This window comes from Ceratotherium simum, chromosome 1 (genome assembly GCF_057802395.1).
Source record: "Ceratotherium simum simum isolate JZ-2026a chromosome 1, ASM5780239v1, whole genome shotgun sequence".
NCBI classification, from domain to species: Eukaryota; Metazoa; Chordata; class Mammalia; order Perissodactyla; family Rhinocerotidae; genus Ceratotherium; species Ceratotherium simum.
Window position 1 is genome coordinate 96,679,912 of NC_141900.1, and position 126,042 is coordinate 96,805,953.

Below are 126,042 nucleotides of genomic sequence, written 5' to 3' on the forward strand. Positions count from 1 at the left end.
CAAAGTGTCATCTAAAAGGGCTTTGTCAGCCATCTCAACCCCCTATCTTTCTTTCTCCTGTACTCCATTCCACTCCTCTCTGTCTCCCTCTGATTCTTTATGTCTGATATATTTTTTCTTGGACAATATCAACCCCTCTGCAGACAAAAAAAGGCAAGAGCCCTAGAGGTGTTGGATGCACAGTTTAGGGTTAATTGGAGACACTGTGATGAGAAGAAACTAATAGTCTCTGCATTATGTGAAGAGAAACGCTGATAATCAAGTCATCTTGAAAAGGGGTTTACATGCTAATCATGATGCCTATCCTTTTGGATTAATGGGGCTTTGTGGTTTGCTTTAATCTCATTATCTGTGTCCATCTAGATGGCGAGTAAGTGTACTGTATTGGAAGTCATTCTGATCATCTTCATCATAATAATATTGGCCTTCGATATCCTCTTGCTGATTCTCATCTTGCAGAACCCTTCAGGTAAGGGAGATGCTTGTGGCTGCTGGGTTGGAAGGATTGGTAAAGGAAGTCCCCTCTAGACGCCAAAGAGATAATTTTATTCCTTCAAACTTCAACATCCCACCACATTGCGTTATTCAAAATGCACATCTATAACTAATTTAAGGCCATCTCCAAAAGATGTGTTCTTTTTCTGCAACTAAACCTTGAATGCTCATGATATTCAAAGTCTTCTAGGTGCCATTTGATGCAATTTTAACAAGATGCAAAATTAGGCTCACTAGATGCCTATCCTTCAATTCAGAGTCATGAAAGTAATAGAGCCTTCAAGGAGAAAGAACAGTTGAGGTAACAGTGCCCAATCCCATTACATTATGGAAAAGGAAATTAGGTTACAGGGAGTTGAGGGCTGATTGCCTTGGCCTAAATATGTCAATTACAGTTAGCCTCCAGCCGGTATTCTGATTGAAATATCTATGATTTCTTCATAGATAACTTTGAAACTGTTCTCTCTCTCATAGAAGCATCAAACAGAATGCCTTCTCCTCCATGCACACATTATACTCTAAATAATATGTGTAATACAAAAATCTATTCTTAATTAGAACGAATTTGAGGTTTATTCTGCTTGATAAAGCTCATTTTATAAGTCTATAAATGCTTTGTAGGTTAAGCATGTGGTGAAAAGAAATCATACTGACATCAGAGCCCTACCTACTCAATCTCTTTTCACCACTCTCCACAGCAAACATTAAGGCACTTTCTAGAAACAATTATGACTTTGAAAGATGATTTGAAAACCAGTGGTATAAGCTGTGTTTAGTCTATTACTACTTTTCCCCTATAAAAACTTTTTTGGGTAATAAGTCGCATGAGATTACTATCCAGTGTATATGAATAAGTAGTTTCTTTTATTAGCATAAAACTAGATCTTCACACCTGCATTCATCCTAAAACATACTCTAGTTAATGCAGAGTAGTTTCATTTTTAACTGTTTAACATATGGGACTTTTCTCGAGATGTTTTTTGAAGATGTGTTTCCATGAATTGTAAAGGAATTTTTTTATTTAAATTTTTTATTGTACTAGGAACACTTAACACAGGACCCACCCTCTTAACAGATTTTTGAGTGTACCACACAGTGTTGTTATCTATAGGCACAATGTTGTATGTCAGATATATAGAATTTATTCATCTTGCATAATTGAAATTTTATATGTGTTCATTAGCAACACACCAGTTCCCCCTCCCCCCAGCCCCTGGCAATCATCATTCTATTCTCTGCTTCTATGAGATTGACTGTATTAGATACCTCATATAAGTGCAATCATGCAGTATTTGTCCGTGACTGGCTTATTTCCCTTAGGATAATGTCCTCAACGTTCATTCATGTTGTTGCAAATTTTCTTCTTTTTAAGGCTGCATAATATTCCATCATATGTATATACCACATTTTCGTTATCCATTCATCTGTCAAGGGATACTTGGATTGTTTTCACATCTTAGCTATTGTGAATAGTGCTGCAATGAACATGGGAATACTAATATCTCTTTGAGATCTTGATTTCAATTCTTTTGGATAAATACCCAAAAGTGGGATTGCTGGATCATAGAGTAGTTTTATTTTTAATTTTTTGAGGAACTTCCATACTGTTTTCCATAGTGGCTGCACCAATTTGTATCATTCCCACCCCTAGTATACAACAAATCCAACTTTTCCACATACTCACCAATACTTGTTCTCTTTTGTTTCCTTTATAACAGCCATCATAACAGATGTGAGGTGATATCTCATTGCAGTTTTGATGTGCATTTCCCTGATAATTAGTGATATTGAGCATCTTTTCTTATACCTGTTTTGGCCATTTGTATGTCTTCTTTGGAAAAACGTGTATTTATTTTTTAATCAGGTTATTTGTTTTTTGTTTGTTTTTGCTATTGAGTTGTAGGAGTTCCTTATATATTTTAGAAATTAGTCACTTTTCAGGTATACGATTTGCAAATATTTTCTCCAATTCCTTAGGTTGCCTTTTCATTGTATTGATTGTTAGCTTCGGTGTGCAGAAGCTTTTTAGTTTGATGTAGTCCCACTTGTTTATTTTGACTTTTGTTACCTGTGCTTTTGGTGTCACATCTATGAAATCATTGCCAAGACCAATCTCTTGAAGCATTTCCCCTATATTTTCTTGTAGAAGTTTCACAGTTTCAGGAGTCTTATGTTTAAGTCTTTAACCCAATTTTAAAACAAAATTTCATTTATGTATACACAAATAAGTATAGAGACATAAAGATAGTGGAGATATTTTGAGGTATTTTTTGGATAGAAACAAAGACAGTGAAGGGCACCTATTATACACACAGTAACTGTTGCCTCAAGCTTCAGAGAGAATTCTGGGTTTTGGGTGGCTCATGGAGCCCCCTGAACCAGATCCTACTTCTGATGTTGTTATATTGGGGGGACGTGGTGTCACAAAGGTGATAAAAACTAAAGTAAGAATAGTCAATGTTGAGTGATGGTCTTTATTTCAAATGGGGACAATAATATCTTTCCAGTTTACCTCATAGTTTGTTGAAAGCGAGTGGAAAAAGAGCAAGAAATAAACAAACAAACAAAAACAAATGTGCGGGACAGCTGGATATCTGCATGTAAAAGAATGATGCTGGATCCCTACTTGACATCGTATATGAAAATGAACTCAAAATAGATAAATGATCAAAATATAAGAGCCAAAACTGTAAAACTCTAAGAAGAAAACATAGGCATAAATATTTGTGACCTTAGATTAAACAACAATTTCTTGCATATGACACTCAAAAGGTAGCAAGCAAAGGAAAAATAGGCAAATTGGACTTCAAAATTGAAAAACTTTGGGGGCCAGCCCAGTGGCGCAAGCGATTAGGTGCGCGCGCTCCGCTGCCGCTGCCCGGGGTTCTCCGGTTCGGATCCCAGGCACGCACCGACGCACCGCTTGCTAGGCCAAGCTGTGGTGGCATCCCATGTAGGGTGGAGGAAGATGGGCAAGGATGTTAGCCCAGGACCAGTCTTCCTCAGCAAAAAAGAGGAGGATTGGCATCAGATGTTAGCTCAGGGCTGGTGCTCCTCACAAAAAAAAAAAAAGAAAAATTTTGTGCTTCAAAGGACACTATTAATGAAGTCAAAAGACAGCCCACTGAGTGGAAGAACATATTTGCAAATAACACATCTGATAATGGTCTAGTATCCAGAATACACAATGAAATCTTACAATTCAAAAAGAAAAAGAAAAAGAATCTAATTTTTAAAATGAGCAAAGGGTTTGAACGGACATTTCTTCATTGAAGAGGTACAAATAGCCAATAAGCCATGAAAAGACATTCAATACCATCAGTGATTTGGGAGATGACAATCAAAATGAAATACCCTTCACATACACTAAAATGTCTATAATAAAATACAGACAATCACAAGTGTTGTCAAGGAGGTGGAGAAACTGGAACCCTCATACATTGCTAGTGGGAATGTAAAATGGTACAGCCACTTTGGAAAAGAGTTTGGCAGTTCCTCAAAAAGTTGAAGATAGGAGTTAACCATATTAGTTAGCAATTCCACTTCTAGGTATATAACCAAGAGAATTAAAACATGTTCACACAAAAACTTGTATGTGAACGTTCATAGCAGAATTCTGTATAATAGTCACAAAATGGAAACAACCCGAATGTACATCAACTGATGAATAGATTTAAAAAAGTGTTATATCCATACAATGGAATATGATTCAGCCATAAAGAGGAATGAAGTACTGTTACAAGCTGCAATGCGGATGAACCTTGAAACCATTATGCCAAGTGAAAGAAACCAGACACCAAAGGTCGCATATTTTATGATTTCTGTTATGTGAAACGTTTAGAATAGGCAAATCCATAGAGACAGAAAGTAGATTAGTGTTTACCAGGGACTGGGAGAAGAGGGGAATGGGAAGTGACCACCAACGGGTGTGTGATTTCTTTTTGATGTGATGAAAACGTTCTGAAATTTGATAGTGGTGATTAGTTGTGTAAATTCGTAAAATACGAAAAACCATTGGATGGTACAGTTTACAAGGGTGAATTTTATGGTATATGAAGTATATCTCAATAAAAGCCAACCAAACAAAAAGCAAATGTGTTTAACACTTGGAGAAGTGTTAAACGTCGGTGCAAATGTAGATGCCAACTATTGGTGATGATTGACTGGAGATTGGCTGGAAGTCTCTACCTTTGCCTTCTTCTTTCCTGGAACTGTGATTACACTACAGATTTTCAACTTTGTCCTTTAATTCCTACGCAGATACTTCATTTACTCCAGAGTGCCCGGAGATCCCTGAATCAGAAAGGATAGACTGCGCGCCTGGCCAGGTGGTGACAGAGGTCAGAGAAATGGGCTCCCTGCTGTTGGCCTGCTGGGTTTTATTTAAAATAAATGAGTGTGTGAAGTGGGAAGAGTGTGGTGGTGGAGTGGATTATGGGCCTCCGATTTGTTTGGAGTTATTTCTTCCATGGCTTATTGAAATAAACAGCAACACCAAGGAAGTGAGGGAAGCAGGGGAGGGTAAAGGGAAGAGGAGGAGGAACTAACAAGAGTGTTGGCTCATGGGGTCCAAAGTCCAGAGTGCAGGGAGAGGTCCCAGTGCTGCTAAATGTGTCATGAGTCTGATTCCAAGGATAGCCATGGAAAGGTTAAATGTGGGCTTTTCCTTGAGGATAGAAACCATTAAGCACATAGTGATGACTGAGCCACTTGTAGAGCTCAAGTGACTTGTTATAACAAGGCCTTCTGGAATCATGTTACTGGCAAGAGATCCCAATGAAGATTGGCTAAAGAACATAGACTTTCTCCTTGAGTAGCTTCCATGAGAATATCAACTATTTGAACCCTGCTTAGTTGTGACTTATGACTTTATCTTAAAGGTTGTATATATTTAGATTTTATTATTTTATGCCACGTTCTATATTCTATATCCCTTAATACCCTTTTGGGATATTAATTAGGACTGCATTAAATTTTAGGTTGAATTTAGGCAATACTGACATTTCAATAATTTTGAATCTTCCATTTTAAAAACATAGAATGTCTCATTTCAACTCTTTAAAAAAATTTTTTTATTATTATTTTTTTTTTTTGGTGAGGAAGATTAGTCCTGAGCTAACATCTGTTGCAAATCTTCCTCTTTTTGCTTGAGGAGGATTGTCCCTGAGCTAACATCTGTGCCCATCTTCCTCTATTTTGTATACGAGACACTGCCATAGCATGGCTTGATGAGTGGTGTGTAGGTCCACACCTGGGATCTTGAACCTGCAAACTGCAGGCCGCTGGAGTGGAGCATGCGAACTTAACCACTATGCCACTGGGCTGGCCCCTCAGCTCTTTTTTTGTATATGTATATTTCCCAACTGAGTTTTATGTTTCTCTTAACATACATTTTATTACATATGCATTATGAAGTTTTGTTCTAGATATTTCGTATACGTAGTTTCTATTGTAGATATAATCTATTATATTTTCTAGCAAGTGCTTTTTTTACACAATGCTTCTTTTATTACTAGTGAACATTTTATATTTATTATATTTATATATATTATATTATATTAATTATTCAACTTAAATTTCCTATTGTTTCTAAAATGGTTTTTATAGTTCTTTTCCTTGAGTTATTAAGTATATAATTATATCCTAGGAAAATAATGATACATAAGAATGGAATTTCCAAATCAAAGAATATGTAAATGTTTGTCTTTAGCCGGTATTGCAAAATAGTTTTTCAAAGTATTTGTACCAATTACACTCCCCCTAGCAGTATACAAGAGTTCAGTTGTTCTACACCCTAACCTACTCTTGGTGTTTTCTCCTTTTTAAATATAACTATTTTGTGGTTTTAATTTGTATGTCCCTCATGACAAATAAAGTTAAACACCTTTTCATATACTTATTGGTTAGATGGATAATCATATTTGTGAAGTGTCTTTTCAAAGTTTTTTTTGCCCAGTTTTTTCTATTGGGCTGTTGATATTTTATAGCTTTGTAGCAATTGATTATATATTCTGGATACAAATCTCTTGTTACATATATAAATTTTAAGTATCTTCTTTTTCGGTGGTTTGACTTATAACTCTCTTAATCGTGACTTTTGATGAAAAATGGTTCTTAATTTTAATAAAATCCACTTTATCAATTTTTAATGGTGCATTTTGTATTCTATTTAAAAATTCTTGCCTACTCCAAGGCTAGAAAAATATATTCCTATATTTTCTTCTAAAAGCATTGTTGTTTTATCTTTCAAATTTAGATCTTTAATCAATCTAGAATTGGTTTCTGTGTATGGTATCAGGCAGGAGTCCAAACATTTTTTTCTTGAATTTCTAATAGACCCATCACCACTAACTGAAATAACCATCTTTTTACCTCTGCATTGTAGTGACACCTTTACTGTAAATCATACATCTTTATCTGTGTGGGTCTGTTGCTGGAATCTCTATTTTGTTCCATTGTTAGTATGTCTGTACTTTTGCCAATATCACACTGCCTTAATTACTACAGCTTTACAATAGGTCTTGATATGTGGTTATGTAAGTCCTCCAAATCATTCCTATTTTTCTTCAAGATTGCCTAACCTGTTCTGATCCTTTAGATTTCTGAATAAATTTTAGAATCAGCCTATCAGTTTCCTCACAAAACCTACAGGAAATTTGGTTGTGATCACATAAAATTTACAGATTAATTTTTGGAGACATCATCTTTACAAGAGTGAATATTCTAATCCAAGAACATGATATATCGCCCTATTTTTTGAGATTTTTATTTTTGAAGTTTTAGGTATAGAGATCTTGAAAATATTTTCCAAATTTTTTCTATTTGATGTTTGATTTTACTTAAGTATTATTTTTAAATTTTAATTTTTCATTTGGCTGCTATTGGCATATACATTTAAAATTTTTTTTTTTTAAATATTGATCTTGTGACCAGAAATCTTTTGATATTTGCTAATTAATTCTCCCAGTTTGTCTATAAACTCTTTTGGATTTTTCTTATGCAATAATGTTACCTGCTAACATGAACCATTAAAATTTTTTTCCAATATGCTTTCTTTTTTTTCCCTGTCTTGTAACACTCAGAATCCTTTTTCTTTCTAATTTCTAAATATAGTTTGGCATATTTTCTCTAAAAGGCAATATGCAACTATAGTAGTAGTTCTTACTATATAGTAGGAACTTTCTGGAGACTGAATTCAACTAAACATAAAAAATAACTTTGCAGTAAGAATTATGAAAGTGGAATTTCTGATTTTGGAAGAAGTTGGCTACACATTATTCACAGAATTTAAGCATCTATCAGAGACTCTGCTGAAAAGTTGGCTACACAATATTCACAGAATTTAAGCATCTATCAGAGACTTTGCTGAAAAAGTCCTTGCATCAAACGGAAGTTGGATTAGATAATTTCCAAGTCAATTTTCAATTCTCAAGTTCTATTAGTTAATAATTTCTGAGTGGGAAATGACATAAAAATCTATTTGGAAGATAACTGGAGAATATTCTTTAGAAAAATTTGATGTTAAGGAAAGAATAGAGATAAGTAGACTTGTTATGAGTCAACTGCTATAATCCAGGCATGAGTTTATGAGGGTCTATGTTACTATGATGACAGTGGAAACGGAAAAGAAGAAGGAGATATATATGTCTCAAAGGTTTAACCTTTGATGTCTTGGATGCTGGTAATGACTTAAAACTGCAATGGGGATGTTAGGGCAAACTGCATGCAAAAATATTGTGTTTATCTGAATGTACTGGATTTCTTGTCCTACCGCTTTTTATAGAGGTCTATAGACTTTGGAACAATTTATGACAATGAAACTGACCTTTTGGACTTTACAGACCTCAGTTTCAGAGGTAGCAGAGGTACTTAATGTTTGCTTCAGATTTAGGAAAATCAGTCATCCAGAGGTTACCTAGAACCCCCAACTCTTTCTCCACTCATCCCCTCCAGCCTTTTCTGTCATCCGAAGAGGATGAGGCGGGAATATTAACTATATATTTTGAGAACTAATGAGCGCATTTAAGAAGATTTTATTGTTATAATGTGATTGCTTTGTTTATAATAGGCATGAAACATTGATTTAAGTTATATCCATATTGTGGTTTTTCAGAGCGATTACATCAGATGTTAACATCTAAAATATTTCTCAGTACTATAGTACCTTTTCCAAATGGGTAGTTTTGTGACGTGTTATTTCTTTTTAGTAACAAAATCTATACTGAGTACATTCGTTTAATAAGAGTGATTCAGACATTATAGTTATGTACAGAATAAAGTGGGAAAGTCCCTATTCATAATGCTTCCTCTCTATTTCCAAATCCGCTTCCCAGAGTCAAGTCAATAGCTTTATGCGTATCCTTCTCTTAATCTTTCTATTCTTTTGTATATATTTGTATATATTGCACATATTTATATATTTTTTGCTTTGTTTTAATGCAAATTTGATTATACTATTTATTATTTTATATCTTGATTTTTAAATTTAAGGCATTTAAATTTACCACATTATTACATTTTAAAAATACTTTGTTTATGTTGAGATGATCATAAGACTTTCTTTTGTCAATGTTGTGAATTATATTAAAAGATTTCTTAATTTTGAACTATTTTACCTTTTGCTTGATAACCCTTACTTGGCTATTATGCATTAATTCTTTTAATACACTAATGAATTTAAATTGCTAACATTTTACTAAAATTTTACACATCTATTTTTTTTCTTGGTGAGGAAGATTAGCCCTGAGCTAACATCCATTGCCAATCCTCCCCCTTTTGCTGAGGAAGATGGGCTCTGGGCTAACATCCATGCCCATCTTGCTCTACTTTATATGTGGGACACCTGCCACAGCATGTCTTGATGAGCCATGCATAGGTCCACGCCCAGGATCTGAACCCATGGACCCCAGGCCACCGAAGTGGAGCGTGTGAACTTAGCTACTATGCCACTAGGCCGGCCCCACACATCTATGTTTTTTAAGTGAAATTGGCTTATATATTTTTGTTTGGTTGTTTTCTGGACTTTCCTTGTCCAGTTTTTTGCCAGAATTATTCCAGTTTAATAAAATGAATCAGAAAACTTTCCATCTTTTTCTATGTTCTGAAAAAAAAATATATATGAAATGAGAATATTCTATTCTCCAAATCATCTGGGAAAGGTATAATTTTTTTAGGGAAAAGTCTTTGACTACTTCTTATAATTTCCCATGGCCACTGGTCATTTCAGGTTTTCTCTCTCTTCTTATCTAATTTTGATTATTTAATATTTTACTATTTAAAGATTCAAATTACAGTTTCACATTCATTGGCAAATATTTGTATAGTTTTCTCATAATTCTTATTTATGTCAAAAAATCCTATATATCTGTTGTCATTCTCCATTTTTGTTTCTAATCTTGTTTCCCTCCTTTTCTGTCAAAATAGGACTTATAAGGTATTCATATTTCTTTGATCTTTTCAAAGAGTCTCCTTTAGATTTCATGATCTGCCAAACTAATAACAAAACATATCCTCCCACTATAGTAATTATCAGCGTGGAATCATAGCAGCAATTGATACACACGCCATTGGAATTTAATGGGAAGTCCCAAAACATGTGTTCATATTCTCAGATGTGCACTTAAATTTAGTTTAAAATAAAAATGGCATTTCAAATCAGTAGTGGAAACAAGGTCTGTTTAATTACTGGTGGTGTCTGCCTCACTTGCTGACAGCACTATGTCAATGTGGACTTAGGTGAATACATGGAACACAGTAGGCACTCATTTCACATTTTGAATTGATGACTGTAGATATTTGCTTCTTTTCTCTTTCATTAATTGTTGCTTTTACTCTTCCTAAATTTTCATGTAGTTTTTGTGGGTTTATTTTGTCCTTTTGTAGTTTCTTGGGTTGTACATTGAGTTTTTCATTATAGATAACATCACTTTCTCTCTTTCTTGATCTCCCCTTCCCTCACCCATGTTCTCTTTCACTCCTGTTGGAATCTTCTACTTGAGTGTTGTTGTCTGAGTCCATTGGTCACTTTACTTACTCTTCCTCTCATATTTTCCCTTGCTTTATCTTTGTGCATCATGTTCTGGGATAATCCTAAACTTGATTTAAAAGCAATTTTTTTTGTCTTGACACTTTTCTCTTTCACTGTTTCCTTTTTGTTATTTGGTCCAAATATTAAGGAGTTTTAAATCTTGTTGTTCAATACCTTAACTTTCCCATTGTTTTTTAAATGGAAGCAACATCTGTGTACCTCTCTCTAAAGATAATAATTATATTTATTTTGAAGACTTGTAGTATTTTTCCTATTAATTTTTCCCTCTAATTCGTTTCTTCCGTTTATTAAGTTTGATGCATTTCTATCATGGTGTTGGTTTCTCTCAAATGTTTGGTGGTTCTTGATTGTAATTATCTATGACTGCTGGTCCTATTTACCTTGGTTCACACTGAGTATTTAGGAGGGGAGGGAAGGACTGATGGAGAGAATATGGGGACTGTTTGGGGGTGGTGGGTGGTTTATCAGCTGGTGCATTGCATGCCTTCTGGCTCCCAGCATCTCTCCTCACCCCCTTAGTCCATGAACATATACTTTGGGATGCCTACCAGTTAGCAAGAGCTTACCGACAGCTGTAAGGAATGTCAGATTGGGCAGCTTAATGTTTATACTAAAGCTTCCCAATTAATCATCCAAAACTATGCCCCAGGTTCCCTTCCACTTCTCAGCACTGACTCGGCTTGGAGCAATTTTTTCCCTCCTCTTGTGTCTTACACTATGAACATATTTTTCCCTAGTGTTTGATAAAGTCAATTTTCTATGTTTCAGGAATTTCATAACATTTCTGGTCTGCCATATTGCATTATATTTAGCTGTTTTATCATGGATTTGTAATTTTTTCCTTAGTGACGCTTCTGTCACTTCATGTAAATTTAGTTGGGTAGAAAGGTGGAAGCCTGTGTTTATTTCAACATTTTGATTCAATTTGCCACCTATTTTATTCATTATAACAAAATAATTTTTTTATATCAGTTAATCTGAAAATTGTAGGACCTTTAGAAAACACATCTCAACAAATAAAAATAATTTTGTAAATCTATAATCAAACCACTCTGAGAAAACACCTGTGGTTTATTTTAAAAACCTTGTGGACACTGTGAATTTTTTTATGTCACTGTCTGTCTTAGTTCTATCTTAATTTTATCTATTTTCCTTTGCTTTACTTTCCTTACTTTTTAGAAATGCATTTCTTCATGCTGTATTGGTAGCCATTTCCATGACTCTTCCTTATGAGAAAGTCACAACTGCTTGGTCTGGCACCCAGCTCACTCATAGTGTGGATATTGTGTGCCTCCAGCCTCATTTCTTTTACTCAGTGTTCTTGGCACAAGGAACTTGTGATTTTTCTGAGTCTATCATGCTTGCTGCTTTCTCAGCTTGAAATACTGCTCTGCTGTTCACCTGTCTAACCCCTCCTGGTGCTTTAGGACTGGGCTTACCTTTCACCTACCTGGAAGCCCTCCCTACGCCACTTGCAGCCTTCTAGGCTGGGGATGTGTGTTCCCTTTGCCCCTGGGCACACTCTATTGGAGAACTCATTTCATCATACTGTAATTGTCTGTATTTGCTACTAGACTATAAGTTTGCTGAAGGCAACAACTGTGTCTTATTTATCTGTATTATTAGTTACTTGTCTGGTAAGTAATAAATGCATATTGGATGGCTGGACAAATGTATAAATAAAAGAAGAATAAATAAATGAGTGAATGTACTTATGACGTATCTTAAATTCTTCTTGGGATAAAATTGTTTATAGATAAATAGACAAATAATACTTTCCTTCCTTCATTTCCTATAATGCTAACTCCGCCATTGTTACAGGCTGTCTGCAAGTGGCAACATAAATGCTGTTGGAATCCTGGGCCAGATACTGATGTCCCTTCATGCTTCTTCCCCAGGAACTGGGGCTATGAAGTCAACAATGGCTATAAAAATACAACCACAGGTGAGCACTGGCCTAATGTTGCCCCAGGGAACAATTCTTTATGGCTCAGATAAGTTAACTGCAAAATAAAGGCTGTAAGCTTTTTTCTCTCTCTCTTTCTCCTCCACCCACCCCTAGGGTTTACTGCCCAGTTGAAAAGGTTGTCATCCCCATCTCTGTTTGGATATGATGTCGACGACACCCTCTTCACAGCTGAATATCAGACATCCAATCGTTTTCATTTTAAGGTTGGTTTCGTAGTTATCATTGAATATATCTCTGAAGAAATCAGTGCCCCTACACTGGGTTCGGATCATTCTCCTGTATGCACTGCATAGAGATGTGGAGGCAGAGATGCCGCTGTTCCTCTCTGCAGGAATCTTCTGATGGGATGGGAAGGCTAATTTTTATTTGATGGGGGATACATGATTGGATGATTTCTTCTCACAAATCAGGAAACACAGGGTCAAGACATAGAAGATACTCTCATTGGGGGCTGTTTGAGAGTGAAAACCTTTTGTTGCTCTACAAGAAAGTGTCTTATCTGCAGTTGTCCCTTCTGTTTTTCTTCTGACAGATCACTGATTTCAATAACATACGCTATGAAGTCCCGCATGAAAATATTAAGCTGTTTAATGGGACTGCTAGCACCTCCAATTTGAGCTATCGCATAGAGGTCATTGATAAACCCTTCAGCATCAAAATAATGAGGACGAGCAATGGAAGAGTCTTGTGAGCTTTTCAATACTATTTGTATTTCTGAATATACAGTGCCAATGACATTTATTCTGACTTACTGTGGGTGGGCGATGAGATAAGTATGACTTGGGAAAACGTTTGAACCTCAGAAAAATGTCAAAGCTATTACTGTAAATCATTAACAACATTAATCTGTCGTGATTGCAGAGCAAAGAATACTAAAATGTCATGTGCTAGTTTGCTAAGTTATATAAATACACTTATTGTTCATGGATATTACGAAATACAGAATTTTGTTATTTTGAATTATCATTCACACAGAACTCAACTTCACTGTTTGTCATTCCAAATTATTGTTTCCTGAGAAATCTATTATCAAGCACCTAACAACCACTGGAGCTTAAACCATAAATTGTACTGGAGAAAATAAAGGGATTAATGTCAGTAAAACCCGTATTCAGATCCTGGCACCAGCAAATCACCAGGCAGCTGTGTCATATTGGGCACAGTACCTCGCCTCATCAGCCTCAGAGACCTTGCCCATAGGAAGGGAATCAAAATATCCACTGTTGCTACATGTACTGAGATGACATTTATAAAGTACCCAGAGTAGTGCTCGGCATGAAGTAGACGCACAGCAAATGCAAGGCTGCATTACTCTCTTCCCCCAGTCATCCAACGCAAGTTTCTGGTATCACATCTCCAGTGCTATGCTCCTCTAGAAATAAAGAACCAGGGACACCCTAGGAAGGCCTTCAAAGGTAGCATGAAAGTGGATGATAACACCTGAAACGACTCTTCTCAAAGTGTACAGGGAAAGGAGCAGTTTCCTGGCAGAGGGAGCTGTTGGATGACTCTCGCTCTTCCTCCATGCCCAGGTTGGACACTAGCATCGGGCCCCTCCAGTTCGCCCAGCAGTACCTGCAGCTGTCTCTCCGACTGCCCAGCGCCAACGTGTATGGGCTCGGGGAACACGTGCACCAGCAGTACCGCCACAACATGACCTGGAAGACCTGGCCCATCTTCACCCGGGACGCCACCCCCACTGAGGTGAGGTGCCCTTCCTCCTGCGTATTGCTCACAGTGGGGAATATCTTCCCTCCTTTCCAGAAAGTAACCTACAGAGTTATATCTATATATTATTTTGCCCAATGTAGATCTGTTTGAGTTGGAGAATATGTACTTGTTCTTGAGGTTTATAAACTTACAATTAGTAATATATTGATCTTTAAAAACATCTCCCTTTTAAAAGAAATTTAAATTTATAATTTAATGACTATATTTTAGCCTAATATATATTATAAAATACTTCTGCAAAATAACTATATCTGTCTTTAATAACTGAGTAGTTATCTAGGGGAGAGCTTCACCAGGAGCCGTTCTCAGTAGAACTTTGTAGATAAAAAAATGCCTCTTTTCGCAGCTTCAATATTGTTCTAGGTCTCTGCTAATTGAAGTACCTTCCAGAAAGAGCAGAGTTGGCATCACCTGGGAGGTTGTTAGAAATGCAGAATTTCAGGCCGTGGCACAGGCCTACTGAATCAGAGTCTGCATTTTAACAAGATCCACAAATGAATCACCTGCATGTTAAAGTGGGAGAAGAGTTTATCTGTAGTAAAAGATTAGTTTCTTTTTCTTTCTTTCTCTTTGCTTGTTTCTTTCTTTCTCTCTGCTTGTTTCTTTCTTTCTCTCTCTCTCTCACCCCCCCTTCTTTCTCTTTCTTTCAGTCCAGCATGGGCAGTAATTTTGTAAAATATAATTAAAATATATTACTGAGAAAATGAAAGAAAAATACTCAAAGACATACAAAATACAAGTCTGAATTTTAGATTGAACAGGCATAAAATTACTCTTTTAAATTACTATAAAAGAGTTTCTAAACTCTTTCTCTTGATTTTTGTACTTACCTTGTTGCTAACTTAAAGCAAAAAGTTTGGGGGAGGTACCAGTCCATGGACAACACGTAGCATGGCTTTGTAGAGCATGTCCTGAAGCCTCCCTCATGCTGATGATGTTTCTTAGATCTGTGCCAGAGTTGCAGGTTGACGTACGTTGCAAAGGAACTGAAATTTTGCATTCATATTCCACAGGAGAAGAAAAAAGCAAGTAGCACATTAACTGGCTCACCCATCAGTATCTGATGCAGTGAAGGGAGCACACTTATTGAACCAAACAAAACAAAGAACAATGGCCAGCACAATCTCTAAAATGCTTCGTCAAGGACCCTGGCAAACGTGGAATGCTAAGCATCATACTAAGCTTAGCTTTCCACAGCTGAAATTCTTGAGTTATATAGTTACAGATTAGATTCAAGTTTTTTCTTTTCTTTTCTTTTCCTTTCTTTCTTTTCTTTCTCTCCCTACCTCCACTTTCTTCTTTCTTTTCAATATTTTTAATTTAGTCTGTATTCTATCCAAGTGTTGATGCCATGAGTCTTCCTGGCTATAATTTTAAATCTAGCTTATTTTGCATAGGCCTGCTTGTCTTCTCTAATTTATATCATGCTGCAAAGTAACATATCTCTTTTTGCTCCTTTCCTGGAGTTTATCATTATCAGTACTTTTGCCCTACGCTAGGGTCTAAGTTTGCAACATCACTCAGGGAGCTTTACTGGAAATTTCATATAAATGTAATCATGCAATATATATATATATATATATATCTTTTTTGTGCCTATTTCTTTCACTTAGCATAACATTTATGAGGTTTAGTCATGTTACAGCGTGTTTCAATATCCCATTTCTTATTACTACTAATAGTATTCCGTTGTATGGATGTACAATATTTTGTTGATCCATTTACCAGTTGATGTTACCATTTCAATACCTTTTTGGTACAATACTAAACTATGTCAAGTGTTGACCAAGTACATGTTGTGCATGGTTTTTGATTTTGTTTTAGGGTGAATAAAAACATGTTCAACATAAACGGCAATTATTTCTTTTCGTTTTTTTGGCAGGGCATGATTAATCTATATGGAGCTCATACATTCTTCTTGTGCCTTGAAGACACCAGCGGCTCCTCTTTCGGGGTTTTTCTGTTGAACAGTAATGCTATGGGTAGGAAGCATCTTTTTATCTTTTCAGGAATAAGTTTTGGGACGCTGCTTCTATAAAAATGACTTTCATGGTGAGATCACTGTTTAACAGAAGGCATATTGGACCTAGAATGCTTCTGTAGAAACTGGAACCCGAAAATAGGTTAACCTGTCTACAAATCCAGTTCATACTGAAAGCTATTTTCATTGAAAACTGCTTCAGCGTTCTCTTTTGATGTAATGTTTCCCACAATATTCTGTAGATAGAATCAATTGATAGACACGTTTCAAAGATAGCTGTAGATTTCAACATGTAAACCATGCTGTCCATCTCTAGACAACAAGCTGTGTTTTGTAGACTGTTGGTCATAGCCCATCCCTTCCCATCCCTCTAGAATCTTCCTTCTCCAGCTTCTGGACTAATGATGCTCTAATGAGAGTTTATTTTTATTCTTTGTTGTCATTAAACTCATCTATTAAGGTTTTAAAAACTTTTACTTTAGGTTAAATCACTTGCAAATCCCAGATGTTTGTATTTTTATATGGCCAGATTAAAGTAGAATTTTTTCTTGCTCTTAAAAAAATCAATTCTTCATTGGTGTTTTGCTCATTTAATATTTTGATTAACTTCAGCAATTATCTGAAAAAAGGACATGTGTGATTTTCATCTCTTTCAAATGAGCCTGAGGCTGTTTTGGATACCTCAGAAGAGTATATTTCAGCTATAAAATTCTAACTCTAGTTTTAATCCTTTCAGAGGTCACCCTTCAGCCCGCTCCTGCAATCACTTACCGCACCATCGGGGGCATTCTTGACTTTTATGTGTTCCTGGGAGACACTCCAGAACAAGTGGTTCAGGAATACCTGGAGGTATGGCTTTGCGTTTAGGTAGTTATTATTTATAGCTATTATCTCATACACTCATTATAAATTAACAAGAGAAAAATAAAACTTATGCGTAAACTATGGATTATAAATGCTGGGGTTGAGGGTCTTTCATTCATGTTTATTCATGTATGTTTATTTTGATGCACATTTATTGGGTGCCTTCTGCATGCTAAAGAGGCACAAGGCTTGAGAAATGCAAAAATAAGTCAGTTACCTGCTGGTACTCATAGTCCATCCATGTGTGATCACTCATTCCAAAGATCCAAGGCCACAAATCAGCAAAGTTTATTCGTTTATTCAATAAGTAGAAATTTAGTGAAAAGAAACCATGTAAAAGGAATTGTGCTATTTATTTTTGATTCAAACTGTAGGACAGGAAGGAACTTAAGACATCATTTAGCCTAAACTTCCTACTTTACAGATGAAAAAACTCAGGTACAGAAAGATGAAGTGATTCATTCAAGATGAACATAAAGACATATGAACTATAATCCCAGATGCCAGTGGATTTATAATCAATCAGGAGAAATATGACACAGCCTGAAATAATTGTATTAGGAAACGCCATATAATAAATGTCATTAATGAGGTGCAAATAAACTGTATGGGGATTCAGAGGCATGAGAGAAGGCACCGTGCTGAGGGGACTCACATATTGGAGAGCAGGTGCTCTTAGGGAACAATGTGAGGCAGGGCTCTCTCTGGGTAATCTTCTCAGAATGTTGGCTTGAGCAATTGTAGACTTGGGTTTTAAACACAGTCCAGTATTTTTTCACCCATCCCACTCTTAATCTTATTGGTCCTTATTCCTTAATCCTTAACACATACCACTATCTGAGGTTATATTAGACATTTTTTTATTGTCTTTATGCTCTATAAGAGGAAAAACTTCTGTTTGCTTTATGCCACTATATCCCAAGTGGCCACATCAGCCCTTGCCACAACATAAACACTCAGAAAATATTTATTGACTGAAGGAATGTTACTTCTTTCCCCCTCAAATGACATTATTCAAGAATTTTCTGCAAATCATTCTTTTCTGATGTTGCAGTTGTCTAGAATACATTTAGGTACTTAGTAAAGAAAGATGTGAGTTGTAGAATTTTGCAAATTACCCTGGGAGATTACTCCTGGCTCTGACATTTTTAGATCTGGGGACTTTATGGAAAATGAAACGGAGACAGTGTTTTCTGTGTCAGACATAGTGCTACAAACAATGTTTATTTTAAATTCTTAGACACTTCTTTATTTTTTCAGCTTGTTGGACGACCATTCTTGCCTTCCTACTGGAGTCTTGGGTTCCAGCTGAGTCGCAGGAATTATGGCGGCATCGAGGGATTGGTAGAGGTTGTAGATCGAAATCGTGCAGCTGGGATCCCATACGTAAGCTGGAACTTCTCTTATCACCCATAAGGCACCATTTCCTATCTTTTATTTTTTGCATTTAATTCAATTCATTAGGAAAAAATAAAGATATATTGATAGGTGGATGGCTACATAGATAGATATACCTACTGTCAGAAATTTACATGCTAAATTACCTATCTCATGAGGGAAAGAGCACAGTTTATGATCAGATGGATATGGTTTTGAATTTTAGATTTACCTCTTCCTAGCTCTATCAATGTTGGGCTGCTTAATTAATATCTCTGTGTCTTAGTTTCCTCCTTTATAAAATGAGAATGTAAAACTAAGTCTGGTGGGCTGGTAGTGAGGAATGCCTTATATTATGCATTTAAAGCATGTAGCACAGAGGATGAATGCTGTCAAAGTTAGCTGTTATTTTATAAAAGAAAGCAGCACCTGGGATGACTTGGTTAATGAGGGCTGATGATTATAATTATGACTTACAGGAAGCGACTTTCTCGTAGTGACCTTGTATACTCCTTCCAGAACTAGCGGACTAATTTTGAAAGCTCTGTGGTTACAAAGTATTTATGATGTTCAATATCCACTAGTAAATAAAAAGATAATTATTAACTGTACAATGTTTGATAAGTCCTTCCAGAGATGCATAACTTGTGGTTAATGAAGTTATAAAAACTGTGTATTTTGGGATAGATCTTTGGAACTGAGGTACAAGCACGTATTTGGTGAGCACTGGAAGGAAGATTGTGCAGATGGAAATGACTTTGGCTTGATCTCAGGATTTTTCAACCCCTCTTGGAGTAGCAATGAGGACAGGCAGGGAGGTGAACTCTTCCTGTGAGAAAACATGCCCACTGTGTTGTTTTGGTGTCATGGGGAATCAATTACGTGTTTCATTTTACTTCTCCCTTATCTGCCATCTGCAGACATCCAATTCTAGGAGGAATCAGGCCAAATCTTGCCATACCTTTATTGTTTTACAAAGTGCTTTTACATTCATGGTTAACTCACACTTATTGGTATTTTGTAAGTGAGGAAATGGAGACACTGCACAGTTAATAACTTTTCTAAAGTCACTGCAGCTAGCTAAGTAGCTGGACCAGGTTTCAAAAGTAGCTCTTTTGACTTCATGTGGTTTTGGTTTCAGTCTATCCCCACGCCTCTGATGGGAAGGGCTTTTTTGAGGTGTTGCTGATTCAGCAACAAATGAGCTTTTCTTCCATTGATGGGATCTTTCTCGCCATGTGGCTGTGGAGGACATGTGGGTCCTAAATGACTGCCCAGTGTTAGAACAGATGATGTTGCATTGGCAACAGGCCACAAGTCGCATTATCCTTCAGGTCTGTAAGCTGAGTCTTCTAATGCATGGCTACATGGGGAACACTTACGTAGAAGATTTTCATTTATCTTTGAGCTATGTGGCATGTTGGGAAAAAAAGAGCATCTGGAGTCAAAGGGCCTATCACCAAAGCCCCAGTCAAGGCCCACTCGCCCATGCACATGACCTAGGGATTTGTCACAACCCCTTCACGTTTCAATCTTCTCACTAAGAACAACACCTGCTCCTCACAGGTTGGTGTGCAAACACAAAAATAATGTATGTATGAGAGTTTGGTTAACTAAAGCTCTATCCCTTTCTCATTTATCTTTGTTAATTATTACTCCAGCAGTTTTATAGGGCAAGAAGACCGTTTTCTTCTCTTATGATATATTCTAGCTTGAAGTTTAGAGTCCAAGTTAGTTCATGATTATAACATTATTAATATACTCATTCAAATAAATATTTAAAGAGCACATGTTTTATATCAAGTGTCCAAGCTCTCAAGTTAACAGGGATGAACAAGACACAGTCCCTATCCTCAAGCTCCTCCTGATACCTTGTGACATGCAACTGTCAGGATGAAGAGATAAAACTGCATCCTAAGAGCACTGCATCTTTCAGAAAGGGCTTATTTACTCCTAGGAGATAGCCAAGTCCTGGAAGTTCCAGGATCATTAAGAAACATAGCTTCAGCTTTAATGATTAAGAACTAGAGCTATAATACTTTCCATCAGCATGGTGATATTTCCTAGGTTCTAACTGGCCAGCACTATCTTTCAGGATGTCCAGTATTCTGACATAGACTACATGGATGGAAATAAGGATTTCACTGTTGATGAAGAGGCTTTCCCTGGTCTCTCAAATTTTACCAAGGAGTTACATAGCTATGGAATGAAATATGTAATTATTATGGTACGTTCAAACACTTAATTCTCTTGCCTAGTTTTTCCTTTCAAAGTGCAAAAGAAATTTATAAAATTCGTATTTATTATTGTGTTTATTTATTAGAATCCTGGCATCTCAAATGATTCTGACTACCAGCCCTATGTGAATGGAAGAAAAAAGAGAGTATGGATCTTGGGGAACAATGGCGCTGTCATTGGGCAGGTAATTTCTCAAGAAAATCAGAGTAAATTACATTTTGGGAAGTTTATACTTCTGGTATGAAGATGAGCAGAAGGCAAATTATAGTATCATTACTGTTTTCATGGCTTTAGAGGTTTCTTTTATTATTATTTTCAAACCAGTAGATGTAATAGCAGAAAGATTAAAATTCTGAAGGATTTATTTCTTAATTGAAATATATTTGACATATAACATTGTGTAAATTTAAGATGTGCAACATGCTGATTTGATATATTTATATGTTGCAATATGATTGCCATTGTAGCAATAGTTATCACCTCTATCATGTCACATAATTATCATTTTTTTTTGTGATGGGAATAATTAAGATCTAGTCTCTAAAATGCTGTCCCCGTCCCTTTAATACTACGCATAATTGAGAAGCAATATATTCATAGAAGAAAATTCATTTATTCTTAAAGTCCTATCGCCTCCCAATTTCTTTCTCTTTCTCAAGACAATAAATTCAACTATGATAATACAGCAAGATGCTCATAGGCTACTTTTAAACCTATCTCAGCTAATATATGTTTAATTTACATGAGACTTATAGATAGAGCCTAGTCTTTATTCTAAGGTAGCAATTTCAGGCATTGGAGTAGGCTGCTCAGAAACCTATTTTTAGGGCAGCTGAGCGTTTTAGAGTATTTTCAGTCAAATCACCAAGTCAACCTTCTATTCCAGTTATGCATAGAGTCAGCCCTACATGATTGGATTATGTGAAATTTACTGAAACCAGTACTTAATCTGAAAGTTCCTATGGCTGCAATTCTTGTTGTTCTTGGGCAGTTTACTCTGTAAAACTGTCTTTTCAGTGTTATCAATGCCCCCTTACCTAAGTGCTCACTTAATTCCTGTCATTGACTTTATTTATGATACTTAATTCTATTTACTTTCTTTTTCATTGAGTCTAACTTTTCATGAAACAGTTGAGAAGTTTCCTTCTTTCTACAAACAAATTCTTTGCTTTTACTGTTTTGTTTGAAGTGAACTTCTAAAATATCAGATAGACTGATATTCATATATAAGTACAAAATTAGAGACCATGGTCACATAAAAATTATTTTGGTTATATAAAAGTAGATTATCTAAACCTGTGACTCATTTCCGTAGCACTCATATTTGAGTGGCATAGAACTAGGAATTTGCATATAATTACAAGAATTTAATTAAATGGTTCCCTTCATTGACCAATAAATAACATGAGTGATTTGATTTAAGATGTTGGCAGAGGTAGTAGTAGTGGAGGCAGGTGAGGGTTTATTGTAAAGGTATTTGGTTACAATGAAGTTTGCTGGGCTTATTCTAGGTAGAATGTTGCTGTAGGTGACTCCTTTGCCACATTGCCTGTTTCTTCAGGTCCCAAATTACCTTTAATTGTTCTTTGGTGCGCTATCACCTAATTCAAAGGACCAAGAGTTCAATCCCCTTAAAGTGGGAATTTCAAGCTCCCATCTTCAGTTTTAAGAAGTCTCTGCATTTTTAAATATATATATATATATATATATATATATATATATATATTCATTATATTACTTGAGCTTAAATTTGTCCCTAAATGACAACATATAAATTTGTTAGGAAAATTAGCAAGAATGTATGCACAAAAGCTTATACCTATCAAGTCAAAATTTTCAATAATTTGGCTATGGCTATATCTTTGTGCTATTTTCGGAAAACTTTAAAAGCTACTTTTTGGTAAGAATAGATAGGAAGAGGAGATAGGACAAGAAATATTTGACCTGAGTAATATACACAAAATTTATTTAACCATTTAAAAATGGTTATTTATATGCAAAAAACCAATGTATTATTTATAAACGTCATGATTCAAAGCAGGTTTTAGATGACCTTTGGTTAACAACACATTAAATGAATTCAATCATTCTCTTCTAAAATATTATCTTGTTAGACTTCCCAGTATATTAAATAGTTCTTCTCCCAATTGGCCTGACATAATGGAATTTTACTATCGTCTTTTTTTAATAGAAAAAAGACATTTGATGGCTTCTTATCTATTTAATCAGTTGTTTTCCTTTTCTTTTTTCTTCCTTTGATTCCTTGCATCTATTTTACTATTTAATTTTTGGGGTAGAGTCACAAATTTTGATTCAAAAATGATGAGATGCATGAGGCTTCTAGTCGAAGAAATAGTAGCCAGCAATAAATGCATAAGTGAACCATCAAACGAATTCACAGCCTTCTCTTTTGTTCTCCAGGGATATCCCGGATGGACAGTCTTTCCCGATTATAGTAATCCAGCTTGTACTCAGTGGTGGATAGAGCAGTTCAGTGAATTTCATGAAACTCTGGAGTTTGATGGAGTGTGGATTGTAAGTTGTTATTCCAGGATCAAACTTCTTTTGGAAAGAAATATTCCAAGTTTTGAGATGAACTTTGACCCTGATCTGTAATAAAATGATTTGCTTGACATCGTGGTATTTAAAACCTTTTTACCTAATGCTGAGCTTATATGGAGTAAATTAGACCCCTCAAAACTCTGGATTTTAATTCTGGATCTACCACCAACTGGTTATTTCTTTTTGAGTAAGTTCTTTACTTTCTCATGGCCTCAGCTTTTTCCTCCATTGACTTTCAACTTAAAAATACTGTTTTATTAAATGCTATAATTGCTACTATTTCTTGCACTGATTCATTAAAATTTAAAGTTAATCATTAGAGATTAATTTACTAAGCCTCTATTATTTTTTAGGTGGTGATAGTTCTTTGAAATTTGAAAGATTCTCTCTGTTTGTTAGCAGGATTAGGCATCACCTATTTTTAATCCATTTGGAAGAAGTAGATTTGATCTCAATTATACCTTCTTCTTGGCCTGCACTGAATGGAATCAAGGACAGGGAAATTATAAAATAGAAATATTACCCTGTCTTAGATTCTTTAAAACAATACTGAAATAATAACAACAACAATAAAAATCACAATATTTACATAGGTAAGACAGCCTCTGGAACGGTATTTCTTAGTTAACTGATTGAAATCAATGTATAAAATGTAAAATGTACCTGATATCATTTTGGAGTTGGAAGCCACCTTAGATACAATCTAATCCAAAAGATGAAACAGAGGTCAAGAACATTTAGGAAGATTACTCAAGATGCCAAAATCAGTTAATAAGAGACCCCAGATATGGGGCTTCTTGTTCAGTAAACATTCCTCAACAACTAACTATAGATCAGTGACATTTTCCATTTTGTGTATTTTGTGTCTTTGAAGGAAATGGATGAAGTATCTAGTTTTCTCCAAAGTTCTGATCAGGGGTGTGAATCAAACAACTTGAACCTTCCTCCTTTCACTCCTCGTAAGTTTTCTCCTGTTTGCTAATGATATAGGCAATGGACGTGTCTAAAACAACCTCAGTAGTACTCAATGTGTCCAAGAACAATTTCACTTTGCAGTTCAAGGGACGTCCCCCCCTCAAACACCCTGACCACTCCTCTACTGGAGACCTTGCTGCATTGTTTGGTCTCTGATACCTTTTGCTGCCATAATCCGAGAGCAAGCATGTGGTGAAAGTGTGCCTCCTGTGACTGTGCCACCTCTGTAGACTTCTGCATTCTTCCGTCCTGTTCACTACTTCCAAATCCCTCCTACAAGTGGTTCAGTTTTAAACTTTATGAGAATATAGGTATACTTTAAGATACAAACTACCTTCCATTGAAATAAATCTATAAATTTGTTAACTTTTTTTTTTTTTTTTTTAGCTCATTGGCAACAGTTTAAAGCATCAATGGTTCCTTTTAGGTCCTTTCTGTTTTTAAGCCTCATTTCTACACAAAGTCAATTCTCCAATTCCTGATCTTGAAAGAATGTGTGTGTGTGTGTCTGTACGCGCGCGCGAGCAACAGTATAGAATAGATTATATTGTGGAAAGAAATGAGCCCCAACATCTCAGTAAATTAACATAATAAAAGTTTATTTTTTTGTGCATATAGTACTCTGGTGTGGGATGTATGGCTCTCAACCAAACAGTGACTCAGGGATCTAGTTACTTCCATTGCCTGGTTCTCCCACTGCAGAGTCTTGTTTCCAGTTTCCTAAGCACAGGAGAGAGGATAGAGGGAGTTTTAGGGACAGGTCTGGAAGTGGGGTGTATTCGATTTGCTCACATTCCTTTGGCCAGAATCTAATCACATTGTCTCAGGTTAACTTCATGTGAAAATGTGGAATATAATCTTATACTCCCAGGAAGAGAACACAGGTTTGGTAAGCATCCGGCCAGTCTTGGCTGGCCAGTTTATTTTGGTTTGTCCACTTCACTTGCACCCTTGGACCAAGGTTTAGCTGTTTCTTTAGCCCCTTTTGGTCATTGAAGGAGCGGGGAATGTTTTTAGGAGGAATCTTGACTTCAAGCCATTTAACTTCTTGCAAAATCTGCTATTTGCTTCCCCTGTTTATTCTTCACTCTTCTCTGCTCAGTCTATATTCTCCTAATTTTTTTCACTATGGATCAATTTATCATGTTTCCCTTTTAATCTCTTAATCTTCTTCTTAGCCAAAACCAAGTTTTTTTTGTTTTTCTTCCTGACAGAAAACTGCAATCCAATCGCCTTCTGCCCACTTCTGGCAAGCATCCTGCTCCCTACCTCCCAGAATTATGTCTACCTGCTTATGACTAGCTGCTGTGCCTCATAGCTGGTCTGCTTCTCACCTCTACAGGACTGGACAGTACATGTTAGCGTGATAAAGATTTACATAAATTACCCTTGACCCAGGGAAAATGTTAGTGTCCTTTCTTATAATTGAAGTGGCTGTGAATCTCATGCCACAAACTGAGCTGTGCCAGAAATCTAATTTTCTTTATGTTTTATAATTCAACTTAATTTCTGACACCAAACCCTGATTCTGTTGGGCTGGTTTTTCCCACCAGCCCAACCTCAGTGTTTCCTGGTTTCACCACTCTCTGGAATTGTGCCTCATACTGAGGTCCTATGTACAGGCAAGACTTCATGGAGGAGGGCAGATATAGCCCCCAGTTGTTGCTTTACAAGGAGAAGACGGTAAAGAAGGAGATTGCAGGCCAAGGTGGAAAATATGTTGAGCATTTCAGGCATGAGAAAGGGAAAATAAGGTAACTATAGTGATTTCTAGAAGCAGGATCTGAGTTCTTATTCATGAAACCATCCAAATATCATATCTCATTTTTTTTTAAAAGTGTGACTGGGGTGTGAATTCCTGTAATATAAGAGTGAAAGTGTTCCCCTTTCACTGTCCTCATATCTTTTCCTTATATACTCAATTCCTCTTGATTAAATATATGTAGGTAAATGTGTGTGCTTGATTTATATTTCATCTCAGATCAACTTCTCATTGCTCTGAGCTTGTTTCTCAGTTGCCTTCACTCAGCCCCATTCTTCCTGAGCTCAAGGGAATGCAAATTAATTTTAATGATCTATCTCAGTGAGATGCTTAGTGTAGGCCCCAGGTAGGAAGTAGCATTTAGGATAGAATTTAAAATCTGGAAAGGATTTTGTCAGGTGGAGACTGGTAGGGAAGGTACAATAACCAGGAAGCGAATGATGGATGGTTATTTTCTTAGAGTTGGTGGATAGGAAACTGCCCCACTGATGGGTTTTTTCCCTGCAGGAGTTCTGGACCGTTTGCTCTTTGAAGGAACCCTCTGCATGGATGTGGAGTTTTACTGGGGGCTTCACTATGATGTCCACAGCTTGTATGGCTACTCCATGGCAAGAGCTACAGCCTCGTAAGCACTTGGTTTTCCTCCTAATTCTAGATTTGGGGAGATGGGAGGTGGGCGGCTTCTCTTGTCTTCCATAAGTATATTTTTCAAATATTTTCTGTGGTTATAGGGATATAGAAACTCAGATCTTACAGGCTATTTAAGAGACCTTCTCATATAACCTTTTGGTTTCTGTGCAGAATTATTTTTTATTGGCTTGTGACTAGGGACTTCATTATTTCAAGGATGCTAGTAGGCAATAATGCGTAAGGTATTTAGAGCCCCCAGTTGGAAGTCAGACCTTACTTTGCTCCTATTACTGAACGTATTATGGTCATGCTAGGGTTGCCTGATTTAGCAAATAAAAATACAGGACACCCAGTTAAATTTGCACTGGACACACTTACTTATACTAAAAATTATCCATTGTTTATATGAAATTCAATTTTCCCTGAGTGTCCTGTATTTATCTGGCAATGCTACACCACACCTTCCTGGCTTTCCTCCCCACTGCCTGCCCCAGTCTCCCTTTCGGTTCTCCCCCTTGCCCTAAGACACACACACACCACCATCACCACCACTCATTATGAAAATCTGACAAAGGGAATGCAAAGCATTCAATCTTTTTCATAACTTGTCATGTGGATTTTTGCTGATGACTTCATAAATTGAGGGATAGCTCTCTGCAAACTCCCCTTGCCAAGTTCCTTCATTGGAAGGTGGCAAAATACAATCACTAAACCTAAGAGAGCAAGAAATTTGGGGCTAAGCTTAAGAAGATTTTAGTTTTAGATTTGCAAGACAGATGGGGAAACTAAAGTATTCAAAGAGTTGTTGGGGATCTTCCAGTGGCTTAGGAAAGAATGTTTTAGTCTTTCTCTGTGTAGTTACTTTTGTTTTGGTTTTTCTACAACTCCATGGTGGTGATCAGGGGCAGGGAGACTTTGATGTGCTTATGGGACGTTTCTCAGTCCTACTCTTACCTGACTTCTCTATGTACTTGACATCATCACCCACTCCTTTGAAACTTGGCCCTTTTAGTTCTCGAGATACCACTCTGTCCTGCTCTGCCCAACTGTCGCTTCTCAACCTCTGTATCTAGATCTTTTTCATCTACTCTCTTGCTAGTGATACATCATAGGGGGTCAACCCTCAGGCTCCTTCTCTTTTCATTCTATGCCAACACATAGGGAATTTATTCTCTCTCATTGTTTTAACAATTTTAAAATCTAGCTTAGATCTTGATATCTTATAGCATATCCAATTTCACTCACCTTGCTCTGTTAACGTGTCTCTGCCCAGGCTCCACACCCTGGCTAATCATCTTTGGAACTGTTCAATTTCCTATCTTGGTTGGTAGCAGCCCCATCCCTATCTCCCAGACTCCCAAGTGAGAAACTTGGTATCATCCTTGAGTTCTTTCTTTTTATCACACCCTCACACGCAGTCAGTCTTTGATCCTTTTGATTTTAAACATTTCTATAAGTATTTCCTTATTTTCTTCACTGACAGTTCTTAATTAAGGTCATCATCATTGCTCACTTAAAGCATTATGCTAGTCCCACGACTAGTCTCCCTGAGTTTAGCTTTATCTCCCACTAATCTATCCTGTACCCTTGCTACTCAAAGTGTGGTCCAAAGACCCACAACATTAGCTTCACTCAGAAACATATCAAAAATGCAGCATCTTGGGCCTCACCTCAGATCTTGGGGATCAGAATCTGCATTTTAACAAGATCTCCAGGTGTACTGAATGTATGTTAAATTTTAAAAAGCACTGCTTTACATTGTTGTCAAAGTGATCTTTCTGAATCACAAGTCTGCTCATTTCTCTCCAGTGTAAAATTATTTATTGCTTGGTATTTTATATACAATAAAATCCAATCACCTTAGCAAAACCTACAAGATACTTCGTAACCTAACCCTTTCTTAGTATTTTTCTTTTATCTTTGCCGCTCTTCATATTTTATGCTCTGGTAATGCATAACTGCTCGTTGTTCCCAAATCAAAATACCATTCATTCTTCCATGTCTTTGCATGTGCTGTTCTGCCTGCATTAAGTGGCCTTCCCTGCCCCGTCCATGTTGCAAACATAAACTTATCTTTAAAACCTCACCTCAGATGTTGATTCTGGAAAACTTCCTGGCAGTTCTAGGAAAAGATTATTTCCCCCCCCTTTTTTGTGCTACCTTTCTTCATATTGCAATATTCTTAATATGTAGGCATTTTGTGTTGTAATTTCTAAATAGTAATTTTTTTTTCTTGCTGGACTGTAAGTTCCTTGAGGGTAAAGTCACCCCTGTATCCTTAGCCTGAGGAATAGCTTTAGTGTTTACTAAAGACGTGTTTGTTGAATAAATGCCTGGCCTGAGAAAGAGAAGGGCAGGGTGGGCCCACAGAGGACCTGGTGAATCAGAGGCAGAGACTGTGCCAACTTTGTTCTCCAGCACCATTTTGCTCTCACGACTTTGTATTGTGCTGGATTGTCCAGGTGAGAGAGAGTCCTTGTCCAATAAGTGCCAAAGTTTTTATTTCAATAAAAGAAAAGCTTTAAGAAGAAGGAAGTATATATATTTATGATTTTATCTTCCCTTTTCTGACTTCTTTCTCACTCTGCTTTCCTAGGAAATAAACAAGATGAATAAGAGTCAGTTTCCTCATCTTTGAAATAAGAGAAGTGGGTAGATGTTTCAGGTTCCTTCCTGTTCTGATCTATTTAGACTCATAGATTCTTCAAGCTGAGAATGGAAGGTGGGAGGGAGAGTGGATAAATGACCAGGATGAGAATGAAGGAGTATGGAAAGGCAGGGGGAGGGAAAGAGAGTTTTAAATTGCTTTACTGCTAGTGTCTCCATGTGATAAAGGCACTATAAAACCAAGATGGGGTTAGTTAATATATTCTAATAGCTATGGTTAATAGTTAAAAGGTAACTGCGACTGAGAAAGTAGGTGCCCTTCTAACCTCCCTGGGTCAGGCAGAATGGCCTATGTTCCCAGAGAACAGTGGACATAGCTGGAACTTGGCCTTTGGGCATGAGGCAGCATTGGTTAAAAAAACAGATAAGATTTTCATGCAATGGGATTTGGGCATCAGGGGAACTTAAGTCATAGATCCAATGAATGTTTGTTTCAACCTTAGCTGGAAGTATAGTTTGGGGTCAGTGGTTACTGGTCTACTCAGAGAATTAAATTCACCTCCCTCTAGGCTGAAAGCAGGAGACTAGATCCTCTCAGAGATCAGGACCTGACCGTAGATAGGACAAACCTGAGAGATGGAGAAACTTAAGGATCTCTGAATAAGATTTTACCACTAAGCTGGAAAAAAAACAGACTGTTATCTAATCTATGTTACCAAAATGGCCTGACTCTGGATAAACTGTAACCCCAGATAGCTTGATCCCTGTTTCAGTTTCACTCTGTATAACCTGAATGTGTTTCTTTCGTGACTGGTGATTGCAGACTGCGATAAAACCTCTAGCCAGTGATAATAAAGGCAAGGTATTCACTAGTCTATATCAAAGGAGAAATGAAGATAGAAGTTGCAGAGTGAGTCCTCTCCTCCAACCTATCCCCATTTTTTGGTCATTATATTGTGAGAATGGAGCAATTCATTTCCTTAAACCAGTCTTCTATTTCAGAATTTTCTCCCTTTTGCCATTATAAGTCATTCTGCATTTATAGACTCCCCATACATCCTTAGGCCTATGAAGTGGGGAAGCAGTGGTGGTTGTGATAGTATGTGTGAGGAATTGCCTGGTGCCTGGTGATACACATGCCTCAGACCATATATTGAAAGGAAAGACAGGAGAGCTTGCCTGCAAAGAGCTAGCAGCAATTGTGGCTCAGGTATTACCAACCTGTAGTTGTTTTATTGTTCAATGTTGCAACACTAAAGGAAGACGTGAACTGTTCAGCATGGAAAGAGAAGGGAGGAAGAGGCATTTCAGTAAAGTGCTTATGGAAAAGAATGCTCAGAATGAAAGCTAGAAATAGCCTACGTCTAACTATATGTTATCCCACCCCATGTCCCCCTGTTCCTGAAGTAGTTATCATTCTGAATTCTGTGTTTTTAATTCCTTTGCTTTCCTTTCTATATAGTTTTATTTGATATGTAATATTTTATGTATAATACAATGAAAATAATATTTTAGTTGTTTTTAACTTTATAAAAAGTATCATATGTCATCTTTTGAGACTTACTCATTTCAATTAATATTATTTTGCATAGAATAAGATTTCCTAACATTGGGAATTGCTGCTAATAAATTCTGAAGCCTCAGAGGAACCCAGGTGCCTGGAGCCCAGCTGGTGTACAAAGTCTCTTCTTAGGCAGGCAGCAGGCACAGGGCTCCAACCTGAGTTAATGTTGTGCTAAATGAGATAATGAATAGACAGCAAGGCATGGAACCAAGGGACACTGGAAAAGCTTTGTGTAGACAAGAAGATGGGGCCAAGAACCCCAAGCATGATTCCAATGTATTGTCCACCCAAAGGGCCAGAGCACAACCAGATCCAATAAGATGGAGAAAACATAATCAAGAGGACAGGGGCCTAGAGAAATTCCTTGGGGGACTGGACTGTAGAGGTTTGTACTGTCTTATGTGAGGTCTGAAACTTTATCCAGAAGTGAGAAAGAAGCTCTTAAAAATGCTAAACCTCAGAGCTGGTCTTCCTCAGCAAAAAGAGGAGGATTCAGCATGGATGTTAGCTCAGGGCTGATCTTCCTCACACACACAAAAAAAAAAACGAAAAAAAAAATACTGGGGCCGCCGGGTGGCGCAAGGGGTTAAGTGCGCGTGCTCCGCTGTGGCGGCCCGGGGTTCACCGGTTCGGATCCCGGGCGCGCACCTATGCACCGCTTGTCAGGCCATTCTGTGGCAGCGTCCCACATAAAGTGGAGGAAGATGGGCATGGATGTTAGCCCAGGGCCAGTCTTCCTCAGCAAAAAAGAGGAGGATTGGCAGATGTTAGCTCAGGGCTGATCTTCCTCACACACACACAAAAAAAACAGTTTAAAAAAAATGCTGAACTAATTTGCTCCCCTGATTCATGATACCTTCATGTTTTTTCTGAGTTTGGTTGGAAAGCCCATTGCTGCCCTTGGTATAGTGAGTCCTAGACATTCACAGCTCACTTCGCATTCAATTGACTGTATTCCTTTTCAGGGCCATGGAGAATGTCTTCCCCAATAAAAGGAACTTCATCTTATCCAGGTCTACTTTTGCTGGATCTGGCAAATTTGTTGCTCATTGGTTGGGGGACAATGCGGCCACATGGGATGATCTCCGATGGTCCATCCCTAGTATCCTTGAGTTTAACCTGTTTGGCATCCCCCTGGTGAGTTTCACTCTCAACCAAGGAACTTTTACCCTTTGTCCTTTGACATTCTTTCTATCACCAGACTTTGAGGGTGCCTGAAAACCAAGGAGCATATGTCTCACTGTGACGGGTATTGGAAAAACCAATTTTTATGTGTAACAGGAGCTGCCTTCTGAAGATAGGATGGTAAAACTTTATCATTGGATTGTCATCTATGGAATCTCTGAAGTTAGGAAGGAGATACAATGAGTAAAATGTATTAGTATCACAGAAAAATTCCCTCAACAGAACATCAGTGAATAGCGAGGTATAAAATTGGGAACTGAATATTGAGGAAGAACCCTTGATACAACAATCACTTTTCCTCTCATCAGTTGATGCATGATGCACACTTGCTTCCTTCTTCTATTTGACTAGGGGCTTGCCCTGAAAGCCTGGGACCTCTTTAAGCATGGGATAATGGGAATAAGAGATTCTCTTTTCCCTTATCATATAGGTACACAGTCAGTGCTTTCTCCTCTCTCACTGACCACTGTGCTTATATGTGTGCTGGTTCTCCAGGTAGGTGCCAACATCTGTGGTTATAGAGAAGATGTCACAGAAGAACTCTGCAGAAGGTGGATGCAGCTTGGAGCATTTTATCCACTATCAAGGAATCATAATGGGCCTGGGTTCAGGGTAAGGTCCCCAAGAGACGTGATGGAAACTTTTTGGCTTACCTAATATACTTAGTCTCAAAGAGGGGTTGAAGAAAATCCCACAGGTTGGCCCTAAGTGCAGGAGCAGAATAGATAAATCTTGGGTGATAGGCCTAAAATGCAGGGTGTTGGGGTGAGGGTTTGTGGGAAGGAGTAAGTATATTATTGAATGGTGTTATTGTTGGAAACTCACCAACAAAGAGGAGAAGGATTGTTAAAGTGTCTATGGTGCTGCTATCACTTCTGTTTCCACCTTTTATTAAATGGGACAATTGGAGTCCACTGGTATTTTGCTTCAATTAATACAAGGGAAACCACTCCTAGATATGGGAGAGCAAGGAGGAAGGATTTAGGGAGGTGTATGTCAGCGATCTGAACATTTTTTCCCCTTGTTACAACATTCTAGCATTCTATGAATGGTTTAGGAGAACACCCCACTACTTCTCATGACTCATCCTGCCTTTATCCTCTTTTGTGCAAAATCACATTTTTAATGGACAAGTATATAGAAGTGGGTTCCAAGTCCCTCTTAAGGGGATATTTGGTGATGGCAGGAGTACATAGCATAGGATGCCTTTTTTTTGATGAAGTTATCTGTGAGTAAATGTTTCAAATCAAGTGGTTTAGCTCCTAATAGGCTCATTAAAGTAACTTACTGATGATCATTTTAGCTCCAGCTCTTGACTTTGACCAATGACATGTCTCTAACTTGGGAAAGATTCACAGCCAAATCTTCAAAGTATTTTTTCCCTGTGCTCTCCTAGCCATTTGTGATCTAAAGAGAGATGAACTATTTCTGAACCTTTAAGCAGGTGGCTGGGAGGAGGTAGGGCGGGTGCTCTTCCAGAAGAGATGGCCTGGAAGGGCTTCTACAGATGACAGCATTCACATCGCTCAGGCTGCTAGGATACAGTGCTTGTTTTCCTTTCCTCTCAACCAGTGCCATCAACAGAATGAGAATGAGAGCCACACATGTAAGCTTAAATGAATTTAAAAAGTGAAAAGAAAGAAGAGCGATTATTTAATATATTTTATGTAACTCAGAATATCCATGACATTATCATTTCAACCTGTGTTTAACACAAAATATTATTAATGAGATATTTTATGTTCTTCTCTTTCTACTAAGTCTTCAAAATTCAGTGTGCATTTTACACTCACAGTATATTTTAATTTGGATGCTAGATTTTCAGCAGTTGAAGTGAAGTGTAATCCTACCAAAACAGTAAAGTTATGTTTAAGGGAAAAAATGTTTTACATTGATTCAGTTTTTAGGTTTATAATTAAATTAACTAAAATCAAATAAAATGAAAAATTCAGTTCCTCAGTCTTCCTAACCACGTCTCAAGTGTTTAATAGCCCCCTGTGAAGCGTGGCCACCATAGTGGATAGTGTAACTCTAGACTTTCTCAGTTGGAGACCAGAGTGATGGAGGTTGTGGAGTGTTATTTTCTTTGGTATTTGGCCTCAGGGTTTTCATGAGCCCTACGTTGAACGCATGGAGTGGTCTCTTGGAGTAGTTCTATTTAGAGGAGGGGAATGGGCATCTTAGGGAACAAAAGAAAGGAATAAATTCAGATAATTTTCTCTAAAATTCAGTCCAGTAATACAAGTCTAAATACGGCATGTGTATCTTCGATATCTTTCAAATTACAAGGAAAATGAACAAAATGAGTGCCCATCGTTGACGGAAAATTTTGTTTCTGAGTCCTAAGAAAATTAGATTTCCCTTGAAAAGGGTTTTTTTCTTTGCTCTTGGATAAAATCTGCTAAAAATTGTTTTCATGATTTCTTTGCACATTGTATATTGAAGAACAACTAGAGGCCACTGTCTTTGGGGTAGAGAAAATAAAGCAAATTTTGATGGTGAAAACATTGAAGACAAAACTAGACATAAATTTTAAAATTATGAATCCATAAAAGTGCATGGAAAGGAAATGATGGATTGCAGATCATGGTGGTAGGCAATGTGGCTTAAGGCAACAGGTTTCAAATTCTTTTTTAGTAGTAGTACGACTTATTATTATGACTATTTTCCGAATGAAGTATTATGAGAAACCTCTCTATATAAAACAAATTGGAGCAGCTCTGGAGGGAGCAAGGCCCACTATAGCCCCTTTATCTCCATAGTAACCTCTGTGGGCTTCTTTATCACCCCGAGGCTGCCATAGACTGGGCTTCAGAAGACATGCCAAATTTAAACTCTGCCACTTGCTTGCAATTTTGCATTGGGAAAGTCAGGTAATCTGTAATTTGATATTGCTTTCTCATCTATAAAATGAAGGAGCAAGACCAAGATCCTTTCAGTTCTGGAAATGCTTTGACATCTTCCAAGTTGCAGAACATGGCTACTTTCATCTGAGAAAGCTTCTTATCATAAGGAAACTTTAAAAATATGATGGAAATATTTAGTGATTTCCTTCTAGGACCAGGATCCTGCTGCCTTTGGTGAAAACTCTCAGCTGTTGAATTCCTCCAGACATTATCTGAACATCCGCTACACCCTCCTGCCTTATCTCTACAGTCTTTTCTACCGCGCTCATACCATGGGGGAGACTGTAGCAAGGCCCCTCGTCCATGAGTGAGTTTCCTGACCCTCAAAGACTCCCTTTCAGATTGTAATTTCATTTACCTTGTTAGTACTAACAAGGTTAGTTAGGACCTTGTTGCCACATAAGGTGCTGTTGTCCTATATTGGAGGCTTTACCTGCCGTCTCTGTTTTCCAGGTTTTACCAGGACCCAGCTACATGGGAGGTGTACGAGCAGTTCTTATGGGGGCCTGGACTTCTCATCACGCCTGTTTTATACGAAGTGGGTTTATAATCTGAACAATGGGGTGGAATATCACACTTGACCTCATGGCTCTGTGGCTGAATAAGCTGGATCCTGAGTGTCTTTGGCTGCATTTAAATATAAATATGAATACAAATGAGAAAGAGGTCATGAAAGTTTGGAAATTAGAAAAATAGTAATTCTTGGTCCCACTGCCCCACCAAGCAAACCAATTTCCATTTTGCCAAATTACCTTAAATCCTGTGTCCTTAGGCATATGGCCATGGCATTGACAGTGGCTTTAAATGTCTTGGTGAGTTTGGGCTGGCCATCTGTCTGTGTTTCCCTTTGACCAGAGGGTATGTGCTCTTGGGGTTGGGTTGGGAAAAGAGAAGAGGTGGGGAGGAGTACAAGGAGAGAGAGAGGAATGCTGGGCAGGGGGAGGGTGTTTCTCTGGAGGTCATGTATGAAGGACCACACATACTCTACCTAAGTGTGATTTGGAGCAGGGGTGAATGGAGAAGTGTGGGGGAGAAATCAGGATTATGCTGATCAGTGTGTAAACATGAAAGATGGCAAATGTACTCATGTCAAAGGGACTTGAAGCTGGTGTTTTAGCTACACCATCTCATGGCAAGTCCTGCTAACCAGCAAGTGGTCCTCCTGGACGGCTCTCCTGAGGTCCTGGCTGGCCGGATCTCCTCGCACCTGTCAGATTACATGAGTAACTCAGTGAATGACTTTTCTCTGCTTCTCTTAGGAAGTTCAGGAGCCTTGAAGCAAAACAAGTAATTTCTAGGTACAGCTCTGCTTGGGTAAACTTCCCAGCCTTTCTGAGTATTGTATTTGTATTTTACTTGCAGAATGGGATGATCCCAATTATCTCTCAGGAGTGTTCAGACAAGCTCATGCAACCACACATTAGGTGTTTTGTAAACTGTAAAGGGATATGCTAATATTGCTCATTTTTGTTATTTCCCTAGGGTGTGACCCAAGTGCAGGCATACATACCTGATGCCATCTGGTATGACTATGAGACAGTAAGTGAGGCAGCCCCGCTTGGCTCAGAGACCTGCCTCTAGCAGAGGGCAATTCTAAGGCAGCAGCCTTGGGAACTTGGGGTAGGATGATAGTACAAGGTTTTTTACATTTAGTTGATTGCGGGTGCTTTTCTGTGAGGAAGGCCTTTACAAATGTACAATGAAGTAATTTGAATAACTGGGGTAGGGTTATGGGAATTTTCATTATATCAACCTGGCTGCTATGCAGCTGTCAGGACTAGTAATTAGCCTTAGGCTGTGATAACTTAGAGAACTAAAGTCTAGCTGTGGAATCACAGCATGGTGTAAGATAAAGAAATAGGGCGGGTTGGGGTCTCAGTTCTGCTGTCTACTACCTATATGCCTTGGGCAAGTCGCTTCACTTCTGGAGGGCTCTAGTTCTCTTGTCTTTAAAATGAGGCAACTGAACTAGATGATCTCCGAGATCCCTCCCATCCCAAACAGCCTATTATCTGATCTGTTTTCCTTTGTTGGTTAGGGAGTAGCCATCCAATGGAGGAAACAATTGGTGGAGATGCTCCTCCCAGATGAAAAGATAGGACTTCACCTTCGAGGGGGCTACATATTTCCTACCCAGCAGCCAAACACAACCACAGAGACCAGGTAAGCTCCTCACTCTTCAAGGTTTGACTGCTTTGGTCCTCTAAAGGGCAGGGCATTATGGGAGAGGCAAATAGGGACTAAAAGTAGATAAGCAAAGGGAAAACATCTCCAGTCAGTAATCTTCCTCCCCTCCTTTCAAGGTCAGCCCTAAATTGGCATTTTAGCCCTCATTCAGCTGGGGGTAAGTGAATTCATTTCCATTTCCATAGTCTTGCACTTTGAATTGAATCAGATTATAAAAATAGTCAAACTAATCACTCCTGAGAATTTCCTTATGGCCAGAAGTTGTCCTTAAGTAGATTCCCTTAGGCATGAGAGAATTCAAGTTAAATTGGAGATAAGGATTATCACGTGAAAGTCAACATAGCTTCAAGGTCAAGAGCCAGAAAGTTTAGGTTGAAGCCCTAAACTTGATGTGTTACCAGATGTGTACCATGGGCAATTTACAATCTGTCTTTCTGCTAATCATTTGTAAACTGGGGATGATGGTAGTTCGACTTTTTAGAGTTATTATGAGGGTAAAAGGAAATAATATAAGTGATTTAATGTATATAGAGCCCTGAGAAGAATGCCTGGTACATAGTACCAGGGCTAATTATTAGTATTATCACAAACCCACTTTTCAACAGGAACTGCTTCCTTGACTATTCCTCTATGCTCATTCACTACTAACCTCTGCTGTCGTCCCGCAGCCAGCTTCCATGGTTCCATGCAAGGTCAATATCTACACAGTTTCTTGGATAGACTCTGAGATGATCTGTCCCTGGGGCATGCAAGGGGCCGGTTTAACATAGTTCTATCTCTTCCCCATTCTCTGAAACTGAGAATTGCTCTTTTACAGTCGGAAGAATTCCCTGGGACTCATTATTGCCTTGGACTATAAGAGAGAAGCAACGGGGGAACTGTACTGGGATGATGGGGTATCTAAAGGTAGGCTTCCTTATGGTACCTTCCCTGCGATATTCTGTAAAAATTAGTCATTGCATGTTGCCCGATATGGCACTAACCATATTATTACTGAGGCTTAGAATCAGTTTATTCTTAAAGTTTGGTTAGCCAAGCACAATGCATTAAAATAGACTTCAAATGAGCAACTTCATGTTATTGACTGTATCACAGCAACAGACGTTATTGGATTTAGTTTATTCTCTTCTCTGGGTATCATTATTCATACGAAACAATACATTTTATTACTAGATTTGTGAAATACTGCTTTGATTACTATTGAGGGAGAGGTATCAGATTTGTGTAGTGTGTTTTTCCACTGTAAGATTTGCATATAAGTACCTCACGTCAGCTTGTGATCTGTTAATTATATAAAAATCCTGCCCTGCCTAGAATTAGCATTTATTAATATTTATTGGCTATTTATTATTGCACTGTATGCAGGGGATATAAAGGTGAATGAGACATAGACATTGCCTTTGAGGAACTCCTGGTCCAGCAAGATAGATGCAGTGTGCATGTGGATAACTACAAATGCAAGTCAAAATGTTTCAGATGCCCGCAAAATGGTACCACAAAGTGCCATGGGAATTCAGAGGAGGAAGCAGTTACTGTGGGTTGAAGTGGTCCAGGAAACTTCTGTGGAGGTTTGACAAAAATGGGGGTTAGAACTTGGGAGAGCAGATTTAGGTGGCAGAGGCATTCCAAAGGAAGAGAAGGCATGACTGCACGGCTCCTCTGCTTCCTATAGTAATGGGCGCTCCTCTATCTTTCTCTTTTAGATGCTGTAACTAAAAAGAATTATATTCTGTATGACTTTTCTGTCACCTCTGTAAGTATTGTTTTTGAGCAACACACAGTGTACGTTCTTTTCTGTGATTGCATTTCGAGTTTCTTGTTTTCTATAGATGCTCAGTCGTATGGAATCGGGACAGTGCCTGACTATGATGGTCTCAGAAAGAATTAAAGTTAAAATGAAAGTTTTTAATCTGTGTTAGATACATAAGCATATAAAAAATCAGTATGAGATCAGTGAAGAATTTCTTTTTTTCTGGAAAGAAAATTACCGCCTTTAAGTTTTATGTAATGAGTCCTGGCTTCTAAGATGCGTCCTCATTTGAGGGGACGCAGGTGTGTGTGGCATGTGGGGTGTGGTGTGTGGGGGTGATGAGTAGTATGGTGCCTTTTTGAGGTTCTTCCATAATGGCCTTCCTTTCCAGCACCTAAAACTTGGCCTAGGGCACAGGTATTGAGTGGCAGTTTTGAGAGATTGGAAGATACAGAACATCACTTGCCTTATCTCTATTTCCCAAGGGGAATAAGAGGAAGAAAGGCAGAGGCTTGTAGAGGATGGGAAAAGTCTAATTTGGTTTTCTTAGAAGTCTGGTTGTGCATGGGCAGAAATTTCTTTTGTGGGGATTTCTCTCCTTTATTTGAAATTCATATTGATTTTTAAATTATACTTTTTATTTTGAGATAATTACGAAGCCCCATGCAGTTGTAATAAATAATACAGAGAATTTCCTTATACTCTTTACTCAGTTTCCCCTGGTGCAAAATCTTATAAAACTATAGCTCAATTTTACAATGTGGATATTGACATTGATACTACCAAGATATAGAACATTTCCATCACCACAACCATCCCCCGTGCTGCCCTTTTATAGCCGCACCTTCTTGCTTCCTCCCCTGACCCCTGCCTTAGCCCCCGGCAAACACTAATCTGTTGTCCATTTCCATAATAGTGTCCTTTTAAGAATGTTATGTAAATGGAACCATGTAGTGTGTCTCCTTGGGGACTGGCTTTTTGCACTCAGCATAATTCCCTCAAAATTCATTCAAGTTATTGTGTAAAAACTAATGTTCCTTTTTATCACTGAGTAGCATTCCAAGATATAGATGTCCACATTTTATTTAACCATTCACTTGATGAAGAGCATTTAGGCTATTTCCAGTCTTGGGCTATTATAAATGAAGCTGCTATGAACATTCATGTGAGTTACCCAGTTTCTCTGCATCATAACCATCATTTGACGTTGTCACTATTTTTTTATTTGAGACATTCTGTTAAGGGTGTAGTGATATCTCACTGTGGTTATAATTTGTATTTCTTTGATGTGTAATGATGTTGACCTTCTTTGCATGTGCTTATCTGCCATCTGTGTATTCTCTTATTCTCTGGGGTGGAATGTCTATCCAGTTCTTTTGCCCATTTTTCTAATTGGATTTTTTGACTTGTTTTTATGCTCAGTTTTGAGAGTTCTTTAGATATTCGAGAAACCAGTCTTTTGTTAGATATACGGTTTGTAACTATTTCCTTTTGGTCTGTAAGTGTCTCTTTTTATCCTCTTAATAGTCTTTCACAGGGCAAAAGTTTTTAATTTTTTTTGCTAAAGAAGATTTGCCCTGAGCTAATTTCTGTGCCAGTCTTCCTCTATTTTGTATGTGGGTTGCTGCCACAGCATGGCCACCAACAAGTAGTGTAGGTCCGCTCCCGGGAACCGAACCCAGGCCACCGAAGCATAGCCTGCCAAACTTAACCACTAGACCACAGGGCTAGCCCAGAAATTTTTAATTTTGATGGATCTAATTTACCTTTTTTTCTTTTTTGGATGATGTTTTTGGGTGTCTGGTGTAAGAACTCTTTCTAGCCCTAGATCTTGAATATTTTCTCCTGAAACTTTTATATTTTGCCTTTTACATTTAAGTCTATAATCTATTTTGAGTTAATTTTTATATAAGATGTGAGATTTAGGTTGAGCTTCAACTTTTTGCCTAAGTATGTCCAATTGCTCCAGCGCCATTTGTTGAAAAGGCTACTCTTTCTCCATTCCATCGCTTTGGCACCTTTGCAAAAAATTAGTTGGGCATGTTTATGGGACATCTAGTCTTTTTAAACATCAAAGTGTCCTTTTTCTCTTCAGTCTTCAGTTCCACCTTCTTTGTCATAGCTCAATTTTGTCACTTTTGAACTGTGGTTCCCTGAATAAGTTGTTTAATTTCTCTAAACCTCAGACTCCTCATCTGAAGAATGGGGATTATTATAGCTTCAACTTCATAGTTTGCTGTGAGAATCGAATGAGATAATACATGTAAAATACTTTGTGCCTGGCACATAGTAAGCATTCATAAATTTTAGCTCTTGTCATCATCATTGAAATAAAAAGAAAAGATTATTTGGGCACGATTTTGTGTGTTTGTGTATGTCCATACCTTGGTGTGCCAATGGGCCTCTGTGCTTGTGTCCTTTTGCTTTCTTTTTGAGTACCCATCTTGTCCTCTTAACAATGCCATGATGTCAGGAACATATTTTCTGAGTGATAGAATCAATACATAACCAGTGAACCAAAGAGAGCAGGAATTATTACTAAAATATTGAGGACTGTTAAGAGTGTGAGTTAAAAAATACCCTAGGGATGGTCACCTGACAGCATTTAGAACCCCAGAGATAAAGGACGTGCCTTAGATCTCAGAGAGAAAGATGTTAAGTGGAATTTGGGCACAATTAGAGTGTGATGTACCAGGTCTCTGAATTGACTTTCTTTTTTTCCAGAACCGTCTACAGGCAAAAATTACAAACAATAATTATACGGACCCTGACAACCTCATGTTTACAGATATCACAATCTTGGGAATGGACAAGGAACCTACTAATTTTACTGTCTTATTTAATAATGCTGCCACCTCCATTTCAAACATTGTCTACAGTGCTTCAACAAAGGTGGGAGATTGTTCCATCCTGCAGGGCCCTTGCTGAAAGCCCTGGCCTGAGATTCTGACAGCCAGCTCTCCCTTGATCTTTTGACTTTGGGCAGTCACAAAGACAACTGGATTGTGGGAAATCTACCATTTCACAGGGGTGATGAAGAGGGAGAAACATGTGCGTGCTCAATGTGGACCCCTGGGCTTTGTTTGTGTTGGAACTCCAAAGAAGACAGTGGGAGTTGGGACCTTGAAAGAAGGAAGTTCTTTTCTGGGCAAATTTAAAACTAGACATGCCGATCCCAGATGTGATATAGTGAAAATATTATTCAATACATTGGCCTAATTCTGGAGAGTATTTACACAATTGTCCTTTCATTTAAGTTAAAGACTCTCTTTGAGACACAGTTGATATTTTGCCTTAGTGTTTTAAACTATTTTTATACCATTACAGAACATGCGAGTTGGATAAAACACAAGGGATAATCTGGTTTTAGTTTTATTGGATAGATTTCCTTACGTGATAATCTCTGATGAAAGATTCCATTTGTTAGTTGACTATTTCAAGTGCTGGGAAATTCACTATTTCTTAGAGCAGCAGCCCATTCCATTTTGACAACTCATATAGCAGAGAATAAAAGCTTGATTTCCAGAGTTAGGCAGAATGAATGAGGTTCCAGTCCTGGCTTTACCATCCCCTAGCTGAGAGATCATGGGCAAAGCATTAAACCTCTCTGAACCTCAGTTTTCTATCTCGTAAAATGGAGATAGCCATACTATTCACAGCATAGGATTATGCTATTGATATTACTGCCACCATTATTAAAATGCGTGAGCATCCCACTTAGAGGACAATAATCTGAAAATGACAGCCCTGCCTGTGATCTCTACTCCTTACCATGATCAAAGCCCTTCCCATTCAATATTCCACAGTCACTCCTTGAGGTGAGAAAGGTCAGGAATAAGCCAAGTTCATTTTCCTGACAGGAAAGTCAAAAGCCCCAGAGGAGAAAAAATAATATTCCAATAACCCATGGCAAGGTAGTATTGGACGAAGGTCTAGCTTCCCTAGTCCTGACTTCCAGACTATCAGGAAAGAACGTTATCCAGGTGCCTCTACTTCACCTCGTTTGTCACCAGGGCCTCCTTTTTCTTTCAGGTGGTGAGCATCACTGATCTCGAGGGACTGGTACTAGGACAAGAATTCTCCATCGAGTGGAATCTTCCAGTCAGTGACCTGGAGAAGTTCAACTGCTACCCTGAGGATCCCACTGCCTCCGAGGAGAGCTGCAGTCAGCGGGGGTGCCTTTGGGAGGTAACAATTGGAAGCAGATTACCACAGTGAGCAGGAAGTTGTAAAAACTGTCCTGTGAGTAATTAGGCACCCAGAAAACACTTTCCAAGTGTTGATGGGTTGAATCCATCAACAATTCTTCAGAGAGTAATCATTCTTCAGGAAAAAAATGATACTGTGCCAACGGAGGAATTTTATTTTGTCAACTCCGTGTGATAGGTGATCAGTGTTTTCCTCAGATATCCTGATTCAGAAGAAACTCATTGCCACTCTGGCTCTCTCTTTCCTCCAACCACAGCATTTAAACTCCCATTTTTTCTTTAGCGTAGCAATAATGCATTGGGTATGCATTGTGCATTGAGTACTCTAATTTTTTTTTTTTTTCATCTGTTGGAGAGTCCAAGCAGGAAGGTAAGATACAGCGGTTTCTCTCCACTTGAAAAATAGAGAGAAAGAAAGCCAGAGAAAATAAGTGACTTCCTCCAGATTACAATGGGGGCAATAAGCACCCTGGGAGCAGAGCCCTGCCTCAGGGTCCCCGTCTCCAGATGAGGCTTCCTGCTGGCCGTTCACCACTCACCCATTACAGGAGGCCAATGTGTGTGTGTGTTTTAAATGAATATATTCATTTGCCAGGGCTGCCAGAGCAAAGTACCACAGATTGGGTGACTTAAAACAACATAAATTTATTATCTCAGAATTCTGGGTGCTAGAAGTCTGAGATCAGCATGTCAACAGGGTTGGTTCCTTCTGAGGGCTGTGAGGGAGAATCTGTTCCATTTCTCTCTCATAGCTTCTGGTGGTTTTCTGGCAATCTTTGGTGTTTCTTGGTTTGCAGAAATATCACCCTGATCTCTGCCTCCATTTTCACTTAGCATTCTCCCAGGTGCATATCTGTCTCTGTGTCCAAATTTCCCCTTTTAGTAAGGACACCAGTCATACTGGATTAGGCCCACCCTAATGACCTCATTTAACTTGATCATTTGCAAAATCTTTGTTTTCAAATAAGGTCACATTCATAGGTATGAGGCGTTAGGACTTAGCACCCTTTTTGGGGAACATATAATTTAACCTATAATAATGGGCATGGCATCAGAGACTTAGTCTGTGTTAACCAACATCAGTAATTAGAGCCTCAGAATGTGGTGTCAGAGGCTGACTGAATTCCTCCTCTTCTTCCAGCACACAACTGTTCCTGGCGTGCCCACCTGTTACTATGACACTATCCCTAATTATGCTGCTAGCAATATTCAGTACCTGCCCACGGGCATCAGCACAGACCTTGCCCTCCTGACAGCCCCTGAGTCAGCACGAGCAACGGCACCACCATCACCATCATCACGGGGTGTGCCATCCCAACCCGCAGCAGCAGCAGCCGCCGCCTCTGAATCTCTCTCTGCAAAGATCAGCTTCCTCCAACTGAGTGTCATCTACCACACAGAAAACATGCTGCAGTTCAAGGTAATCCCGTGTTGCAGATTCTGCTCCTCAACACGGAGTTCCTAATTTACAGCTCCGTGCAGATGGAAGTCATCGAAACATCCATTTTGCAGATGAGAGTGCTGAGGTCCAGAGATGTAGAAGTCAGAAAGTTAGGAAATATTAGAGCCAGGATGCGACCTTAGATCCATCAGGATTGTGAATTTCCTATAATGATGAGTTCTCTTAAGTCATAAACATCCTCAAAGAATCATCCATTAGCCCTGAGAAAAATGTGTCTGCTCTGTGGTAATCTCATATGAGTGGCATTAACTCACTTCCAACATTAGAGTTATTTCTCTAGCGGTGGTTCTCAAACTGGAGCATGCATCAGAATCACCTGCAGATCTTGTTAAAACTCAGATTGCTGGACCTCACCCCCAGGGTTTTCAGCCCAAGACTTTGCATTGCTAACAAGTTTCCAGATGATGCTGATGCTGCAAGGTAAGGGGCCACACTTTGATACCTACTGCTCTGTTCTAATAGAAATACAATGTGAACTACATGTTTTCTAATAGCCATATTTTAAAAAATGTATTTGAAAAAATCAAGCAAAATTAATTTTAATTTTATTTAGCATTTTATTACTGTTTTATTTAACCAATGTGCTAAAATAATATCATTTCACCCTGTAATCCAAAAACAATTTTTGAGATACTTTAGAATCTTTTAATCATGCTAAGTCTTCAAAATCTGGAGTGTAGGGGCCGGCCCTGTGGCTTAGCGGTTAAGTGCGCGTGCTCCGCTACTGGGAGTCCGGGTTGGAATCCCGGACGCGCACGGACGCACTGCTTGTCCGGCCATGCTGTGGCGGTGTCCCACATACAGCAACTAGCAGGATGTGCAACTATAACATACAACTATCTACTGGGGCTTTGGGGGAAAAAAAAAAGGAGGATTGGCAATAGATGTTAGCTCAGGGCCTATCTTCCTCACACACACAAAAAAATCTGGGGTGTATTTTGCACTTATAGTGAGTCTCAGTTCAGGCTAGTACATTTGAAGTACTTAATGGCCACATGTGGCTAGTGGATACTGCCTTGGACAGCTCAGAGCTAGACATTGCTTTTCACAATTTAGTGTTGGATGAATCACCATATGGATCTTGTAAAAACGAAGACTCAGATTCAGAAGGTCTGGGGTGGGGCCTGAGATTCTGCATTTCTAACAAGCTCCCAGGTAATACTGCTACTTTTGGTCTGAGAAACACTATTTTGAGAAGTGAGGCTTTAGACAAAACTTGTCCTAATCGTAATATGTGGGCTAATAATATTACAAAGAAGAGGAAGATTGCTCGTAGTGTAATACTCCCTGATCTTGCATGGCACAGATCACTTCTCTCGCTCTTCCCCACACATCAGTCCTGTTAGGTCAGTAGGAACAAGTGGTCGGTACCACAGAGCAATCTTAGGAATGGCAAAGCTGTGCGACATCTGGAAGCTCAACCAGGAAGAAGACCTCAGAGTCCATATGAAAACTCAGTTCTCTAATTTCCAACACACATGCACATGCTCACGCATAATCTTACACAGTTACATGCACATACATGTTCACATACCACCCACTCATAAACACACCCACACATTCTATCCACAAGATTCTATACTCTTAAATCACAAATTCTTTAGAGGAAGTTCCCTCCCTGGCTTTGAATGGGTATTACTGAGGCATTTTTGGAGTTCGGGATCTGTATCAGGCACCGTGGGTGGGTAGACCTCACAGTTATTTGCTTTCGGGTATTTGATGCCTCCTGATGTGATTCAAACTGGCCAGAAAACATGGGAACTGAATTATATGAGCTGGCATGGGGGGTTTTAGGTCTGAGATTCCATCAGAAAGTTTCCTTCTCTCTCCTTATCAGATCTATGATCCCACTAATAAAAGGTATGAGGTCCCAGTGCCTCTGAACACCCCTCCCTCTCCAGTTGGCTCCCCTGAAAACTGCCTGTACGATGTCAGAATTCAGAGCAATCCTTTCGGGATCCAGATTAGACGAAAAAGCTCCAACACTGTGATGTAAGCACTATTTGTTTGGTTCTAATTAGAGTGGTTCTAGATCTAGTTACAGTGGTTCTAATTAATGCGAGTGAAATATTAATCTTAGAGACTCTAGGTAAATATGTGTGTGTGTGTTTGTTCAACAGACAGTATATCTATTTCCCTACTTCAATGGGGATTTCGTTTTCTATTAGTCATTAACTCAACAAGAAAAATTAATCAATCAGAGGTTTAAAAAAACTAAGTGTTTGATTTCAGAGAAAGAAAAATACATGTTATACTTATTGTTCTTGTTAGGTGGAACAATAAACTCTATTTAATAAGTACAACAGATAACCTAAGATAAAAATCAGTTCTATATACACTTCATTAAAAACAATGACAGAAGAGTCAGGAGAGAGGGGCAAAGTTTACTAACAAGAGCAAAATGACATCTTACGGTCTGTGCTTCTGTTGACACCATAGACTTAAAGCCTTTTCACAATGTTAAGCGTGAAAGGAGCTGTCATTTCTTATCCCTTGTCCTGCTGCTGAATGGAATGAAGTAAAGGTCTGGATTTTGCCTGTGGCTTACGTGCCCCATACTAGTAGAAACTGTCACCTGTGTGTGCACATGTGGACAGCCTTCAGCTCTCTTTGACTGTGTGTCTGATTTTCTGTCTATTGCCCTCTTTGATGAGAAGTTCTTTGGCCAATCCAGAAAAGTAGTTATAAGAGTTTCACACTTTTCTGCCAGAAAATTTGGTTAGACCTTATTCATTTATTCAGACATTTATTCATGCTGATATGCCAGGCAATGAGCACTAGAATAAAGAGATGAATGAGACATGGTCCCTGCCCTCCAGGAGCTCATGACCCAGAAAAGGAGTCTCAGTCTTCCATACTACAGAATAGAAATGCAAACACAGAACCATGGTAGTGAGTCACGGCCGTTGTTGCGACCTGGGTCATCTCACAGTATCTGAACCTGGAGCCAGATGTGCAGTCATTCAGGAGGCTTCTGAAGCAACTAGGCATCCTAATGTATCTCTTGTTTGGTCTGGTTTGTGCCTTTGTGCTGTAGCTGGGATTCTCAGCTCCCTGGCTTCACCTTCAACGACATGTTCCTTTCCATTTCTACCCGCCTCCCCTCTGAGTACATCTACGGCTTTGGGGAAACTGAGCACACAGCTTTCAAAAGAAACATGAGCTGGCACACGTGGGGAATGTTTGCTCGAGATGAGCCACCAGCGGTAAGGGCAGAAGAATAAGATTATCAATCACTTTCTCTCTACATGAATTTATTTCACTCCATATGCCCATGTATAGTACCCTACTAATAAGCTTCACCTTATATTGATAAATTGTGCTTTCAGGTGAAATAAGCCAAATGTTATGCAAACATATATATATATATTTCCTGTGGACTATGGATTTTATTTATTTCATAAACTTTAATATATTCTATGTGTCAGACACACATAGAATAAGACACTGTCTAATTTAATAAAACATTGTCTTTGTTCTCCAGAAGCTTATAGGCTAGTAAGAGAGAGAGAGATGCAGAAATAATGGTAACAGTGTAAACAGTACTATAGTAGAATTACGTAATGATAAACAAAGAGGGTATGGAGCAGGGAGGGCACTTAGCTCTTTACTTGGGATGGAAGGGAGGGTTAAGGAAGGCTTTACAAAAGACATGCCGTTGTGCTGAATCTTCAGCGTCGAGTAGGAGTTTGCTGTCTGGGTTATGAGGTGGAGACAATTTCTTGGATTTTCTCTTTTTGATTACCCACCTGCTCTCCCCCATGACTCTCCTAGTACAAGAAGAATTCCTATGGCATCCACCCCTACTATATGGCACTGGAGGAGGACGGCAGTGCCCATGGAGTGCTCCTGCTAAACAGCAATGCCATGGGTAAGACAGAGGCACATTCCCCATATACCACCATAAATAGCTGTGACCACTTTATCAGGATCTGGAATATCAATAGAAGTAAAGAAGTTCAAGGGCAAAGGAAATGGGACAAATAAACTGACCTTCCATTCATTCATTTAAGATTTCTTAAGAGCTCTAGGCCAGGTATTAGGGGTAAAATTTTGACTAAACATGGTCCCTAGTCTTGTATGACCGTATTTTACTGTGACAATTTAGCTCCCTTTCACAGAAAGATTTAAGATGTTGACATTAAGATTATGTTTGGAGTACCTACAAATTCATCTCTGATTCCACTGCATGAGAGAAGACTTTCTAGAGGAGGTGGGCATTAAAGAAAGAGTGAAAACAGCAAACTTTAGGACAGATTCCCGGATAGGGTGATTTATAGTTCCAAGGATGGTCCTCCTCTTCTATCTTTTTTTTTAACAGATGTGACATTCCAGCCTACTCCTGCCCTGACATACCGCACCACAGGAGGGATTTTGGACTTTTATATGGTTTTGGGACCAACCCCCGAGCTTGTAACTCAGCAATACACTGAGGTCGGAAGTCATTCTATCCATTGATAAACTACCAAATGTTTATTGGGTATTACCATGTTCTTAGCACTGGGAAAAGCCAATTATTTTTCTTAAGGCTCTTGGGTGTCCTGACTACATTATTGCTGTCTTTTCTGAAAGTGAGGTTTTAGTGTAAAGGGGCTATCAAGGCATATTGATATCCCATATGTCTCTTATTATTTGCTAAATAGCCTTTATAAGAATCTCTAATCAGTAATAACAACTGAGTTCTCAGGGTTCCTAGGGTGGAAAGCTCTAGAATATAGGGAGATTTTCTATCAATCTACGTCCCCATGGTTGTTCCACATTTCTTTGACTTTCTTATTTTTCTTGAGTAAGGCCTCTGAGATCAGACAGTACTCAGTAGAAGTGCTCAAGTTTCTTCAAGTATAAGTCACCCATCTTTTATTTCCTGAGAAGTCTACTTGGATCCATTTTTTTTTTTTTTTCCTAGTTGATCGGTCGGCCAGCAATGACTCCCTACTGGGCCTTGGGATTCCAGCTGAGTCGCTATGGATACCAGAATGATACTGAAATCTCCGACTTGTATGATGCAATGATGGCAGCCCAGATTCCCTATGTATGACACCCTCACTCAGCCTGAGGTTTAATTAGTTATGGGAATTTGTGGCTAATTACAGATTGAAATATCTTCATAGAAATTATGGATGACTACTTCAGTATAAAGAAACAGTAGCTGTGGAACTAGTCCTGTGTGGAAACATTGCTTTTTAAATTTATTTCATGCCACTCTTTTAAATCAAGGGTTCGAAATTGAAAGTTGCATAAATCCTTCAGCAGTTAGCCGTGTGACTGGAGGATATTGTTACTCACTGCCTCTTGCCAGGAATATCCTACAGTAGCCATGGCTGGGTTTAAACCATGACTATGGAGACTTCTAAGTAAGAATCATGTCAAGATTATGTCAATTTTAGGAGAATCATATTGTGACTATTTTTGGAGAGGATGAATATAAAGTGACAATATGAAAAAAATCAGTTAAAATCAAGCCTTTGTTTTCTCTTAAATACATGCATATCCTACATTGACAACCTATCCCCTAGATAAGTCCATAGAAGTGCAGTCAGTTGCAGTCAACAAGCAGAATTCCACAAATAGTGTGTTCTTTGTCCTCTTATAATGATCAGTTTCTCATCACACATTCTTTTTCTCTGCTTTCAAATCACCTCCTGAGATTTTGGAGGGTAATTAATGATTGGAAGATGAGAATAAAATAAAATGTTATGATGTTCTTATCAAAGATAATTTGAAACATTCATCCAGGCTTAATTTTTTTTTATATACCACTATACTGGATACTTATTAAACATAAATTAGAAAAGATTGGAAAGTTAAAAGATGAAAAAGTCCATAAATATACTTCACCAAGACAATCAGTGTTAATAATATGTTGGTTCATTCTTTTCCAAGCTTTGGCTTATGCACAAGTCTCTGCTCCTGTAAACAAGTTTTTCCTAGAGTCTTACGGCAATATACATGATTATCACCTTCCGACTAAAACGAAGCATCTCTTTTTTCAACCTAATATTAACCACTTTGGCCATCATTCAACATTGATTGAATGACTTTCATGTGCAGAGAAAAGGGAAGATAAGGTTCTCATCTTGAGGACCATCCAGTCAAATGGAGATGGTGGAAATATATACATTCTAGAAAGCTATAAAATAATGTAGTTCTAAATGTGAATAAATTCAGTCAGGTTTACTGGAGGACTAAAAAGAAACAGATACACAATCTTTTCTGTTTCTCGGGGGAAGTCCTGCTTTTACCCTTGAAAATTCACCTAGCACTTTGATAAGCGCACCGAATTTGAGATAGAAGAGTGGAAAAGACATGAATTGGAGGAAAGAAAGGGGAGAGAATTCCACTTGGGGGAACAGAAGCAGAAGGAGTGGGGACAGGTGAGCTGGATGCAGGGATCAGAAAGCAATTTTAATTAGAGAATTGAAAAGTCAGTCTAGGGGAGTACTGAGACAAGAAATTATGAGGGACCGGGTTGGGGTCAGTAAGCACAGGACCTGGGGCCTGCAGAACAGCTTGTGTGCCCTGAGGAGTACCTGCTGCCAGATCCCAAGCATCTTGCATGTTCCTCCCCGTAGGATGTCCAGCATGTAGACATCGATTACATGGACCGGAAGCTGGACTTCACCCTCAGCCCTAGCTTTCAAAACCTTGGTCTCCTGATTGAGCAGATGAAGAGTGATGGCATGAGATTTATTCTCATTCTGGTAGGTACTTAGAAAGATTAGATCCCGTTTTCTGTTTCTATGTTCATGGTTCAAAAATAGTACCATTGAGGGAAACTGTATAAAGAGTGTAGGAGACCTCCCTGAACCTTTTTTGCAGCTTTCTGTGAATCTGTAATCTTGGGAAAAAGTATGAAAATGCAAATAAACAGTGGAGGAAAAAACAAATGAAAAAATGGCTTTTAAAAATTGATACGCTGCAATGTTTATTTTTCATAACTGAGTGTCACTGGGATATAATTTATTATTACTGTTCTCTTGGTAGAGTTAGAAGAACTGTGGGCTGAAACATTGAATATAGAAAAAAAGAGTCTCAGTATTTCTGGCTATGCCTCAGAGGGTATAGCTCTATCTTAGTCTCATCTTTACCTTGGGGGGTTCAAAAACCTCTTTAAGTTACAATTATTGTTACCATTACTCAGCAAAGGTGAGGCTTAGGGGACTTATTTCTTGTTAATTAAACTCACAAATGACTGTGTTAAGATCCAGGATACCAATTTAATTATTTTACATTGGAACCTATATCCTGTTAAACACAGAAGTAGTTACCCGGAAATGGTCCTCCCTCATAGCTTTCAAAAATTAAAACATTATTTGCTGACTGTTTTATGTTCTGTTTCTTATAGGGATTTTATTCTATTGGAGGAAAACAGCAAATAAACAAACATTATAAAAATATAATTTCAGATAGTGATGATTTATATGACCATTGTGAAATAGGGTACTATTATAGAGAGTAATTGGGGCAGGTATGGGATGGGGTGAACGGGAAGGCCACTTTAGGCAGACAAATTGGGCCACAGAACAGAAGAAAGAAGTTTCATGTTCTTAAAGAATATTGCTATTACCCGGTGGAAACACAATAAATTGGTTTTGTCCACTTGAGGGTAATGTCTTATTAACCTGGTTTGTCTCCTGGAATTGTTTTCATACGTTAGCATGCTTTTTTCCTCAAGAATTTTATAGAGAAACATCAATATATTCTTTTACTTCTCATTTACCCAGTAGACATACAACAAATTATCCATGAGTTGTGCTTTTTTGTTTTTGTTTTTGTTTGGTATTGAGGTTCACTATTTCTTTCTGCACTGTGAATTGTTAAAACTTTGGAGAGGAATTTTCTTGGATACGTTTTTCTCGTGTTTGAGTTTTAAACCCTCTCATTGCAGGACCCAGCCATTTCTGGCAATGAGACCCAGTATCTCACATTCACCAGAGGGCAGGAAAACAACGTATTCATCAAATGGCCTGACAACAGTGATATTGTCTGGGGAAAGGTATGGCTTTGGAGAAGATGTCTATAACTAATGAGCATCACAATGTCTTGATTAAAATAGGCTCTTAATAAATCTTGGCAAAATATATAAATAATATATTTATATTGGGTAATTTATAAATTATGGATGAGTAGAAATTGTTCTGATACTGATTAGCTCAATAAACATTAAGACCAAATTTACATATCTAATCCTCTAAAATATCTGTGAGCTTTGTTTTATTGTCTGGAAATATTCTGATGCCCCACGCCTTATGTATATCAGCTGGTCATTTAGCAAACATAAAGCATCCCTTTGAGAATGGCTCTGAAATGTATGTCTCCCAGTCACTCACACTCAAAACTTGTACTCATCTTGGACCTATGATGCTGACTCAGCCTCCATATCTAAATAAATCATTAAATACTATACATTATCCTTCTTCTCTTATCCTCTTTAATTCCTTCTTGTGCCCTCATCCTCATTGTTTGGTTTATAGGAACAGGATATTAAGTGAACTTCCTGACTCCAGATGACAGTAGCTCTGAGCCAAGATTCAAACTCTGATCTCTAATTATACTATGCTGCTTCCTATTGCTCTGGGTACAGCTATGCTCACTGTGCCTTTGAATGTTGCCTTCTCAGCTTACCCAAATAATATCTGCACTTCAAGACCAACTCAAATATTCCCTCTTATGAAGCATTCAATGACTAGTTTATCTCTCCCTATTTCTCCATTTTCTATATATATATATATATTCTAGATATATATATATATATATATATCTATATATTTCTCCATTTCTATATATTCAGAGAGTATAACATACAACTGAGCACTTCTGTTCCATCTGTGAACTCTTAGAAAACAAGGACTATTTCTTGCTTAAATCTCAGTAGATATAGATTGTAAAAGAGTGTCCAGCATATAGTAAGTGCTCAATAAGTGTTTGCTGAATGAATGAATTAATCAGTGTACGGTGTATAGTTAATGTTCTCCTAATTATTGATGAAGTTGGTTGACATTATGGATTTTTTAATGCTTCCTATACTTGGGGTCCCCAATATATCATGATGCTGCTTAAAGTATGGAGGCTAAGTTTATGGGTTGTGGGTGGAAATCAATCTTATTTCTTTAGAGTCACATTTCACATTTGCTATTTATAAAGGGAATTTTGTTATAGGTCTGTGATAGGTGTCTCACAGAGCTGAGTAATTATTTGAAAGGTGGTTGTTCAGAGGATATGTTTAAAACAGATTTAGTTAATCATTATGTTCAAAAATGAAATTTTGAAAATTTATAGAATGAGTAAAGAGACCCCATCCTATTTTCACCTAACAGAATTTCATATATTCAGACTTTACAATTTAATTAGTGGCAAAGATCCCCAAGAATTTTATGGAGATGCATGTCATTAGAGTCTAACATGTGAAACATCTCATGGTCTGTATGCAATACCTTTTAAAGGTTTTAATTTTTTTTCTTTTTCTCTAGGTTTGGCCAGATCTGCCCAATGTGATTGTGGATGGATCCCTTGACGATGAAACTCAGGTTGAGGTATAGTTACACACATATTTTTGTCTACATTGCCCTAAACTTCTGGATTCTTATGAGTTTTATCCTGATGTTTGGTTAAGTAGCTGTAAGTTGAGAGTGCTTGTCAACTGGTAATTTCTTGGCAGAAAAAGACCCTCAAATGGAAAACTCAACATACGACTAAACAGGAAATGTGTAGAAGGAAATAACGAATGACATATCTTCACATGTGTGCCTTTAATGTGTTGTGTTTTGTTTGAATATACTGTTGTTTGAAAAATAATGAAACAAAGTGTAGAATATTTTCACTGGGGAGGTTACAAACAGACTGGGCTTTAATGAATTGTCTGCATATAAAAGAAAATGTAAGCCAGTTAAAAGAGGTAATGTCCTGAGCCAGCCCTGATGGCCTAGTGGTTAAATTTTAGCTCTCTCACTGCGTTGGTGGCCTGAGGTCAGTTCCCAGTTGCAGAACCACACTGTGCATCTGTCAGTAGCCATGCTGTGGCGGCAGCTCACATAGAGGAACTGGAAGGACTTACAATAGGAATATACACTATGTACTGGGGCTTTGGGGAGGGAAATAAAAAAAGAGGAAGATTGGCAACAGATGTTAGCTCAGGCAAATCTTTCCCAGAGGGAAAAAAAAAAAAGAATCATAAAATCCTTGCACTTTGAAAGTGTCTTAAAAAAAAAAAAAAAGTAATGTCCTTGATCTCAGCAGTTGATGTCACATCAGCCTGGGCATCTGGCATCCCGTTCCTGGATGACTGGTCTACAATGGCTTTTCCCTGGGTGACTGGTCTACAATGGCTTTTCCCTGGATGACTGGTCTCCTTCATTTGGCCAGTGTAGGAAAAGCATTTGTATCTCTAAAGTTTGAATGTTTAGATATTGACAGTTAATTTTCCAGTTCATATGATTAACACCCAGTCATAAAACAAATCCCATGTTTAAAAGGGACTTAAGACTATCCAACCTTCCAGGAAAATAAAAACAAAATCAAACAACCCTGGTTTCTTGTGTCCTCAGTAAACTTTGCACAGAGCAGCAGCAGACCTGAGGTTAGGTCACACACTGAGTGGGGCAGTGCCTTGCACAAGTACCTGCTCATCTCCCCTTCCTGATCCCCAGACTCCCCTTCCTGGGCAGGCTGACACCCAACATGAGAGTATGTGTTAATCTTACAGCTGTACAGAGCCTACGTTGCTTTTCCTGACTTCTTGCGTAATAACACAGCCATATGGTGGAAGAAGGAAATAGAAGAACTCTATACAAACCCTCGAGAACCAGAGAAGAGCTTGAAGTTTGATGGACTGTGGATTGTAAGTGCACCCTTAGTGGGTTTTCTTTGGAAATGTTAGCAGAACATGGGGAGACCATTCGGAGACTAGCAACGCGGGGAGCTGGGGCTGGAGGAATGAAAGGGAGAGATGCTGTTACAGAATTGAGATGCTGGGACCACCAGGAGAAGCAGAGATAATTGCAGGTCTACCCAGGGGCATATTGTCTGGTGGAAGTTGGAGGCCATGGAAAAGGTGCCACCACTGGTGATGCTGTCAGAGAAAGAGGGACAAATACCTTGGCTTCTCTTATCTCCCACCCTCTATTCTCTTGCCAGTGCCTCCCACTCGCCAAACCTACCCAGGAGCCAACGCTAAGGGAACCTGAGAGCCCATCCTGTGATACAGGGCAGAACTCGGGGTGGGCAAGGCATGAATATGAGAGAAAATAGATGTTCACTGAAGTGCTGGTGCAAAGTCCTCAGAGAGAATGGCTTCAAAGGCCTGTTCAGATGTTTGTTACTCGTGTCAGTTGGGCTTAAGAGCAGGGCTTCCTGAGATGTCTCTGGGACATGTGTCCAAAGGCTCTTTTATTTGTGTTTTTCTAGGGATGAGAAGCACATCAGTGTCCTAATTTCTTTCCCTACTGTCCAGTGGCCTGAAATCCTGAGCATATTCATAGCCAGCTCTGAAGAGCTTCTCATGTCTGGGCCAGGCTGAAAGAAGCCTGTGATCCACCCAGAGACAAACGTCTAAGCCCACTGGCAGCCTTGGGGCTTCCCTGGCCACTCACACCTTGAGGATAGATGGGCACAGAGCAGACATGTGAAAGGGCACAGATTCACTCAAGCCATGAAGAGACGTGGGTCACTCTGAGGAATAGAGATCCTGATATCTTTGGGACATTTGTTCCACTGGAGGCAAATAGTCAGTAGTTCCCAAAATGCTTACCTTTGGCTTTCTATGTCCTATTTAAGACAGTCCGATATACAAAATTTTAACACCATTGGTAAAATAGGCAGTGAATATTTACCTCAGGAATTGCTATTTTTTGCATTTAAGTAATAAATCCCTGAAAGTATTATTTGATTTCCAGATTTGTTTCTGAGTTAACCTACAACTTTTCAGGACTGCATCTACTGCAGAAAGTGAGATGCTCCTCCTTGTGCTTGGTCTATGCTGACGTCAGAATTAGTCTAAGCTATGGGACTAAGAAAGAGTAGGGAAAGATAACAGTAAGCATTGGCCACAGAAAAAAGTGAGTAATCCACGCATAGAAGATGAAGGGCCAGCCTGGTGGTGTAGTGGTTAGGTTTGAGGGCTCTGCTTTGGCGGCCCAGGGTTTGCAGGTTCAGATCCCAGGTGCAGACCTGTGCATCGCTCATCAAGCCATGCTGTGGCAGGTGTCCCACATATAAAGTAGAGGAAGATGGGCACGGATGTTAGCTCAGGGCCAATCTTCCTTAGCAAAAAGAGGAGGATTGGCGACAGATGTTAGCTCAGGGTTAATCTTCCTCACAAAAAGAACCAAAAAAACAAAAAAACAAGATAAGCTTCTCGTATGGGGGAGATGAATCAAGAGGACATTTCCTTAGTCCATGAGGCTAGCATAATCTCAATATTTTTGCCAAACGAAACAATCCTCATGAGTTTAAAAATGCCAAGTAAACTAGGACTTGAACAGTCTCCTTAAACGAACATGAATTCTTAGAGTCCATTCAAGTCGATGCCTGAGATTAAACAATGAAGTGACCAGCTGATGCGAGGGCTTCCATAAGATACATGCATCTCCGTGAGGTCAGTGTCCTCCATAGCAAGGGCCATACTGCCTCTGACATCACGGAATCTTTTTTGCTAACTCATTGCAGGATATGAATGAACCATCAAACTTTGTGGATGGATCTGTCTGGGGCTGCAGAGATGAAACTCTTAATAATCCACCGTATATGCCATGTATGTAAAATGATCATTTCATCAAATTACTTCCCTGCTCAAAAACTCTGAAGGTTTTCCTTGTATTGTCAAAGTGAAGCCTAATTTTGGAGAGAGAAAATACTCTTAAATATGACATAAAGTCCCAGATAGAATGACCTTGAATAGTGCAAATAAATAAATTACTGATCAAGCATAGAAATAACTACATGATATGGTATGAAAAAACAAAACAAGGAACGCATGGTGCATCTGATTACACTGATAACTATGAGCTAATTGCTAAAATTTTAAATAACCCCCTACACACCACACACACACCACACACACATGCTCTTTTGATTAGAGAATGAAAATCTAGTCCCCGCACTCTTACTGCCCACGGTCACAGACACTTCATGGACACTCCCTGGTTGTCCTGTGATGCAAACAGAAATAGAGAATCATAGGACCTTGGGTTCAAAGGCATCTCAGATAGTTTAACTCTCTCATTTTACAGAAACTTTACAGAAACTCTCTCACCTTCTTAAAAGCACTATACCAGTAATTTGTGGGATGAAGGTGGAATCCAAGTTTCTTTGTGTCTAGGTCACTGCTATCCTTCTTATTGCTCACTAAATCCCTTCCTTCCTCCCTTCCTCCCTTCCTCCCTTCCTCCCTTCCTTCCTTCCTTCCTCTCCTTCCTCCCTTAATTTAATATTTGTGTATCAGGCAAGTGCTGACAAATCAGAAAAATTTAGCAACATTAACACAAAGTTGAGTGAAACAAGAACGATTCCCTTGAGAACGTTACCATCTAGTGGAAGAAACAGTCATGACAACAATGGCGTTATGTTCACAGATGGGCTATGATAGCTCTCTATAAATGTTAGAGTGGGTGCAAAAAGAAGGGTGCCTTTCTCAGCTCCATACCCTGTCCTTACTCTCCACTAGATATAAAGTCACAGGACATTGATTTTGTAAACAAAAAAAATTCTTGCAATTGGAGCTGTTACTGGTAAGAAGGTTGTTGATTGAAATAGAGAAATGCCAAGATGAGGGGCAATTCTAGTGAATGTGCAAATCACGTTGTTCGAGAAATAACTCAGCATTTCCTCTCAGATCTGGAGTCCAGGGACAGCGGTCTGAGCAACAAGACCCTGTGCATGGAGAGTGAGCAGGTCCTGCCAGATGGCTCTGTAGTGCGGCACTACGACGTGCACAGCCTGTACGGGTGGTCGCAGACCAGACCCACATACGAGTGAGTGTGTTTTTGTCCCCGGCGGCAAGGACCATTTTCCACATTGTTGCTTTTGTCTTGTCATATATGTATTGTGCTTGTATCTACATGATGCAAGCTAAGTGGATGAATGTCAAAATATCAGGCATGGTTGCCCAAGCAGCAACAACCCCTGTGAGTGTATTAATCAAGTTGGTTGCTAAATTCCCCTGTTTGAAGCAAGCAGGTGCTAATTATTCCTACAATGGCACTCGTAGTACAATATATAAACATTGTATATTAACATGTTGAACACCTTGTGTAAATTTACACAATGTTATATATCAAATATACTTCAATAAAAAAATAAAGTGAGCAGTTAGGTTGTGTTTACTATATTCATAGAGTTGTACAGCAATCACTACAAATTATAGGACATTTTCATTGTCCCAAAAGACAACCTTATACCCATTGGCAATCATTCCTTACCCCTGTCCCCACCTCCTGAGCCCCAGCAACTGCTCATTTACTTTCTGTCTATATGGATTGCCTAATCTGGACATTTTATATAAATGACATCATACAATATGTGGTATTTTGTGTTCTTCTTTTTCAAGATTGTTTTGGCTATTCTGGGTCCCTTGAATTTGATAAGAATTTTAGGATCATCTTGTCAATTTCTGCAACAACGTAACAGGGATTTTGATAGAGATTGCATTAAATCTGTAGAGCAGTTTGGGGAGTATTGCCATTTTAACAATGTTAAGTCTTTTGATCCATGAACATGGGATGTCCTTCCATTTCTTTGGATCTCCTTTAATTTCTTTCAGCAATGTTTTATAGTTGTCAGTGTATAAGTTTTTAGTAATTAATTTTTCAAACATTTTTATGCCCCTTTCCCTTTGTTTTCTCCTTTTGAGATTCTACTTACATGTATATTGGCACATTTGATGGTGTCCTACAGATCTCTGAGGTTCTGATCACTTTTCTTCATTATTTTTCCTTTCTGCTATTCAGACTGGATCATATCTATTGACCTATCTTCAAATTTGCTGACTCTTTCATCTGCTAGCTCAAGTCTGATTTTGAGCCTGGTCCCTCTAGTGAATTTTTAATTTCAGTTATTGTATTTTGCAACTCCAGAATTTCTATTTGATTCTTTTTTTTAAGTTCTGTCTCTTTATTGATATTCTCTATTTAGTAAGACATCATTGTCATACCTTCCATTAATTATTTAGATATGCTTTCCTTTAGTTCTTTGAACATATTTATAGTAGTTAATTTAAAGTGCTTGTCTACTAAGTCCTCTCAGCAACATTTTCTGTTGGATGTGTTTTTTCCTGTGCATATGGCATACTTTCCTATTTCTTTGCATGACAATTTTTTGTTGGAAACTGGGCATTTCAGATAATAAATTGTAACGACTTTGGCATAAAATCCCTCCCCCACCCCCTGTAGGGTTTGTTGTTGTTGCTGGGTTTTTATTGTTGCTGTTTTTGTTGTTTTACTTGTGGTTGTTTTATTTGTTTAGCAACTTTTCTGTTTCAGTCTGTAGATTCTATGTTCTCTTGCAGTGTGTGGCCATTGAGTTCTTTGATACCCCTGCCCCTTTGTAAGTTCTTTTTTCATTTTTAAGCCTGACTTCCTTGAGGATATTCCTGGATCAGTCCATTTCAGTGGTCAGCCAATGGTTGGTCAGAATATTTCCGTTGTTGAGGCAAAATTTATGCTGGACACAAGTTAGCCAGACAAGAAAGACTTTATTCAAGGCTATTGCAATAAGAGAGAGAGACCAGAACTCAATTTGAAGTCAACTCCATTGAAAGAAAGGTCTGGAGAGATTTTGAGAGCTGGAGTGGGGTGTTCATAGGCCTCAAGTGTGTTTGCTAATTGGCCTCAGTCAAAGAAAAAGTAAATTTTCATATCTTTGTGATGGGAGGTAGTGTTACAACTTGGAGCAGAGGCCCTGCTGAAGTTAGGCTCCTAGCCTCCTACAGACGCTTCAGACAAGAGCATTGTCTTCCTTGCTGATTACATTTCAAAGGATGGCTACCAGGTCCATGACAAAGACATTTCTGGGTATAAATGGCAAGAGGCTTTTAAAAAGATTTCTATCTCAAGGGGGCAGAGAAAGAATTTATAGTTAAAATGTTTCTAAAGTAAATGCTCTAAGAAATGGGAGGTCAGGGTCCTAGAGTCAAGAAGAAGCTAGCTTAAAGTTTAGTCAAACTGAGGGGAACATTAGACCACCCAGGGCATAGTAAACGCCTTGCCTCCATGTCTTTTTCCCATTACCAAGGGGATCAGTAAGAGAAGGCACACCTTCAAACTTTAGGCAGCTTGTAAGACAGCCCTCCCTTTCACTTCCTGCTTGCTCAGGACCTCAAGTTCAGCCAGAGGTGAATCATGGGAACCTTCTCCTTTCATAGTTCTTTCCTGGGCATGCAAGAGTCTTGTGCATGCATGTGCAGTCTGTAAATCTCCAGCAGTATGTAGGAGCCTACAAAGTTCTCTATGGTTCTAATTCTCCAGGATTTACTTTTAAATTCCCAGCTACGCTTTTGTTTGCCTCAACGGAGACCACAGCCTGAGCACCTGTGATGTTGCCGGAAAATTGTTATGGTTTTGGTAATTCCCTGGGGGGATCTTTTTCTCCCTCTTGAGTTAACTCTGAGTCCAATCAAATGGCCACAACACCCTGGGAATAGAGGTTTTTCAGGGGACTGGAAGTTAGAAAAAAATATTTATTGCTCTCTGGGAATGATGATTTTAACAGATCTCCAGAAGAAGTCAAACCTCTCAGTCTGCTGCAAGGCTGCTGGCTTTTGGTGCCAATGAGCTAGGAATGTGGTGGGCTGAGACTAGCCCCAAGTTGAGGTCCCAGAGACTTCACTATCTTGCTAGGATTAGTAGTTTTTCTTGGATAGACAGTTTTCATTTTCTCTATGGCTGGTGAATTTCTAGAGTTCTGAAATGGTCAGTGACAAAGTTCTTTGCTTCACTTACATGCACCCTTACTCTTCATATCCCTGCCTTATATCAGGCCTTCATTATCTGTCACTCAGACTAGCGTGTGTGTGTGTGTGTGTGTGTGTGTGCGTACGTGCGCACACACACATCTCCATCCATTTTCGGATTTATTTTGATGTGAAATATTGGAAGTGACCTAAATAAGTTAGTTTCCATTACAGTAGCTATCTTCTTTTTCTGACATCATTTATTGAATAATTCATCTGTGTCTATTGATTTGTGACGCTTTCCTTAGCAAATATTTGGATTGCATTATATACTAACATCTGTTAACAGACTTGCTCTTTTGCTCCATTGATTTTTCTTTAACACAATTGTTTTTATTTTCTGTCTGAGGCTGAGTGCAGAAGAATCACCTTCCGTGGAGAGTTATTCAAACATCTTTTATATACATTTGCCCCTGTGTGCAAAACTTATCCTGCTTTTTTGAGCAGGAGCACTGTAGAGTGAATATTATCAAAAAGCTGTAGTCACATATGCTTTTATTTGAATCCCAGGTCTGCCTTCTTGCTCTTTAAATGGGCTTTAACAAATTATCTAACTTCTTTGAGAGTCAGTTTCCTAAAGGAGGCCAAGGAAACCTTCCACGCGGAGTTGTGAGACAGTACACATGAAAGTGATCAGTATAATTCCTGGGATTGAGTAATTGTTTCATAAATATCTGTCCTACACCTCAACCCACCCCCTCCTCCTATCTCTGTATAGACAGCTAGTTAATTAGATTTTTTTAAAATAAGGGAAATCCACACTTTAGGTGATGCTATATCTCCAGTTGTCCTGCTGTGACGGTCATTGGGGCCCTTAGCATCACTTCTAAATAGCAGATGCTTTCAGGGAAGAAGCTCTCTGGCTCAAAATGGAGCACCACTGCCACCTCATGCTCCAGGCTGAAGCTACTGTCTGTGATGAAGTTCCATGGCTGTCCACTCTCAAATTCACCTTCAGTTCACCTCCTTGTTCCCCTCCAACCAGAGCTGTGCAGGAGGTGACAGGACAGCGAGGGATCATCATCACCCGCTCTACTTTCCCCTCTTCTGGCCGCTGGGGAGGACACTGGTTGGGAGACAACACGGCCGAGTGGGACCAGCTGAAGAAGTCTATCATTGGTGTGTGGGATTATTCCCAGAGGCCTCTACTGGTGGGGAGGGGACTGGAGTGTGTGCTTTTTAGCTGCATTGGTTATGTCTAATCATCATCCATGTGGTTGGTGAAATCAACAGGAGCTGAGTTCTCCATGGGTGTGAGTTTAAATTCACACCCATTTTTTGATATTTTCATCATGAGTGGCTCAGGGCTTAATGGGGTAGGTTTGACCCTCCCAGAGGGCTGCTTTGTCCAACACAGCTGTATCTTCTCATTGCAGGCATGATGGAGTTCAGTCTCTTTGGGATATCTTATGTAAGTCATATTGGGGCCATTACAAATAACCCAGTCAGATTTCAGTGTGTCTGCAACCCACAGAAGTCTCACCTCATGCTCTGATTTTACATCTTCTCAGACAGGAGCAGATATTTGTGGGTTCTTTGGAGATGCTGAATATGAGATGTGTGTTCGCTGGATGCAACTGGGGGCCTTTTATCCATTTTCCAGGAACCACAACACATTCGGGACAAGGGTGAGTGGCTGTTCATGTTGCAGTGTTTGTGTCCTCACATCACAACTTCCTTTGAATCCTCAAAATAATCATATTTATTTCTTGAGAAAAATCATAGAAATCACCAGAACCTCCCTTTCTTGGAAAACACAGAGTTCAAAATCCTAGAATTACCAACAATTTTAAAGAATATACTTTTTCTCATCTCTTGGGGGATTAGTGCCTATGAGGAGAGAAGTGTTTATGGCTTCCTATGGGGCTAAGATAAAAGGAACTCCCTTTGCTTTTAAGAATAGTGAATTTGTATTTTACTCAAATCCGTCCAAATATGTCAGTGCTGCATAGAAACCCATCTCTCCACACAGGTGCAGGGCCAAGGCTAGACTTGTGTAGGGACTTATGAATCTACGATAAAGAGGTGGAAGAAAGAAGCTCTAGTTTAGTAAGATGGCAGGGGTGTGGGAGAGAGTAGGCTAGAAATGAAGGTAGAAGAGATGTGTAACCTACATACAGGATATGTGCCTGCTGGTCCTTTTCTGATACCACTAGGAGAAATAAAGAGGAGCAATCTGTCATATGCTCTTTTATCCATTTAGAGACAAGATCCTGTGGCCTGGAATTCAACCTTTGAGATGATCTCAAGAAAAGTCCTCCAGACCAGATACACCCTGCTGCCTTACCTCTATTCTCTGATGCATAAAGCTCATGTTGAGGGCAGCACTGTTGTCCGACCCCTTCTCCATGAGTGAGTAGAGGCTGTTTCCCAAGCAGCAGGTCTCTGCATGTCTTGTGAATAACCCTCTGCAACAGTCATAACAGGGTGGATTTTTCTTGCTTATTTTTTAAGGTTTACAGCTGACAACGAAACGTGGGAAATAGACGGTCAGTTCATGTTGGGCCCCGCCATCTTAATCAGCCCCGTGCTGGAAAGTGTGAGTTTTCCATCATAAACCTGAAACTCTCCAATTGCTTAAAGTACAGGAAGAGCATTTTAAAGGTTGACTTGTCCAACTCACTATTTTCAGACAAATACATTTCCAGAACATCTAAGGGGGATCTTTTTCTTTTTTCAAGGTCTCCATTAATGAAAACTTTACAACTTCAGTTGATAGCTCATTTTAGTGTCTTGTCGCCTTGCATCCTTATAAAATTTTTGTTGTTGGTGCTGTCAAGTTGATTCTGACTCCTAGCGACCCTGTGTGCAGCAGAATGGAACCCAGCCTGGTCTTTTTGTGCCATCCTCTCATCTTCCGGTGCTCTATCAGACAATGCTCCACTGCTATTCATAGGGTTTTCATGGCCAAGGTTTTTGGAAATGAGTGGGCAGGTCCTTCTTCCTAGTCTGTCTTAGTCTGGAAGCTCTGCTGAAACCTGTCCACCATGGGTGACTCTGCTGGTATTTGAAATACCAGTGACATAGCTCTCAGCATCACAGCAACGTGCAGCCATCACAGTGTAACAACAGATAGATGGGTGGTGTGGTTCCCTGACCAGGAAACGAACCCACTAGACCAGCAGGCCTGGCTTTATATAATTTACCTTTTTTAAAAAATTTATTTTTCTGTGTGCTTGAAGAAGAATTTCCCAGGATCTTTCTCAATAAAACCTCTGAAACTCTTAAAATCATTAATAAAATTCCCATTTTTATCTTAATTCTATAGAAAGAATTTTAAAAATTAAAATTAAATTATTGGAATATTTATAATTATATGTGGATTTTATGTTTCAGAGCACTTTTGAGATCCGTGCTTATTTTCCCAGAGCCCGTTGGTACGACTATAGCACGGTAAGAACCAACATACTTTGTGAGGAACCAGACTGGTCCATGCAGGTTAGCCAGGTGACTGGAGCTTTCTCTTGACTTCCAGGCACTTATTTTCTAAGGCAATAATTTTCAACGTTTTGGCCACAGAAGGTTTGCTTAAATAAAAGTATTCATAAAAGCATAAATAGGTAAAATCTTAGACCCATGTCATGTTGACTCCTCTGCCACCCCCACTTTCTCTAGGGAATACGGAGAAAAGACTAGATTTTCAGAGTTTTTAGCAAAGCTGAAAATTAAAGATTTTCTCCTCAGATTTGTAATATTTTGCTGACTTTCAGACACACTTCCTTGGAAAGGAAGGACTTGTAATAAAGTATGCGTTCATTTCATCTATTTTTTGGTCATCATTTCTTGCCTATATTCTCCTTTCAAGGAATCTGGCAATGCATCGACAGGTGAATGGAAAACCCTGCAGGCTCCGCTTGACCACATCAACCTTCACGTCAGAGGAGGCTACATCCTGCCTTGGCAAGAGCCTGCAATGAACACTTATTACAGGTAGGACGAGAGGTGGAAATTGAAGGCCACTTTGCCATAAAGAGGCAGCCTTACAGGTCGCTGCCCGCCTCGACCAGGGCTCTGTGGATAAATAAACCAAATTACAGACAGTTTCATTGATTTGATTCTGTGAGTGCTTTCTGAGTGGGATCTGGGGGAGGATGAGTTTATGAAGTCAGTCTTGGGGGTATCTTCTATCTGTAGCTCTGTGTCAAAGATCCGGGGCAAAAATTTCCCTGAGGGCAGCAGCGTGTACCTCTTACACTACTAAAAAAAATTGGGGGACCCAGCCCATGGCTGAGTGGGTAAAGTTCCACGTGCTCTGCTTCGGCGCCCTGGGTTTGTAGGCTCGGATCCCAGGTGCGGACTTACACCACGCACCAGCATGCTGTGGAGGTGTCCCACATAGAAAAAAGTAGTGGGGGATTGGCAATGGATGTTGGCTCAGGGTGAATCTGCCTCAGAAAAAGAAAATTAGGAATATTAATGAACTCTTTGATTGGTGATGGCTACCCAAGGATTTAGTGCTCATTCCCAGGTCTACTTTGGGCAATCCAAGGAGAGATTCTTTATATGTGTATATACACATACATAAACATTACATTAAGAAGAACATGCTATATCAAGAGAGACACACGTAAAAAGAACAATAACAACTCAAAAGGAGAGACGTTAACTTTCAGCCTTGTGGTGTAGAGCATGGTTTCATATGAAAGACAGCTTTGAGTTGAGTCTTGAATAATAAATAGAATTTGAATATGTGAAGACAAGGGAAAGAGAAATTCTGGGAGAATTAAAGAACTAAAGGTGAAAAATGAGTTGGATTTGGGGAATAGTAAACCGTTCAGTTTAACTGGAGAGGGAGACAATAAATAATTATAAAATTCAGGCAGGTTAGGATCAGGTCATGGAGGGCTGTGAATGCCAGGATAAGTATGTTGCATTTTATTCTGTATCAATCTGGAAACTACTAAAGAGTGTTGTTGCTGTTTTTTAAATTGGATCTTCTTCCTAAAGAAGGAGCTTCTTATACTACTTATAATAATATGTATATAAGTACCGTATGTGTATTTGATTTTTGAAGGTTGAAGTTATACCAAATGTTTCATTCAATTTTAAATGCTTTATTCTATTAGCTTTTAAGTATCTCACATTTTGTCTCATTTTACCTGTTCTAAAACCTTATGTGCATTTTTAATGCATTACCTTTTTTTTTTTCTGGATGAGTAATATTTTCAACAGAAGCTGTCCTTCATTCTTACAACCTACAATCTAGAGAAAAATAACTCTTTTTTTTTCATAGTCGACAAAATTTTATGGGATTGATTGTTGCTTTGGATGACAATGGGAAAGCCGAAGGTGAGATGTTCTGGGATGATGGACAAAGCATTGGTGAGTATGAACTTTCCAAGGTCCCCACACAGATTCAGAAAAACTATCCCGTAGAGGTTCAGGATATAATTGGCATGAACTGAAAACCTATCTCTATTTCTGCTACTATTAATAAAGCAATGATGTTGGGAGAATTTTTGTGACTTTTGCCTGTTCATTTATATTACACTGTAATTGTTATAGAACAGTATATGGTCCCCAGCACGGTAGTTTCAGCAACTTGATGTTGTGGATTCAGCCAGCAGTGATTTATTTCTATGTAACTGTCTCGCTCTGATAAGAGTGTGGGTGCAAATATCAGGCCAACCATTCATTCTCAGTGGTTCATAGACCTGGCTCTATTATTTGGGCCAGCCATCTCTAAGCATGCACCCTTTCCCTCCTAAGTAGACCCACTCAGGAGACAAATTAGAGCTTAAAAAATTTCTTGGTGTCTCAGAAATTGGGAATTAAATATTGTCAAAAGGATACTTATGTCAATGAAATATTACTCCATATGCTTTCTTTCCCCATCTAGGGATATAATCTTGCTAGATAATTGGTGTTTGTTACTTTAATAAGAACATCCTCTTCCTCAGATATTTCTATAAAAATACTGACACATTGTTACCAAGCAACAACCATTTTCCAATACTTATTACTGTGGACCAGAACATTCTAATCTTGTAACATGTCACGGTTATTGAAATTGTAGCTTATTTTTCACTAGTAATATTTCTAAAGGGTTCCTTCTTTTAGTATTCTTTATTATGAGGGTAAATATATTCTCAATAAGGAAAATATTTTAAAGACAGAAAATTAGAAAAAAAGCATAACCACTTTTAGTATGTTTGCTCTATTGCCTTTTGCTTTCATATTACTTAAGAGAATGCTTAATTTTTTATATTGCTGACAAACATACTGCATATTTAATTTGAGAATCCTTTTTTTTTGCACTTAACATAATGACAGAAATGTGTCTAGATGTTATTAACATCTTATAAAGCATTATGATTACCATATTCCACTGAGAAGCTTTCTCATCATGTTTCTAACTTTCTATAATTACTCTCTATACAGGATATAGGATACTTTCAGTTTTTATTGTTGTAAACAATATCTTTGAGTATTAACCTTTGTTCTATTTCAGATTATTTCCATAAGGTAGATTCCTAGAAGTAAAATTATTGTTTTTTAATCAACTCGATTGAGATGTATTTACATAAATAAAATGTATCCATTTTAAGTATACTGTTCTATAAGTTTTGACAAATGTATACAGTTGTATAGCCATCACTACCATCAAGATATAAAATATTTTTGGGGCCGGCCCGGTGGCATAGTGGTTAAGTGCGCGGCACTCCGCTGCTGGCGGCCCTGGTTCGGATCCCCGGCATACACCGACGCACCGCTTGTCATGCTCTGGTGGCGTCCCACATAAAAAGTGGAGGAAGATGGGCATGGATGTTAGCTCAGGGCCGGTCTTCCTCAGCAAAAAGAGGAGGATTGGCATGGATGTTAGCTCAGGGCTGATCTTCCTCACACACACAAAAAAGATATAAAATACTTTCGTAACCCCAAAAGTTCCACTTTTACTTCTTTTCAGTGAATTGCCCCCCTCGACACCCCCACTCCCATTTCCAGGCCCTGCTAACCACTGACCTGCTTTCTGTCACTACAGAGTAGATTTGTCTTTTCTAGGTTTTATGTAAATAGAATCATATAGAGTGTACTCTTTTTGTGTTTATCTTCTTTCATTTAGCAGAATTTTTTTTTAATAATTTTATTTATTTATTTTTTCCCCCAAAGCCCCAGTAGATAGTTGTATGTCATAGCTGCACATCCTTCTAGTTTCTGTATATGGGACACCGCCTCAGCATGGCCGGAGAAGCAGTGCATCTGTGCGCGCCCGGGATCCGAACCCGGACCGCCAGCAGGGGAGCGGGCGCACTTAACCACTAAGCCATGGGGCCGGCCCTAGCAGAATTTTTTTTTAATTCACCTATATTGTTGCATGTAAAAATAGTTAATTACTTTTGACTCCTGGATTACATTCTGTTAAGTGGGTATACCACAATTTGTTTATCCATTTACTTGTTGATGAATATTTAATTATTTTCATATTTTTTACCATATGCATAAATCTGCCATGATTATTTGAGTATAAGTCATTTTGTGATCATATGTTTTCATTTCTCTTGGGTAAAAACCTGGAAATGGAATTGCTAGGCTGGGTCATATGATAAATATATGTTTCATCATCGTTGAAGACAATGCCATGTCATTAACATAACAAAAGACACCTTGATTGCTCTCATCATTTAGGAAATTCCAAGGGTTTTAGGAACTCTGTGCCAGAAATGAGGATGAAGACCAAATATATATTTCTTATCATAAATCATAGCATCACATGGCTTCATCACACCCAAGGTTACAGAGATTTTCTCTTCTATTTTTGGAAGTTTTGCACTTTTAGCTTTTACACTTAGGACCATCACCTATTTTGTATTAAATTTTGTATGTATGTAGTGGTCAAAGTTCATTTTCTCCCCATATATTGATCCAATTGATCCAGCACCACTTTCTTAAAAGCAGAATCTTTTTTCCTGTTGTATTATCTTGACACTTTTATTAGCTATCAGTAGGTCATATGCGGCTGAGAATCTATTTTTGGATTGTTTGTTTTGTTCCTTGATCTATACGTTTATCTCTATGACAATACCATATCATCTTGACTGATGTAGCTTCAAAATTGCTTTGGCTATTCTAACTCCTTTGAATTTCATATAGATTTTTAAAATCAGCTTGTCATTATTTAACAAAAAAACTTGCTAGAATTTTGATGGGAATGGTATTGATTCTGTAGATCAATTTTAGGACATTTATCTATCTATATCTATTTATCATCATCTTCAATTACCTAGGTCTTCTTTAATTACTCTTAGCAATATTTTGTAATTTTCAGTGCTTGGGTCTTGCACATATTTTGTTAAATGTATCCTAAGTATTTCTAAGTTTTTGATGGTATTTCATACGGTACCTTAAATTTCTTTTCTCAGTGTATGGATAATACATTATAACCCTATATTCATTAAATATAGTATACGAGAGATACTTTTCAAATGATTTGGTTGCTCGTTTATAGGTAGAAGCTGGCCAAAGGGAGGGATATGAGGGAATTAGATTACTTCTATTTTCAAAGTTCAAATCAGTCTTTGAACTTAAATAAAAATGAAGCTAATAAGTAAACTCCATGGAGAGGCATGTGACATGTTGGAACTCAATAGATCTGGATTCAAATACCATTTCAGTCATTTACTAGTTGTACATCTTTTGAAAAGTTGCTTTACATTTCTTTGCCTGCATTTTCTCGTCTTTAACATCTATAAGATACTACTTATCATGTAGATTATTTTCATGCAGATAAAATGATTTAATGTATAGAGAGAATTCTTGGCACATGGATGCTGAATAAAACATATCATTAATATGCAAGATAAATAAAACTCCATTATAAGCTTTTAAGATTAGATATTTTACATTTAAATTAGTGTAGTTAATATGACAACGAAAAGTCCAGAAGTCAGAGAAAGGAGATTAACCAGCCACTCAAATCAGGTTTTAAGGGAGTGGCAGGACTTGAACCTTATAAGAGCATAATATGCCACAATGCCAATTTTTAAATTTAAGAACTGTATTTATTAATGGGCTAGAATGTTGCCATCTATTGGGACATACATATTTTTCCTTAAATTAAGTCCATGTGAAAGATGACATTTTAATCAAGAGTTTGTTCAGTGAGCAAGAAATTACAGCCAAAGGAGTTCGTAGCCATGATGAGACATGTAACACTGTATTGCTACAGTGACACTTTTGCTAAGGTGACTGCAGACTGTTTGCATTGTCAGATCATGCCAAGTGTATAGTTGCATGATTAGGCAGGAAGTAATTCCATTATCCTGGTATGGAACATGGGTGATAAAGCCAGTCTATAGAATGATGAGAGATAATGAAATTAGTTTTGCACACTTTGGGTTTGGGATGCCTGTGGAATCTCCTGGTGGAGATGGACAGTACAGAGTTTGGAAATATGGATGTGATGATTGAAAGACTGATGAGGAGCAAAGTGGTAAACCTGGGAGTATTATGACAAATAGAAATCATACAATGGATTTAAAGATTAATCAGTTAGAAATTTTTTTTGAAAAATACATTTTTACAAAAAAGGAAATGCCTTTTTTTAGTTCTTGGGCTTGACTTTAACTTTTTTTTGTAACAACTTTGTTGAGATATAATTCACAAACCATGAATGCATCCATTTAAAGTGTACAATTCAATGGTTTTAGTTTATTCGCTGTGTTGTGCAACCACTACACAGTAAATTTTAGAACCATTTCTTCACCCCGAAAATAAGTCCTATGCCTTTTAGATATCACCCTTCAATTGCTTTCTCCTCCCTCATTCTCTCCAGCCCTGGGAAATGTAACCCTAGGCATCTACTAATCTACTTTCTGTCACTATACATCTGTGTATGCTGGACACTTATATAAATAGAATCATGTGGAGTCATATAAATGGAATAAATGTGGCTTTTATGACTGGTTTCTTTTATTTAGCATAATGTTTTTGAAGTTCAACCATGTCATAGCATGTATCTGTACTTCATTCCTTTTATATGGCTGAATAATATTCCATTGTATGGATATACCACTTTTATATATCTATTCATCAGTTGATGGATGTTTGGGTTGTTTCTAGTTTTTCACTATTATGAACAATGCTGCTATGAATATCTGTGTACAAGTTTTTGTATAAACATATTTTTTCAATTCTCTTGGGTATATACCTAAGAGTGGAATTTCTGGGTTATATGGTAACTCTGTATTTAACGTTTTGGAGGACTTCCAAATCCTTTTACAAAGAGGCCACACCATTGTACATTCTACCGGCAGTATATGAGGGGTCCGGTTTCTCCACATCCTTGTCAAAGCTTGTTATTATCTGTCTTTTTTAGGGTAGTCATCCTAGTGGGTATGAAGTAAAATCTCACTGTGGTTTCAATTGATTTGCATTTCTCTGATAACTAATGACATTGAGCATCTTTTCATGTACTACTGGCCATTTATATATCTTCTTTAGAGAAATGTCTATTTATATCCTGGGTCAATTTTTAAATTAGGTTGTCTTTTTATTATTGAATTGTAAGTGTTTTTTTATATATTCTAGATACAAGTCCCTTATCAGATATATGATTTGCAAATATTTTCTTCCATTCAGTGCGTTGCCTTTTCATATTATTAATAGAGTCTATTTGAAGCACAAAAGTTTTTCATTTTGATGAAGTCAAATTTATCTTTTTTCTTTCATTGCTTGTGCTTTTTGTGTTATACTAAAAAACCATTGCCAAATCTAAGGTTGCAAAGATTTACCCTTGTTTTTTTCTAAGAGTTTCATAGTTTAAGCTCTTACATTTAGGTCTTTGATCTATTTTGTCTTCATTTTTGCATTTGGTGTGAGGTAGGGGTCCAACTATATCCTTTTGCATGTGGATATCTAGTTGTCTCAGCACAATTTATGAAAAGACTCTTCTTTCAGCATTTAATTGTTTTGGCATCCTTATTGAAAATCAATTAACTTTAAATGTGAAAGTATGTGTATAGAATTGTGGACACATAAATAAACCTTCACATTATATATATACATATGTAATAGTAATATATTAAATTGTTCGATGAGGAAGAGATTACAGCCAAAGGAGTTGGTGGCCATCATGAGATATGCATATATTTAATATATATTTATATATTCATTTTTATGCCAGTACTACACTGTCTTGATTACAGTTGCTTTGAAGTAAGTTTTGAAATCAGAAAGCAAGAGTCCTCTAACTTTCTTCTTTTTTTTCAAGAAAATACTTTTTCTAAAGCAGGTTTTCTCAATCTTGATAGTATTGACATTTTAGGCTAGACAATACTTTATTGGTGGTGGTGGGTGGGCTGTTGATTATAAGATGTTTAGCAGCACCCCCGCCCTCTACTCACTAGATGCCAAAAGCACTCCTCTCAATCCCAAGATATAACAATAAAATGTGTCTCTACATATGGCAAAATATTTCACCCTGCAAAATCACTGCTGGTTCAGAACCAATATTTCAAGAGAATCTAGAGTCCTTTTATACAGCATGACCTAGCTAGGGCTAGATGATTATTATCATAGTGGGTAAATAACACCACAGTTAGTGTGTAAAATTGGCCCCCTATGAGCAATATATTTCAAAAATTTAAGGGAAAAAACAATTTTCTATAAAATTTTAGGTTCTTACAATAAATATATTTTAGTTCAAAGCTTAAAAATCAATAGTCTCTAAAAGTTTTAAACATTTTACACTTTTAACTTTCATAGAGAAGCTCTTTGCCCTTTTTCACCAAACAGACTTAGAAATTCAAATTTAAAATACCAAGGTACAGTGTAAGTATAGATTTAATTTAAATTTTCTGTTAACATGTTTGTGACTATTTGTTAACCTTTTCCTTACTTATATAACGAGATTTAATAGCTAGTTCAAGGATAATCTTAAATCATCTATATTAACAGAATTCCATTCTTTAAGGATTCTTTATTAAAACTGCTAAAAGAGGCTATAGTGTTTGCTTAGGTTACGTTTTCTAGCCAAGGCTAAATTTGAAAACATGGATTTTATAGTTGTTTGTTTCCATAAGAGTGGAGGTAATTTAGAAAACAAAGAAGAGCATTAAGAGAGGATGTGTTGGAATTTTGGTAAGAGATGGAATGTTGACAAGGGCCAAGAATAGAACATGAAATGAAACTGACTTTTAATAGGAGTTATAAAAGCCACACGAAGAGAATGAGTTAAGTAGACATCAACCAAGGAGTATTTCAAGGAGGAGATGTGTGGGCACAAAGGTCTAAAAATACTGAACCTCATGAAGAGACATTTAGACGTAATTTACTATGTCGCTGGTGACTTTGAAAGGATCAGATTCAGCAAAAAAAGGAAACACAGGAGCTGAAGTGTAGGAAAGGTAGGATTGAATTATGAATTGAGTACATAGGCGTAACAAGCAAAGGCCACCTTTTTTGAGACATACGGCACTAAAAAGGAGATATGATGGTAGCTTGATATAGAGATAATCAAGTAAAGGATTTGTCGGAATGGAGTGCTCTGAGCATAATTGGAGCCTAGAGGAGCAGAAAGGGTATGGGGAAGAATTGATGAAGTAAGTCGTGTAGAGACAGGAGGGCCTGGAATCTAGAGCACTGTGAAAGGATGAGCCAAGAGTAAGGAAAGAAGAATAATGAAGATGAAGATGATGATGACTTTGTTGATGGTAATGAATAACAAATTTTGAGCACGTATTCTATACAAGCAACATTTTAAGTATCTTATTGCCATGAGCTGGGTACTATTGTTGTCTCTGTTTTATAGATGATAAAATGTTCAGTAACTTGCCTGAGTTTGCACAACTACTAAGTACAAGAGCAGAAATTTGAATCCATGTCAATCTGACTTGAGAGCCTGAATTCCTAGCCACTCTCTTCTGTTTTGAGTCTTCATCATCACAGCCACGTGAACTCTCATGGCTATGTGCTTGCTATTTTGGCACAGAAAAAACCAATCAGTAGCCTCCATATTTCTTCACCTATGGTATCTACTCTTAATTCAACCCAGATTCTCTTGTTTTTGCAACCTCATGACCCTCACCTCAAAGCACCTTCTTCCATATGCACATCCCACACAACCTGGGGCAAAATATTCCCTCAACTACTATCTTTAGTGCACCTCAGACTTCATGATTATCCTGATCGGTAATTGTGATCCCACTGATATATTTTCTAACTGTATGAAAGATTATCTGCTACAGTTGAAGCAATGAGTAGTTGCTTATTTTTTTTTTTCTTGCTTGCAGATACCTATGAAAATGGAAACTATTTCTTGGCAAACTTTACAGCAGCTCAGGTAAGACTATTTTAATGAGTTTTATAAATCCTTTCCCAGTTGGCTACAGATTAAACATCATCTGTTAACTGTGTAAATATAATACCCCACATCTTAACAGGAGGACCTTCCTGCTCTTATGTTTATAAATCAGGTCTGTTGACATGAAAATAACGAAGAAATAGTCCTTATTTTGGCAATTATCCAGTATACCATCACTCTATAAAAAGAAACTTGTTATTCATATAATGCTGGGGGAAAAAAATGAGTCCTTAAATGTATAACATGTTTTCCAGGGATGAGATATCATTTTCTGGCTGATGAAATTTTGAGGGATAAATGCTAGTTCAGCTATCTATTGCACAACAATGGTGCATAACAAACAACCTCAAAACTTCAGCAGCATGTAACAATAAATACTTATTTAGCCCATGAGTCTGCGGTGTTCAGATGATCTGGGCTGGACTTGGCTGATCTTGGCTGGCTCACATACATCTGCAACCAGTCATGGGACTGTTAGGCTGCTTGGATGATCCTGGGTGTACTCACTCACATATCTGGGAGGTCAGCTGGCTCTTGGGTGATCTAAGATGGCCTTATGGGCAGATCTGGGCATGACTTTTTCATGATTGTGGAAGAAGGCAAAAACAGAGGTGGAAATGCCTGAGCATTTTTAAAATCTCCATTTGTGCATCAAGTTGACTAATATCCCATGAGCAAGGCAAAGTCACATGGCCAAGCCCAGAGACAAAGGTGAGATGGAATGTCCCATTCAGAGAGGGAGGGTATTGCAAAACTTCATGGAAAAGGGTATGGATAGGGAGAGTGAATAATTGGAGACAATGATACAATCAATCTACCAGACATGTTAAATAATTCCATGGATAACCTATATAATTCTAATTAGAGTAGGAGAATCATTCTGTGTCAAACGTGGAATTTGCTTTTCTATAATTTTTACCTATTGATTTGAACTAAGGAATAGTATAGCACAAATCTATTGTGTGTTTTCTACAAAACAGTGCTTCAAGTCTTTGAAGATGTTTGTTAAATATCCCTTCTGTCTTTTCTTCTTGGAATTATACATCTCCAGGTTAACTTCACACGTTCTCTGCTTTGTGGTAATACTGGTTTCCAGATCTGATTACTCCATTTGGACTATAATTAGTCTAGATTTCTCTTAAAACATGGTGCCCAGGGTTGAGAGAATATTTTAGAGCTGTGCTATCCAGTATGATAGCCACTAGCCACATGTGGCTATTGAGAACTTGATATGTGACTAGCCTAATTTGAAATATTTGAAAGATTATAAAATATCTCAATAATATTTTTGCATTGAATACATGTTAAAATAATATTTTGGATATATTGGGTTAAATAAAATATATTTTCAAATCAACTTCTCCTGTTTTTAAAAATGTGGCTTTGAGAAAATTTAAAATTACATATAATGGTTTGCATTACACTTCTGTAGGACAGCATGGACTTCTATTGTAAAGCAGACAACCTCAAAACGTCAATGGCATGTAGCAGTAACACTTATTTAGTTCGTTGCCTATTACCTCTTTGTAGCTAGACTATATTTTCTTACTGTTGTTGTCACACATGGGGTTAATTTTTTTAAACACATGTATCAGATGTTTGGCACATATAAATCTCATGATCAACTAAAACCCTCAAATTATTTTCATAGACATGATTATCAGATCATGCTGTCTCCATCCTGCATTTGACTTTTTGAAACTAAAAGCAAGACTTTGTATACTAATTAAATGTGTAAATTCTCTGTTATTAATTTAAGAAAAGTTGAGTTTAAGACTACATATTTTTCCTCTCAAAATTTTGTTTTTTAATGAAGCTGTTGATCTAGAAGTCTTGGATTTTAGTTTTATTTCTACTGCTAACTAGTTATTCAACCTAGGGAAGACACTGCCCCGTTTTATCTGTTTCTTTATTATAAAACATTAGATTTCCCTTAAATAGCTTCTAACTCTAAAATTCCATTCTTCTGTTATTCCAAAGTAGTGATAAAAGGATTCTTATTTCTATGTGATATTGGATGGAATTTTTCCTAAGGATCAGTAGCTTGAAATGAAAGAAAGTTTCCAAGTTTCCCTGGGGTAATTATTATCAATGCTGTGCTGGCTGGCATGGGGTTATGGGGGTGTGGGGGCTGATTTGTAGCACACGCTAATTTCTGTGGTGTAAGGAGTCTCATCATTTTAGCCAATTTCAAGCTACCAACTAGCTTGCAAAGTTCTAGGCAATTTAACAACAGGTTCTCCCAAATCAATGAGAAGTAGCTCCAGCACATTTACTTCAAGTTCTGTTCCTTTTTCTTCATTTTCCCTTGATTCTATTTTCCCAATCAGTCACTAAAGATTTGTTAATTCTCCACAATGCCAGTTGAACATATTTCTTTTTCTTTCTACTTTTGCCACCAGAGTCGAGGAGTTTATAGCTTCATTCTACTGCAAGTATCTCCTTGATTTATTGTATAAAATCTTCATCATCTTACCTTTCACACTTAACCAGTCTCCTTTCCGTTTTCTCAGCACCAGCGGCAGTAGCCCTTGCATTCAATGAGCGTTCCTTTGTTCAGTGCGTCCCTGCCTCCCGTTCTCTTTCCCATTCATTTCATTTTATAAATGCTATCCATCCTTCCAGGCCTTCTGAAGTTCCATGTCCTTCCTAAGTCCTTTCTTGACTACCCTATCCCAATAGTGATTTTTCCTTTCTATTAACACTCATAACAAACATTCACTATGATTTTCATTTGGGCCTTAATCATGTACTGCCTCATGACTTATCTCACATTATTTTAACTCTTATATTGATATTTAAACAGTTCATGATTTAGATAATTCCTATATTTATTTCAAACTGTCCTTAGTTTAGGTACTGTTTGCCATAATTCTTTCTTCATGCTGTGTTAACTCATACAGTACCATTCACATAGGCCCATCATGATTCCAACCATGTCTATGTCATTTGGTTACATGGTCTTGAACTACTCACTTCATCTCCCAGAGCCTCAGTTTCCTCACCTATAAAACAGAGATAATGCTGCTTTCTTTTAAAAATCATTGTAAGAGTTACTAATAATATAGGTAAAATAACTTTCATAATACTGATACATAAACATATTTTTGGCATCATCAAATTTATTGTAGCAGGTACTCAGGAATTACGTCTTCATGAAGTATTTAATTAAGAATAAAAACAGCAAACCAGTACAACAGTAATTTGAGGTTTCTTAACATTTTAATGTGGAACACAGTCTATCAACAGATGTATTATGTATTTTTTTCTCTTTATACATTCTCTATAGAACATATTGCAAATTCAGATTATACACAATATGTATTTGAGTGACTTGAATCCACTGAAAGTTGGATATATTCGAATCTGGGGGATAAACTCTATGTTTGTGACACAAGTCACTTTCACCTATGACAACCAGCAGTTCGTGGAGACAAATTTCCAGAGTGACCCTTACAATCAGGTATGTCTCAAATGAATGTTATCATTTCATAAGTTAGTTTTATTATTCTGAAAAATTATCCCCACTATTATTATTATTGTTATATTTACTTATATTAGAAAGGTTACAGATATGTGCAATAGGTATGTTCTTGAACAGTTGTTGAATCATATCGTAAAATGCATATTAGCAGTCTTCCCAGTGTAGTCCAGGGATCAATGATCAATGATCTGATGAAATCCTTTCCATGTGTTTCCCAAAGAAATTGTACTATATGTCAAGGTTGGTCTCCCAGGCTAGCATAACAAAACTTTACTTCTGTGGCAGAGGCTAAAACAGGGAATGATCCCCTGAAATTGTTGGAGATTTTTCCCCTCTTTCCTGAAATTGCTCATATCCCTGGTCAAATTGATAGATCTTACAGGTTGGTGAAAATTGGCAGTAAACTTCGGCAATCATTAAAATGAATATGTCCCACCTGTGGTGTGAGAAAAATCATTTGGTTAACAAAACAGAGTGACGTAATTAGCAGACTCTAGTAGACCCTCTAGTAGGAGAGCCAATTATTTAATTAATTGGAAGACAAATTATCAATGAGGTATCAAGAGTAACTACAAAGGGAAAAGTATCCCACTTTAGAACACCAGACCTATCATAAATATGGATCCTGTGATGCATAGGGGGTGGTTTAGAAAAGTAAAAATAGGTGAGTATAGTTCCTGTTTTCTAAAAGGTAAAAAGAGTGCCTTGCTGGTATTTGGATTTTGGAAAATGACCCTCTGAACACTCAGATTATAGTTTCTTCTAGTTCTGTACTTCAAAGCAGTTTCCCTGGACTATTGAGTTCAAAACCACCCTTTACAGTAATTACTTTCAGTTAAGACTAATGCAGAAAATCTTTGAACACCTTCTTTTGAGAAACTTTGTAGTATATCAGATGCCTATTATGAGCCAGGCACTATACTATGTGTGGGGATGGTGAAAACATGAAACCAGCCTGCCCTCTGCAAGGTTTAAATCGAGTGGCAAAGCCAAGAGATTTTTATAAACATTGTTTTTAATCAAAGCTGAAAATACTTGTGAGTATTATGGTTCTGACAAAATGAAGTGGAAAGAAAGAGATTTCCAGCACAGGGATTATGCAAACAGCACAGCCTTCCATATTTATCTGTCTGGAATCAGTGTGACCTGAAAAGGAAACTTCATATCCTTCTATTACTCTCTGGGAAAAGAATGAATACTGCATTTTTTGTTAAACTGTAATTTGAGGTATGACTTAAATGTGATGTTTAAGTTCTAAAATACCAATTTTCTCTCTTCTTTTCTGGCAGACACTAACTATTCAATTGACTGATAAGGATATCAGCTTGGAAAAGTTAACTGAAGTTACTTGGATTTATGGTGGTCCTATCGTTTCTACTACACCCATGACAAGTACCTTCCCAATGAGTTCTCTACATCCTTCTGCATCTATTACTAAGGCTACCACTTCTGAGATTACTATCACTAGTTCTGCTAGTACAAGTACTACTACTGCTAGGACTACTGCTACTCTTCCTATCACAGCCACCCCTTTCCGAACAAGTGCTATTGAATTTACAAGTAGTACTACTGTTCCCAATACCAGTATGCCTTCCCCTACAAATACTTCTACTGCTAATACTGGTGCTACTCTTCCTACCACAACCACTCCTATTCCAACAAGTGCTACTGAAGTTACAACTAGTACTACTGTTTACAATACCACTATGCCTTCCCCTACAAATACTTCTACTGCTATCACTAGTGTTAGTCTTCCTATCACAACCACTCCTTTCTCAACAAGTGCTATTGAAGTGACAAATGGTACTACTATTCCTATTACCACTACTCTTTCCCTCAAAAATACTGATGCTACTAGCATTAATTACAATTCCAATTACATTCCAATTACAACAACTCCTTTTCCTGCAAATACTAGTGCTGATACTACTAGCAATAGTTTTCCTATTATGACTACTTTCTCTGAAAGTACTCATGCTGTGAACACTACTGTTGCTATGGTGACCACTTCTCCTACAGGTACTAATGTTGCCAGCACTAGTAATGATGCTCCTATTACAAACTCTCCTTCCCTTACAATGTCTAGTGGTAATAGTACTAGTAATACTATTTCTGTCGTGACCACTTCTTTCCAAACTCCTCCCACCACTCCTATCCATACTCTTACTTCTACTTCTAACTCTACTACTTCTAGTTTGAACACATTTCCAACTAATAGTACATTTACTACTGATACAGTCACTAATTTTTCTACAGCTTCTGATGCAAACACCACTCTCTTCAACACCACAGATACACAAAGTACCGTAATGATAGATGCCACAGTTGCTACTACCAGCACTACAGATACAACAGTTACTTCCACAGACAAATTTACTGCACATACCAAACCTGCTACAACAGATTTTATAAGCACTTTCTCTCCAGAAGAAATAACTGCTGCCTCCCTTAACACTATTAATACTGAAATATTAACTTCTACAAATCTGGGCGATAGGACCTCTCCCATCATAACAAATTCAATAAATAGCCTCACTACAAACAGTACAATAGCCAGTGCACTTAACTCCACAGATACTACCTTTGCTGTGACAACTGCTACAGAAACCCTAGTGTCTACTCCCCAAGATGTTATTTCCTTTCCCCCTCCCACTGAAGATGTTAAAACTGCCACCACAGACATCACGCAGCTCACTACTCCCCGTTCTCCTACTACTACAACACAGGCGTTAAGCCACACAATGTTAATTTCCACAAATTTTTCTAACCCAGCTACCATCAACACTACTACCACAAGTACTACATCCATAACTATGGATTCAGTTCCTACAGATATTTCAGATATTACCACTACAGGAAATACAAACACAACTATAGGCATCACCACAGTTACTATGATTACAAATGCTACTTCTGTAGAAACTACCACTCAAGTCATTCCATCTCTACCTCCTCTACGCACCTCTGGTACCACCACCACAGAAAATGCATCTTCACTGGCCCTTACCAGAATCATTACCACTACTTATCCCCCAGATATCCCTACTCATGCTTTCAATACCACATCCATGGGCACTGGAAATACCACTATACCAAGCACCACCAATCCAAACATTACCAATATAACGGGTGTTACTAACATTATAAGCACTCCCACTAGAGATAGCCCAACTACTGTTGATGGTAGCATCACAACTATTCCTACAGTGAATAGTTTTTCTACTACTCCAGACTCCATAATTGCTAGTACTCAAGACTTTGCCACTTCCTCACATATAAACACTACAGATATTGAATCTACTACAAGAGCAACTGGAAATGCCATTACAACATATACTACCACCATCATTACAAATATTTTCAGCACAAAAACTACAAACTCAATGACTACTGCTGACACAGTCCTTACAAACACTTACATTCCACGTACCACTCCTGTTTCTTCCACCAACACTATAAACAGTACAAGGAATGAGGTAAATATTACTGATGCAGATAACTTCAACAAAGTTTCAGGTAACGCTACATATGTTTCTATTCCAAATACCACAGCCTCTGACACATCAATGACTGCTCTTCTAGATACAACATCTGACTATCTGGTAACAACAAATTCTGCAGCTAGTAATTTACCTATTGTTGTAACTAATGCAACCACAGATATTACAAATATTACCATATATGCTGTAAATACTACCACTCCTGATAGAACAACAATAGATGTTTCTGCTACTGCATCTGCTTATATTGCAAATGCCATAAATGCTACTCTAGTCCCATGATTAATACTCAAGGCAGGATAACTACTATAAATATCTCTTTAAAACAGCTATTACAGATATAGAAAATCAATGAACAGATAATGATCTTAGCTATGCAAGTTTTCACAAATATTAGCACCAGCTTTTATAGAAATGGCTACTCAAAGCACTGTAAACATTACAGACATGTCTAAAGATGCATCCATTACTAACTTTATAGGTGTGATAAAAGAAGCTGTGGAATATATTCTTTTTATTTATAATTCTAAGCCCTGAAGCTCCATCAATTAAAGTGTAGATATTTTATAGATCCTTGCTACAGACTTCAAAGATAATTTTGTCATCTCAAATAATACCACATTAGGCTCTGTAAATACTATTGCTTTAGATGTAGTTATTAAAATAACCCAACTTGTTCTTGAGTTACAGGACATAATACTGTAACTGAGAGTGCTGGTGATACCTGGCACTCAAAGGACCACTATAGCAACAGTTATTAATATCATAGTAGACTATTTAACTAGTAATGCTAAAAAGCACACTTTATTTTCCTATAGACTTTTCCAAATACTGTGGCTACCAATATAGTAATTTGCTATTACACATACTGAAAGTATTATTGCTTCTAAAGAGATCTAGCTCTAGCTATAGTTATGGAAAATGCTACCACTGTAGATCTTGTATATACTTTGACTCCAGGAACTGAAATAATTAAATTAGGAATATTTTATGTTACTTTTACTGTTATAGAAGATAAAAATATGATTATAGATGTTAAAAACATAACTTCCCAAACTTTGCAACCATTACTTCCATAGGTACTGACACTCTTACTATAGATTTGATAAGTACTTCTGTTTATAGACATTCAAAGTACTTCCAGGAAATTACAATTAATCTTACTTATGAGATAATCTTAGGCCCTGGCTGTTACCAATAATGCCTGGATTCACTTACAATGCTCTAAATCTTCTATAGACCAGAAATCACCCAGGTGGAGATGAGTGTGTAAAGATTTGGCATAGGAAAGACAGTCTTTACTCTGGGATCAGAGTTCATAATTTTATTTGCCTTTTCTTTTCTCTCCCAGATCTTCCCTTATTGTATTACTGTCCACATTCTCCTTTAGTGTGCTAGGACTCTCAGTATGTTCTTGGTCTTTCATATTCAAATTCAACATTTATCCTTGATCTATTACTTTCTTAGATCACCCAGACCTCCATGAATAGACTCGTGGTCATAACCAAATATAGCCAATTGGGTGCTACTCAAGGATTAACCCTAGGATAGTATTCTCAAAATGTAGTTTGGGGACCCATGGGAGGCCCCAAAACTCTCTCTGGGGTCCATAAGGTCAATTCTGTTTTCATACTACTACTGTGTTGTTATTTGCTTTTTTCACTCTCATTAGTCTAGAGTGGCATTTTCCAGAGAGTCTGTGCTGTGTGATGTCACAATAGATGACTGTAGAGTCAGATACAAGAATCTAGCTGTCTTCTATTAAGCCAGACATTAAACAGACTTACAAAACATAAAATAATGTCATTCTTTTCACTAATTTCTTTTTGCTCTGGAAAATAGAATTGTTTTTCCATAAAAGTGTATTATTTATGTTAACATGTAGCTGATATATTATTTTTCATGAGTTAAAAAATAAATATTTTACAAAGACTCAATTTTAATTTTTAATGAAGTAAATATTAATAGATATAACCCACCTAAACAAAACACAAAGTCTTCGCTAAATTTGAATGTAAAGGGGTCCTGAGACCAAAAAGTTTGAGGATCATTTTCCTAAGGCAACAACGTCCTAGTTCCACTCTCACGTCCTGGTGAAATACTATACAGTCAGCTTTCAGAATCTGTTACCAATCGTGGATCGAAAGGCCTACAATGGTTGTGCTTGTACTGAACAAGTATAGATTTTTTTTTCCTGTCGTTATTCCCTAAACAGTACAATATAGCAATTATTTACATATCATTTACATTGTTTTAGGTATTATATGAAATCTAGAGATGATTTAAAGTATACGGGAAGATATGCAAATACTATGCCATTTCACAGAAGGGACTTGAGCATTGGTGGATTTTGGTATTCATGCAGGGTTTTGGAACCAATCCCCCCCTGGATACTGAGAGACAACTGTACTGTGAACTACCGCAGCATGTAGGAACTCCAGCATCTGTGGCTTAAGGTTCTTAACTCCACACGAAAGTCTATCACCTACTGTGAACACATTTGCACAGTCTTCTGACCCACCACCACAGCTGTATTATTGTCTGGATGGCTTTATGGTGTTCCACATGAGGGGGCCAGATTCATCAGTTAGTTTCAGTTGCCTTTTGGAATCTGCCCACAAGCTACAGTTCTCTTAACAAAGTTGATAGACCTTATATCTTAACCTTGACCTTCCAACTCAAAACTAAACAAAACTCCTAATTCTAAACTGTACCAGTGGACCTGGTCACAGACTCCCTTATTGATGTCTTTACTGAGGGATCCCCAGTGCCCCTGTCTTGTTGGCATCACTAACCCTGATATGGGACAAAGTGCTCTGTGTCCCAAGGCACATGGGATCCTGCTGCCAGCCCACCACACCAGGGCAGATTAGTTGGCCAAAGGCTTAGCTTAAAGCGCATGGGAGTTGGAAAACTGAGGATGAATTTGTTCCAAGACTCATAGTTCTGTAGTAACTGAAATTCAATCCCTTTGTATGTACAAATAAACCATAATCGAAAGTACCGAGTTTTAAAAAGGTAAGTGCTCTTGAAAAAAAGAACAACAACAACAAAACAGAAAAAAAGAAAACCTGGACTTACTGAAGACATTTGAAAAAACTTGAGAATTGAAACTTGAGAGTCTATGCACAAGATGTGGTCCTGGAACCAGGTTCAGACAACTTGGGGAGGGAAGATGTCAAAGCAAATATCAGCTTTCTCCACCGTCTTGAGCTTAGCTGGCTTTGGTGCTTACATCAGACCCGAATACAGAAGGAAACTCTGTGGGACCAGGTCTAAGAGCACCACCTGCGACCAGATGGCGCAGGGACTATCGATTCAGGTGGACGGTCCTTTCCTTTCGTTGCCTCAGTTTCCTCATCTATAAGGTGGGGTAACCATTGGAACTGCAATGTACACGAAAGTTCATTTTCAGTCTGCTAAATGCTATACAAAGGTTTATTATTATTATTATTATTATTATTATTATTATTATTATATAATTCCACGAGTGTTCTTATGTCTATTTAAACTTTTTCCTTCTTCTTCTCCTTGGGTTTCCTGGTAATAGAGCAGTTTGCCCTTGCTGCTGGTACTTTATAATAAGGCTACTCTGAGTCTCTTTTTTCAAACTGAAGTTTTGTAAAGAAAACTGTGCTCCAGAGGTGTCTCTAGCGTGTCTCAAGCTGTGCTTCTGGGGAAAAGGTTTTCTTATTTTCCTGAGCAGGAACAAAATGTTTCACTGTGAAATTAAATAATGCCCCTCTTTCCTCACTTTACAGAATAGTTAAGTTAATGGATATAATTATCCCAATTTTGTGTTATGTTTCTATGTTGTTTCTTAAACTTTTATAAGCGCTGCTATTCCTATGTTGCTTTAGCTGAGAACAAAATGTATGAACAAATAGCAGACAAAAAAAATTTTGAAATAGCCAATAGAGTTCATATGGACAGTGTGTGTGTGTGTGAGTTCATGAAAATTATTTTATGTGACAAACATCATATTTTCTGCCAGTAAAATTTTCTTTGGTTTGTATGCTGAAATTAAACACAATAGTGTTTCATCACATTCTTCAGAGAGCACTGTTATTTGATGGTGATTCACTGAATAAATGTGAGCACTATAGCTTGGAGAGGCCTTGGCTTATCTCCTGCTCTAACAGTGAGACGTTGAGTTTCACGATGTTCTCCCAAAGGTGACTTCTGTCCAGTCTCCACACTGAGGTGTGGACGGGGTGATCGTTGTTCCTCAACTTATCTGCACATGATTATACTTCTATTCACTTAAGTTTTGTCCAAATAGGATAAAAATGTTGAAATATTTATTGAAATAAGCCATACACATTTTACAATCACGTCATAGTGAATGGGGTGTGAAGTGAGATGGAGTTGCTACTGTCCTGGGAGGAGCAAGCAGCAATCCCCCATGGCTGGAGGCATTTTGATGGCACAGGGTGATGGAAAAACCTCAGAAAAGTTTATCTCAACCCAGGCAGGGGCTGACTCATTTGGGCACAAGATGTTTCAAGATCTTTGGGAAACCGCTTTTGCCCAACGCTAAAAGTTTTATCACATGATAATTACAAGAGTAATACAAGGTATTCTAATTTCAAATTAGACTGGAGATTGTATTTTTCTTCCTGGCAAGTATAATTTATGATTATAACAATTCTTATGACCTTTATAAAGATATATATTTCTAATTCCAGCTTGAGAAAAATTTAGTCTTTTATTGAATTATTTAAATAGATGCCCAGATAAAAACACACCCAAATTGCAACAGACTTTAGGGACTATGTAGTTTAAAATTTCCACCTCATAAAACAATTGCCTCTAACCCATATCTTTCCAGTGCTTATCAGCATATGGTTAAATACTTCCTCAAAAGGTTGCCTACTGAATTGTTGGGCAGTATTAATTTTTAAAACATTTTTCCTGGTACAGAGATAAATTTTGGCTCCTCAGGGGTCTACTCATGTGCTTTAGTTTCACATCTTAAACCATCTCTCTGATACCTTTCAGCTTTTTGATGGTGGCTGCTATTTTCCTAGTAATCATGGAGATTAAAGCTCCGTTTCTCAAACATCCCTCTCATGACATGTAGTTTTTAAAAAAGGCTTGTTTACCTTTATTTAAATGTTGCTGTCTTGTAGCTATTTAAATAATTATATAATTCTAGTGATTTGTAGCTCTAAGAAATACTTGTTATTACTCACTTGTTATGCCTGATAGCTAAAATTAAGCCAAGGGTATACTGTAGCTTGCAGACTGGAAGTTCTCTGCTGAGAGTGGTCAAAAACTCTTGCTTGGAAAAGCTAACACTTATCTAAATTGTTTTTTTTTTTTCCTAGGTTGCTCTTTATGTGCCTTTAAAAAAATATTTACTCCATTTTTTATACTGTCTGTATAGATCTTGTGCTGGTTTCTTTTTAAAATTAACATTTTTATTTCAAAATAAGCTTGGAGAAAAGTTGTAAGAATAGTATAGAGAGCTCCAGCATACTCTTTACCTAGACTTCCCAAATATTATCCATAAATTATAAATTATTCACGATATTCACCTTCTCTCTCTTTCCTTTCTCTCTCTCTCTCTCACACACACATGTAATTTGAGAGTTTGTAAAGAAGATATCTCAATATCACAAAATGGTTTGGTGTGTATTTCCTAAAACACAAGAATGTATTCCTATATAACTACAATATAACCAGCCAAATCAGGAAATTGATGTTTATACGATACCACCGTCTAATGCACAGACATCGGTCAAATTTTACCAATCATCTCAATAATGTTCTTTATAGAAAAAACAAAGGACCAATAATGACAACAGCAACAAAAAAGAATTTGGCCCAGGAGCACACGTTGCATGTTGCATTTAATTGTTTAATTGGATTTTGGTTAGTCTTTTAGACTCCCCTACTCCAGAACTATTCCTCAGTCCCTCTTTTTCTTTCTTGATTTTGACATTTTGAGGATTACAAGCCAGCTATTTGTAGAATATCCCTGGTTTTGGGTTTATCTAATATTTCATTGAGGCTATACATTTTGGCTGGAATAACACAGAATTGATACTGTGTCCTTCTTGTTGTATCATAACAGGAGGCACATACTGGCTATTTGTCCATTATTGGTGATGTTAACTTTGGTTGAGGTGGTGTCTGCCAGGTTTCTCCACAGTAAAGTTACCATTTTTTTCTCAGAGTAATTAATAAACGTATTGTGAGGAGACACTTTGAGACTATGAACTATCTGATTCCTCTCCTATTTCTTTTGTTATCCATTGATGATTTTTGCCTGAATCAATTATTACTATGACTTTGTCAAAGGGTGATTTTCTAACTTCGCATTCTTTCTACATTCATCACTTGGCATTTTAAAGGCTCTTTTTTATTTGCTATTTCTCTTTTGAGTAATGCTTGGTAAATAGCCATTTCCTTGAGCCCCCCAAAAGGGGCCCCTTCTCTGAGATCCCCACATATCCTCACAATTCAGCAACTAAAATTCTAACTCCTGGAAATCAAGGGACTTCCAGGTCCCTTCTTCACTGGTGTCCACTCTGATTGGTCAGTGCCTGTGCCGTGGCTTAAATGTGTGAAGTCAGAATGTGACTCCTGCCTGTCCAGGAAATAGACTAGTCAAGAGCAATTGAACTTCTAGTTCAGTGGTCCTCAATCTTTGATGCATATTGGAAACACCTGGACACTTTAGTAATTTACTAATGCCTGGGCTCTGCGCCCACCATCCTGGTGATTCTAATACGCAGTCAAGGTTAAGAGCCACTATGTCAGCGGAGCAGTGGAGTTGGGGAGCTTTCCCGCTCAGTTTCAACTGATTACGTAGTAGCAGGAATTTAGACTTTGATGAGAATTCTAGCAAACAGAGTTTGCAGAGTTATCAGCTTCATGAAGGAGAGAGAGTGAGAGGGAGAGAGAGAGGCAGAGAGAAAGGAGGAAAAAAAAAAGAAGGAAGAAAGAAGAGGAAGAAGAAGGAAGAAGAAGAAGGAGAACGAGAAGGAGAAGAAAACAGAGGAGAAGGAAAGGGAAGGAAGGAGAGAAAGAGAGAGAGAAATGGGGCAAAATATGCACAATGGATAAGGCTAGGTAAACGGTGTGTGGGAATTCTTGCAATTTTTCTATAAATTTGAAATGTATCAAAATATTCTTATTCCGCAGGACAGACTAGACTCATTGTAAACATTAGCCTGTGGTTCCTCTTGTCCTCACAGAACCACAGAAAAAAGTAATGAGGGAATAAACCCTTTATTTACCCTCCACATTTAATATGGAGTTTTTGAGTAGAGGAAATGAGGTGGAAAAGAGGTTATAGTCTCAGGTCACTCAGAGCTGACCTGACCTTAAAGACTCCTGAGAGATGAGGGATGACAGAGAGGCCCAAGTGACAGAATGTTCTAGGTGGAAGTTGGGGTCATCCCTTTCCACCTCAACTCTCAGTACCTTCCCCTTACAGTGTATCATTAGGCCATCAGGAAACTGCAATCACAAAGCACATAAATTAGAAAAAACCTTGGGGTCATCTAATTAAGGCTTTTACCCCATGCAGGAATGTTTTAAAACATTTCCCCAGCAGTGTTTGTCTGAGCTCCCTGTCCAATATGTATATAGTATAAACGCATCCCTTTTAACTATAGACACATGTCATTCTCTATAGGTTGATATAAACATGGTTCCTCTCTCGAGGCAGTCAGGAGAAAATGATGGATGGCACTGGGACAGGGTCAGAGCCCAAGGAGAAAATGGCCCCCCAGGGGCTTATAGAAGCTTGACCAGAGCTCCACAAGGGTGTGTGTGTGGGGGGGGGGGTAGGGGATGGTCCCATTTCCTGTTCTTTTTTGTAGCTTCTATTCTGACCTAATATTTAGCATGTAGATGGTGTTCAGTGAATATGTGCATGATCACTAAACGCTGAGGTCAGCAGATGGAGAGAAAATAAAATGAAAGAAGGAAAGCTAAATAAGAACAAGAAATTGAAGGAGGACAAAGGAGAGAGCAGCAGTGCCTGGGAGTGGCACAGGGCCATGAGCTGGGCAAAGGGAGCCATTGGAAGATTCTGGTTGCAGAACCTTGGGGAAGTTGCCTAGCTGGCTGGAACCTGTCAGGGCAGACCTGAGACTAAGGCTGCAGCACAAACCAAGGGTTGGCATCTAAAACCAGCTAGAAAGTGTTTTTTTGTTGTTGTTATTAACTTGAAAGACTGGGGTTGGAAGAATTTGCTTGGGGGGCCTTGAGTAATATAGATTGAAATAGAAATGTCAGATTTGTTGGTTAATTGGGCAAATACAGAGAACTTGTCTGTTCTGGTTGTTTTAATTGTCTGTCTAGATCTCGTCTTTACCTGTATTTCCTCATACTATAGAGAGTAATTTGTGCACCTCAAGCAGCTGCCAAATGGCGTCAATCACATTTTAGGATTATTACGTAAAAGGAAAGCCTCCACTTCCCTGAATGGTGACAACAGAGACACCCAACAGTGAACACAGTCAATCCTCTGGCTTCAGGTAAGCCTAGGTTTTTGTAAACATGAGCTTTGATTTAAGGACAGCAAGTCCCTCTGCTCACACATTGTAAGGCCCAGAAGTGACCACAAACACTGAAAAGATCTAGCACTGAGACTGTAGGAGCTGAATGTGAACACTGAGCGTTCTGTAGAATCTCAGAATAGAGTGTCTCGAATTCTTCAAGGAGAATGACAGTAAAAGTAGTGGGCTCATTACCTCCCATGCATCTCACCAATTCCAGAGGAGGGGTGTTGCTCTGCCAGGAAGAGGGCTATGGTGTTAAACCAATTGGCCCCTCAAGCAGTGGCAAGGAGTTTGCTGAGGCCAGATCCCCGGTTTCCAGGGAACTAAGATCCCTCTAAACATCTTGGGATAGCCAGAGGAGGGGTCCCTTCCTGAGGACATGAACATTGAGAAAGGCAACTCATAGACTAGCATGCTGACTTTACATCTCAAAGGACAAGGTAGTGCAGAGCTTCTCAAGCTTAGAAGACAGAATGCCCTCAGAAGCTCTCAGAGCAGCCACCACCATTGGACTTTTCTGTCAACTGTGGTTGCAAACTGCAGCTTGACTTCACAAACCATTTGCACCTAGTCCCTGCTCTGTCCACGTGGACCTCCTTGACATGCCCTGGGCTCTGGGGCTAAGGACTGTCTCTCTCCACTTTGCCCTTGACCTGTTCTCAGATCCCAGTTCAGCCTGTCTCGCCAGTTAGGTTCTCAACACCTGGTGACCTGAGTGTTGAGAATGTGACACTTGGTGAGATAAATAAAGATCATCTGACAGTATAGAGGCACAAGTGAGGAGAGCGAGGGCTGTATTAGATGTTGCATTTTGGGCAATCAGTTCCTCAATGTCCTCTGGATACCTCACACTGAGCCATTCAAGAGACCTCCCAGCTGCCTCTCCTGAACCAAAAGAAAGAGATGGCAACAAGAAGCGAGTCGAGTTCTATTTAATATGATGTCTTGAACTTTGTCCTTTATAAACAGACCCCCTCCATTAACCACAAATCACACATGCAGCTTGCTGCCTCTGTCTCACAGGGAGGGTTGGGCAAAAATGTCAGAAGGAAAGAAAAACAGAAGCCCCCTCCAAGGTCAACATGGGCCAAGCAGGGTTTGCAGGGCTTGCCCTCTGCATTCAAGATGCATTCAAGATGCTCCCAATGTAGCATCCCTAAGTGAGCTGGAGAAACAGACTTCTCAGAGAGTGAGAAGTCTCACACTCAGCCTTGAATCCAGATTTTGTCAGAAAATATGTGGTCCCATCAGTGCTTCTAAAGCTTTAAAGGATGACTTGCATAGCTCATCATAGAAGAACCTTTATGGAACATATAAAATGCCTAGACCTGCAGTGTCATGGCCTGGGTCATGGGAAGAGGCAAGGTGGGGAATTTTTGGGGGCCAAAGCAGAGGGGAGTTTCTGTGTTTGATGATAAGGGGATGCCTGAGCAGAGAGGGGCCTGGGTATGTGACATGAGGAGACAGTATCAGACTCCAGCCTGCAGAGTGGTAAGGAGCAAAAACAGGACTCCCTGCCCAAACAGGAGGGCAGCCAGGGGGAGGCGCCTCCAGGTAGCAGTGTTAGAACCTGAGAGGGCCATTGGTGCAGCCCTGAAGCCTTCAGGGATTTTGTCCTGGGGCTCCACTTTGCCTCCTGAGGACTCCAAGCAGGGCCCCCGAGGAGCACGGATGATTTCCGAAATCCAGCCTGTTGTGTTTTCCACTATCTCCTGCAGGAGAAGGAAGACAAGGGGTGAACGTGGGAGCATCCTCACCTCCTTTCCTCTCCTCTGACCTTACTTGGTTAGCCCCAGTCCTTGCAGCCTCCCAGGATAACTGGGAGACTCCAGTCACCCCTACAGCCCAGAGCAGCATCAGCCCATCTTTCTGCTTCCCCAGCCCTTCTTTCCCAGACCCAGTGTTCCTGCCATTGTCATTCACCCCCCTCATTCTTCTGTTCCTGTCTTTGGCCAACATCATCGCACACCCCTCCCTCCCTAACCCTGAGAGGGTGGTGTCTCCTGGAACGAACACTCACGTCAATGGTCTTTATTATCACCGTCTGCTGGGCCTCCTTGCAGGCTTTCTCAGCCTTCTTAATGCTCTCTGGGGTCCACTCAACATTGTTCATGGCCATCATGGCCTCCATGGAACTGCCGTAGGTGGGGGGAACAGACAATAATTTAGGGTTGACTTAAAGCTTTGACAAAACATGTGTAAAATACCCTGACTTTGGTTAGCATAATTTCCATGTTGACACAAACCATAGGAATGTCTTACAACTCAATGAGACAATTGTGAGTTTGGCAAGAGGAGAAATATCATCAGAACTCAGAGATGAGAATTTTTAAAAGTGAAAAAGAGAATCTTCTGACTCTTTAAGTCAGAGTCGTCCACTCTTTAAAGAAGTGGTTCTTAATCTGGGGGCCATGAAGTCCAAGAAAGTTGATAGAGTGACTTCAGGCAACCTGAAAATGCCCTGAAATTGTGTGTGAAATGAAGTGTGTCTGCACAGTTGTGCATTTTTCTTGGAAAGTAGTTTCCACGCTTTCATCAGAATCTCAGACAGGACCCTTAGCCCCAAATAATTAAGGGTCACTACTTGAAAGTAAACGCAGTCTTTAACTGAATCAGGTAGTGTGCAAGAAAAAGGCAGACAAAGAATTTGTACTTAAGTGATCTAACTTCTAGAGGTCATGCTTGAGGGTCTTATCTTCCAGGATGACTCACTCTGATGCCTCCTCCCCCAGCTCCTGGGCCACGTAGATGATGTCAGGGAACCCCATGCAGCTGGAGATGTTGTTTCGGGGATAGTAGAAGAGGAAGATGAGGCACATCTCATTAATGGTGCTGGGACCCCCCTGGAGAAGAAGAGACAGAGATGGAGAGACAAAGATACAAAGACATGCAGAGAGAGGGAAATAAGGTAGCCAGAAAATAGTTTAGGTGGTCCTTCTATCAATGATGCTGCCTTCCTTTTCCCTTAACCTAGAGTCAGCTCACTGATGGTTATTTGCTAATCCTTATCACACCTCTTCCTTTCTCCTCCTCTATTTCTAATTGATGGACAATTATTGATATTATTTCCAAAGAAATAGCCCACATATCTGCCCTGTCCTCTATATTTCCACGGCCACTGCCCTGGTTTGAGAAGAAGAAACAAGATACTGAGTTTCCTGAAAAAGCCACTCCCTTTAGAGGTTCTCTGGAATTCCCCAACCCTACTTGTGTAAAGCAGGACCCAAGCAAATATGTCGCATGCTCAGGTCACTGTAGTGGGACCTTATGACTTTTACCTGTGAATTCCTCTAGCATATTATCCCCATTCTTCCCTTGTGGTATATATCACTTTCTACCTTGTATTATAATCATTTATGTGTGGCTGTATTTTCTTCCTCAATAGCACTCAACCCCTTTTGAATCTTACAAGCACTGAAACATTCCTAATAAACATAATGGGTGGGGTTCCTTGTGACCATAATAACAATAGCTAACTCTAATTGAGCATTTATTACAAGTCAGGCAATGATCCGGATGTTTTACATGTGTTAATCAACGCTCACAACAATCTTATGAGATAGATAGTAATATTGATTCCTTTAAGAATTAGGAAACTGTGACACAAAGAAGTTGAATAACTTGTCTAAGGTTAGAAAGCTAGTAATGATTATGTTGACATTCAACCCAGGTGATGAGGCCCAGAGTCCACGCTCTTAGTCACTGTAACGCGCTATCTTTCCATGGTCTTAGTGGATCATTGGCAGAGAAAGTAGGGAATTCTTGTACCCATCTTATAAACGTGGAGATATGAGAGCAGGAAAAGCCCCAGGTGAATGGTAACACCAAGGAAAGGGCTTCAGCTAGAATAATCGGAGTCACCTGATAGTCAAGGCCAGGGATGGCGCTTTATTCTAAGGCTATTATCACTGACCATGGTGGGAAGAGAGGTACTTACAAAAGTCAAGGAGTCGCGGTCCAGCGTCTGGTAGTGACACTCAACCAGCAACTCATCACCCTATTCAGAATGAGACACGAAAGCTGAAAGTAAGACACAGAGGGACTGGTACAGTCTGAAAACTCTCTTGGCCAACAATAATGAGTCCTGGTCCTGCCTTTCCCCCAACCCCAGCCGTGCCTCCCCCAGGCTCTCACTGGCTTAATCTCCACTCGATGAGGTAAATCTCGAGTCTCCTGTAGATTGAAGTCGTAGGAGTCATCTTTACAGATTGTTCGGAGTTGTGTTCCATTTCTAGAGGGATAGAAGGGGAGAAGACAGGAATAAGAAGAGGATGAAGTGGGGAGGGGCTATCAACAAAGAAGCAGTATGTGGGGTCATTCTGTGGGCACAGATTGCCCACAAAACAAAAAAACTCCTCCTTCCACAGTCTTGTTCCAGTCACCTCTATGATGAGCATAATTCTAGCTCCTCCTTTCTACCAACCAAGCACAACCTTATGCTGCAGAATAAATAACTATTCCTAAAATTTATTCCCACGTGCAGAAGGGAAAGCTGCAAATCCACATCTTCCCTTACCTGTATTGCACGGCCTGCAGAGCCCGGCCAGCCAAGTGCGTGTGGAGCAGGTAGCCATACACCTGTATGTCAGGCACTGGGGCCCTATTCATCTGTGACAGGGAGGAGACGCATCTGGTTTGTTAAGAACTCTCCTCTTGCCCTGCTCCTTGATTTTCCTCCCTCAATATCTGACACTTTCCTTTATGACTGACTCAAACGCCTGTAGTTCTTACTGGTCCCTCCTGGCCCCTTTCTCTGCCCCACTCTCCTTGCCCCCAATACCCTGACTCCTTCCCTCCCTTGCACATCCAGGTTAGCGATTTTCCTGAGCACGAGGCTGTAGTCATTCTCCAAGTCTGGGGCTCAGTCTGTGCGTGTTGGTGATCAGACCAGATCTGTGATGGGAGCAAGGAACTTAGGGAGGGTGTGCCTCCCAGCATCACCTCTTCAAACTTCTCAGTCTTACACAGCCCATAGGACATGAAGGATTCAGCACCCGGGGGTATGAAGTGGATGGGGAAAGTGAAGAAGCCCAGCTGGAGGACTCCCATGTCGTATTTGCGCAGCTCTGCAGTGTAGTACACTCGAATCCCTGAGGAGTCATACACACCTGGTGCAGGAAGGAATAATCACAGGAGGCAGGAGAGCAGGTCACAATGTGAGGAGAAAGAGGCCCAGCAAAGTGAGCAAAAGGGGTAAGCATGCATCCTGCAACACCTTCCCAGCTCCTAAAGGAGTCAGCCAGCCTCATCACCTGTTCTTTCCCAAATGCTCTAGATGCTCACCGGGAAGGTTATGAAAATTGCTGTAATGAATCTCTAGTCGGATCCACTGGGGGTCCAAGGGCGTCCCAAGAGAGATGCCCACGTCATCTGGAAACTGGTAACTCTGTTGGATGGAGGGAGCTTTGGCAGCAAAAATGGCTGGGAATAAGGGGCAGGGACCTAGGGACTGCGCTTGTTTTCTGGTCCTTAGCCCAGACCTCCCCTGTCTCCCAGTGTTCCGTCAGTCCACAATCCTGGTTGCCCAACAACATGCACCCCCTTAGCCACCTATTTCCCTCATCCCAGGACTCACTGTGCCCCCGACAGCCCAGCCCATGATGACCTGCGAGCAGAGGGAGAAGGCAGGGTCAGCCCCATAGCAGTCGCTGATGCCGGTGGGGAGTGCACTGGCATTGCCACAGGCGTACACCAGGATGTGATGCACCATCGTCTCATTGTGCTGGACCATCTTGGGCTCAAACTGGGCAGGGACGGAGGGTGGAGCACCATCAAGATCTTCTATGTCAGGTCCTATTCCCCCATTCCTTTTCCTCAAATAAAACTACACCCATTTCCCACTTCTCTCTCTTCCCCTTTTCCTCTGCTTTTCTTCCTGACCTATCATTTCCCCCCATTGTATCTGACTCCTCTCTCAGCCACCACCCTAGTAAACCCTTTCTCTGAGAGAACAGCACACTAAATCTAGCCAGCAACATCCCAAGACTTCTGACTTTCCCTTAATAACCCCATCAGTTCACTATACCTGAGCATGTAACTATGCCTTGTTGGATTCTCTCTCTAAAGAAAAAAAATGGCTCCCACACATTTGCCACAAATTGTAAGATCATACTTTTATTTGTTTGATCAAAATTGAAATCACTCAAGTGTGAAATTAGGTGACAAAATTGAGTTCCCTCCACCCAGACTTCACGGACCTGACAGCCCTTTGTCATTTTCCCCCCAGCCTATACCTCCTCTTGGGCTAAGAGAGCACAATTCTGAGGCCAGGATAGGGCTTACACTTTGTTCTTTGCAAACACTTGTTAATTAATGACCCTCATCAAAGTATCTCCTGCACTGTGGGGCTCAAATAAAACAGTGCTGGGAGCTATAGTTCTGGGCTCAGGAAATCACAAGACTATCACGTCCACCAAACCTGGCCTGGTCCCCATTGTTCTCCCAGCTACTTCCTTCCTGCTTCTTGATGGCAATTTTCTGAACCCATCCCGTCAGAGTCAACCATGCCTACCGCTCCATTGAATTGCCTTAGCAATGTCCTGCTGTCTGGTTCACTGTACCTTGTAGATGTGATGTTTCTTGCTAACGATGGGGAGAGGGAGGAAGGTGCAGGCATATGTGGTATCATCCTCTGGAATGAGGAACTGGAGAAGGACACACAGTAGCTGAGCTGGGGTGGGAGTGAGGCTCCCAGAGAAGCAGGTGAAGGGACAGGCCAGGGAAAGGTATCCCCTTTAGGGCTGGTTTAGCAGTCCTCAGAGGATTGAGGGAAGTCAGAGTAACTTCAATTCAAGGAATGTACTGAATGTTGGGTGCAAGAGTAGGGTCTGGATTGAGCGGGAAGGTGGGAAGGGGGCTGGAGGCAGCTGGGTGGGGCAGAGGGGTCTTACATCAGTGATTTCCAAATCATGGATGATGGTGTCTTCAGGGACATCAAGATCATCAGGGTGGACTATTTGTAGCAGGAAGATGGACTTGACAAAAGTACGCTCCCGATCCAGCTTCAGAGTGTCATCTAGGCCGTAGGCAGCCAGCACTCTCACGGTGTCACTCTAGGGGTGTCATGGGCATTGAGGTGCTGCTGCCATGAGCAGCACTTTGCACATACCCACACCCAAGGACTGACACAAGCCACTTGCTCACGTCTACACAGTGCAATGGAAGGAGCTTCAGACTGGAGGTCAGAACTAGTCGGGTTCTAATTCTGCCACGGAGGCTAACTTGATGGAAAGGTTGAGAAGTCACTTCCCCTCGCATTCTTTCTCTATGCCTGTGTCCACATTGAGTAAATGACACTGAACAAAGGTTCTGTGAAATCAGACAAGGTTCTCCAAAAGGGGAACCCCGAGGAGGGTGGGGTGGGCACTGAATCAGTGGGAAGTCGCTCTGTTGAGGACTTGTGGATTTCAAGAAGGGGCTCAATTGAGGCAGTACTGTGAAGGCTGAGAGAGAAAGAAGCCCACAGAACTGTAGTTGCCTTCCTGAGAGGCATGGACATTGCAGATTGGGAGTGATTACACATCCCCAGAAGTAGAAGGTGCTTGTGATCAAATGCACTTCTCCCCTCCCTATTTTACCGTAATGTCTTGGTCATGAGGGTCGCAGGAGCGGAAGGGCCTGGAGAAGCGCATTGTTGTGTAGACAGCGTCTTCCGTTAGCCCCCGCAGCTCAGCATCCTGGCTCCCGTCCTCCTCCAGTGTGTCTTCATCTACCAGGTGCCGGTCCTGGGGTCCAGTAAAGGTCAAGGTGTAAGAACCAGGAGCCCCAAGTGGTCACAACTTTGAAGCACTTGGGGTCCCTTTAGCTCCCTCAAGGTACTAAATTAGCAGAACCTGGGTCTTCTTTATTACGTAGTGTGCTCCTAGGGCAGAACATGGCATCAATGGTGGATTCACGGGGAAGAGGGATGGACAGTGTCTGATGGAGTTTCACCACCTGACTTTGCTGGACGTCTCTCGTTTCAAATCTCATCTCCGTAAATCCTAATATTCCTGTATCCCTAGCCCTTGAAAGTTCACTTATTCTCTGAACACTCTATGCTATTCATCCTCTCCTGTGGCTCTTCACATTGACCCTTCCTTATATAAATGCAGTTCAGAATGAGTGAGAATGGGAGACAGGTGAGCTGCTTCTTCATCTACAAAACGGGGTAACAATCATCCAACTTATAGTGATGCTGTGAAGTTTAACATGCAAAGAATTTGGAACAATGCCTGGTTAATCAAAAGTATATGACAACTTAAGCTATTATTATTGCAACTGCTACTGTTGTTATTAGGCTGTTTTATGCTGTGGTCCACCTGATTGAACTTAAAGGAAATTGAGGATCAGGACTATGTCCCAGACAGCTTTGACTCTCCCCCAGTGACCTGCATTTAGTGGGCTATTAGCAAGTATGTGGTGCATGACTCTCTCTCTCTCTCTCGGTCCAATGGCTCCATTCCCTTAGGACTTTAGGGACATACAGTCTGGAAGATCTAGATTGCACCTCTCCAATGGACCATTTCTGTAGGGAGAGATCAGCTGTCAGCTGGTGTTCTGGGCCTGTGCCTGGATATGCTTGGAAAATGTGGATCCTTCCTGGACTCAGAGCCATCCTCAACCCAGCAAGAGACCCTCAGGCTTGGAAGGGAGTCACCTCCAGACTTACCGAGAAATAGACATTGCCATCAGGCAGGACTCCTCCAACAACCAGATCGCTCCCCACGTTGGTGTAGCGATTTGTGACACCCAAGCCTACCCAGCCAGCCGTCCGGACCTGGAGCTCAAAAGTGATGATCTCAGCCTCAAGGTCAAAGTCCCAGCGCAGGAAAATGATATTGGAAGGATCCAGGAACCTGGAATAACGAAGGTGAGATGTGGGGCTGAGGCCGTTGCCTTGGGAGGGTGCTCCCAAGGCCATAAGTAGGAGAAGCCTGAAGAGAAGGGCACAGGCCATGGCTCCTGGCATCTGGAGCACCTCTCCTGCAGATGAACCCTCAAAAACTTGGACTTATATGTGCCTCTACCTGTGCCAGGCACTGTGCCATGGGGGAGGGACAGTCTGGGGCTCTTCTGATATGATTATCCTCTGGGTTCGGACTGGTGCCACTTACATAACTCTGGAGGTGTGAGGTGTCCAGAGTGGGTACAGCGCAGATTGCTCTTGCCCTGGAGCAGGGACTTGGCAAGAAATTTTTGGGAGTAAATCATGCAGACTCTTCCACCTCAGTCCCCAGTGTCCTGCCAATGGGTACCCCACAAAATCAAGGAGGTTGAATTTCTCCTGCCTCTCCTTCCCTCTCTCTCTTTCTCTCTCTCTCTCTCTCTCTCTCTCTCCCCTCTCTCCTTTCCTGCCCCTCAATCTCTGTATCCATGGATGTCCTTACTAAGCACTCTGCCCTCTGGCACCCGTCTCCCATCCCAGTTTTAACGGACATTTTCTGTTTTGTCTACATATAGAACTGAGGCCCTAGCAGGGGGTGGGTGGGACTGCATGTGAACCTGCCTTTCCAGTGTAGGAAGGAGAGAAGTTGTTGGGAGGGGGGTGAGGAGAAGGCTGTGATTGCCATCTCCTGGAGGAGTCTCTGCTACTAATCTCTGGAAGGGCACGTAGAGGGGAAGGAGCCATAATCAGCTTTCCAGATGGGCAAGTCTGGGGCAGCTTTGAGTTTCTGCACATTCCCGGGAGGAGCAAGGAGGAGGAGGAGGCGAGGGGGAGAAGACGGAGAAAGCGGGGAACAAACGTGAATTTATCTTTGGGATGTTTTGCGCTTTACCCTTCCTCCCACAAATGACCTTTCAGAGAAGTCACATTTAGTGACTCTCCACTGGAGTCCTGGCCCAGCTTCCCCACTAGCAAGCACTTCGGTACTATGCAAACGATCAGAGCACAGAGGAATGTTAGAATATTAGAACACCAGAGTAAAAAGAAACTTCAGATCCACTTAATTTTCCCCAAAATTCCAATCTACTTAGTTTTTAGGCAAGGAAACAAAACACCAAGGGGTAACATGAGTAGTGCCTGATGACCCGTCCAGTGGATGGAAGAGCGAACATAAGCACACAGTGCCCTGGCCCCAGGCCAGTGCTCTGTCCATTGTTTCCTTAGGTCACCAACACCCACAAGGCACCCAGCCCCCTGCCATGCATTTTCACCACGGCTTATCCTGGTGGACAGAGTTGATGTCATTTGATGATAGGGAGAGGCCCAAAGTCTCACCTTAACTCCAGATTTCTTTCGGACCAGGGACTGGTACAGCTGATTCGGAGCTGGAAATCATCTCATTTAACCCCCGGTGTCCTTCCTCCATTAGACAATGGAGACGCTCTGAAAAATTAACAAAGACATGTGCCTGAGGGTCTCATCCAGCACAGAAACTGGACCACACATCTCCATGCAGGAATACAACTCAAACGGGGGTGGATAGATGCTCAAAAGCTGGAGCGTCTGTTTATGCCTCCATTCAGGGTGTGCATATTCTTCTTTTTACCTACTGAGTTCATCAAAGCTGGTGAGGACCCAGTTGAGGTTGTTTGCAGCTGCTGTGAGCACCTGAGTAGTAATCGGGGTGCCGGGGTGGGGGGAGAAAACACATTTCCTAAGGGGGCAACCATAATGCCCAACTCTGGGCATGGCAGAGAAGATAGGCAGCTAGGCAGCCATCTGGAAGGAAGAGGCTTACCTTGGCCCAGGGCGGGAGCTGGGCCAACACTAGAGGAGGAGGAGCCTGGGGAGGCACTGATCTTGAGGAGCAGGAATCCAGGGAGGAGATAACAGGAGTGTCAGCGACACTCCGATGCCAATCGCATTTGGGATTAAGGCTAAGGGAGGGGTGGCGGGGAGACAGGACAGCCAGCCCTGTAAACTGAGATGGGCCCAGGATCCTTTATCCTGCACTCTGTCCCCAGCCAGAGCAATGGCCTCAGGGAGAGGCAGGGGCATGAGAAAGAGCTGGGAGCCAGCACTGCAACTCAGGGAAGCTCTGCCCTTGGCCCCGCCTGGCTCCTTCTTCTCTCCCTTTTCTCCCTTTTTCCCCAGCCACAGTTTTCTCCCCTCTCCCAGCCTGTTTTCCTTTCACCGTCTCATCCCCAGAGTGTCTGTGTCCACAGCACAACCCAGAATTAAACGCACATGGCTCGCTGGGATGAGGACACGGCTATCCTGGCCTGTACATTTTTCTGATATTGAAGATGTGTGATCTGAACAATGCTTCCCAGAGCCTCATCTCTCTCCCTCTCTGGAGTGACGAGGTTGGGGGGGATCAAGTGGCAAAAGGCCAAAGTGAATCAGCAAGTGCTGCTTAGAACGCGGTGCGACTGCCATTTTGTGCACAATTCGATTACGAAAATTTGGAAGAGTGTGATTTAGAAAATATTAATGAAGTCACTCTATATACAAATTGTACATAATGAAAATCTGTATTTTTTTTTGTAAAGTAGCAACTATCTATTTTGTGTAAAATTTTGTCTTGGAGCTACATTAAACAGCAATGATAGTTAAGAACAAACATTCGGTAGTCAGACATTCAAAAGCATGTATAAATTACATTTCAGAACTCTTAAAAATATGAATTGAATGTATATTCTTCTTTTTAAATTTACTTATTTATTTTATTTTATTTTTATTGCGGTAACATTAGTTTCTAACATTGTATAAATTTCAGGTGTACATCATTATACTTATATTTCTGCATAGATTATATCATGTTCACCAACCAAATACTAATTATAATCCATCACCACACACCTGGAAGGCATATGTGTATTTCTTTTTTTAAATCAAGAACCACACGATTTCAAAGTTTTAGCAAGCCAAGTGAGTTATATTATGTTGTCACCAAATGGCATCCAAAACTGTCATCATTTGCCAGAGTCATGTGAACCACATTGTTGTAAGTATTAAAACTGCAGCAGATTAAAAAACAAAGTGAATCTGGGCGGTGCCAACCCCCAGATGCCAGGTGCTGTTGTGCCCCGCCATGTGGTGTGGACTCTCCAGGGAGAGGGGTCTGCGGTCTTGCCCTGCTCCAACCCCCCTCTCATTTATCCATTGTTTGTGACGGGGCAGACACCACCCTCGGAACACCGACTGGAATGTAGTGCCCTCCCAGGTCTTGATAGAGTAAAGTTTGATTGCTGAACTCTGTGTCTTCATATTTTTGTCTGTAAAATTCTGAGGTTGCAGAGATGGTAGATACAGGGCCTTTTAGATCGAATTTCCCAGATCATTGGTTTCCAAACTTTCTGAAAAATGAGGCCTCCTAATTTAAAAAAGTTACGAGAACTTGTGATTTTAATCTCAGTTGATTGCTAAGTGAAAGGTGATTAAAGAAAGATAAAAGCTACTATTAATTCCATCATATTTTAATTGAATTTGAAATTTGCCATTGCCAAGAATAGAAGTCAACTCTTAGTAAGTACTTAGGCTGTGCCAAGCTCTAGTCTAAGAAATTTTCATGTATTAATCCATTTACTCCTATGGAATAGCTTTCATTATTATCTCCATCTCACAGATGAAGAAACTGAGGCCCAAGTTCACACTGCTAGGTAGTGGCAGCACTATGAGTTGTGGGAAAATATAACTGAAAACAGAATCTCTTCCCACCTCAGAAAATCTCTCCACAAAGGTAGATGAGAAAGAGAACAGTTTTATTATTGAATAAGCATTAAATCAGAATGTGATAAAATCACAAGCGTTTGGTTAAGAGATGGCAAAGACAGAAGGAAATCTTGGCCTTTTATATAAGCCAGCAGATACAACTCATTCCACGTGTGTTCTCAAGATAAGCCATCACTGGTCCTCAAATGAGAGGACTTGACATCACCTTTTGTTAATCCATAGTTCATCATAAAGTCCATTGGAGTTTCCATCTGTGTTTGCTAATTGGCTTTATCCAAAGGAAAAATAAACTCGTCATATCTTTATGACGAAATCGTTTTACAACTCGGGGTGAGGCATCTTCTCTAAATTAAGTTAAACATCTTCCTTGATATTTATATTTCAAAGAGATTGTTGCAGGTCCTTGAGAAAGACCCTCCCGGGGCTGAAGGCTGGTGAGAGGTTATTTAGCTTTTAAAAAGTTATATGTACATTTCAAAGAGACAGCAAAAGAACTTATAATTACAGGTTTTCTTAAGTAAATGCTCTAAGAAAATGGAGAGGAGGAAAGTCTCTTCCCTTATTTTCAACAGGGAGAATTAAGCCTCTTATGTTTAATTTGTATTTGCCCTTACAGAGGAAAGCATAGGTAAGTGGAGATGAGCGTCCGTTGTCCACTGCCCAGTGTAGCCTTGCAGAAGCCTCTGTACCTATGGGAAGGTGTCTTCATTCAATCTACAAGAATCTCTTGGTTGCATTGAGATATTTTAATCCCTTGCTAAGACTTGAGATTCAGAACCACTGTTCTTGGACTCTCTGGGACACAGTGGAGAGGGTGCAGGGCCAAGTACCTTCATTAAGGTACTCAGTGAACATGGGGAGTGCATATACATGTGTGTGAGTGAGTGTTGGCACGCAGGAAACAGGAAAGTGTTCTGCAGTTTGAGGTTTGAGCTTCAATGAGAAGATGAGACAAGATATTGAGTTTCCTGGAAAAGCCACTCCCTTTTGAGTTTCAGGCCAAGAGAGTGTCAGCCACTAATTGCTGCCTTACAGGCCAGGATCTTGTTCTCCTGCCTGGCTGGCCCTGTCCCTTGGCCCCCTGTCTCACTGTCCTCCTGGAGAGGGCCTGTGGGGCCAGGGGATGGTACCGTTTCCTGTTCTGTGGGGCTGGGTGCTCGTGGCTGCTGTGAGTACAGGTCAGATGCCAGGCAGAGAAAGCCACCCGGTGGGTTGAGGGAGGGAAGGAGGGACTGGGTCACTGGGGCACCAGTAGGCACAGAAAGTTTTGCTCCTTGATCCCAGCTTTGCCAAGATCCTCCTAGGCATAGCCCCTCGCCCTGAGAAAGTATCCCTTCTGTTCCCAGCGGTCTCCTATCTGCATTACTCATGGCACCTCCTCTTCAGGATTTGGCTGCAGCTAGTTATTTCTGGGGGTGACCACTATCCTCAGCACTTTTAGCCTGGCCTGCCTGTGTATTTCAGATGCCACTGCAAGCTTGGTGGAGCAAAGGCCCAGGTGGGTCCTGGTACCTCGCGGACAGGCTGAAACCCTGAGCTGCCTCCTGAGAGATTCCCAGTATCCCTGGATGAGCTGGTATGAACAGGATCTCCAGGGACAACTACAGGTTCTGGCCACTCTGCGGAATTCTAGGGATGAGGAGGTTGTATCCCGTCCTGGAGCGGATTACCGGGTCACACGGGTGGATAACACCGAGCTGAGGCTGCACGTGGCCAATGTGACCCAGGGAAGAACCCTGTACTGCACCTGTAGTGAAGACACAGTGAGAAACCCTCCTTGGACAACTGACTAAAAACCATACCTCGTTCCCAGCCACAGACCCAACCTCCTCCTCTGCCCTGACAGCCCTCCCAAGTCTACTTCCTCCCCATCCCAGAGCCTCCCTTCTTCCCTGCTTGTGACAAGGAGACTCTCTCTGCTGCTTTCCCATCGCCCTTCAGAGAACACCGCCTGAATAGCACAATGGCTTAACCACAGGCTCTGGAGGGCTCAGGTGCTGTGAGCCGTGGGGAAGAATTAATCTCCCTGAAACTTAGTTTGTGTGTCTGTAAAGTACAGATACTAACTCTACCCAGCTCAGAGGCTTGCTGTGAGGATTAAACAATACAATTCAGGTGAAGTCTTTAGGATAACACAGAGGTAACACTGCAAGCACTTAATCGGTGTTAGCTATTTTCTACACAATGTGCACATGTAAAAGGCATATTGCATTTTAATACCAGTATCAATCCCCAGAGGGGTGCTGAGAAGAAACCTGGAGACATGCTGGAAGCTCAGAAAAGTGGTAGAATGAATATCTCATTGTGTGGCCCCCACTCTCACTCCTGAACAAAACACGCACTTTTCCAATTAGATCCCCGTTCTCAGTACTCACCACCACCTAAACTTCTCACAACCAAATCTCAAGTTGATCTTTTTAAAAGTAAGATCCTCAGAGAAGGCCTGGCCTAGAAAGGACCGGGGTCTGGAATCCATAGTGGAGGGCTTAGCAAATATTGACTTAAAAAGCCATGGCTAGGAACTGCATCTGCAACCTGAGTTAGGCTGTATGTGGAGTGAGGGCAGAACAAGGAGGCTCAGATCCCAGGCAAATGGCGGGAACCAGCAGGGAAGTGCATTATGGGAGAGACGCCCAGATCCTGAGACCCCTGCAGAGATGGGAGACGAACAAGGTGACTGTTGCTAAGCTGCTCTGCTTCTAGCTCGGAGCTTCTCTATCCCAGAGCTTGTAGATCAAATGAGCAGGTCATTGTGGTGCAAGGTGGGAGTGAGTAAATGAGAAGGTACCTCAGTCTCTAATAGTGGTGTGGGTGGTTGTGGCACAGAGCTGCTGGCATGCGATCCTTCCTCACTGCCTGTGAAGAATGAGTTTTTTCCATCAGGGGGTGCCATCTGCCCACAGTTCTCCATGATCTGTACAGATTGGTGGGGGAGGGGCATGACATCAGTCATAGATGTTGATCTTCTCTCAGCCCCCACACAGGTGTTGTGGTGAACACTTGCGCAGCTGTAGAGGACAAGAACAGTGGTGGGGAGGAGGTCTACAGCCTGGCCCAGAGCCCTGGGGACATTTGGATACCTGTGTTCTCTCATTCCTCCAGGAAGGGTACCTCTGTTTGAGAACACCATCAGTGGGAGGTCCTTGGTTAGAGGCCACCAATAGAGCCTGCTAAATACATATAGAGGAGATGGCAGGGCAGAGAGGCCCTGGACCACCTGCTCTTAAAGGAAAGCTGAGGCCCTCTGTTGGCAGCTCTTGAAATAACTACAGCCAAGCATCTGGCTGGAGTGATGGAAGGCACCATTGCTCTGATGGGTTCCCTTCCACCTCAGTCCCTGCGAGCTCCCTGGAGACTTCCCAGATGCAATTCTGCTCATTTGGACCGTGAACTATGCCTTAATACCATTGCCTACATCACTGATTCCATGGTGATTAAACTAGCCCTCCTCGACTGGCAGATGGTATGGGTTCAAACAATGCTTTTTGATTGAATGGATTATGTTATCTATCATCATTGAGATAGGAAGTGCCGATTTATGTGATGTGAGCCTCCTGTCTTCAGACGGATACGTGTGATGTGTCCATGTCTTTACAAAATATATTTAGTTTTATTTTCTCATTGAATACTTTCAAGTGCCCTATTAGGCAAGCACCACCAATTTTTCCTTGTTTGTTTGTTTAAATACAGAAATGGATGCTCAAGAGCTTGGATGGCCTCCTGATGTCATATAGGTAACAGTAGTGGTAGAACCAGATCTCAAATACAGGAATTCTAATTCTAAATCTAGGACTCTCAACACCTCATTATGCTGTTTCTTTGCACAATGAATACACTACTACTGGATGAGGGAGGTGTTACCTGGCAGGCCTCTTTACGCCCTTCCAGAAAGCCAGCACATAGCATATCACGTTGCTGGTGATGCTATCAGGAGAGGCTGTTTGGCAGATGTGGTCAGAGAGCACACGGAAGTCCACACATTACATGACAGCAGGTCAGGTGAGTGTCCTGCAAAGAAGAGGGAGGAAGGGACCCTGCACACTTATCTTGGGATTCAACAGGACCAGATGGGAATAGACAGAATTATACTAATTAAATCTAATCATTTGAGGGGAAGAGTAATATATTTTCTGATTGTGTAAATCATATTCTGCTCCACAGTTATCTCCATAGTTTGAAGTGGTCTTAAGATTGTGGAGGGGCTGGCCCAGTGGTTAAGTTTGTGAGTTTCGCTTCGGCTGCCCAGGGTTAGCTGGTTCGGATCCTGGGCACGGACCTACTCACCGCTTATCAAGCCATGCTGAGGCGGTGTCCCAACTCTACAATTATGATATACAACTATGTACTGGGGCTTTGGGGAGAAAAAAGAGCAAGAGGAGATTGGCGACAGATGTTAGCGAAAGACCAATCTTCCTCAAAAAAAAAAAAAAGTACTGAAATCTTAAAAGAAAAAAGATTGTGGAATTCTAGGACTGGCAGGTGAATATAGCCAGCTAAGATAGCTTCTATTCTCCTTTGTCTCAGGCATCCTCTCAATTAATCAATTAATGTATAGAAGACCTACTTGGTTTTCAGTGTTTCACTAGACGTGGTGTAACTTTCAATAAATATGAGACATATTTCCTTTTTACTTCCTCTAAATTTTACCTCTCTTCTTTCCTTCCTTATTCTTTCATTTAGAAGGTCCTCAGAGAGCAGAAATCATGAACTCAAAATTTCACTCCCTGTTCTGAGAAGCAGTAAAAGGAGGATGAACATCTTTGTTGTAATTGAGATTCCTGAGCTCCGAGTAGAAACACAGCCTGTATTTATGACCCATATGCCATCATGTTAGGGCCCCTGAGCTGGAGGGCAAGAGTGGGTCTCACGTGAAGGCAGGGGTTCAGATACAGGTGGGCTTGGGGAGAGGGGAGTTGGTAATGGGTTACTAATTATTAGGGTTTCAGAATCCATGCAAGTCCCTTGAGCTTAGGCACACATCCATAGCACCCTGGTGGGGGCTTCTTAAAGATGAACTGGGATAGACTGCATAAACTAGGTTTAGGAGACAATGAATCCTGACATGGATTAACAGTTAGCTAAGCTGAGGAGAAAGTATAGAATATTAGAAAACTTTGAAAAATAACTTAATACAATTAGTTAGGATTATGAGTGAATTTAAAGTTATTTTTTACTTTTGTGGATTTTCTTCATTATGTACAATGAGTGTTTATGATTTCTGAAATCAGGGAAATACTTCAAAAGCAAATCAACCCTATCTAGCAATTGCCTATCTAAATGATGTTAAAATGTATTTGTCTTGCAGTTATATTTTTAGATGCCTACCCAAATAAACACAATAACATTGTAAAACATCTTCTCTATATTTTACTCCTGAGGGCTTTTTCCGTACTGGGAAAGACATAGGTGCCTGACACCTGAGGAAAGGGAACATATTCAGGTAAATTCTATCAGAATCTTCTTTGGTTCTCTAACTTCCGATTTATTTATCTATTTTTGAGTGTGGACATGAAAATAGTTTCCATTCTAATGGAAGAAAGATAAACACAGATATAAAGAAATTGTGACAGATTCCCAGTCATCCCTTGGCAAAGACTTAAGTGGAATTGTCGTTGATTGAGTGATTGCTATGTGCTAAGTGTTATGCTGCATGCTTTACATCAGTTACCTTATTTATTCCCAACAATCTAGAAAAGTAGTATTGGTCCCATTTTAGAGATAAACTAAGATGAGAGGAGTTTAATTACTTGCCCAAGGACATACAGCTAGTAGCTGTTGAAGTTGGGATTAAAAACCAAATGGGATCCCAAATCCACGCTCTTTCAACTATGCTAAGCCTGAGATCATTCTTTTGGGAATCTAATTAGATAAGCTCACAGTGGAGGGCCAGACGGTAGGAGTCAAAGAGTGGGGGGATGGCAATAACAGGAGGGAGTCAGTTAAGCTAATAGAAGCCAGACACCAAAGCATATTGAGGTGAGGGTAGAAGGGCGGTCAGGCAGGCTGTTCAGGCCAGGTGGCCAGTAGAGGAGCAGCAGGCAATGAGCAGTGGGAAGTTCTGACAGCAAGAAGATGGCCTCCTATGAGTTTCCAGCAACATCTGGGAAGAGTAAGACAGAGTCCTAGGCTTATAGGAGCTGAGGAATCAGACAAGGTTGTCAACACAAAGATAGCTTTAGTGGAACTGGGATAAAAAAGGGGACTTCCTTGCAGGAACAGAAAAGAAGCCTAGTTATTAGGAGCGGGCCATTAGATAGAAAAGTGTAACAGCAAGTCTGGCTTGGTGACGAGTCACTAGAGTAAGGAGGGTCTTTAAAATCCTCTCAACTAAGGATAGCATTGGACCACGTCTTGGGCTGCTATTGTAGATGGGGCTCTAGAGGTTATAGATGTGCCATCTGAATGGATCAAGGTATGGGTTTGGGGCAACAGAGAGCCAGACAAAAGCAAGTTTGGATACATATTTTATAGTTGAAGCAAATCCTACATGTGATTTACCAACACTTAATAAGCTCTTGAAAACAAAACAAAACAAAATCATAGACTAGGAAAGAAAGACAATGAAAAGGCATTTGTCTCTGTAGAATATTGGTTTGGTTTTGGTCAGAGTAGCTGCCAGAAACCTCAAAATAAGATAATCAAGGTGCCTAGTACTGCATGAGTTTTCAAAGGGCCTGGAAGCAATGGCTTTGGGATTCCCTGCCAGTGTCAACCCATGGTCCGTCTTCTCTAAGCCCCATCTTCAGCTTCCAGTGGGCAATTTGATTCTATTCCAATTGATACAGCCGATGACTTCAAACCAGGGCTTTTTTCCACCCTGATTTCCTATTGAACAAAAGTCATTTTGTGGTCTCTCAAATCTCCCTGTCCTTGAAGTGAATACACAAAAGAAGAGTTGCAATTTCCAAGTTTGGCAAGTCTCATCGTTGCGGTACCTGATGTTCACTTCCATGCACAATAATAGGCTCTAATCTCATCTTCATCTTGTTTTTGTAAGATCCAGGCCTATCCATTCACATTTAGTTTTTGGCTATTCAGCCTTGAGAATGGTGGTTAAGGGAGTATCCCCTTACTCAATGGAACAACTTGCTCTTAAAATTCTAACATATTGTTAGAATTTGAGGAGGCTAATGAATGGCATCTCTATTTTCTCCACATAAATTCTGAACAAATTGAGAGAGATAAAGGAGTAAGGCAGATGGAGAGGGAAATGTCTAGCAAGGTTTGTTACAGAGCTGATAGAGAATATGGCTTAGCTATGTGGCAACAGCGTGATTCCCAATGCTGCAACTTAAAATTAGAAAGACTTATCCTACCATTCAGGATACTGAGTGGTAGATTCTGTCATATTTTCTGCTAAAAACATAAAATGCAAATGAGCAAAGAGGCCTTTAAGAAGAACTTTACAGGTGTCATATTTTCTCCTCCTTCAGTGGAGTTTATCTCCTGCTAAAGGGCTTCTTAGATTTTGGTGTAACTTGTTTAAGGAAAATAGACAAATGTCAAGTTATTAATTTCATCTACTTCTCTTACTCTTAAAATGGAAACAAACAAATAATGTTATATGGTGATGTTTTTGGGCCATTAACAGAATTTTCTCAAGGGTTCTCCATAAAAATGGGATCCCCAGGAATGAAATTGACAGGAATTTTAAGTTTTTGTTTGATTTATATAACCATAAAACAGACCAAAAAACACCTGACAGATTTGGTAATAGCGGGCTGACGTGAGTCAGCATGCTAAAGTAATATGGCCTGCTCCCTAGGTTACAAACCTCAGTTAGTTACATTAACTAATTCAATGCCCCTTGAATGGAGGAGAGCCTGCGTACCCTAGAGAGAGGACTCTGTTCTGACACTGAAAGTCTTCTCTCTAGCCTATGCAAAGGTGACCTGAGTCTATTTACTTGGCGACTTGTGCTCTAGGGATAAGAACATAGCTAAGTTTTTTGAGAGATCCCGGATCTGAATTAGTACTAACTTGTGGTGGTATTGGTGGTGGTGGGGAAGATTTACTATCCTCTGATCGAGTGGGGCTTATGAAAATTGAGGGATAAATAGATTTTTTACCTAAGTCTTCCCTAGAGTAATTCAATGTGGCTCTGAAACCCTCTAGAATTTATTTCCCTATTTTCTATGTGCACTAGGGAGGACACTTTTTCTACAATTGGTAGAATCTCTACAACTATTACAATCTATCCTGGCCGGTGAGGTGAGGGCTTTTGTTGTAGAAAGGGCTAAGAGAAAGTTGATGGAACTACCCTTTAGTAAATCTAAAACATTAGCACATTGCAGAGATCAGTACTACCAATACAGACTTGAAATATGTGAGTCACCATTTCTATTATAATCCCATTCCGTTCTTCAACTTAGCCAAGTTGAAGAGTGGTGGGAAACAATAGTTTGATTATTTCATAATCAGGTGGTAACATCAATTATAGTTGCTATTCTATATGTAGCCTCCCTCTAAGAGCAAATAAATACAATCCTTCACACTTAGTATGCAACTATTCATCTAGCAAGTGCATTTTTGTACATTATCTTTGAGAAGTTCAGAATTAATTAGCTTTCATTTGGCAGATACAGCAGGATATTTTTACCTCATGTTCAGGCAATTGTCATTGCTCTAGTTCTGCGTCTCAATATAGTCTAAGGAATTTGACAATCTCAAAGGGTATCTTACTGGTCTGCTATATTGATGATTTGTTGATAGGACTAGATAACAGGAAGTAGCAAGTATCCTGGATGTCCTAGAAAGACAGATATGTGGTGATGAATAGGTGATATAACCAGTAAAAATAATCACTTGCTTCTGCAGTGAAACTTGTGGGTGTACGTTGGGTTCCTCCACTGAAATGAACACATTGTTGTACCTTGTGCTCCGTACTATTAAGAATGATAGCTGAATTAAAAAAAAAAAAAAGAATGATAGCTGAAGGCCTCTAAATTTTATAAGCAACATACATCTCATTAGGATATCATGCTCTGAGCCATTTAATGAGTGATCTAGAACGTTGCTAGTTTAGAGTGAGACTAAGTCAGAAAAGACTATCCAGCCAGTACAGGTTGAAGTGCAATTAATTTGCTCTGTTTCTTGCGTTAAAACTCCATAGATCCAATGGTGCTAAAAGTATCTTTAGTGTACTAAATGCTTATGTCAAAGGCTAACCAGAAAATCAAGAGAGATCCCTAAACATGGTAACAAAGTCATGCTCCTTTTTCCTTTTTGGGAAATAGCTTCTGGTTTGTTACTAAGGTCTGGTGGGGACTAAATGTCTGACTCCAGATCCCCAGTTGACCATGAAACTTGCTCTAGGTGGTGCTGAATCTTTTTGTCATTAACTTGCCTATACTCAGCAGCATTCTGTCTTCAACTAGAAACATAAATGAAATAGAGGTAAATTAGACCCTGAAGGTCCAAATAAGTTACATAAGCAATTGCCCTAAGCAATCTTTTCTCAGCCCAACTATGACCTCAAAGAGATTTCTCCAAGAACAGTTTGCCAAGGGTGAAAAGACTTCAACTCATTTATGAATGGCTCTGTTTGATGTATTGGTACCAATTGCATATGTATTATTGTGATATTAAAAACTTTCAGACAGATGCCCTGAAAGGAAGAAGAGGATAGGATTTTTCTCAACACATAAAATTTCAATCAACATCTAGTTGTTTTCTTTCCTGAGGTCAAGATCTATATGAATTTCTTGGGAGTAGCTAGTGGTCTGCCCTGATAGGCACCCAGAAGGAGCAAGATGGGGGGAAGGGGATAAGATGTTTGAGGAAGAATTATGTAGTAGGGTTTTTTCAGGGTCAGCTTGAAGCAGGAGAATATTGCATCCCATGAGAATTCTCACCAGAAGGCTCTAACTTCAGAAGACTTTAATAGTCAAATGGACAAGCTGGTCTGTTCTGAATTCCTTCATTCTTCCAAGTGTTTTTTTTAATGGCTTTATAAACAAAGTGAACAGTGGGGCCAAATGGGGCATATTCAGGGACTTCTTGCAATTCTCACCTGGCTACCACCACTACTGAAGACCCAGTTTGCCAGTGTCAGTGGCTTATCTCAGCGCTGATATGGTAGTGATATAACTGTACTCCAGGTATCCCACCAGCCACTGGTGGTAGGTGGCCCCCTTCCATCATGAGGGGGTAGCTCTTTGTCCTCACTGAAAATGACATTCTAGATTTGGATTTTCTTTCCCTTGCCATCATCACTCCTGGCTCCACCATCCTTGAATTAACTGAATGCCTTCTGTATTCCACAAGAAAGGAATGTATTTTCCAACCAAGGAAGTCACCTGACAGTGACGATGATGGGACAGTAGACTGATACCCATGGAATTCAGTGACCTTAACATATGCTTCATCACCTAGAATCAAATGGCCTTATAAGGTATCAGTATGACCTACTGAAATCTTAGCACCATTTCAAGCCGGGAAACGTTTCCAGAGGGTGAGATCTTCTCCTGCAAAAAACCGTCTATTTTTCCCATACCTAAATTTCAGTTAATAACATACATGAAGGTGAAGCTCTTACAATTACACTTAATAACCTACATCCAAAATGTTGCTTTTCAACAGTACGAGCTAGGCTTTATAGATTTAGAGGTTCTGGAACCCTAGAGAGCACATGATTTACTGCTAGAACGTCTGCTTCCTGAGAGGATCTTTCTTCTCCCCTCGCTGGACTGTAAGACTTCAGTAGTCTACTTGTAGCGACCACAGGCAGAACTTTCTAAAACGCATGTTTGTTTTTATGCTTTTGATCCTCAGTCAACTGGCCAAAGGCAACTCCCCATGGAAAACTATTAGTTAAAACTCTCAGGTGGGAACTGCAGCTGCAGAGGTGAGGTGAAAAGAGAAGGGAGGAAGAAAAATGCAAGAGTGACAACTGGGAGAGAATGGAGTTCCCGGGGCAGCTGGCATAACAGAAAGGGCAAACATGTACTGGGAAAGTCTGTCCTGGACTCCTTGTTTATCTGCTATGTCATGAGCCCCAGTTAACTTTTGTATTCACCTCTCATGGCTTAAGTCCCTACCCAGAATCTTACAAAATCTTACAAAATGACCAGAATCTATGCCTGGTGTTGAGAGTTGCTTAGGCAGGAGAAACCAAGTGTAATATCTCCCACTCTCTCCCTCCTTAAACCTTTTCCCCTCACCTATACGTCTGTTGAGCTCACTTCTTGACAGACTTCCTTTATCCAGTTGGCATATGTAATTCACCAAAAGCACATGTGGTTTAATTCAGTGCAAATAGTAGGGTTTTTGTCACCCAAAATGGCTATTGGGTGGCCTTTTTTTCAATATATTAATGATTAATTTATTAGAGAGAACACAATCCTCACTTCATAAGCTTCAACTGCCTAAGTGGTATTGAGTTTGCCATATTCATCAATAGGGAAAGAAGAGTGGTCATGTGTAGTCACAGTACAGGTATGTACAAGTCACCCACTCTGTCGGGCAGAGGTGAGACAGGTATGCACGATGCAACTCAACGAGTCTGTTTAGATTTAATTCTTAGACTGGACGTGGGGACAGGCTATGTCACATGGTCCAGAATTCCAGGCATAGGAGCTCAGTTGTTTTGGATTGTATTTTCAATCCAGGGCATGTAGTTAAAGATTTTGGTATAGATGCCAACATCGGCTCTCAAAACACATCCATCTGCGAAAGTCAGAATTCCTTGAAGTATCCCATTGCAGACTGCTGGGGCAGCTGTGACTTCCTGCCAGGAAAAAGGAAACCAGGTTATCTCTTTAGCAAAAGATACAAGGAAGAAAATGGGAAAATTAAGGCTTTGAGGGTACCTCACCTTGCAGGGCTGCCTCCTTCCTGGCACAATGCCAATGCACAGCATCCCTTCTTTGATGTTGTAAGTTTTGTAGGCGCTGCGGCATTGACTATTGGAGATTACAGAGATGTTCACATTCTGCAGTGAGTTGGGGTCATTGGCTATAGGAAAGAGAGAAATAGAACTTCCTTAAGAGTTATTAGATACCAAAACTTTGTTTTTTCCTTTCTCTCTTTTTCGACATATTTCTTCTTAACCTGGCAGAAAGGAAACGAGATCAAACGTTGAGAGAAATCAGAACTGTGGCAGCTAGGACAACAGAAAATTATCAAATTAACAATTTATCATGATACAAGTGTTTATCTCCTTATAAAAAAAAGATTAAATTCTTGGAAGTTACATATAAATGTGAGACATCTCTGCAATGAAAAGAAACAAATTACTTTAAAATTTTCTGGAAATTTAAACATTTAAGGAATGTCCTTTGAGATGGAATTTTTATTTAATTTTTTTTGAGTTTTAATGTTTATTTGTCCCACATTTTAAATTCGTCACTGACTTCTTTTTAAATTTTTTTAACTATATTTGACATGTAACATGTGTACATTTAAAGTGTGCAACATGTTGATTTGATACATTTGTATATTGTAATATGATTGCCATTGTAGCAATAGTTAGCACCTCTATCATGTCACATAATTATCATTTCTTTTTTTGTGGTGGGAATCATTAAGATCTAGTCTCTTAGTGAGTTTGATTATAATACAATATTGTTGTTTATATTCATGATACCGTACATTAGATCCAGGACTTATTTATCTACTAGTTGCAAGTTTGTACCCTTAAACAATATCTCTCCTATTTTTAGAGTTTGATGGAATTTAGAGCTCTAAGCCTAGTTTTTAATTTGTCAGATCAAAAAAAATCCAGTATCTGCTCAAAAAAAAACCCACTCAAAAAGTGATTTTCTTAAACCCATCAAAGTACGATTTAAAACTGGGTCTCTTGATTCCTAATTCAAGTTATTTCCTTTATATCAGTGGTTCACAAATACTATGAACTGTGTAGACTCATAACAAAGTTTTTCCAATCTGCAACAAAATAGGAAAAATGAGAACAAAGTAGTATCTATACATATCTTAAGTGTTCTTGCCAAGGATTCATCTTTGGGAAAAAGTATTTTATTTTGGGATTTTGTTTTCGTAGGGGGAGTGTGTTCATTCGAATGTCTTTATTTGAAAATATTATATTAATTCTTGAAAAGGAAACGTTTGACATTCTTTGCTTTATTTTCCAGTCTAGCAATAATTGTACGGTTCAATATTTCTTTTAGGAATACCTTTTTAGGAAATGTTTACTTGACTTCATGAACCAGATCAAAATAAACTGCATTTTTTTGTAAGTCACATCTCTTTTTGACTCAAGTGGCATAACCCTGATGAATCAAACATACTTGCTCACTAGAGGGACATTTGACCCCTAAAGGACTAAGAATTTCTACATGTCTAAGGGATATTATGGCTAAGCAAAATAAGCCAGACACAGAAAGACAAATACAGTATGATCTCACTTAAGTGTGGAATCTAAAATAGCCTGACTCATAGAAACAGAGAGTAGAATGGTAATTACCAGGGGCTGAAGTTTGGGAGATATGGGGGTATGTTGATTAAAGGGTACAAACTTTCAGTTATAAGATGAATAAATTCTGGAGATTTAATGTAAAGCATGGTGACTATAGTTAATAATATTGTATTGTTTCCTTGAAATTTTCTAAGACAGTAGATTGTAAATCTTCTCATCACACATGCACAAAAGGTAAATATGTGAGGTGATCAATAATTGATTGGGGTATCATTTCAAAATTTATACATATATCAAAACATGACGTTATACACCTTGAATATATACAATGTTTATTTGTCAATCATACCTCAATAAAGCTGGGGAAAAAAACAATTTCACTTTTTGACATATTCAAGAAAATATATCCTAATGTCTGAACGTATTTACCAAAGAGCAGTTTAAAAAGGTTTAAGTAATGGCAGCATTGTTAGGATAAGTGTATAGTTGCCTCTTGGTTTCTTTTTTTTTTTTTTTAAAGATTTTATTTATTTATTTTTTTCCCCCCAAAGCCCCAGTAGATAGTTGTACGTCATAGCTGCACATCCTTCTAGTTGCTGTATGTGGGACGCGGCCTCAGCATGGCCGGAGAAGCAGCGCGTCGGTGCGCGCCCGGGATGCGAACCCGGGTCGCCAGCAGTGGAGCGCGTGCACTTAACCACCAAGCCACGGGGCCGGCCCGCCTCTTGGTTTCTATAAAAAAAAAAGTAGAAGTGGATGGATGAATGTAATGGGACAGGCTTGTTTAAAATGAATCTCCTTTCCATACTATGTCTAATGTATGATGTATATTAAATATACTCAATGTCTATATATGATGTATAAATTACATCATATGTTTGTATATGATGTGTATTAAATCATATGATATATATTAAATATACTGGTCTAGTGCATGACATATATTAAATATACTCAAACTTACTCATGAGTAAAATTGTATTGATAACTCTTCGTAAGGGACTATATCATAGTTCTATGTATCTTATAGTTCATCAACCTCCTCCGCTTCTCCAGTACTCACTAGTATCTTGATTAATAGCTACAGACAGTTGATTAGAGTTTGCATGAACATTTTGGAATGGGATAGTGGGCAGACAGGCATAAAACTTAGAAAAGAGAAAATTGTCTTAATTTGTTCAAAGTTTTTTCATGGAACCTGAAACATGTAACATAGAAGAAAGCTTAGGTAGAACATGTAGTTCAGTAGTTTCAAATTATACATAGACTTCCACCAATAAAAATAATAATTTCAATTTTCTGAAGAAATGAGTGAATGTTCAGGATATTATCATTATTATTATTATTTAATGATAATAATTATTTATTATTTATCTGTACTACAATCTTGCATAAGGAAGGTCTGCCTGATCTAACAAGGTATTGTGTATTTATCTTATGTTTAACACATTATTTTATGATATTTTAAGACTTTAAGTTTCTTTATTGCCTGGAATAGTTTGAAAACATCTGATATTATTTGTGCCACATTCTAGAGTTAAGAAAACTGAGAAAAGGTAAAGTGACCTGTTGTCACATAGCAAATTAGGGCTAGAATACAAATGTTCTTTCCGCTAACACCAGTTCTATCGTATATGAAAGCAAAGGCGATAGAAAGATACAGCAGGAACAAAAGCGTGAAGGACTCCTTCAGTGACGTACAGGGAAAGGGAAAAGAGATGAAAAAGATGAATAAAGAGGTGAGAAGAAAGCCTCATTGGGAAGAATTGCAGAAACCAAGAGCAGAGAAGGGATAGAAGCATGTCCAATTCTGAGAAGAAGAATATTATCTTGAAGTCACTCACAGTAGTCACATATGTTGTAGGCCCAGGTGGAGACAGTGCACATGGTTTTTGCAGAGATAGGTTCAGTGGGCAGGCTGACCAAATTCACATAGTCATTGAGTTGAATATTTGTTTTCAGCTTTATTAACATGAGGTTGTGTTCAATAGAAGCGACTGAGAAGTATGGATGATAAATCATCTTCTTGTAGCCAATCACTTGTGTATTTTTTTCCTTGTGGTTTGATGGGTTTGTAACCCCCAATATCACCTGAAGCCTCCTGGAACGACATGGATGCTCATGAGTTGACTTAACAGAGATGGCTTATCCATCCTCATGGGCCTTCATTAGATCCTCCCCACAGACCTCTTTCTCTGCTACTGAGCATCCTCAAAAGTCTTCCTTAATCCCATTTAATTGGCCAGTGGTCTGAGGCAGGGGTCTGGGTCTGTGCCCAACTTAAGAACCCAAAACATAGAATAGTGCTGGGGGCTTATTACTCACGGTAGGTTGCAGTGTGCAGCTGTGATCACCCAAAGTGGGTGGATCAAGACTCCAACGCAGGGCAAGTAATCGGATTTCAAGTAGACTAAGTAGTGGGGAGTGATGAAATCTGTGTAATCTGGATCAAAGGCCAAAGCAACTGGAAAGAGAAATGTAGAGAGGAAATTCTGAGATTGTTTTAGTGATCATTAGAAAAAAACAAAGGAAAATTGCTTACCTGGCTCAAGTTCCCCTACCCTTCTCTCTAGTATCTTTATTTGTAAACTGAATTTGTAATCTGGCTTAGTTTGTTCTAAAACGTGAAGAAAATGATAGAAACATATCTATTTCAAAGGACAAAAGGGGTTTTCCCTTTTATCAATAATATTCTTCAAATTAAAATACAAGCTTTCTTAAATACCTTCCACAATTCAGTGGTCATATATTCAGTCAACTCATGGAGCACTTATTATTTTTACCATTTGTAAAGTGCTTTGACCAATCTTATCCCTTTCTCCCAATAACAATGCAAGGCAGAATGCTATAAATTCCATTAAAAGAACAGACCAAATGCTAACAGAGCCTAAGGAGGGAGGAAATAATTCATTCATTCAACAAGTAAACATTGAGTTCCTGGTATATGCCAGGCTCTGTTTTAGGTACTTAGTAAACATAGTAAACAAAACAGAGAAATATCCCCACTCTTGTGCATTCTAATGAGTGGAGACATTCAATAAAAATAAACACAATACGTAAGTAAATGATACAGTATGTTATATGGTGATTAGTACTATGGAAAAAAAGGTAGAACAGAGAAAGAGGGAAAGGTCATACAAGGAGTGTGCGAGTGCGCCTGTGTGAGTGTGTGCATGTGTGTTATATCAGCAATCAGAGTGGACTTCATGGGCGATGTGAGAGATGAACAGTAAAATGAGGATGGGGGAGTTAGATAACCAGATATCTGGGGAACGGGATTCCAGGCAGAGGAAACAGCTAGAGCAAGCGTCCTAAGGCCTGTTTAAGGAACATCACAGAGGCCAGCGGGGCTGGCAGGGTGAGTGAGGGGAAAAGAGTCAGAGAGGAGGGAGGCCTAAGAAGTGATGTAGGTTTTGTGGAGTGTTGTAAGGATGTGGATTCGTCTTCTGAGTGAAATGTGGACCACTTCAGGGTTTCGTGTAAAGGAGTGATGACAATTTCTTTATGGAGAGTGTAGAACTTGAGTGTGGGAGTATAAAGCAGAGAGGCCTGTTGGGGAATAATCTGATCATCTAGGCCAAGAGATGGCGACTTGGACCATAGTGAGCAGTGGAGGTGGCGAGATGTGATTGGATTTGGGATATGTTTAGAAGACACAGCCAACATAATTTTACAAACAGATTGAATATGGGGTATGAGAGAAAGAAGATTTATGAATATCTCCAAGGTTTTTGCCTGAGTAACTGGAATCATGTTCGAACAAGACCAAAACCCTTGAACGTTCTGCTGTGTCAATTAGTTGGGCCCCTGCTTTCAACCCTGGCTTCCACTTCTCATTCTATCATGCTAACATCAGTCCTGTTCTAGGCAGGCCCAGAGTTAGGTCACAGTCTTCCTTAGGAGTGGGTCTGGTATTGGGGTTTCAATGTCCACGCCTCCTCAAAAAGCATACAAGCAGTTAACCAGGGGTGAGGCAGGCAGGCAATGTCACAGGAGGAAACCCATGGGGATGGTAAGAGATAGAGAATCAATTCTACACTTGTAGTCTGGAATGTTGCCTCTGTCTTTATCCATCTTTCAAGATTCCCCCAGGATTTCTCTTTGGCGAGTAAAGATAAAAATGTGCAGACACTTACCAGGCAGGTTCAAGAGAGCCCAGAAGAGGATAAACTTCATAATGATGTCAAATGCCTTTTCAAAGGATGAGGTTCAACTCAGGGTCTCTGGAAAGGATGGAGAGGAGGGAGGGGAAAGGACTAAGCAAGATAAAGCAAGAAAGGATTCTAGGTTTGGCAGATTTATCATCTGAACTCTTTCCGTGGCAGGATTCAGTACCAGAAGAGGTGGCATCAGTCAGAGTAGGGGATGGTGCCGGCTGTCAGAGGGCCAAGAAGAGAGACCAGGTGACTTGGTCTCTGACACTGTAGAGTATAGATCTGGAATTAAGTGTTTTGCTCTCCCTCTTCAGGGAAGAAAGTGTCTAATCCAAGAGACATTGAAGCTCACAGTGTTTCCACAGTCTCCTCCTCTCCGGTCCTGCCTTTGTCAAACTCTGAACTGCAGCTAGGATACTGGCCCCTCCCATCTATGTGATGTTAACACCCATTTGTGTGACACTGACATTTATCTCCAGGGCCATAACCCAGCCTCTGGTGCTGACCTTGACCCCTCTGCCTGACACTAAACTTCTCCCTGAGATAGATTAGCCCTTTCTTTCTTTCATATCATTACTCATCCATGTATTCATTCAACCAGCCAGCTAATAATTTATCTTATGTGTCTGACTGGTGCTAGGCTCTGTGCTCACTGTTGAGAAGTGTTGTGAAGACACTGTTCCTGCCTTCAAAGAGCTTATAGACTGGTGGGGATGATAGATACATAAACAGGCAATTACAAAACAAGGTATTCAGAGCTAACAATCTAGATATACCACTGTCTTGGTGGAAATGTTTGCAACATATCTATTAAATGATTTGTATCCAAAATATATAAGGAAATCTTAAAACTCAATAATAAGAAAACAAAACCAATTAAAAAGTGGGCCAAAGATCTGAACAGACAATGTGTTGTATACTTACCAAATGTATTAGTGTGCTCAGACTGCTGTAACAAAATACCACAGACTGGATGGCTTAAACAACAGATATTTATATTCTCACAGTTCTGAAGGCTGGAAGTTTATGATCCAGGTGCCAGAAAATTCAGTTTCTAGTGAGAGCTCTCTTCCTGGCTTGTAGACAGTAGCCTCTCACTGTGTCCTCACATGGCCTTTCCCTTGTACGTATGTGTAGAGAGAGAAAGATCCAGCTCTCTGATGTCTTTTTCTATAAGGACAGTAGTCCTATCAGATCAGGGCCCTGCCCTTATGACATCATTTCATCCTAATTACTTTCTTATAAGTCCTATCTTCAAATACAGTCGCATTGGGGTTTAGGGCTTTAACACACTAATTTTGGGAGGACACAATTCAGTCCTTAACAACAAAGAAGATATACAGATGGCAAAAAGCATATGAAGAGATTCTCAACATGTCGTTAGGGAATTACAAATTAAAACAATAAGATACTACTACACACGTAGGAGAATGGTTAAAATCCAAAACACTGAAAACACCAAATGTTGGGGAGTATGTGGAACAAGAAGGACTCTCATTTGTTTCTGGTGGGAATGCAAAATGGTATAGCCATTTTGGGCGACAGTTGGGTGGTTTCTTACAAAGCTAAACATAATCTTCCCATATGACCCAACATTTTCACTCCTAGGTATCACCCAAATGAACTGAAAACTTTATGTCCACAAAAAACTTACACATGAATGTTTATAGCAGCTTCGTTTACAATTGCCAAACCTTGGAAGCAACCAAGATGTCCTTACGTAAGTGAATGGATAAAGAAAGCATGGTAACTCCAGACAATGGAACGTTATTCAGTGATTTAAAAAAATGAGCTATAAAGTGATGAAAGACATGCTGGAATCTTAAATGCATATTATTACTAAGTGATAGAAGCCAGTCTAAAAATGTTATATATTATATGATTCCAATTTATGACATGTTGGAAAAGATAAACTATGGAGACAGTAAAAAGATCAGTGGTTGGCAGAGTTTGGGGAGAAAGGGAGAGGGATGAACAGGTGGAGCACAGAGCATTTTTAGGGCAGTGAAAGTATTCTGTATGATACTCTAATTGTGGATATGTGACACTATGCGTTTGTCAAAACCAACAGGACTGTATAAAAAAAGAGCTATGGACTTCAGTTAATAATAATGTGTCAACATTGTTTTATCAGTTGTAACACATATAGCACACCGATGCAAGATGTTAGTAAAAAAATTAGATCACTCAATGGTAGGATCCAGGACATGGGTATATAGGTGTACACTGTGAAATTCTTTCAGCTTTGTTGTATTTTTGAAATTTTCATAATAAATCGAGGGAGCAATATTTTTAAAAATTGAGGTATGTGCCTTAGAGCACAGAGTTAAAGACACGTCTTCAGTCTACATTGTGTATAAGGAAGGAGTACTCACACTTTACCTGGGTCTTAGAGAAGGGGGAGGAGCTTGTCCAGCATAAAAGAAAGAGAAAAAATAATTCAAAAAGAGCAACAGGCTTCTGTAAAGGCGTGAATACAACGTGGTATGTTTGTGGAACTACAACCAAGTATGAAAGAGGTAGGTGAAGAGATAAGCAGGAATCAAATAATGAAAAGCCTTATTATATAAGCCTTGTCTATACAAGACTTGCATAATTCTTCATTGTGTAGGAGATAAGGAGCCAACAAATTCATTCCCAAAGCCCCAAGTTCACGTCCTGCATAATCCCCAATTGCCTGTCCTTGAGTGTTGGTGACACCTGTAACTTGCTTCTAACTAATAGAATAATGGTAGAAGTTATGAGGTCATTCCCATGATCATGTTAATATGTAACATTAACATTTTATATATATATATACATATATATCCATCTTGTTAGCATGTACAAGAGAGATTCTTCCCACTGGCTTGATGAAGTAAGCAACCATGTTGAGGAAGACTACATGGCAAATAACTCTGTATGGGTGGCCCCTCTGCACTAAGGACAGCCTCGAAGTCCTGAGGGCAGCTTTCAGCTGACAGCCAGCAAAAAGCAAGGGTCCTGCGTCATACAACCACAAGGAAATGAATTCCGCCAACAATCTGAGTGAGCTTAGAAGCCTTGCTAGACTCCAGAAGAGGACCCAGCTAAACCATGCCTGGACTCTTGACTCACAGAAACTGTGAGATAATATATAAATGTTGTTTTAAGCTCTTCAATTTGTGGTAATGTTTTTACACAGCAATAGAAAACAAATGCAGATGTATACCATGTGCTGGCATTTCATTAGATATTGATGATATAGTGGTAAGGGAGATGAGAATCTTGCCCTCATAGATCATAAAGACTAATAGAGGAGAAGGATGTAATAAGACTTGCCATCATGAATGTCACAGTGTGGGGAGTAAAGGGAGGAAGAAAACATGTAGCAAAGGCACTAATGTAAGGGTCAGAAGATGACCTCCTTGGGGAAGTGATGTTTGAGTCTTGAAGGATGAGTAGAAGTTAAACAAATGAAGAGATGGGAAGAAATCTCTGGGAAGAAGAACAAGGACACAAAAGAGGGCAGAGCACATACAAAAGAGTATGAAGAGAGACACAGAAGAATCCTACAGAACAGACCTTTCAGGAATTGTCAGGTAAGAATCGCCTGCAAAGAAGACACAGGAGGCAATCAGAGAGTAGATCAAGGGAGCATGTCCTTGGGAGAGGCTTTTAGATGGGAGAGGCTTTATCTTGCTTAAATGGTGACAGGAAGAAGCCAATAGATGGGGGAAGTTGAAAAATGCAGAATGGTAGAGATAATCAATCAAGCAAGTCCATGAAGACGTCAGAGGAGAAGAGATCCAAATCATAGGTGGAGATAGAAGCTGTAGATAATAGGACTTTTCTTCCAGGAAGGATGGAAAAAAAACGAGTAAGAAAAAAACTAAATGTGTTTGTAGGTTGGGTGGTAGGAAGTTGAAGGAGGTGTCTTCGGATGGTTTCAACCTCCCTCTACTCCCAAAAGAGAAGTCATCTGCTGAAGGTGAGCCTGAACGTGGAAGGAGAGAGGAGTATGTTTAAAATGGCCATTATGGAGAAATATACAGACAATTGACCAGGAAAATATAGAATTGTCAGTAAGTGTTGAAGGCATAATTTAAGAGTTACAAGAAGTGATCATATAAGCATTTTATTAAGAACTCTGGGACAAATATACATGTGATTCAATAAAGGGGGCAGGGAGCATTGGGCAGTGAATCAGAGACAGGAAGCAGGAGAAACTAGGGACAATGCTGCCGGAGAAGAGAGGCAAACAGAAGGGCTTGCTTGCAGTTTGGATGGGCCAAAGATTACAAGATATAGAATAGTTAAGTCAAATGGCTTTAATGTCCAAATTTGAGAGTATGATTTTCGTGTATGTGCCAGGATAAGCTGTGGTCTTAGTCATAACCCAGCTTGTTTGCTTGTTTGTTTGGTTTTTGCTTTGGTAGGGGAGAAAAAGCATCCAGGCTCAGAGTATATCAATGTCCAAGAACCAGCCCACTTCTGCAACTTCTACAGACACATGAATTCACCACCTCCCTCATGGGATGGAACTCCAAACCTCTTTACTCTTTGCAGAGTCTTACTCTCTTGTGGCATGATTCTCTCTTCTCATCTCACTGACCCTCTCTGTTTCTCTTTCTCTTGTTAACAGATGACACCATGTCACATTGCCCCTCCCCTCCATGTAACTCTATGGCCTCTGTATATATCACTCTGGACATCTACTTTTGGTCACTGAGAATCTGCTCAATTCTGTATTTTTAGGTGTCTTGGCAGTGGGTCTGGGATGCTGTACATCTTCCTACGATGTGACAGTGTGAGAGAAGGACTGAGCATCCATCAGAGCTCTACCCAATAGCACAGAGCTCTCCTAGAGTCTGCAGCTACTACTCATAAACATAGAACTCCCCAGTTGTTATTGCCTACACGTCATCTGAGATCCAGATCTCTGCCTCCAGCTGTCTACTAAAAATGACCACCTCCATGCCCTTCAAGGATCTCAAATATAACATGCCCCATCTCTTCTAATTCATGACCATGTTCCTGATCCTTTATGCATGAAAACATTGCTTCCCTTCATATTATCTTCGAGAACCACCATCTAACCAGTTGCCTAAGTCAGAAACTTGGGCGTTATCCCAGACACTTCCCTTTGTTTTTCTACTCACAGTCAATATGCCTAAATTGTATACATTATGCTTTCTTAGTATCTCCCACTTTAGAAATTTGACAATGTTCTGTCTACCGTGGAGACTTTAATGATACCCCTCTGATGCCTACAAGATAAAAATCTAAATTTCTTTACTGAACAGGTCAGGTCTTTCACTATGGAACGCTTGCTCCATAAATAATAATATTTTATCACATTCTCTCTCCTCCTCTGCAGACAATTTATTTTCTACCCTTCAGTATTACTTATCTACATATATTTTCCAGAACATGCTACATATTTTTATGCTTTTCTGACTTTTATTTAACTATACCCTCAGTTCTACAATATTCTCCCCTAATTTTTCTGCCTCTTTGGTGATACTTCCCCTGACTCTGACTCCCAGAGTGTTTTTTCTATGCTCTCATGGAACTTATGGCTCATCTCCATTATAGCAATTGTCACAAGGTATTATAATTGGCTAGCTGATGACAAAGTATATGTCATATTCACTCATGTATCCTTAGCATATGCAGTGCCTACTGAATAGCTGGTGGTTCGATAA

General features: G+C 39.5%; 3 protein-coding genes across 4 annotated transcripts; 1 reads left to right on the forward strand and 2 right to left on the reverse strand.

The window, feature by feature from the left end:
- The first annotated feature begins 363 nt into the window (after positions 1–363).
- Positions 364–83,639, forward strand: MGAM2 (putative maltase-glucoamylase 2). Of its 2 annotated transcripts, XM_087431883.1 has the most exons (49): positions 364–469; positions 4,756–4,835; positions 12,365–12,488; positions 12,606–12,715; positions 13,045–13,199; positions 14,045–14,216; positions 16,126–16,225; positions 16,961–17,073; positions 18,349–18,474; positions 20,561–20,692; positions 20,789–20,887; positions 23,125–23,238; positions 24,140–24,224; positions 26,510–26,627; positions 31,769–31,940; positions 32,484–32,600; positions 35,047–35,201; positions 35,348–35,432; positions 36,377–36,433; positions 36,933–37,057; positions 37,899–37,987; positions 38,785–38,834; positions 41,556–41,723; positions 42,864–43,019; positions 44,181–44,459; positions 46,339–46,493; positions 47,539–47,707; positions 48,276–48,372; positions 48,823–48,935; positions 49,408–49,533; positions 51,074–51,202; positions 52,390–52,497; positions 53,972–54,034; positions 55,204–55,338; positions 57,165–57,249; positions 58,330–58,468; positions 62,429–62,562; positions 62,820–62,854; positions 62,955–63,071; positions 63,647–63,795; positions 63,898–63,982; positions 64,780–64,836; positions 65,249–65,373; positions 66,677–66,765; positions 74,673–74,722; positions 78,033–78,206; positions 79,517–80,609; positions 80,907–81,003; positions 81,703–83,639. In XM_087431883.1, exons 1-49 carry the CDS (start codon positions 364–366, stop codon positions 82,007–82,009), a joined length of 6,918 nt encoding a protein of 2,305 aa, XP_087288009.1. In that variant the 3' UTR covers positions 82,010–83,639. The 2 variants fall into 2 exon arrangements, with proteins under 2 accessions (XP_087288009.1, XP_087288005.1); XM_087431879.1 differs by having other exon boundaries at positions 79,517–83,639.
- Positions 83,640–91,206: 7,567 nt separating this feature from the next.
- LOC101391415 (putative DBH-like monooxygenase protein 2) lies at positions 91,207–99,199 on the reverse strand. Its single transcript, XM_004430817.3, has 13 exons — positions 98,897–99,199; positions 97,824–97,970; positions 97,137–97,298; positions 96,807–96,890; positions 95,822–95,989; positions 95,530–95,632; positions 95,188–95,354; positions 94,763–94,854; positions 94,381–94,477; positions 94,184–94,243; positions 92,959–93,089; positions 92,267–92,381; positions 91,207–91,958 (listed from the first exon to the last, which is right to left on the reverse strand). The coding sequence occupies exons 1-13, from the start codon at positions 99,194–99,196 to the stop codon at positions 91,716–91,718; spliced, it is 1,869 nt and encodes a 622-aa protein (XP_004430874.2). The 5' UTR covers positions 99,197–99,199; the 3' UTR covers positions 91,207–91,715.
- A 15,226-nt stretch (positions 99,200–114,425) lies between these two features.
- On the reverse strand, positions 114,426–120,398 carry LOC101405682 (serine protease 58). Its single transcript, XM_014787794.2, has 5 exons — positions 120,359–120,398; positions 118,548–118,686; positions 118,067–118,323; positions 114,663–114,802; positions 114,426–114,575 (listed from the first exon to the last, which is right to left on the reverse strand). Exons 1-5 carry the CDS (start codon positions 120,396–120,398, stop codon positions 114,426–114,428), a joined length of 726 nt encoding a protein of 241 aa, XP_014643280.1.
- Between the last annotated feature and the right edge of the window lie 5,644 nt (positions 120,399–126,042).

Excerpts from the sequence above, each read along its gene's own strand:
- LOC101405682 (XM_014787794.2), bottom strand. The coding sequence starts at position 120,398 with ATGAAGTTTATCCTCTTCTGGGCTCTCTTGAACCTGCCTG. Across the intron at positions 114,803-118,066 it reads CTACAACATATGTGACTACT|CCAATGACCCCAACTCACTG; the intron begins GTGAGTGACTTC and ends TCTTTCCTATAG. Across the intron at positions 114,576-114,662 it reads GAAGGAGGCAGCCCTGCAAG|GAAGTCACAGCTGCCCCAGC; the intron begins GTGAGGTACCCT and ends TTTTCCTGGCAG.
- LOC101391415 (XM_004430817.3), bottom strand. The coding sequence starts at position 99,196 with ATGCCAGGAGCCATGGCCTGTGCCCTTCTCTTCAGGCTTCTCCTACTT. Across the intron at positions 97,299-97,823 it reads CTCATGACCAAGACATTACG|AGTGACACCGTGAGAGTGCT; the intron begins GTAAAATAGGGA and ends TGACACCCCTAG. Across the intron at positions 94,244-94,380 it reads ATCGAGTGGAGATTAAGCCA|GGTGATGAGTTGCTGGTTGA; the intron begins GTGAGAGCCTGG and ends CATTCTGAATAG.
- MGAM2 (XM_087431879.1), top strand. The coding sequence starts at position 364 with ATGGCGAGTAAGTGTACTGTATTGGAAGTCATTCTGATCATCTTCATC. Across the intron at positions 52,498-53,971 it reads GTGATATTGTCTGGGGAAAG|GTTTGGCCAGATCTGCCCAA; the intron begins GTATGGCTTTGG and ends CTTTTTCTCTAG. Across the intron at positions 63,072-63,646 it reads ACAACACATTCGGGACAAGG|AGACAAGATCCTGTGGCCTG; the intron begins GTGAGTGGCTGT and ends TTATCCATTTAG.